The following is a 144,179-nucleotide window of genomic DNA, read 5'->3' on the forward strand; positions in this document are numbered from 1 at the left end:
CTGTTTTCAATGTATTTTGATGAATGTGGATGTAGCCTTAATTTTCTAGTGATCTCAACATAACAAATGTTGTTTTCTCATTTAACAAAATTTGTCTTGTGTTCTCGTGATTTCAACTTAAATTTCTCTTGAGAAAACAACTTTTCGCAGCTGGAGGACCTCATAAAGTCACAGGCACAATTTCTTCATCTCCCTTTTATCACAACAGTATAGGCTTCTAGGTCAAGGAAATTGATTTTATATATTTATCTATAGTTTTATCTAGTGACTAGTGACAAACCTGCGGACATGCATCTCTGAGTGATCATCTGGTATCCATGGGGTAGTGATGGGAAAATGAAGCTTTCTGAAGCAATAGGGCTTTCATCAGAAATTGCTTTTTATTAAAAGGAGAGTGAAATGTGCTTGGGTGCAAACTTGTACTGGGTTTATGCTTTTTTAACCAGTTGTCAAAGCAGTCAAGTGGTTTTCAGGTGAAAAAATCTTGAACATCACATTTAACTTTTTTTACCAAATCGCTCCAATACAGTGTTTCAGTGTGAAAGGTGTTATTTATTGATTTTTTTCAACACAAGGTTTGAATATTTGGTACCGAATGTCACATTACTACCATGGAGTCTGCCAGGACCTTGTAGCTGGTCAGCGATGTAGTTGTAATAATGTAGTAATAAAGTTGATGTCTAACTTACCGTTTTCCCAGATGGCAAACACAATTATGTGTATATTTTCTCCAGCAAGCCACAAAGCTATTTCAATTGCTATCAGGCCTTGATTTAAGGGACATGTGATGCGCTCCGGCTCCTCTGACACTGCCACGTTGAATGATATATCCGCAATGATTCTGCAGATATTTGCAGAAATCAACTTTGGTTATGTTGTGATCTCAAGAAAATGATGTCACGATCACGAGAAAACAACTTTTGTCATGTTGAGATCAAGCAAATCAAGTTGTGATAACAATAATATAAATTATAATTAATATACAACCCTCTTAAATTAGAATCATTTTTGTGAATTCTACCCTCTAGACTAAAAAAATAAATAAATTCTCTACTCAATATTGACATAAAACCTATGCCAGTGGACTAATGGCGGGATGGAAAGTCGCACCAATCCAAAATCAGCCATTCAGCTCTGGTCTTCAGTCCTTGTTTCACCGTTGCCTGATTTGAATGATTCCTTTAGTGAATCAGGTGTTTAAACAAAGCAGACAGAGCAAAAGCACTCTGTTCCAAGCTTTCCTCTTTAATTACCACAAGGGTTAACTTGAGAAAATGGCCCTTATGGGCCTAACAGCCAGAGTTGTAGTCGAGACCAACTCACTCGAGTCCGAGTCGAGACCGAGACCAGAGAGAGTCGAGTCCGAGTCGAGACCGAGACCAGAGAGAGTCGAGTCCGAGTCGAGACCGAGACCAGAGAGGGTCGAGTCCGAGTCGAGACCGAGACCAGAGAGGGTTGATTACCTAATTTACTTTTATTTACTTAGTGATATTGGTTTAAAAAAATATTATCAGTTCTTCTAAGCTGGTGAAATATCAGTCCACTCTCTAAATGTAACTAATAACCTTTGCTTCTGTAATTGAAGTCCCGCAGAATGTACATGTTGCAGAGTGTTTCCTTTTAAAAGTCTTACTGCATATGAATTCTTTGTGTCCTTTAAAGGCAAACTGAATAATGGTCGATTTAGCAGACATTTTCACACATTGCTAGAGGCTCACATCCTCCCTACCTGACCGGAATCTTGCTGCCTTTGCACTAATTAGTCTCAAGTCATGCGCAGTTGCGCACTAGAAAATCACCAATCACTGGGCGTGTAAATCAATTTCAAGAAATATTATATACATACATTAATAATCATGAAAAATATTTTGAATTGGACTCGAGTGGACTCGGGAATAAGTCCGAGTCCTAAAATGTTCGAGTACGAGTCAATACCGAGTCAAAATGCAAACGAGTCCATGACAAGACCAAGACCATTAAAATATGGTCTCGAGACCGAGTCCGAGACGAGTCCGAGTCTCGAGTACTACAACACTGCTAACAGCACTACCACATGTTGACCACCTTCAAGCTTTCACACACTTCCAAACGAGCATGTATTTTAATACGGTAATTTAGTAATTGGCTTTGAGAGAACCTGGTGGATTTGCTCTAATGTGTCTGTATTATTTCCTTCTCTTACAACTAAGCTAAAAGCACCAGAAAGGTGCATAAATGACAGGAAATTGTTGGTTGACAATATATTTGATATGTTATAAATATCTGACAATTCATTTCAGAAGAACTAAGGGGCAGGGCGTTTTTCCAGTAAAACACTAGCAGGCTGAAATAAATGTCTACCTATTTATCAAGAACTGGGGCACTAAACATATAAACTGGCAACAAATATCTGTTCCAAAGATTTTCTATATTACTTTTAATCATTTTATATATAAATTAGATACAAAGATTGGAATATATTTGTCATTGCTTGAGCCAAAATGTATCTGCAACCTCACCAGTTAAATGTCATAATGGATTATCTTGATATTTGTACCTTAATGCTGCCACTAGCCTTCACTTGAATCCTTGAGTACAAACATGTCATTACAACTCTGATTTTAACAGACTCACTCTTGCCTTACATCTTCAAAACGATTGATTATGTTATGATTCTTGACAGTATGGTGCTGTCTGGGTACAACTGCACAAAAAGTGATATCAAGGCTAATGAGCCTGAGAAATCGCTATCATCTATTATGACTGAAGTGTATAAATGTTGTTTAAGAGTAATTATGTGTGTATTGTGCAGGGTGTGATGTATCCAGTCTTTGTTCAAGAGTGAAAGTTGTCAGTTTGAGAATCAAATAGAAAACTTTTACAGACAGAGGATATTATAACTGCCATGAATAAATAGGCAAAAATCCTATAATCTCCTTTACATTGTAAATGTACATTTTTGCACTTGCTTAAATGGTATAGTGAAATTTATGTGGCAGAGTGTTTAAAAAAGTTTTAAAAAGGGGCTTGCTAAAAGATCTTAGTCATTTTGTGACCATAATGCAAGTATATTGTAACAAACGTTACACTTCACAATCACTAATGCACCAGATACAACTGCCAATAATTGGAGAATGTGCCCATCCCATTCCAAACTACTTGTATTGATCATTTGAATCTCAATATAATTTGTCAGCCACTACAACTGTGCTTTCCACATTTGTGATTAATAGCATTAGGACACTGTATTTATGAAACTATTATCACTATTAAGGCACAAAGAGAAGTTACAAAGGATCTTTACCTTTCTACATTCAATACGCGCAGTGTTTTCCCCCAGGTCTCTTCTGCTCAACTAAAAACCTCGAAAGCATTTTACTCCATGTCTCTCTTACATACCGACAACAGCACTACTTTTGTTATAATCAATTTTTCCAACTTTGCTGTTGTTATTCGTGAAGATTTCCTACATTTCCTGATACTGTGATGAAATACTGTCACTGCTGCATTTTGGCTAATTAATCCTATTCTTAGAGATCAGCCATAAGAACACAATTGGATTAGAGCAAAGGTTTGTGGGCGACCAATCAGTATGACCAAACTCCCCACCGGCACTTCACTAATCTGACTCAATAGAAGTGTGACTATTTCACCACTGTGCAATATATTCCATTATGCATTCACAATGAGAATGTTTAAAAGCTACAGAATACTGTATGTGATTAAAATAAATATCTGTTTCAAATTTCTGTTAAAAATGTATTGTAAGCCTGAATACCAGTGAGAGAGAAAAAGCCATCTCTGCTTTGCCTGCAAACTTGGTTGAGATGCTGCATTGAATTCTAAACAAATATTGGCTTAAAACTAATTTACTAGTGGTAAAACTCTAGATGATCTTGCAGTCTTTGAGATGTGGTCTGTGAAATTTAACTTGTTATCGATGGCTAGCCCTAGATTTCTGACCGTTTTGGAAGGCAATACTGTAGTTGTACCCAGCTGCACGGTGCTGTTGTGTTCAACAGCAGGGCTGGCTGGAAAGACAAGGCGTTCGGTCTTGGCTGGGTTGAGTTGCAGGTGGTGTTCCTTCATACAGGCCGAGATGTCTGACTGGCAAGCAGCGATTCGAGCAGTCACTGTGGTGTCGTTGGGCAAGACAAGTAGAGTTGCGTGTCATCAGTGTAACAGTGGTAAGAGAAACCATGTGACTGAATGATGGGTCCCAGTGATGTTGTGTATATATAGAAGAGAAGTGTCCCAAGCACTGATCCCTAAGGTACCCCAGTAAATAACTGATGTGGCTTGGATACCTCACCTCTCCAGGCTACGTTGAAGGACCTACCTGAGAGATAGGAGTTAAACCAGTCAAGCACAGTTCCTGTGATGCCCAGAGTAGAGAGGGTGGATAGTAGGATCTGATGGTTGACTGTGTCAAAGGCTGTAGAAAGGTCCAGCAGAATTGAACTGGTTAGAAAAGGCCCATAAAAAACGAGCAAGAATTAAAGAGCACGACAATAGCAGAACAACTTTTAACTAGAACAAAAACAAACTCAACCTCAAATGACTGTGAACTGCATTACATTTAAACAAACGCACGCACAAACAAATCGTGGACAGATCAAAGGATCAAACAAAGACACGCATATCCAGGACGAGCCCCTAAATATTTTATGGCCAATTCCTTTGCTTGTTTTTCTATAATCACCTAAAGAGAATGGCCTAACACATATGATAAATAACAGAGGCTTGAGGTTTGAGGTTTGAGTTTTGTGACATCCAACATATTTGGTTTTATTTACAATACTTAGTGAGCAGATAGACTTAACCAAAGCAAAACAAAATCATCTAACTACCATTATCCTCAAAAGATTTGACCTCGCTGACGAAGAAAGGGGAAAAGGAAAAAACACAGTTGAGTCTTCCAGGCCACAGCTTCACTAGTCTCCACTGATTAAACAAACATGCAAACAAAATAAATAAATATAAATCCTTATCTGCTCACATAAATTAAAGTAAAATAACATGTAAGCTATTATGTTCCAGTCTTAGGTCCTGCTAACATGAGGGAATGCTGGAGGATGCCAGAAAGAGACAAGAGCCAAATGAGAAGTGGAGGGCATCTGCCATGAACCTCGTGGTTTTATTTCGAATCTCTCATTGACGTCAGAGAGCTTAGAAATAGGGGCAGATCCTCTTTTCACCACAGAAATAACAGACAAAAACAAGACAGGGTTTGGCCATGCACACACCTGAAATCTCAGACCGAAGTGACCGAATCTCAGCAAAAAGTGAAGACAGCTCATGACCCGGGTGTACAGCACAAAGCAAGCGCAACGCTAAGCACACCCATGTTTGTGAGAGACAGACATAAACTATTGATGTGAGTGCATGCCGCCAAGATGACAGAAGTGCGATGCACTCACGCCAATAACAGACAGAACACACATGAGCATGAGTGTCCGGATCCTGTCACAGACCGAAACCGAACCAGACATGAAGTCAGGATCCAGACACAATACTCCAGACATGAAACAAGACAGACCAAAGAGCGCATGGCAGGGAATTCAACCAAAACCCTGCGCTCACACAAATACAGACAATGAAAAACACGACAGACATGGGACGATGATGCCACACGGTCCTGCCAGACAAAAACCCAAAATGACAGAGTGACAGGACCATGACAATTGAGGGCCAAAATGGTGAGAGGTTAATCTGTTGTGGGGACTTCAATACTTACAGTACTTTGTGGAGGGGGAGGGGGAGCTATAATATGATTATATATTTTAGCTAGGAATTTTACCCTAGAATTAGAATTAGGAAACCAGGGAAAGAGCCTAGTAACCCATTGAATTATAGGCCAATTACACTCACATCTCACTTATGAAAAGTCATTGAAAGGATAACAGATGGGTTGATGTATCATTTGGAAAATGAACGTTTTTTTTTCTCCATATCAAAGTGGGTTCAGGTATGGACGAGGAACAGTGGATAAATTAATGTGTCTAGAGGATGATATCAGGAAAGCAACGATTAGTAAAGAGACAGTGATAGCAGTATTTATGATGTTGAAAAGGCATACGATATGTTTTGGAAAGATGGATTGTTGGTAAAACTAGGTAAAATGGGTGGAAGAATATATAATTGGATTAAAGAATTTATTTTCGGTAGAGTGATCAAGGTGAAAGTTGGATAATCTTTATCTTCTCTGGGTTTGGTAGAAAATGGAACTCCCCTAGGTAGTGTAACTAGTCCTCTGTCATTTATCATCATGATTAATTATATATTTTCATTAGTTGAGAGAAATATGGGTAAATCCTTGTTCACAGATTATGGGGCTCTCTGGTTTAGAGGCAGGAATATAGAATAGAGTTGTGGAGGGGGATGTGGCTGTGTGTCTGTCAGTGGGGAGAGAGGAAGAGGTAAGAGCCATCACCTGGTGATTACTGACTCTAAACACCTGTGTCTCATTTCAGTGATGGCAGAAATGGGGTTTTAAAAGGCCGGCGGAGTGCTAGCCCAGGAGAGAGATGATGGTATACTGGCCAAATTTACAAGGTCAAAATAAAATTGGTCCTACTGTGACTGTATTGAATTAATGCTGGCAGCATGGGAAGGGGAAGAGTAATAGTTTGGTTGGGTAGTTGGGGATTTAGTAAGTGAATTGGGTTTGAATGAATATCAGTGTACTCCAAAAGTGGTTTTGTCGCCACTACCTCTTGGATTATGCCTCAACCAAAAGTAGATTATTTTAAATGAAATTTATTAGAAATTAGATAAAAGCAAGGACGAAGTAAGCAAGAAGCAGATGAGGTCAAAATGTATCTATGGTCAAGATATGGTACACTAAATCATATATTCAGATGCGTCAAATGATCCTGAAGCAGGATAATTGCATATGCAATGCCAAAAAAGACATTTTAAAAGTGGAAATGGTATCTGACCACCTATAAATTACAGGGAGCTTGTCACTATTATGATGGCAGTTCAATGGATTAAGGATATTTGGTTAAATCATACAATCATTTGATCTGACTTCAGTTTGGCTCTTAAGTCTAGAAGCTCCACAGTCAGACAGTAGACAAGAAATAATTCTGGAAATTGTGCAGTGTTTGTAGAGATTATATCTCAGGCAAATATATAAGTAAGATTGTTATGTGTCCTGGCTCATGTGGGTATAGAGGGAAATAAGGAAGCAGATTGGTTGGCCAAGCAGTGGAGAAGTGTGAAGATCAGAGATTAAATCTATACTTAAAAAGGGGCTATATAAAGAATGGCAGCATGAATGGGATAGTGATACAAAGGGTAGGCAGCTATATCTAATACAACCAACAGAAGGGAGAGGAAGAGTTTCTTGTAGGAATAGGGTTGAGGAAAAAATAATATCAAGAATGAGATTAGGGCACACAGGATTAAATAAAACATAACATTTAATGGGAAAACATCCAACAGGTAAATGTGAGTGGTGTGGAGAAGGGAAGCAATAGAACATGTATTAATTCATTGCAGGAGGTATATAGGGAAAGAGAAAAATTAATGCAGGTGAGGAGGCAAGGAGGTTGAAATGTTAGCATTAAAGAATATTTTAAAGCCAGAAATGGGAACCAGTTCAGCACTGATACAGTTTCTGAAATGTACATGTTTTAATCAATCGGATATAGAGATACAGTATGTAGGTATGTATATGTAGGTTTGTCAGTATGTAGTTTATGTGCTAATACATGTGTATGCAGATAGAAAGGTAAATGTTAAATTGTTTTACACTAGTATGGCATAATAATGAGTGTGTCAAATATAGGTGATGTGTATATAGTTTAAACATTTTATTTTCTTCTACGTTATGCTGATCCTGGGACTGTGAGGGGCTCTTCATGGGAAGTCATAATTTATTACATTTACATATGTAAATGAATTGGCATAAAGAGTTATGGCAATTTGTAGGTGTAGAACCATGTTTTTTTTATTGAACTATTAATTTAACGAATAGTATTTAACTACTAATCATTTAGCTATCACTAATTTAACTTGTCAAACATTCAGACAGTGGGGATTTCTGTGTATTTATTTTTATTTGTATTTAAACTTCATTATTGAACAAGGTAAAAATCCAATATAGTGTTGGGGATGTTTTTTATTATTATTTATTTTTAAACATGGATCTATATGCATTATAATACCTCACTTGGAGCTGTTTTGGAGATAATATGTAATATCTTCTTTTTTTTTTTTTTTTTACATTCACAATGCTTTTCTATTGCTGTAGACTGACTTTTCTAAATGGAGAGCATGCATGTGAATTGAGGTTGAGATTGTCACAACACATACCAACAACACAAAAGCTCATCAGTCATTCGATTTATAGAACATCCGTATGCACATAAATCCAATTCCTGATGGCTTCAGGTCAGTCATATTATGCTGGAGAAGCTGTACAGGGGAAACTCGAAAAATTAGAATATCGTGCAAAAGTTCATTAATTTCAGTAATTCAACTTAAAAGGTGAAACTAATATATTATATAGACTCATTACAAGCAAAGTAAGATATTTCAAGCCTTTATTTGATATAATTTTGATGATTATGGCTTACAGCTTATGAAAACCCCAAATTCAGAATCTCAGAAAATTAGAATATTGTGAAAAGGTTCAGTATTGTAGGCTCAAAGTGTCACACTCTAATCAGCTAAACACCTGCAAAGGGTTCCTGAGCCTTTAAATGGTCTCTCAGTCTGGTTCAGTTGAATTCACAATCATGGGGAAGACTGCTGACCTGACAGTTGTGCAGAAAACCATCATTGACACCCTCCACAAGGAGGGAAAGCCTCAAAAGGTAATTGCAAAAGAAGTTGGATGTTCTCAAAGTGCTGTATCAAAGCACATTAATAGAAAGTTAAGTGGAAGGGAAAAGTTTGGAAGAAAAAGGTGCACAATCAGCAGGGATGACCGTAGCCTGGAGAGGATTGTCAGGAAAAGGCCATTCAAATGTGTGGGGGAGCTTCACAAGGAGTGGACTGAGGCTGGAGTTACTGCATCAAGAGCCACCACACACAGACGGGTCCTGGACATGGGCTTCAAATGTCAAACGTCTTACCTGGGCTAAAGAAAAAAAGAACTGGTCTGTTGCTCAGTGGTCCAAAGTCCTCTTTTCTGATGAGAGCAAATTTTGCATCTCATTTGGAAACCACGGTCCCAGAGTCTGCACAGCAAAAAGTCGAGTGTTGAATTAACTCACACAGAGTTGATTTCAACACTTTTTGAGAGTTTATATAGCTCCACACTCTCTGGAGTCAAGTTAACACTTTCACAAGAGTTAAAAATTTAACACTATGCCAGAGTTCCTTCTTTGACTCTATAAAGTGTTAAAATAACACTAAAAGGGATACAGAAAAACAACACTGTTCAGAGTTACATGTTTAACGTAGAATTAGTTTTAATCAGTGTCAAAAAAAACTACTAAACATAGTTAAATAAACTCCAGCACACAACATAATTTCAATCAACTTGTTTATTTTTAATTCTCTTTTGCAGTACAATTTCAAGTTGATTTAAAACATTGCAAAAGAAGGTATGATATACAAACTTTCATCTTCAACACTGTATGAGCTTTGAATATCAAATGGCTTACAAAATTTAATCTCTGACATTTTTATAACACGCCTTTCCTCACTTCGTAGTACTCTGAATGCATGAAGATGCTCATCAAAATTCTCTGTAAATAGTTTGTTTACCAATAGATAAATGAGATTGTCAACCAAAAGTACATCACTTATTTGACAAAAGACTGGCATTTCATTTTCCATTGCACTGCAAACGACAAGTCCAGCTCTATATTCGACACCATCAACTTTAACCCAACTGGTTGAGAAGGCATCTTTTGACAAGATCATTTCAAGGATATGATTGCTGACCACATTCTCCTCTCTAAGGGTAAATGATTTAATCGGCCCAAACTCATTATGTTTGAGGGTAAAGGATTCCCAATGATAAGCAATGGCCATCTGATGCCTTTTAGCCAACGATTTTGTTATGTTTTTGAAATTTTAAAAAAAATCTTTGAACATCTTGTGTTTGGCCTCAAACCTCATAAATAACATAAATAAATACCACATAAATAATAAGGGGCCAATTTTCCTAATTGAAGAGGGGTAATGGATCATAAAATGATGCTTGGGTATTAAATATTTCTGTGGGTACAAGTACATAAATAATTTATGGTGGTCAGCAATCAAGTGCTTCAAATAAACTGTCATGCCTTAAGTGAGACAAGGCGAAAACACAATGTTCATTATTTGTAGTAACAATAGCAACAAACTCAATTCTGTGCAATGGTGCCATAAATCTGCTCATCTGAAAATGGAAGACTTAACCCTTGGCTTTCCAGTATCTTTATATAATTTATTAAGGGTTCCAGTATGACATTAAAACCGTACTTACTTATATCTTGTGTGTGAAAAAGTGATAACAAATGAATGTTCATTAAAACAGAATTAAATTTGGGGGGCAAGTTTCTTACAATAAAATAAAGACAGCCAATTTTGTGAATTACACGTTTGGAGCCAAGGGGATTGGCAGTTTCAAAATCATCATAGTATATTTGGATTTGTAATGCATGTCTCTTGGTTGTAAACAAAGGGTGAGTTTTAAAATAACTGCCATCGCTAAAATCTGTAAAAGTGTCAGTCTCTAATCTACAGTCTTTCCTTAGGAGATCACAAATGTCTGGATTTCTGCACATGAATTCCAAGGTTTCTAAAATTGGCACATAAACAAAAGTATCTTTAACTGGTACTTGGTCATAAGTACCAGATTTCTGATTTAGTCTGCTGTCATATCTCATTCCAAGTGTTATCTCAACTGGTTCAGCCACTCCCCATTTTTCTTTAAAGTATTTATTTCGTTTCCATTCGGTATTCAGATTTGTGAATGGGTTTTCTAATTTTTCAAAAGATTCATTTATCACAAATTTGTAGGGGTCACTTGTAGGTAAAGCAGAAAGCATGTTATGCTTTGCTTGTGAGTGAAGTGTATCTGTTAGTTCCTCTAAATCTCCTACAATTGAGGTCACTAAACTGTTTGAAATCCCACTTCCCTGTAATTTTGCCACAATGGATTCACACAATTCTTTAGTTGAATCTTTAGTAAGCTCAGAATCATTGTTCTCAGAAGAAACACTGGAACAAGGGGATTCATGCTGGGGATTCATTTGGTCATCTAAAGTATCTACTCGAGATGAACTTGCAAGTGGCTGACTCGAGGAACATCCAACTGTTGAAGTTAGAGCAATTTTCTGAACATTGCTATGAACATTATTAAGGTGCTTACGAAAACCTGCATACGTTTGAAACTGATGCCTACAACCTTGCTGTGAACAAATTAACTTGAACTTAGAACCAGGATAGTAACTATGTTCACCTCTTAAATGTGAAATCAACTGTTGACTGCTGTGGTGCTGTGTCTGACAAATAAAACAGATCAGCATTCTCTCAACAATGCTCAGATTTTAAGACAAGGTTACTGTCTGATTAAGCAGTCTGGCTCTCAAGTCTTTGACTCTGGGTGACTCCTTCATTTTCCCTACATCAATGTTATACACTGTTGTCTGCAGGAATGTGTAAAAGCTCACAAGTGCAGTATCATAGGACAAATTGAACACAAAATGTGCCTTAAAAAGTTCATCAAATTCCCCAAGGGAGCGGTTTGCCTGGCATGGGATGAGATGCTTATCCAAGGTGATGTAGAAGCTGTCAGTCTTGCTTTTCTGACGTCCAACTGCAAGGAGGTACGGGTGCTGATGCCGGTTGTTTCGGAGGTGCTCCTCCAAACTGGAGCATGACTAGGGTTAGGATGAACACTGAACATTAGACACAAAAATAATGTGCATAATGTCACAGAGAAAACAACATTATAAAAGCGATTTTTCAAACATTGACTCATTGACTAGTGAAATATGGGAATGCCAATGAAGACTTGATTTTAATCTCATTCATGTTTTGAGCAACCAACAACACATTATTAAAATGCCACTACCTTATGAAAGATTACAAGTCTTTCAACAGCATTACATGCACTGATTTTTGGAGACTTCGGTCCTCCTGGTAGTGGTGGAAGAAGATGTATCAGTAACAGAAGGGATGCCATTTCCTGGTCGTAGACTGAAGACAAAGATTCACATGAATTAATTAACTGAAATAGTTAAATGTAATACTTTTTAAGTTTGATTAAGAACAGAGAGCATTCTAAACCTTAATTTGTTTTGTTCATGTTTAGCCTAAAATTTGTTTTCCAGATTAAACAAACTAATCCAGAAAACAACCATCTTATAGGTTTTGGTGTTGCTCATTTTAATATTTTTCTCATCAAAACAATACAAGTAACTATAACTGCAAATTTAGCAAATCCTCCAAAACAATTAAATCAAATACAACTTACTTCTTGCCTCGTCAAGATCACCTTCTGCTGATAGCAACAACTGACTCAACTCTGCTGTTGATGATAGCTGCTTGGCTTCTTTTATGACATTTGGCCTGAAGAACGTGTCCCACTTTTGAAGCAGCCTGGAGGATATCTCAGCATCAAAGAGGAGAGTGAAGTCTTGATCCACCTTTAAGAAAGAAGATATTAAACTATAAACAATACTCTCAATTTGCATGCCATTGAAAACATGTTATTCCAAACTTACCAGCCCCTTTGTATCCAGGAATCTTGGGAAGGTGGAGAGGATATCAACACTAGAGCCTGGATCTTTAACAAGCTTCTGGCGATGCTGAAAGGTCTGTCTCATCTTCTGGAAAATTAGTAACTTTTCTGTGGCATGGTTGAGCAAAGACATGGCCTCTTTGCAAGCATCCCCATCAAGCTGATCTTCAAAATTAGTAGCCCTTTGGCATTTAGGGCCTCCTGGAGAAACATCAAGAGAGCTGTCTTGTACCACAGATCCTCGACGAATCTTCCTGTGGACTGTTTTCATACGCCAGGCGATGTATCCTGTGTTGCTTGCAGCATCATAGAAGTGTTCCTGAAATATACTTTTTTTTTTAATCCTTTGTCATGTTAGGATTAAAATATCAAACAATCAAATTTCAGTGTCATAGAAACAGCTTGTGTCATAACACTGCAAGTATGACATTAAAGTGCCATGCAAACAATAACAATGACTTACGTAGCCTTTCTTAGAATATGGATCTCTGAGGGAAGGGAACAGCACCACGATGCCATGAGCATACTGTTCTCTGATTGCTTTAGTTGGGAGTTGCCTAAGAGAAAGTATCAAATTAGTTATCGTAATTTACACAATGACAATTCAGTTATTGGAGTGTAAAAAAAACATGCTAAAACAAATACCCGTGTGTATCAATCATGTGAGACACCAGAATGTTTATCATGTGTCTTCTTGTGGCATCTGTAAGAGTTTCTGTTTCTTGATACTCCTGTAGTACTGCTTCACCACCAGACTTGAATTTAAGCACATCTTCAACCAACTAATAAAAAATAAAAACATGAGAATGGTGATTCACACATTTGTAGAAACTCAAAGGGGGAGGAATAGTTCACACAAAAATGTTAATTCTGCCACTAATAAAGAAAGAAAAAAAAAGATCTTCATATGTGCTCCGAAGATACACAGAAGTCTTGCTGATTTGGTATGAAACAAGGGTGATTTTTTTAATGACATGATTTTAATTTCTGGGTGAACTAACCATTTAAGAGTAGCACAAAAATCAAGCTTTGTTCTAACCTGTTTAGCAGACAGTGCAGATGTATACTCAGTTCTTGGTCTTTTGTTAGCGACCTCATCTAAGATTACAGTTGATGCACTTGAGCTGCATGAGTCAGATGTCTCAGATATGGAAGAGTAGTCTGAAAATTCTAAAGAATTAAAAAATATTAAATATGTTAATGACCAGCACAAGGATCAGAAACATGTCTTTTACATGCTCATTTATCATATATTTATTCAAAGTGCTTGATAATATTAATACCTTCCTCCTTTCAAATTCATTCATCAAACTCACCATCGTTTGAGAAAACGGTCAGCACCACATTGCTTTGTCCAACGAGGTCGCTGAATATTTCTGCATCGACTTCAGTCCCTGTTGCATCCTTGAATAAAACTTTTGCATCCGGAGGCAAGCAAAATCTCTCGATGACTGAAAAAGATGAGAAGATAAAACTGAATGTACTTTACATGTAAAGATTAAGAAATCATACAACATTGATATAAATAAAATACAACATTTATATATAAAATATGTATCATATTTGAATCAAGTGAAATAAAACATACCTTTTAGATTAAATAGCATAAAGTCAAACCGTCCATCAATACAATCCAGTTTCACATACTTCTGCTGTTCGCTGTACTTGACCTGGACCAGCATTTATTTATTTATTTTTTTAACTGCAAATGCGTATGACAATGTTGATCAGTGTAAATGAAGAACACTGTATGGCTACACGACATATAATTTTAACATCAATATCTCGATATGCAGATGCACACAAGTCACGTACATCATTTTAATTAAATTTTGGCTTGCAATAATTTGATCCATTGTTAGTTAAATCAAAACGAGGGAGCGTATTAGAACATGACCACGATTTATATGTGGTAGCCTACGTTATGCATGATCATATCGTTTATATTCATGCATAAAGAGAGAGATGATACCGTGGCCACGACTTAATAATTCGTTACCTAATTATAAATAAAATAATTCATTTTAGATGTATGGCAGGTAACGTTAACGTTAGGCTAAATTGTGACCACGAAGTAGGCCACAATTCATGTCCTCGTTTTGATTTAAATGATTAACTTGTCCACATGTTCTATGTAAGGCTATGTAGCCTACTGTACGTAATATTCCACATGCTGCTGTTGCATTCATTGCATCAATCATAAATGTTTAAGTAGTTTGGTTTAATTTGACTTACCGTTCAAACCTACACAAGGACATTCGCGGCGCTTTTTCCTACGAACCAAGAAATGAAATGCAACTGCGTGGCGTGTGCGCGGGCGCAACTGGGCGGAGTGTATTAATTATTACATCTTTAAAGGAGTTGGTTTAACACTGATGATAAACTCTGTCAAATAACTCCAACTCCCAACACCATCTTACTCTAAATGTGTTAAAATTACTCTTTGGGTGTTGAAATCAACTCGGAAATGTTTAACACCCAAATTTTAACACTCCAGTTTTTGCTGTGTGGAGGAAGAATGGAGAGGCACACAATCTAAGATGCTTGAAGTCCAGTGTGAAGTTTCCACAGTCTGTGTTGGTTTGGGGAGTCATGTCATCGGCTGGTGTTGGTCCACTGTGCTTTATTAAGTCCAGAGTCAACGCAGCTGTCTACCGGGACATTTTAGAGCACTTCATGCTTCCTTCAGCAGACAAGCTTTATGGAGATGCTGACTTCATTTTCCAGCAGGACTTGGCACCTGCCCACACTGCCAAAAGTACCAAAACCTGGTTCAATGACCATGGTATTACTGTGCTTGATTGGCCAGCAAACTCGCCTGACCTGAACCCCATAGAGAATCTATGGGGCATTGCTAAGAGAAAGATGAGAGACATGAGACCAAACAATGCAGAAGAGCTGAAGGCCGCTATTGAAGCATCTTGGTCTTCCATAACACCTCAGCAGTGCCACAGGCTGATAGCATCCATGCCACGCCGCATTGAGGCAGTAATTAATGCAAAAGGGGCCCAAACCAAGTACTGAGTACATATGCATGATTATACTTTTCAGAGGGCCGACATTTCTGTATTTAAAATCCTTTTTTTTATTGATTTCATGTAATATTCTAATTTTCTGAGATTCTGAATTTGGGGTTTTCATAAGCTGTAAGCCATAATCATCAAAATTATATCAAATAAAGGCTTGAAATATCTTACTTTGCTTGTAATGAGTCTATACAATATATTAGTTTCACCTTTTAAGTTGAATTACTGAAATTAATGAACTTTTGCACGATATTCTAATTTTTCGAGTTTCACCTGTACATGGTTCTGGGAGGAGGGCCTCTGATCCATGCTAACAGAAGATGGCGGTAATGCGCTATTCTGGTTTGTGAGCCGCCATAAAACAAAAAGAAGCAGCAGTAGAAGAAACTGCTCACGTCATTGAGTGACGTAGTACGCAAATGTCCGCAGCTCAAGGCCTGCTAGTGGACGGAAGCGCAGTGTGAGCGCAGAGCAGCTGGTGTCTTCAAGTGGAAAACAAGAAGAATACAACATACCGTTGTGCTTTGTGAGAAGCTATCTCTTCCTTATTAAATCTGCCCTTGAATTGTCTTCATATCTTTTAAGAGGGTGAGTAAACATTCCCAGTTTGAGCGCTGATGTTTTTAAGGTGGGTTGTTGTGGGGGAGGGTAACGCTGATTTGTTGGTCTAATACAGTACTGTAAATAGCGTTGACTAGCTGGTTTACGCTGGTTAAAGTAAACATATTAGGGCATTCTTCCGCTTAGTGGCGAAAATGGTTACATTTGTTAAAGCCATGTGCAAAAGTCCAGCCTAGACGTTACGTTTGGTATTAGTATGGCGCATGTGCTGATACTGTGATGGTACCTTGTATAGTGATGTTAATATTATGGTACACTCACTGATATATACCACTGGACGATTAGCATTCGTATACCATCGTATTAAAATGGCACAAATAATATCATTTTACTACCACGGGTTACATCTAAAAATATGGTTTTGTCTTGGTACTTTTTTGCTAGTGGTTATTTTCTTTGACATGTGTCAGGTTGAGACACTGACATTGGTTGTGCCTCAACCTTGACAGTATTTTACAATGTGCCTGTGATGCCCAAAATGCTCACTGCGTGTTGAGATACAGCCATTTTGTCAATGCATAACTCATTATTCTCTGAACTTATCACGGTTTGGTGTAATAACCAGATTTTATTTGTTGTATTTGAAGCTACAGTGTGAGGAATCCGATCAGAGAAACTGAGGTCAGTGGATATGGATGGTGGTGTGAGATGTTAAATTCAGATCATAACTTTAAGTGCTTTCAGAGAGGCATGACAGTGGCTGCTGGCATTTGTTCGGGTGCGGTTCACTCTCCATATTATTTTAGGATATGATTGACATTTTCCATTCATGTTGAAGTACACAAATGCAGTGTGTCTGAATTAAATAATATGGATTGATCCTTTTAAAGTAACATTCCGGGTTAATTTCAAGTTAGGCAAAATCAACAGCATTTGTGGCATAATATTGATTACCACAAAAATAAATTGACTTGCCAGTCATTTTCCTTAAAAAAAAGAAATAAAAAAAAAGAGCTAAAATCTGGGTTCCAGTGAGGTACTTACAATCGAAGTCAATGGGGCCAATTCGTAAAATGTTCACTGTTTCAAATGTATAATCACAAGACGTAAACAATGTGTGTGTTAACATGATTTAAATATGACAAAATCGCTTTCTAATCTATAAAAGTTATTGCCAGTTTTACAACTTTGTTGTGAAGACTATATAATGTCAACAAAACCTAAAACCCTAAATGTAAAAATGATGATTTAAACAACTTTACAGCTCAAATAATACATGAGATTTAACAGTAGAATTAATGTAAGTGCTTTTATAAAATTATAAGCATCACATTTCTGTGTTTAAATCCTCAACTTCCATTGTAAGTTACTCACAGTAACCTCCATTTTTGCTTTTTTTAAGAAAGCGATGATTTGAAATTATTTTGTTTTATTCAACATTATTGTTATTAATGTACAATTAAAAGGTTTTCTTAAATGGTGTTTTAATGAATTTACAATTTGGTTCAACTCTTGCAACCGTGAACTGAATTTTTAACATTAAACTGCGTACTAAAGGTTTTACCAGCATACAGTACATGCAGCATGCAGATTCTGTGATGATTTTGTGTGCAGTTTACACTGATATCTAAATTACACAGACATTATTCAGGTAATTGACAAAATCATGTTTTTATTTTCATTCATTCAAATAAAATGACTTTTTTTTTTTCCTCTTCACATCAATAAGGGGCATCGTCCCCTGTTTCAGACATGTGTATAACATTTAGTCCACCAAAATTGCTGTGTATAGGACTGTAATGTGCCTAATGTCATTGTCTCTATAATGTTTTAATCAGTGCTTTTATTTAAAAGAGAATCTTAGTTCTTGCCATGTTCATGAGAATGAGTGGTGACTGTTCATGGTCCTTTGACGCTGTAAAGCATTTTGTCAGAGACACAGAAACCTTATTAGACTTCATGTTAGAGCTCCAGGTTTTTGACATGACATTTTCTTGAAGAAAGAAAGGAACATCTAAAAAAATATCATGTAAATGGAGACAGGAAAGAGGCGTTGTAGACTTGAAAGAGGCGTGAGTAATGACTCTCAACTGCATTGGATGAACAGCCTGTCATTTTACACTTCCTTTTTCCTATTAGAGCACCTATTTTAATATGCGTGTATTTCTGCTTTAAATCATAATAATGCTTATGATACATTGAGTTGAGACTGTCAAATTAAAATGTGTCATCCACTTTTCAAAGAGATTTAGTATTTCCATGGACTTTTCTGAGAAAGGTTGGAAATGACAGGGCTGCCATTAGCATTTTGTGACATAACTTAAAGATATCTCTACTTTTTAGCATTTTTACAATATTACAATATTTAATACTTTTACACAGTAAACAAGTAGATTCAAAATATTTAAAGCAAGAGATACAATACAGTAAAAATCTTTAAAAAATAGTCAAGGTATGCTTTCCATATTGTTTTTCACTAAATGAACATAAGTAGGAATTATTCATTTTCAATCATTTTCCTTTACACCAATTTAATAATATACGTTGTAATAAACAGCAATAATTACCAACATATATTTTAAAACTGTAAACATTTATGTCTGTGACGATTTTTTTGATTGACGTGAACAACAACAATTATATTGATACAGTTTTAGAAAGTAGTTTTTTACTGGTGTTAAAATGTATATTTATATTGTGATTTATTCCCAGAAGTCACCGAGAAATGTGATTCAAAATGAGAGAACTTTAATAAACTATGCTCTTCTTTTGAGAAAAATCATGCAATTAACAGTATGCATTAATAATAATAGAAATAAAAAGATCTAAAAATAACAGTAAAGAACATTTGCGCTCACCCGGAACTTACATGGAAACCATTACTGACGGCATTTGGGTAATGCACATAGACTTTATGTATACTCAAGCATTTCACATATTCTTATTCAGAAAAACAAGCGGTGAAAGTTGTCTTTTTATAAAATGCGCTCTGCCTATCTTCAGAGATTTAATGCATATAAATACAGACTGGTCTGATAAGCTTCCAAGTGTCTTGTACCGCTTTGCAGTTTCCTTCCACCATAAAAGAAGATTCTACTATGTTGGTTTGCATGACTCCAGCAAAAACTGACTACTAATAGAGTAGAATTGAATAAGAATCAAAAATATTACAAGTATTGCTACACTTGGCTTCACTTAAAGCACAGGCACCATTATATCTCCTTCTCTCTCATGCAGCACCGTGACAATACACATCCACAGCGCTCCTAGTGGACTGTTTTAACTGCAAGAATTGGTGAGAGATTGAGAGGGAAGGTACAGTATAATTCAGTCAGATATACAAAGGAAAGTCAGTTTGTGATATTTAAGTAGTGCTTTCATTACTCTTATAGCTGGTACAGAACGAGTACTCAAGTAATCGTTTACTCATGCTTGGTTGTTGGTTGATGAGTGTTGCCTGTACAGCTGATGGCCTGACTGCCCTCTACTGCCATATCAAGGTGGTAAAATTCAAGCTTGAATTGCTCTAATGGTAAAAACATTCCTTATTAAGGAATTTACAGATGGAATAGGGCAGTAATTTTTTTTTACATATTATTTTTCATATAAGGTATTTTGAAAATTAAGAATGTAACTTTTTCAGTGTTAAGATACTTTATTTTTATCCCAGCTTAATATGCAGACAACAATAAATTAGCCATTCATAGGTACATTTTCTCAAACTGTAAACTTTGACTCAGTGGCACTATAAAAAATCCTGTGAGAGTGACCCGTTTAGACCCACTAATTGTTATTCCAATCAATGGCAGATGAGGGGTGTATTCAGAGAGCTGTTTTGAATGGTTTTTATTTTTGCAATTCCTTTTGGAGGTGCTAGTGTTGCAGAAATTACATCAGCTTTATTCACAGTAAATAAACACTTTTAAACTGACAGCCCTAGTTAGGACAAATAAATATGCATTTATTAGCAAAGTAATTATAAATATATGAATTAATTGCCATCTTAAGTTTATTTTATCATGTGACTCTTAATAGTAGAGCATGTTAGTGGAGTGTTAGTGTAATGAACTTTTGATTTTGCAATACTTTTAATCCAGAAATTTCCTAGAAGCTTAAGTGTCCTACCTGATTTTGAAAGTCAAGTTGCATTGAAAGTGTGTTTTTATTGACAAACACCATGTTTCTCAACTATTTGCTCTGCCTTTTCAAAACCAAACCCAAAACCACTTTTCTGTTGTCACTTGTCAGAAAAGGATGTTGGTAAGTGTACTCCCTCGCAAGTGTCAACTTTTTGTTTCTTTCAGATTTTTGAAGGTGAAGTTCTTCTTGAATGCCCAAGACAAAGACAGCACCGTTTTCACCATGAACAAGAATAAACGTGAGAAAGAATATTACAGCATAGATGTTGGAGATTCAACTTTCACTGTTTTGAAGAGGTATCAGAATTTAAGACCCATTGGATCTGGAGCACAAGGCATCGTCTGGTAAATTTGGTTTAAATCTCTACAATATCAATTTGTAAAATATAAAAGAAACTATCTAAGAAAATAGAAAAGATGATCAATATAAAGACTTATATATATATATGTAAGAAAATGACAAGCTTGTATTTTGTTTTTTAGCTCCGCGTACGACCACATCCTTGAACGAAATGTTGCAATTAAAAAACTAAGCCGACCTTTTCAGAATCAAACCCATGCCAAACGGGCTTACAGAGAACTGGTTCTTATGAAATGTGTCAACCACAAAAATGTAAGTGTTGTTTAATGTATTCCTTTGGCTGTTAAGTCACTTTCACACATAGTCTTTTCCAGAATATTTCTTGCATTTTTCATGTTAGAGGTGTTGTGCTGTGAACGCAATCTTTTTGAAAATACTGTTAAATTTTAATCTAAGCAATTTCCATATTGATGGTATGTGTGAACCGATATATATCTGTAAAGACAACACAACAATTTCTTGAAATTTTTGTTGTTGCATGTGTGGCGTGTGTGTGTGTGAGCATGTATTTATCACTTTGTGGGGACCAAATGTCCCCATAAGGATAGTAAAACCCGACATTTTTGACCTTGTGGGGACATTTTGTCAGTCCCCATGAGGAAAACAGCTTATAAATCATACTAAATTATGTTTTTTGAAAATGTAAAAATGCAGAAAGTTTTCTGTGAGGGTTAGGTTTAGGGGTAGGGTTAGGTTTAGGGGATAGAATATAAAGTTTGTACAGTATAAAAACAATTATGTCTATGGAAAGTCCCCATAAAACATGGAAACACAACTGTGTGTGTGTGTGTGTGTGTGTGTGTGTGTGTATATGTATGTATATATATATATATATATATATATCCCTCTTTTTTTAAATTAGTGTTATATATCTGGAATTGAAAGAGCTTTGACTTTGGGTAGATTCCTTCATATAATTTTAGACAAATACAGCAGGACGATACTGCATTATGTTTTCTGTTTTAATTTTACAGATAATTGGCTTACTAAATGTATTCACACCACAGAAGACACTTGAAGAATTCCAGGATGTGTAAGTTATTTTAGCTGTGATTTGAATTCAAATAGGATGGAAGTTAAATGTTTTTTTTGGCTCAAAAAATAGATGATGCACATTGCATAATATAAAATTGGTCTTGGTTAAAGGCAAATGTCATTTACTGCATTAAATGAATAGTTCACCATAAAAGGACAATTCTTTGACATTCTTTCTTCTGCAGAACTCAAATGAAGCTTTTTAGAAGAATATTTCAGCTCTGTATGTCCATTTAATGCAAGTGAACATTGAAGCTCCTAAAAGGACATTATTTTATTTTTTGGGGAACTATTATTTAAAGAGGTATAACAAGGAAATTGATGGGTATTTGCACACTGTAGAAGCAAATATTAATAATATTTACAGTCTAGATACTATTGAAGTCTGTCTTAGAATAAATTATGCTTCCGTATGTGTGCATTTTTGCTCACATACACATTTTTTTGATTGTGTGTGTGTGTGTGTGTCCATATACATAAGCCTTTGGTTATTTACACTTAAACCTGAATCTCCTGTCTGCAGTTATCTTGTGATGGAGTTGATGGATGCTAATCTGTGCCAGGTGATTCAAATGGAGCTGGACCACGAGAGACTCTCCTACCTGCTTTATCAGATGCTCTGTGGCATCAAACACCTACATGCTGCTGGCATCATACACAGGGTGCGCTTCTTTAAAAATACAGAAGTGCAAAGCCAAGTAACTACCCATATTTGTCAAAATTGAGTATGAGTTGTCCTGTGACTCACAGGTATAGCTCAACTAGGTCCAGTTTTAGAGAAAACAGTGTGACACATTTGGCTAAATTATCACAACACTTTCATTGCTCGCGTAGTTACTATATTTTGGCTTTCTTGGGTAGCATCGATGGACTAGTAAAGTCAATTTTTTGTGGAAATCCTACACTGTCTGCATTCTATCTTGGATTAAGTTCCACTTGACATCTGATCATAGAAGAATTTGAACTTTCTGCTGACCTCTGACCTCCTCTCTTCACAGGATCTGAAGCCCAGCAACATAGTAGTAAAATCTGACTGTACGCTGAAAATTCTTGACTTCGGTCTGGCCCGGACGGCTGCTACCGGACTCCTCATGACCCCTTACGTAGTGACACGCTACTATCGTGCCCCAGAGGTCATTCTCGGCATGGGTTACCAAGCCAATGGTGAGTGCAAACCTAATTTCATGCCAAAGTTTGCAGCATGCCCACTGAAAGGGTCCCACATGACCTGATGAGCACCCCACACAATTCTGCAGTAATGTTATGTGATGTATCTCTTTTTGGGATCACTCCAGGGTACTTTGGTCACACCAAACGGCTTTTGTGCTTAAAGTTAAAGGGATAGTTCACCCAAACATTCTGTCATCTTTTACTCACTTTCTCATGTTTTTCCAACCCATATGATTATTTGTCTTCCATGGAACACAAAAAAACATTGTTTTGTTTTTTTGCATTCAATCTCACAATGGGGACTGAGGCTTTCAAGCTTCTAAAAAGGACGCAAAAGCACAAAACAAGTGTCATAAAAGTGGTCAATTCACACTTTATTTTAAGTCTATTGCTTGTATGAGGAACAGATCAAAATGTAAGTTGTCATTTACTGATAACACTTCAGAGAGCTGATAAATGGATAGTTGAAAATGAAATTCTCTCGTTATTTACTCACCCAAATGCTATCCCAGATGTGTATGACTTTCTTCTGCAGAACACAAACCGTTTTGAAGAACATCTCTGCTATGAAGGTCCACACAATGCAAATTTTTAGATCCAAAAGCCTATAAAAGCAGCCTAAATGTAATTTAGGTCCAGTTCAGTGGTTAAATCCATATCTTCAGAAGCAATATGAGAAGTGTGGGAGAGAAACGGATAACTATTTAAGTCCCTTTTTACTATAAATTCTCCTTCCAGCACACTAGGTGGCGATATGCATGAAGAATGTGAATCGCCAAAAAGAGTGGAAGAAGTGAAAGTGGAGATTTATATTTAAAAATGTCTTGAGTTTTGTTTTCTTTCTCTTCAAGACTTATCGTATCTCTTCAGGAGATTCAGGATTTTACCAGTGGAGTCATATGGATTATATGCTTTTTGGACCTTCAAAGTAGTGGCCACCATTCACTCTTCTAAAAAATCTTTGTGTTCAGCAGAAGAAAGTAAGTCATACACATCTGGGATGGCATGAGGGTGAATAAATGATGAGAGATTTTTCATTTTTGGGTGAGCTATCCCTGTAACTGCTATGACTGGATCATTGAGTCAGTGAGTTGAACTCGAGAATCTGATCAGAATCAGAGAATCAGATCTAAACAAATCGTAAAGACTCGTTCTGTGAATTGAATCAACCGATTCATTAAAAAAATCTGAATCAAAATCACAATTTCCTCACGAATCAGACATCACTACTTCTATCATTAATGTGTCAATGCAATAACAATATTTTCAGTGAATAATTAGTTACATTGTGTTCCTCAATAAAAGTTATAGTATTGTTTCAGAAGGCTTAAAATGTTGCACCTGAGTGAAATGGACTACTTTTCTGAAACTTTTATTTTTTTGGCGCTTTTTCATCTTTTATGATGCTTGAAAGCCTCAGTCCTTATGCATTATGCATGGAAAAACAACCAGTAAAATTCTTAAAAAGTCATAGATTTGGAACAACATGAGGGTGAGTAAATTATGACAGAATACTCTGTTTGAGATGAGCAATTTTTTATGATATGTTCTGATATGTTTGCCTGTAGCACAGAGCATTTCCCCATTATAGATACAAGACGCATTAGTCATTCAGCACCAGTCTTACTTGCGTAAACCACTCTTGGAAATGAAAGTGATTCTCTGCAGTGCGAAAATTTCAAGCAACTTTTGCTGACGTTTAGTTCTGAACTGTAGCACTGAGGGAAATTGGCAATGGGTCAAACTCGGCAAAACCTCAACCGATCGCATTGCCCCATTTGCTTTGCTTATGTCCTCTCTTCTTCCTCTTTGCTACGCTTGTGTAGTGGATATTTGGGCTGTTGGCTGCATTATGGCAGAGATGGTGCGGCACAAAATCCTTTTTCCAGGGAGGGACTGTATCCTTGTTCAGCCTCTAATTCTTTTGCATTGATTTGTTGAGTAGCTGGACCAGGGTGCCTCTTTATTTTTTTTATTTCAGTGGGTCTCCTTCACTAATAATTGCATACAAGTGTTCTTCTATGCATAAAAAGGTTCTCGTAAGATTCTGTTGATTCACAACAGGTGCATAAGCACATTTGTTCTTGCCCTTGTTCTCATGTGGATTATTCTAAATGAGGGAATGTGTGCCCACATGGTAATTAGCAAAATTATCCCAAACCATGTCCATATAAGGTTTTTCCACACAACCTCACCTGCACAGGTGCAAACTCGCTAAAGATTTTCTCTGAAATGAGAGCACACAAAGTAAGTTATTTGAGTATAGCCAAGTGTGCCATTCTAAAAAGCAGTTAAAACACAATAAAAAAAACGTTTATTTTGGTGACTACACATGATTGTGTTTGATAATTTTATCCAAATAGCCATTATTCCGCTATACAAATAAAAGTGACGACTTGATTTTTGCCAAGCAGACTGAATATTTTAAAGGCATTGAATAAAAATGTATTTCAAAATAATGAAGGCATGTTTTTCACTAAATGAACACAAGGGAGAATGAGATGAAATTATTTTCATTGAGATACACTTTTATATTTTATATACATTGATACATACAGGTTGTACCTTTTTAATAAAAAGTATTATTTACCTACTTATATTTTTCATATCTTCAAATATTTTGTGAATGAACAAGATGTGCAAAACTGCTTCACTTATTTTTTGGAACCCAGTTGAATATTGCATAATACTAAATTATTACTGTGGACCCAGTTTTACAATATAATATTAAATTATTGTTTTTTTGGAGGTTTGTAGTGGTTACTAATGAAATGAATTTAGCAAATGCTTGAACATGCAATGCATTTCATTCACAATGCATGTGAACTGCTCTAAAAGCACAAAAGCATGTCACTCGCTTATACTGAGGCACACACAGACCATGTTTATCTGTATTTAATTGCAGCCTTCGGCAGTCAAATAATCTCATATGACCATATCGCCATTTTGATGGTATTTTGATTAATTGTGCAGCCCTGTTGGATCGTGAAATTAGTCTATTGATGCTCTTTATAAAATTCAATGGCCAAAAATAAAAGCACATTAAAATCATAGCGATATTCATGATGATGCTTAATTTTATATCGTCAAGATAATTAATCGTGATTATACAGTGCATATTCGATATATTGCCCCGCCCTACTCATTTTAGATTGTGCTTTATTCACAAACTCTGCTATTTGCCAGGCACAGTTAACATTGCGCTTTTACCGCCCAAGGTAAGCAAGCAATAAACTGAATTTTATTTAAAAGAGATGTTTGTTTATTGTTTACAACAAATCATGGCAGTAATAAATCAATAACCTACGACAGAGATCAGAAGAGATCTGTGCAAATTTCCTTTAGCAAGTTTTTCGTGGTCAGGTTTGAGCCTAATCTGCATGATTCCTTTAGTAAACCTGGTGCTAAACCAGAACAGACAGCACATGTAAATAAACAACGCTGTCAGCGGGTGCAATTCATTCTTGGTAAATGTCCCCATTTCATGTTTCATGACTCTGTGATTTGTGTGTACATGTGGTTTTAAATTGTATCCTAAGTTTTGAAAAAATAAATTAATGAAAACAAAAATGCGAACATAATGAATCGTGGTTCTGCATGAAAACGCTGAAATCAAACTGATACCAGATTTATGCACAAATACGGTCACACAAAGTTAGTGAATGAGACCCAGTGTCACAGTGTTCCTCAAAGGGAATTTGCCATGTATGTTTTGGTCCAGTAATGCCAGTGACCAGCAGTACTTGCCTGCGAACCTGCCTGACACGCCAATGACTGCACACTGACTTGTTTGCATGTTACCTTTTCGCTGTGTTGCATCCACATTAATGCACTGTTCTTTATTTGTCCTAACACATCTATATATATATATATATATATATATATTTACACTCACTGAGCACTTTATTAGAAACACTAAGGTTCTAATAAAGGTCTAAACATGGTCTTCTGCTGTTGAAGCACATCCACCTCAAGGTTTTATGTGTTGTGCATTCTGAGAGTCTATTCTGCTCACTACAATTTTACAGAGCAGTTATCTGAGTTACTGTAGCCTTTCTGTCAGCTCGAACCAGTCTGGACATTCTCAATTGACCTCTCTCATCAACAAGGCATTGCCGTTCGTATAATTTTTTTTTTGTTTGTTTTTGGCACCATTCTGAGTAAACTCTTTAGCAGGGTTCCCCAAGTAGTTTTCACCAAGGGCCACATTCTGTCAACAATACAAAGTCAAGGGCCACGGCCGTCGATGTAATGACAAATTTCTTTGTGCTGCTATTATTATTATTTATTTTTTATTATTTAAACAGTCATGCATAAATATTTATATTTTTATATTTTTTCTCAGTATTAGTAGCCTGTTTTATTTATTCAAACAATTATGACAATTTTGTGTGTATACACAACTTTGCCTGCTGGGAAAAAAAAAAACTTTTAATGAACAATTTAGCTCTCCATGTCCTTCATGTGAGTCAACTGTTCCTGCTGATCTCCAGACTGGATCTCCTGCACTTTCCCTAATTGCAGATTCAATAATTAGACATATTAGCATTAATAGTGTTATGGTTCTTAAGAATAATATAAAAAATTTTGCAATAATTTAAATAAAGAAAAGACCATGAACTAATGTTTTCTTATAAATGATTAACAGTGTTATTCTTAATGTGCACTATTCCACTTTGCATCTCAGTATCTTGTGTTCTATTATCCAGGCATTAATCCAAACTGTATAAAAAGAGTAGTTTGCTTCAGGAGTCCGTTTGGAATATACTCTTAGAAAAATACATGTACAAATATAAATAGGACGTATATTTATGCATCAGCGCTCTTTACTCATCTCACTCACAAATAAACACAGATGATATGCTCCTTAGAATGCATCAACACCATGGAAAGAACACAATGAAACCGTTATGCCAAATTAGGTAAATGAATGCTTTAACAGCATTCAATATTATAATCTGTAACAGCTGAAGGTGTGGGCATGAGAATGGTATAAATGTTTGTTAAAACAGCAACAGCACCTGCTACTGTACAGAGGTGAAATATTTTTTCATTTAAATTTATGCACTCTGTGTGTGTGTGTGTGTGTGTGTGTGTATAGACTTTTCATCAGAAGTTTGTCTCACATAATCATTACGGATTTGGTGTGAAAAGGCCTTTAGCGAGGGCCAAACATTTGTCTCTCGCGGGCCGCCTAATGAGGAACCCTGCTCTAGAGACTGTTGTGTGGGAAAATCCCAGGAGATCAGCAGTTACAGAAACACTCAAACCAGCCTGTCTGGCACCAACAATCATGCCACTGATCTAAATATCTGAGATCACATTTTTTCCCAATTCTGATGGTTGATGTGAACATTAACTGAAGCTCCTGACCCGTGTCTGCATGATTTTATGCATTGCACTGCTGCCAAATGGTTGGCTGATGAGATTGTTGCATTAATAATTCGATTTACAGGTGTTCCTAATAAAGTGCTCAGTGAGTCTGTCTGTCTGTCTGTCTGTCTGTCTGTCTGTCTGTCTGTCTGTGTGTGTGTGTGTGTGTGTGTTTTTGTTTTTTACTGGCATTAGGCATACCATTTCATTTGTAGCATTTTAATTTGGTTCTCATTTCATTTTTCAGTTGATGTCTGGTCTATTGGCTGCATCATGGCTGAAATGGTCAGAGGTAGTGTGTTGTTTCCTGGCACAGACCGTATCCTTTCCTGGTTGTCTTTATTGTCCCATTGTATATGTCATTGTTTTTTTTTCCCTCGATCTGTAGTTTACTATTGATGCGCAAGATTTTGAAATTGAATGAAGTTATGTTTTCTTTGTTAAAATACTTTCTCCAATACCAGGTTAATATGCAGATAGTTACAACTCTAAGTAAGGCATTAGTAGGTTACTATACCCCACAAAAATGTGAACACGATGTCTATGGCGCTCTTAAAACATTGCTCTGTTTGTTTGTGTGTCCTGACAAGTCTGAAACTGCAACATTGACTAATAATGTATCTAATCATTTATTATATATAAATGACTTGGAAAGAAAAACAAATATAACATCTAAACAAGTTAAGAGACATTTGAGGCACCAGTCAGCAGTTTTCCTTAGCATGTGATCTGAAGATATTGACCAGTGGAATAAAGTAATCGAGCAGCTGGGTACACCATCTCAGGAGTTCATGATGAAACTGAACCAGTCTGTGAGGACTTATGTGGAGAACAGGCCCCGCTATGCTGGCTACAGCTTTGAGAAGCTCTTCCCAGATGTGCTGTTCCCTGCAGACTCTGAAAACAACAAACTAAAAGGTGAGAGATTTGATTTGTTTATCTTGTTCAATATTTAGGTAGTGCTCTGTTGCCCTGCAATTTTTTTTATTTTTATGTATAATGCCATGTTCAAACAAAGTAGGGTTGTAACATATGGTTTGATAAATACCTGGTACTTCAACTTTACTATTAGGAGTGAACTGATATGTTAAAGTAATAGTTCACACAAAATCTATGGTGTCTCCAACTCACATGACTGACTTTCTTCTGCCGAACACAAACAAATATATATATTTTTTTAAGGATATATGATGTGTTTTTGTCCATACAATGCAAGTCTATAGGGTCCAAAAAGGCAGCATAAAGGTAACCCATACAACTTGAGTGGTTTAATCCATGAATTCTGAAGTGATACGAAAATGCTTAAAAGGATAGTGAAGAATGATATGAAGTCAAAAGATTCAGCCAGTTAAAATTCTCAAATATTAAGTAAAAAAAGAAGAGGTTGACTGATATATCAGATTTACTGATTAACTGATCGATTCCTATGGTTATTTTTGGTTTGATTTCTCAATGAAGAAGGTACCAGTTTGGGAGTAATTTATAAAGTATCGCCATTGAAAGTGATACTTACTAAAGTTCAGCACTATTTTACATTGAGCAAAAGTTTTCATTCATCTTAAAAAAAATAATCGGCCGTTTAATGGACTGTTTTCCCACCTTCATTATCGAATTGACAAAACCTAACAGTCAGTATCTATAAAAAAAGTAAAATGAGAAAAGAAACGCTTCAAAAGATGGCTCTGTTAACTCAGTGATGCACAGTAGCCTCTACCGGTGCCATAGTACTTAAAGGAACTCCGGTACCACTTTGTTTTCTTTAAATACAGAGACACTGATAAGACAGCAAGGCATAGTCAATACACAACTGCCAAAGACCTCCACCTAAGGGGCCATTCATTACAAATGCTTACATCGTTTTCTATGCAAGCATGCACTAGACAGACGACTTTGAAGCACCTTTTAAATTGTGTACCCACATTTTGGTTTATTCATTGCACTGTGTCAGTTTAAAAGTGTAGCATCATCAGTGCTTGACAAACATTCCAAATTCGAATTCATATTTTGGCATTCAAATGTGCATTTTTAATCTTAAATTTGATAATTATTTGAATTGTAGTTTGACAGTCTTAAGCAATACATAATTTCATTGGTCTTATACAAAAGCTTGTTTGCAATAAACATTCAGAGCTGGTATGAATAGGACTTTACATATCCTTTGTGTTCCACAAAAAAGAGTCATATGGTTTTTGAACAACATGAGGGTGAATAATGCATGACTGAATTAACATTTTTGAGAGAATTTATTCCTTTAATTAAAGATGTCCTTTTTCAAAAATGCCTTGCAGAAGTTTGGTTCAATTTGTCTTCTAAAGATTCACAGTCTTGTTTATTTTCCTTATTTAAACACCGATCAAATGTCAGTCCTCCAAACCAATCCAAGATTAGCATGATTGTCCATGGTGAATTTCCACTCAACTCACTTTCTGATTTAAATGCAATTACCTTGCAGCGAGCCAGGCGCGAGACTTGTTATCCAAAATGCTGGTAATAGATACATCGAAACGAATCTCGGTGGATGAGGCCCTCCAGCACCCCTACATCAACGTGTGGTACGATCCATCAGAAGTGGAAGCGGTAAGTGGTTTGGTGTTAATTATTTCTGCCCCGGCGGCAGGGTGTCGTTGACTTCAGAGCCCAGGTGGGAGCTCGCTCTGCATGACACTTTGTGAACTCTCTGGAGAGCAGGACTAATGGAGTGCATGACGTCTTGTTTTCTTTCGTTTTATGATGAATCTGATTGACTTTTATGTGCTTGGTTTCAGCCTCCACCAGCTATAACGGATAAACAGCTCGATGAGAGAGAACACACAGTTGAAGAGTGGAAAGGTGCAGTTTTTATACTGTGTTTTTGTTTTTCATATTATTTATTTATAATACTGAATGCCATTACAACTGTCTGTAGTATAAATAACAATATAGGCCTAATTATTGTTGCTGGAAACTCACCAAAACATTCATTATTTAAATAGCGTAAAACCTAAAATATGTGGAAATGCATATTTTTGAAACTTCCTTTCATTTGTACTGGATTTATCTTAATAAATAATTCTGATTGGATGAGCCACATTTGAAGACATTTTCCATTTTTAATGTGTAAATAATGTCAAGCAGTCCTGTCCACTGATAGTCATTCAAATATATCTACCATGCCGTATCAGAATGTACGTTTTACATTGAAGGGCAATATTTGCACCCTGGGCATTTTACATTTATGAGGGCATATTTGTTTTCTTCTGATCAATGAAATCATAAACTGTCTCAGCTGTTTGTAAAATACATTAAAGTTTGAATAGTTTCTTTCCTCTTACCCTAAGAGATAATCCTCCTTCAACTCATTTATGCAATAATATGTATAACTAATACAATAGAACAGATTAGATTGCTAGTGAGTTTGTGCGAAATGATTTTTTAGAATAACCTCATTTCCAATTTCAGCATTATACAGGTATTCTGTTAGTGAAAGAAGTGTACATTTTTTTTTTTTTTTTTTTTTGCCTGACATTTTATTCTTTCTCCTTTTTCTAAGTTTATCCAAATGCAAGTAAATAAGATGTTTGAAGTTCTTGTAATCTGACCATTGCCTCGTAAAGAGCGGGCAATCTTTGGAAGTGTTTAGTATTCTGTGCTCAAGTGTCGTTTCCTGATGTGATATCTTCATGCTGTCTCATATATTCCACTGTACCTGTTCCCTGATCAGAGCTCATATATAAGGAAGTGCAGGACTTGGAGGAGCGGACGAAAAACGGGGTGATCCGAGGACAGCCAGCCTCACTAGGTTAGTTTCCTCTTTGAGTTATGAAACCACCAAACCAGTAGGTTTTTCACACCAGGGTTATTCATTTAGCTTTATCTTTTATTTCCATTTTATTTTCATTTTGCCCTTTTTAATTTGAGTTTTTTCAGCATTTCTAGTTTCAGCTCCCAGATATGACATCCAACCTATGCAAAAGTTGCCATAGTTCATTTAAGAGCTACATAATGATTTCACAAATAAAAAAATAGCTCTTTAACTGAACTTGATTCAATCGTGGAGAGTGGTTCCATGTGTTTGAAATTAGTTTTCTTAACTTAAAATTTCTAGTAGCCCATTTCCACCGAAATGGCGATGGTTCTCGCATAAAGCTGCTGGTTCACGGCCAGGGCAGTCTAGAGCCTATGGTAAAACGGCTGTGCTTTTCCACTGACTTGAGAGCTGCATGAGAACCGAACTATGACATAACGGGTCACGTTTATTTGTATATGAGATAATGGCGATATTCATAACAGAATAGCTGGCCAAAAATTTCTTTTTTTTTTTCAACAATGTTGACAAACACCACTCTTCACCATAATGGTAACCCCCCAAACTCGCAACATAACCGAAACGCTTGTAAATCTCAACATAACAAAATATTAAATACTAACAAGTATCCTCTTATATTCATCTTGTCCTTGCGGTCACATAGTGACTCACCTCAATCTGGGTGGCGGAGGACCAATCTCAGTTGCCTCCGCGTCTGAGACGTCAATCTGAGTATCTTATCAAGTGGCTTATTGAGCGCGTTACCGCCGAGACCTAGCTAGTGTGGAAGCTTCACGCTATTCTCCGCGGCATCCAAGCACTACTCAGCACGCGCCCCACCTAGAGCAAGAACCACATTATAGTGACCGTGAGGAGGTTACCCCCATGTGACTCTACCCTCCCTAGCAACCGGGCCAATTGGTTGCTTAGGAAGCCTAACTGGAGTCACTCAGCACACCCTGGATTCGAACTTGCGACTCCAAGTGTGGTAGTCGGCGTCCATCCATCCATCCATCTTCAACCGCTTATCCGAAGTCGGGTCGCGGGGACAGCTGCTCCAGCAGGGGGCCCCAAACTTCCCTATCCCGAGCCACATTAACCAGCTCTGACTGGGGGACCCCGAGGCGTTCCCAGGCCAGTTTGGAGATGTAATCTCTCCACCTAATCCTGGGTCTTCCCTGAGGCCTCCTCCCAGCTGGACATGCCTGAAACACCTCCCTAGGGAGGCGGCCAGGGGGCATCCTTACCAGATGCCCAAACCACTTCAACTGACTCCTTTCGACGCAAAGGAGCAGCGGCTCTGCTCCGAGCTCCTCACGGATGACTGAGCTCCTCACCCTATCTCTAAGGGAGAAGCCCGCCACCCTTCTGAGGAAGCCCATTTCGGCCGCTTGTACTCGCGACCTAGTTCTTTCGGTCATGACCCAGCCTTCATGACCATAGGTAAGGGTAGGAACAAAAATTGACCGGTAGATCAGAGCGTTGCCTTTCGGCTCAGCTCTCTTTTCGTGACAACAGTGCGATAGAGCGAGTGCAATACCGCCCCTGCTGCCCCGATTCTCCGGCCAACCTCCCGCTCCATTGTCCCCTCACTCGTGAACAAGACCCCGAGGTACTTGAACTCCTTCACTTGGGGCAATACCTCCTTCCCTACCTGGAGTACGCACTCCATTGGTTTCCTGCTGAGAACCATGGCCTCAGATTTAGAGGTGCTAATCCTCATCCCAGCTGCTTCACACTCGACTGCCAAGCGATCCAGTGAGAGCTGAAGATCACGGACCGATGATGACATGAAGACAACATCATCTGCAAAACGCAGCGATGAGATCCCCAGCCCACCGAACCGCACACCTTCCCCACCCCGACTACGCCTCGATATCCTGTCCATGAATATCACAAACAGGATTGGTGACAAAGCGCAGCCTTGGCGGAGACCAACCCCACATGGAATGAACTCGACTTTGTGCCGAGGACCCGACACAGCTCTCGCTTTGGACGTACAGGGATTGGATCGCCCTAAGAAGGGACCCCCCACCTCGTACTCCAGCAGCACCTCCCACAGTCTCTCCTGGGGACCCGGTCATACGCCTTCTCCAGATCCACAAAACACATGTAGACCGGATGGGCATACTCCCAGGCCCCCTCCAGGATCCTTGCGAGTAAAGATCTGGTCCGGCTGCTCCACGGCCAGGACGAAAACCGCATTGTTCCTCTTCAATCCGAGGTTCGACAATCGGCCGAACCCTCCTCTCCAGCACCTTGGAGTAAACTTTACCAGGGAGGCTGAGAAGTGTGATACCCCTGTAGTTGGCACACACTCTCTGATCCCCTTTTGAAGAGGGAACCACCACCCCGTTCTGCCACTCCTTAGGCACTGTCCCAGATTTCCACGCAATGTTGAAGAGGCGTGTCATCCATGACACCCCCTCCACATCCAAGGCTTTCAGCATTTCTGGTCAGATCTCATCAATCCCCGGGGCTTTGCCAATGTGGAGTTGTTTGACTAACTCATTGACCTCCCCCAGGGAAATAGAATCTGATCCCCCATCAGCCTCCAGCACTGCCTGTAGCATAGAGGGCATGTTGGGATTTAGGAGTTCTTCAAAGTGTTCATTCCACCGCCCAATAACCTCCTCGGTTGAGGTCAACAGCATCCCATCTTTGCTGTATACAGCTTGGATGGTTCCCCGTTTCCCCCTCCTAAGGTGGCGGACGGTTCTCCAGAAGCACTTTGGTGCGGACCGAAAGTCCTTCTCCATGGCTACTTCTCCATGGCACTACTCGCTTGGGCTTCCCAGGTCTGTCCAGAGTCTTTCCCCACCCCCTGACCCAACTCACCACCAGATGGTGATCGGTTGACAGCTCTGCCCCTCTCTTCACCCGAGTGTCCAAAACATATGGCCTCAGATCCGACGACACGATTACAAACTCGATCATCGACCTTCGGCCTAGGGTGCTCTGGTACCACGTACACTTATGAGCATCCTTATGTTTAAACATGGTGTTTGTTATAGATAATCCATGACTAGCACAGAAATCTAATAACAAACATCCAATTGAGTTCAGATCGGGGAGGCCGTTCCTCCCAATCACGCCTTTCCAGGTGTCCCTGTCATTTCCCACGTGTGTGTTGAAGTCACCCAGCATCACTATGGATTCCCCTACTGGGGCCCTATTCAGGACTCCATTCAGGGCCTCCAAGAAGGCCGAATACTCTGAACTGCTGTTCGGTGCATATGCACAGACAACAGTCAGAGTTTCCCCCCCACAACCCGTAGGCGTAGGGAGGCGACCCTCTCATCCACCGGGGTAACCTCCAACGTAGTGGCGCTCAGCCAGGGGCTCGTGAGTATCCCCACACCCGCCCATCGCCTCTCACCCTGGAAAACTCCAGAGAAGAATAGAGTCCATCCCCTATCCAGGAGTACGGATCCAGAGCCAAAACTGTGCGTTGATGTAAGCCCCACCAGATCCAACTGGTAACGCTCCACCTCCCTCACCAGTTCCGGCTCCTTCACCCCCAGTGAGGTGACATTCCACGTCCCCAGAGCTAGCCTTTGCTGCCCGGGTCTGGTCCGTCGAGGCCCATGGCCTTCACTGCCACCCATATGGCAGCGCACCCGACTCTTGCGGTTTTTAATGAGTGGTGGGCCCAAGGGATGTCGAGGAGGGTTTCACATCGCTTTTTCGGGCTGTGCCCGGCCGGGCTCCGTGACAAGCCCAGCCACCAGGCGCTCGCCGACGAGCCCTCCATCTGGGCCTGGCTCCAGACGGGGGCCCCGGGCTTCCTCCGGGCAGGGTAACTCCTCCTCCTTCCGTTTTTGCCATAGAGTCTTTGTGAACCATTCTTAGTCTGGCCCCTCACCTGAGACCACTTTGCCTTGGGAGACCCTACCAGGAGCACATGGCTCCAGACAACACAGCCCTCAGGATCATAAGGGCACACAAACCTCTCCACCACGATAAGGTGCTGGTTCCCAGAGAGGGGTAGTCGGCGTATAAAATGTAATTTTTAAATTTACTCTCCCTATCGAGACCCGTGCAAAGCATTTTGGGAAATGGAAATCCCCTGCACGGTTTCATCATGGGTCACATGCTTGTTGCAAGCTGTACTTGTCCAATCAATGTTATTAACTTTGTAAATATGCAAATAAGAATGAGAACCAAGGGTTAACAACAGTACAGTGTGAAATCTTGAAACCTGGATAGCCAGGATTAATTACAAACCCAAGGTAATATGGAACAATATAACCCAGGATTATGTTAACCAAGAGCAAAAACTGCAATTTCAAGTGTGAAAGCCCAAATATGTCCAGATTCACACTGCTTTCAGCAGTACCTGGCTGACTGAAGTCTGATCTGTTTCTCATAGCACAGGTTCAGCAGTGAGCATTGACTCTCAAGAGCCCTCGACGTCGACCTCCTCCATAAATGAGGTCTTGTCCATGTCCACCGACCCCACCCTGACCTCGGATACAGACAGCAGTCAGGAGACCTCCACTGGACCACTGGGCTGCTGCAGATGACTATCCTCGTTCCTCCAGTCCCTGCCCGTCTTCACTGGCGCAGCGTTCATGCCAGTTTGGAAACATGTCCTCCTTTCTTTTTCAAACTGACAAGTTCTTTTGAATTGACAAAAATACGAAGCATTAACCTGATTACTTTAATTTGATTCTTAATTAGACAGATTGAAGCAACATTATTTTGTCATTCGGATTTGGAATGGTTTGAGTTTATTTGTAAAGATAAAGGGTAATTATATTTTTCAAGATTCAGGTTTTATTTTTGGGGTTTGCAGAGAGCCATTTTAATCCTTTATTAGTGGAGGTTCAGTAAATGGAACATCCATTACCTGGCTAAATGTCAGCAATGAGTATTTCCACATTGTTACTACTTTTTCGGAGTCAGTGGTGTATAAAATTAATCAAATCGTAGTTTGTTCAGCTGCAGTTTTAGCGACACTTTGTTTTGGTCTAAGAAGCAAAGATTGTTTTAATATGAACTTTACATAAAAACAATTAGTTCACTTTTTAAAAAAAACAGTAGTTTATTTGGTTGTCTTAAAAGAAAAAAAAACCACGTGCTTTTAGGGTTTACTCTCTTCTCTTTTTATTTCTAATTGAAGTACACAACATAGTATTCTCTGTGTAAAAACAATTTTTTTTCTGTTATGTAATGTAGTCTGTACATATTTCAATCTATAACAAAGAAAACTCAGAGCTTTCTTTTATGCTTTCATTCAGTGTAGCCCAGTACAGGAATAAAACACAATTTATCTTCTTATAAAGCTCTTGTTTTGAACCGTTCATTTTGAAATGAAAATGGGTATTTGGCTTGTAGCAACATGTGAAACAACAGGGTCCATGCGTATACATTTACAGTACTCGTGTTTGATTTACAACCAGTTGCCCTGTATCTGTTAGCTCATGTTATGAGAAACAAAAACCACTCCCAAAGGTGATTTCATTAATGTGATTTAGTATACAGTGATCATGGTAAATGGATGGAGACATAGTCTGGGGGTTCACAATGGATCCCCAAGGGAACCACTTCTTTTTAATAGACTAGTGTTTTATGAACATGACTGCCTGACTTTCATAAAAAAGGTGGCTCCTTCAATTTCCATTCTAATGTTTTGGGGAGAAATCACATATTTCAATTGTTATGCATTTGGCAAATGTGATGTTTGGAATGTAATTATGTTTACAATAATGTAGTGCAAACTCTTGTACTACTATACACTGTATGTAAAGAATACAAAAACCCTTCTGAACTAAAATTGAAGCTAAATTTAGAAATTTTTATTTTGCATGTAAAATGGATAAAGTGCCTGAGTCCTGCATTCATTCCTGAATTCGAAAGATGGAGAAATTTGGGTGAGGTTTTCCAAAGTAATACTGTTCATATCATGTGCAGTGTGTATTTTTCTATTGTATTGGTATGTTGTAGATTGAAAGGGTAAGGCATGTTGGGAAGATGATAGAACTTAATTGTGATCTGTTCATTTGTAAAGGGAAGTTTTTTCAAGCAAGGTCTTTCATCAAAGTAATAGAAAATTGGAAATTGGCTATTTTTGGTATGTGTATATGGTTTGCAGCTTTATTTTGTTGACGAAAATATGCAAGATGTTGCGACAAATGCTGTCTGGGGACTACGTTTCCCATGAGGCAATGCTATAGAATGTAAATGCATATGTGTGGGGATAGTTGGGGGATGTAGGGAAAGTGAAGGTTAGTGATTGGCCTACATATTCTGTATTTTATTCGAATTGCATCACAGACAATAATTATTTTTAACTTGACATCTTTTTATTCTTTTAATTGTAAGTGCTCTTATTTTTCTTTGCTTTTTTTTGGGAAGTTAACGAATTTTAAGTTTAGTTTTTTGTTTTGTTTGTTTTTGCTTTTATCTCATCTCTCAAAAATGTTATAATTAAGATCAAAGTAGGCTTTGATGAACTACCTCACTCTAAATTTCTACCAATTTGTTTTCTTTTGCAACGTAGCTGCCCATACGATAGATGTTAATACAGATTTCATTATTTATTTATTTTGAAAGTGAACTATTGTCAATAGTTAATTTTGTACATTATGTATACTTCACCAAGAAGTAAAAGAACTAAAATGTAAATTGATCTTTTTGTTCATTTAATTTCTTTGTATTCATTTTTTTACAGTTCATGTGCAATACCCACTGCTGTCAAGCTAATTGTAATCAATAGATCTAGACATGTTAGTTTTATCCACCTAGAGTTAGAGATACGTTTGGTACTGTCAGTTAAAATCCATGTTTTTGTCTTTTTAAATCTGGATTTGTTTTTTATTATTATTTTTACTACGATAGTCATGATGTTACAAACCTGTCTTACCAAAAACTAAAAATCAATGTCTGACAAAGGTGTTAGGAAGGTGTTGATGAATGGCCATTGGATTTTGATCATCCTTGTAAGGCCTATTCAAAAGCATCTGTAAAATATATTGAATTGTCAACTTGTTCATATTTGGTGCAGGTATGTAAAATTTGCTAGCAATGCCAGCCCTACGGTTAGTTGTAAATTTTTAGCTCTGTGTGCACTGAACCGCATACAGATAAATGAGAAGTGCACTACTACACTGAATGCATTGGGATCTTATGATACCAACGTGTACATGTACTGCAAATAAACACTTCAGTTTGAATCAGAACCTTTTCCCCAGCTGTCTCATTGCAAGATAACCTATTCAATTTATTTTTCTCCAAGGGAAGTTGTTAGGTAAGATGTAACAAAACATTAAAGTGCCATAGAATCAAATCAGCTTAACAAAGGGTACTTTAAGTTTTGCATTTAATTTCGATTTTTGTGAATAATTACATAGCACCACAGTGACACTTGGTAACATTTCAGCACAGCACATAAGACTAGTTATCATGTATGGCCGCAGTATAATAGTGTAATCATGAAGATGGTGTATAACAACTTCACTCATTCTAAATAGGCAGTAAATTCTTTATTAAAGAAGTTCTAGAAATAAACCTAATATCCAAATGGACTGATAATTGAAACATGTTGAGCAGCGAAAAAGAGGGCACAATGGTGATTTCCAGTTTCTGGGTCTCTTCCTTTTAAGAATGAACCTGAAACCTTTGTATTTGCAGCCTGGAAAGTTAACCGTTTGGCTAACACCATCATGCTATTACATAATATAAATGAGTAGTATGCATTCAGAAAATACTTGTTCAGAGAATGAGCTGAGCCTACAAAATCTACAACAGTATTTGAGCAATTGCTTGAAAAAACATCCACAAGAGTATTTCTAGACTTTCTATACACTTGAATAGTGTCAAATAAATAACATTAGACCAACTGACAAAAGTCACTTTTCATATATATATATATCAAAGTGGCACTGTCACTCTGACAATCTCAGAATAGCACACAAGATGCAAGGAAATGTATTCAATGGCAAGATTTGGAGCTATTTTAGTGGCTTAAGCAACATTACATTTTCCAAAATGAGATCTCAACAAAAGCACAGCCCCACTGTCCTTTTTCAGGGATGCAAACTACTCCCCTTTCAGCTAGTCACATTTTCTGAAGCTAATTTGACCAAATTGTTTGTTAAAATTGTCCTTATTACAATCACTTGAAGTTTAAACACTTAAAACTAGCGACAGATAGGCATAAAATAAGTTTTAAATACAACAAACGAATCACCTGAAAATATACATTTGGAACACCTGCTATGACTTTCTCACCTTTTTCACCCTTAATGAGTTTGCATCCCTGTTTTATTTCACATGTTTTTTCTGATGCAGTGGTCTGCTTAAAGGGATAGTTCAATCAAAAATGTTAATCCTCTCATCATTTACTCACCATCATGCCATCCCAGATGTGTGACTTACTTTCTTCTTCAGAACACAAACAAAGATTTTTAGAAGAATATCTCAGATCTGCAGGTCCATACAATACAAGTGAATGGTGGCCAAAACTTTTCAAAATTTTAAAATATTACATAAATCAGCATAAAAGTAATCCATTAGACTCCAGTGGATAAAACCATTTCTTCAGAAGCGATATAATAGGTGTGGGTGAGAAATAGATCAATATTTTAGTCCTTTATATCCATAAATCCTTTTGTTATTTTTTGGCAATTTGCATTCTTTGTGCATATCGCCACCTACTGGTCGGGCTGGTCAAAGGAGGAGATTTGTATAAAAAAAGAACTTGAATATTGATCTGTCTCACCCACATCTATCATATTGCTTCAGAAGACATTGATTTAACCACTGGAATCTTGTGGATTCATTTATGCTGCCTTTATGTGATTTTTGAATGTTCAAAGTTCTGGCCACCATTCACTTGCATTGTATGGACCTACAGAACTGAGATATTCTTCAATATTTGTTTGTCTTCTAATGAAGAAAGAAAGTCATATACTGGGAAGGCACGAGTGAGTAAATGATGAGAGAATTTTCATTTTTGGGTGACCTATCCCTTTAAAGCTCCAAAGCCAACAGATTGGCTCTATTTGTTCTTCAAGGAGCCAGGCTGTGGTTGTAAATAGGCCTTGATCATGTAAATAGTACATATTTTAACTTGGAACAAATGCATTTTCTGAAATCATACTGAATCCAGAATATACTTTAAAACAACAGATGGACAAGGTTTATAAGAAATGCTACATTGCTGGGATGGTGGGGATAGCTTTGCTTAATATCCTCAAGAAATAAATAGGTAGTTGAAAGTGGCAGGCCTTAAAGGTAGGGTTCACTAAAAAAAATGAAAATGTTGTCATCATTTGCTCACCTTCATGTTCCAAACCTGTATGACTTTCTTTCTTCCATTGCACACAACAGTAGATGTCAGGCAGAATGTTAGCCTCTGTAATCATTCACTTTCATTTAAGTTTTTCAATACAATGCCAGTGAAACGTGACTCTCAGTTCCTAATATTCTCCATAACTTCTACTTTTGTGTCCAATCTAAGAAGGAAAGTCATACTAGTTTGGAACAAATTATGACAGAATTGTTATTTTTGGAGAACTGTTTCTTTAACCTTTTTTGTATGTTATGTCCGGGTTGCTAGGCATGTGGAATAACAGCCAAGTGTAGACCTTTTCCATTAAATTTATAGAGATGTCTGATGGCCACTGAGACCTCCATTATAATTAACAGCTTGCATGGCAATGCACCACCATGTCCTTATGACTCGTTTTGGGTGTGTTTATTTTTTTAGTTAAATGTCACTGGTACGGCTTCCAAGAGCCAGGTCCCCAAGTGTGGAGAAGAAATCTTCCATTTCTTTCTCAAGGAGGCGATTGCGATTTTCTGCATCCTCACGAGCCCGTTCAGAGTTCCTAAGCTTGATCTCAAGCATTCGTTTTCTTTTTCTCTCCTGTTCCATCTCTTGCTCGAGTCTCTCCATCTGTGCACAAAGGGCTGCACTTGACTCTTCCAACCTGCAAAGGGCAGAAAAATTAAGATTACAAATACCTTGAAAATAAAAATTCTCTTCAGAAGAGCAGCACAATTAACATGTTACACAGCACAGTTACTTAAAGCTCAAGTATGTCATTTCTGTGCCACTAGCATCACCAAAAGGAATTACAAAAATACACTTTTATTTTTTTTAAACAGCTTCCTGAATAAGCCCCCAATTTTCCACTGGGACAACAAAGTGATAGTCCCAACCCCAAATCATGCCATTGGTTGAGTAGCGTTGTTAGGGTGGGTCCAAGCGGTCGCTCAAAACAAACCGAGCAATTTTCATAGCACCACAGAAACACAGTGCTTGCAGTTTTTGAGAAAATCTACCAATGAATGACTTACTTATAGTTGTCTCTGCATATTAAGCTGGGATATGAGAAAGTATTTTAATGTAGAAAAGTTACATACTTCAGCTCTAAGGCCAGTTCACACTGCTCCAACAAACGTCAACAGATGAAAACACTTCAAACTTTCTAAAGGTGGCTCTTGTATATGTAATGTTGAGAAAAATATCTGTCGTGTTCACACTGATCTAACAAACACCAACAAACTTGTGTCTGTTGCAATGTTGTTGTTCGCCTTTGAAGAGGATGGCTGACAAGGAAGAGGTTGTGGATGAAGCCAAATATGCATGATTTAGTATGTATTAATATAGATGCTCAATTGAATGAATATGTTTAGCATGCATTCAGTGTGACATAAATTGATTCAGAGATTTCCGTCGGTGAACAACAATCCAGCGGCAAAAATATTTGAAACATGAGAATGTCCATAAAATGTGTGAAAAGTTGATATTTTTAATCAATGCAGATCTGCATTAAGTGTTCGCATTTTCTGTGTAATTTGACGTCATTTGAGAGATAAAGAATCTGCACTTCAGCACAAATCTACCTCCGTCCGTGTCTTGATAAAGCCTATTTGTATGTATATTCTCTAAAGGGTGTCATCAACACAAACTGCTGAAACAAGCTAACCAACACTAATATATCATTTTGTTTTTATTTAGAAAGTAACAGAATGCTTTAACAGGTTCGCTACAACAAATGTGATTAATCGGATTGACCACATTTCTCCAGAGACTACTTAGCAGAGACAGGCCACTTCTATTAAAATGAATTAGTGAAATGGGAATGGTCAATGGATGTGGAAAGGAAGTCCCGCCTGACAAATTAAAGAGCCAATCACTTTTTAGATACATACATCATCTGTCAATCAACGCAAGATTGTGCATGTGCATTAGATATACAAGCTGGTAAAAAAAAAATTTATCTGAGGTAAAGCACAATTTACGTACCAGTGTTGTCGGATTTTACTGCTGATTTGAAAATGTCCTTTGATTGTAATCTTGACCAACTGTTTTGGAGATTTCGATCTTTCCCTATTCAAGTAGGTAGCTGCACTTTCATGACTGAAAAAACGCATAGCTTCCTGGGAGCATTCCAAAGATAGTTGCCAGTGGACTGACTTGCTAGAAAGACTTTGGTTTCTCCTGCTATACCAATGCAGTTGCACCTGTGCACATTAATTTTCTATGACTTAACAGTACCTCATTGTCAGAGTGACGGTTTCACGATGAAGTTAGTTTGTTGGAAAATCATACCAGACTGCTCAAACATTCCAAAACCAGACAAAGGCCAATTAAACAAGTTTAATCTGTGAAACAGACACCAAGGAATGGCAACAAGGTAAGCACACTGATCCAAATAGGTATAGCTGCAGGCCGGAGATCTCCAAATGGGGCGGAATCTCCAAAAGAGGGTGGGGTTATTCCAGAAGGGGGCAGGGTTACTTCAAAAGAGGGTTGCGCCAACTCCAAGAGGCGTCACTTCCGCATACGGTTAGGGTTAGGTTAGTTCTCCCTATCCATCTTATTTTTCAGCGAAACTAGGGTGCCGTCATTATCAACCTTGAATGTGGACCACTTCCAGCTATTTTTGCGATACAAAAATACTACATTATGTAAGGAATAATTGACCATTGAATTATTGAAAAATAATGCATACTCAACGTGCTGGAGTCAATTATTCCGCTTATACCACGGTTACCACACCTTAAGACATCGTTCAGTGTTTTATCTCAAGACATTTTTTGGTTTTCATCCCTAAAATACTAGTGAGTGGAGATACTTTCATCTGCCATGGATTCAGCGTCTTGCTAAATGCAGCTCATGCCTTCGTTGCTAGTTCGAAAACGTCACATTAGAACTAGCAACGGAGTATGCACTGTTTTTTCGGCATTGGAGTAACAAGGTAGTGTGTGTGTGCGCATGTGTGCAAGCGAAAGAGGGGGAGGGGTAGCGCCCTGCTTTCCATTATAGCTATGTGAGGCTGATTAGGCAAAATACATTGAAACAAAACGTTTCACATATTAAAAGTTATTTTGGATAATATAAGCTGTTGTATTGATCAAATCGCGGGGGGTAAGGCTCTGTTTACTGGTCGCGAAACGAGTCTCAGTGTGTGTGTGTGTGTGTGTGTGTGTGAGTGCGGAGAGACGAGGGAGCTTTTCAACCGAAATTGAAATAATTATAGGATATTATAGACATTCTTTGACGTTCTTAACCGATTTACTTCAACCAATGTCTTTGTTTATGGTTATTTTGCTGTGGTAGCATACACGGTGTGTGTGTAGGTGAGACGTGAGTGAAAGAGAGAGAAAGAGATAGCCCAAGGACGCTTTTCAATCAAAATAAATTTAGGATATTATAGACATAGTTTGTATAGCCAATGTCTTTGTTTTAATTGGTTATTTTGTTGTGGTAGCCTGTAGGTCTCTATGAAATAACTGAAATAATTTGGCTAAGTGATATGGAACCGTTATGCGGTCAAGAACTGGAACTACTTCATAGCTGTGCGTTTACTTGAAAAATAATTGCACGCCTTAGAATATCCAGCAACCAATCAGAATCAAGCATTCAACAGCCCTGTGGTATAATTTTCAATAAATCAGGTCCATCATCAATTATTCCTTACATAGACTCATTGGTTTTGAACACATATAGTTTTACAGTATACTGCATTGTGCCATCGCTTCATCACTGTTGCACAGGCAGAATGAATGAGAGATCAGGTGCTGACAAGACAGTCCTCAGCGTTGTCTGACATGCCTCCACAAACTATACACCAGGTTCACTCATCCTCTGTGAGTGCGGCGTGAGCAGCTCGTTATCGTTTCAGCACCCATATTAACAGATGACACCGTTTACACTGCAAGTGTGAGTCGTGAGGTGAAGCGTCCCAGATGCGGCATTGAAAGGAGAGTTTCGATGTGACTCAGTGGCTCTGGTTCAGTACAACACTAAAATAATTAGGAGGTTACAGAAAAGACACAAAAGCAAATCAAAATTATTCAAACCGAACCTATAAAACACTACAATGTCTGCATGCAAAGAAACTCAATAAAATAAATAAAGGATTAATAAACTGCCAGACATTCTGCCATTCTGTGTATATAAGTGTACAGTTTAGACACAACATGTCTAAACTCTATGGTCAACCAGTTGTGACTGACCGCTGTTGTCCTTCAAGCAGCAATAAACTCAGCTTATTATGACCTTATTAAAGAAAAAATTGGCATAGGATCCCATAAATAACTTTTCCTGCACAGAGGCACTGCTGTTTCTCGCGGAAGATGTGAACGTCCAACGCGACAACCCCGCCCACGCACCGCTCATGCCATGCTCACGGAGGATGTGTTAACCCGGCGTAACACAACATGCAAAGAGCAGAAAACCCCTGGGCAAATGCTTTTTTAACTTTCTTTGCATGAAAACTGCATCTTGTTTCATCTTAGAAAATGAATAAATGCATTTTTCTCTCCGTTCTTGTCAGAGAGCATTCTCTATTTCTTAGCGGTGTATAGTAAACTGACATGCAGATCTCGCATTCAGCATCGCCTTTGGTAAACAGCAAATAAAAGGCATCATTGGAGGTTATGCAGGTACATATAAATTTGGAGGTTTACATGGAGACAAAAAACACTTCATCGTCACGATCTCTGTAAAGTAAGAAGCAGATTTTTTACCATCTCTTCAATACAACACACAGCAACTTGTGTATGTGAACATGTGTATCCGACATTAGGCCATTATTCTGCTTTACATCCTGTGGTTTTGTGATAGTTTATAAACTTACATGACTAAATTCTGGTAATATTATCCTTCTGTTTATTTAAATAACAGGGGAACTTTTACACATTCGCCAGAAATACAACCGCTGCTTACTTCCGAATAGCAAAATAAGGTGAATATCTTTGCTGGCGGTTTGACGCTCCCACCCTTTTTTGAAGCTCTGCCAACAGCTACTGTATATCCTTCTCCACTGATCTGACAAAACCCAACAACTGTGGGATGTTGGTGTTTGTTGGCAGTGTGAACTGGTCTTTACATAACTAGCTGAATAGTGATTGAATATTGCTATTTGTTTTTAAACAAAAATAACTTGATTGTGATTTCTGTGGCACAAGCTGCACCAAACACAATTACAATAGTAACTGAGCGTCACATAAAAACATTTGCTGAAAAAATGCCATGAGTTTGGGGTGGGGCTCAATGTTTGTCTCAACAATGGCGAATGGAAGGAGTGTTTGAAACTCTTTGTGATGCCGCTGGTGGTGAAGAAATGACATATTTCACCTTAAAATTTCAAGTTATAATAATGGTAAGAATTTAGGTAAGAATATGGTTTTGTTATTTAGTTTTAAGGATAAATTCACCCAAAAATGTAATTTCTGTCATTATTTAACAAATGTCGCTCCAAACGTGTATGACTTTCTTCAGTAGAACACAAAAAGTGAAGAAAAAAAGGTCTTAAAAGGGTTTATTTGTCTTATAATGAAAGTAAATTGTGACTCCGATCTGTCAAGCAAACAAAAAAGAAGACAAAAAAAAACATAAAACAACCGTAAATATAATTGATATGACTCATGCACTATATTCCAAGTCTTCTGAAGCCATAACATCACTAAAGTCATGATTCTTCACTCTCAAATCAAATCATCAATAAACTTCATGAATTCAATATGAAGTTTGATGCTATTTCGATAACATCAAACCTCACTGGTTTATGCAACATGACGTCATGATGTTTGGTCATGAGACGAGATGTTAACCTTTTAAGCTTGACTTGTCAATGTAGCCATCACGTTCAACTTAACTTGCATGAGTCTCGATTACTTTTACTGTGGTTTTATGGTTTTTTTTGGTCCATTTTCATTTCCATGACCGACCAGAGTAACTATTCACTTTCATTATATTGCAAATAAACCCTGTGACGACTTCTTAAAAATTAACCTTTTGTGTTACACTGAAGAAAGAAAGTAATACAGGGTTAGAATGACATTAGGATGAGTATTTGACAAAACTGTCATTTATGAGTAAACTATTCCTTTAAAGATTTAAACTGTTCTTGTAATTTGAGAAACAGTAGCCTTACTTCATAATTCTAGATTCATATGTTTGTTTCTGGTTCCTCAGTTCTTCTTTCAGCTCCACCACTTCACTGGCCAGGGACGTGGGATTTTCATCATTGTCTTCATCCACAACTGTAATGACTGGTGTCACGTTCCCATAGTCACTGCAGAGCAGATTGCTAGCACAGTTCTCCACAGTAATGCTACTGTCCTCTTGTTCATTGGGCTTCACTTCCCCCTCAGTCAGTGCTGTTTCCTGAGTATTTGCCTCTGGCTGTGACCTGTCCTCAGTCCTGGAGTCTGTCCCTAATGGGTCACTTCCTGAGTCTGGGACAGAGATATCACAAGATGAGGTGGACCATGGTGTGCTGTCTACACTCAGCACACTGCCCAGACTTGACGAAGATGTGACATTGTCATATGTAGACAGTCTCTGAGATGACCCCGATTCCCTAGAGCGTTCTCCAGAGGAGGTGCGTCGGTGTCCCCGCAGTGAGGACAACCCATTCATAAGCCAATTCCCACTGGAGGCAGTGGATATATCTGCTGTGGGGCCACTGACTTTGGCAGACTGTGGGCGAGGAGAGGAGCCTTTGAATGAGTACTTCCACCCAGGCAGCGTCTTGGCCTGCTTACTAGGGCTGACAGTCTCTCCCTTTCCCTGAGGCACTGACTTAGAGGTGTTAGGTACCTGGGAGGCATCCAGAGATGAGGCAGTACTAATGGTAGGGTTGTCATTAGGACAAGCATTCTTCCCTGTGGGTGAGCAAGTATGGAGGTCCTCCTCAGAGATCCAGTCAACCAGGTTGGACTGCTGATGTTGTTGGCCTTGGATCCTTACCTCCATCTCAGTCTGAGATGTTTCTGAGTCTGTTTCAATATACAGGCATTCGTGCTTGCTTATAAGCAACGTCATGAGATGCTGAACAAGGGAAGTCCCTGTAAAATACATACAAATGTTCCATTAGGCTCATCTGGCTCATCTTATTGCTGTCGATTTAATACATTAACTTCCATTACAAGTTAATGTCGATTTACAACATTAACTTGTATGTAGGGGTCAGGAGCATGATTAATTACGTTAATTGGTTTAATGCATTTTTTATATAATTAATGTAATTAATCATGCCCCTGACCCCTACATACAATTCCTAACAAGAAATGGTCCTTCCATCGAAACAATTCAAGCTTGATTTATCACCTTGATGTTTTTTGCCAATCTGTGGCAGTATGGGGCAGTCAGCACGACTCCAGCTATACAGTCAACGTGCCTTGTCAAACCAATGAGAGCAGGCAGCAAAGCCTTCAGAGAACATGCTGTTGTGCTCAAAGACAGGTTTTTAAACGTTTTTAAATGACGTTTAACTTAAAACAGCGTCCTAAAAAAGTTTGCTGAAAACTAGTGAGACATGGCGCAACCAAAGTGATACTCCAAAAGCGTCCATCTGACTCATGAGTACATGTGACCCTGGACACAAGGGCATGGTCGAGCGTTTGTCTGGAAAGAGAGTAAGTGGTAAGGGTTCTCTCCAGAGATGAATTGTTTCTGTGTTTGTAGTAAGAGACGAGGGAAATAAAAGGGGCCAGACCTCAGAGAGAGAGAGAGAGAGAGAGAGACAGAGAGAGAGCCAGACACCCAGAGCTGCTTGTGTGTTTGCCGCTGTTTGGCTGAGTTAAATTGAAGCTTCATCGTTACGCTTGAGGCAAACGTGTTTTATTTTGTGTTTCAGTAAAAAGTGACATTCCTGAGCTGGAATCGCCGTCTCCCGCTTTCCTCATTGCATTGGACCCGTTACAGTGACCAACAAAGATATGTAAATAAAAGAAACAATATTTAGATTTTAAAGCCACTTTTTGTAGTGTCTAAATGCTTTACTTGTCCGCTGCAACAATAGAGCCTTCAGCTGGTTCTAAAGCAGTCCTGTCATCCATTAAAACCAGGCCAAGAGAGTCCTGCTCAAACAGGCCTGATAGAACATGCCACTGAAGCTAGTATTGAAAAAATATGGTCACTTATTTTAAACCCTTTAAAATTGAGCCCTTTTTGATGATTATAAAATATGTAAAATATGTAGGAGAAATATTGGCTCATTCTGTATATAATCACATTCATCTGCTGTACATGTGGAGGCCTTTCTTTACAAATATTGATAAATGCAATTAAATTAATTTATTAATATTCACATAATGTTATTCATTTGATTTAAACAAAATAGATTGATAGCCCTACTTGTTTTACAAAGCAATGGGTTTATAAGTGCTTACCTTCCATAATAGCAACTGGGTCCTCCATTTTAGGACGAAGGATATTTGGTCCAAACACGGTGGCCAAGTTCTGCACGCCCATTTTGTTCTCATTTGAGTGAGACTGCACCTCATCCAGAAATCTACAAAGATGGAGTTCATTTTGAGCACTTAACCATGAAAACAACTGACAAAAAATTGTCCAAAATGATTATGTTGGACTTACTTGCATATATATTTCAGAAGGTTGAAATTAGCAGCTGGAAGGGTCTTCACTAGCTTGCCTAATTCTTGTATTCCCTGAGTAAACATATGAAATCACTCAAGCAACCACAGAGTCTCCAAGTTAAAAATGAAGTGAAAATATTGATGGCTTTCATTTTTTATATTTCAGAATGAGAGTGACTCAAAGTGTCAGCCTTTCAGAACTTGAAACGACTTACTATGTGTGTAATGTAATCTGTAAGACCATGGGACTGAATATTTCTCCTTTTAGGCTTCAGCTTCACACATACTCTGCATTTAGCATGTCTTAAAGGGATAGTTCACCAAAAAATACAAATTCATCATTAACTCACCCTCATGCCATGCCAGATCTTCGAACAAAAATGAATATTTTTAGAAGAATATTTCAGCTCTGTAGGTCCATACAATGCAAGCGAATGTGACCAGACCCTTCAAGCTCAAAAAAGCACATACAGGCAGCATAAAAGTAATCCATAACTTTTCAGTGGTTAAATCTATGTGTTCAGAAGTGATAGGAAAAGATGTGGGAGAGAAACGGATCAATATTCAAGTCCTTTTAAAATATAAATTATAACTTTTTTTAAATACTTTGTGAAAGTGGAGATTTATAGTAAAAAAAAGGATTGAAATATTGATCTGTTTCTCACCCAAACTGCATCACTTTAGAAGCATCTCTTTAGAAAACATATTAAAACACTGAACATGTATGAATCACTTTTATGCTACCTATATGTGATTTTTGGAGCTTCAAAATTCTGGTCACCATTAACTTTCATTGTATGCACCTAAAGAGCTGAAATATGCTTCTAAAAAAAGAAAGAAAGTTATACACATCTGGTAGTAAATGCTGAGATAATTTTTGGGTGAACTGTCCCTTTAATGGCAGCTGTAAAATATGTAGCAGAAATATTGTCTCATTCTGTATATAATCACATTCAGCATTCAGTTTTATAAGCAGGGCTGGTACTAGTATGACACTTTTGATGACATTATAGCATCATGACATCATAGCACCCCCCTGCCCCCCCCCAGACCCGACCATGTTTATGAGCAAACAAATATTTTGAGAACATAACTATATTTATATATTATATATTTTATATAACAATATTTTGTCATAATTTCATAATATCAATGTCAAACAATTCAATAAATGAACAATATTTTTTTTTTATCAGTAACTAGAAAAGGATATATAGAATTATTTATATCAGCTGCATTATTTCGTTTACGTTTAATAATACTAAATGGTTTTCCAAAACTACAAATGTTACCAAAAGTGTCAGCAGCAAGTGCTCCTTTTTATTTTTTTTTGCATTTTAAAGAAAAACTACATTAAAAACAAATATAATAACATAATATTTTTTTATATATTTTTTCTAAAATGTTTCTTCTCCACACTACCTTTTATGTTCAGCTATATTCTTAATAAAAAAACAAATACTAGAGTTCAGTCACTAACCTCTTCCTCATCTTTGGCCAGGAGCTGAGCACAAGTGAGGAAGTCATCATACTTGCAGTAAGGTATGACAGGTTCAGGCAGCTCTCTGAGGTACAGCTTCAGCAGGGAAGCCACAGTGTGGACATCCGTGTTACTATAAATGGTTATTATAGTGTTAGTCTATGAACAGTTTTAGAGACACTTTATTGATTCTATGGCAGTGTTTTGTGTAGTTTGAACCTGTCAAACTGAGGCTTATCTCCGCAGTCAAAGGCTTCCTGAAGGTCCTTCACGAGGTTGGCTTGCCCTGGCATTCGGAACAGGCCTTCTTCATCAAGTCCCTGTTCCCTGATGAAATCCACACACTGCTCAACTAAGAGAGGGGCGAGGCGAGGACCAAACTTCCTTTCAAACTGGACAGTGTTGTCTAAATGCTGCCCAAATATGCCTGTAGAGATGAAGCAATTTATTTGTAATAACTGCAGATTCTCATAAGTTAGCACTAAAATTATGTACCATTGGTATTCATTCGTTCATTAAAAAAATATATATAATTATAATAAAAAAAAGCTCTTTAGCTGAAAGTGATTCAGTCATGGACAGTGGTTCTACTTGTTCGAAATTAGTTTTCTTATCTCAAAATTATCCTAGTTGAACTGGGTAAACCCAACAAAAAATTGTAACTAAATGTAACTAAAATCTCTTTTTTTATAGTGAAATTGATTGTTAGCATGTTAAATGCATGCTGGCTGCAAACAACTCAAATGGATTAAGTAAACTTCAATTTAACAAATTTAAATGGATAGAACTCAATGAAACCAAGTTGTGAAAAACATTCTAGAATTCTGTTGCTTTAGTTCTAAAAAGTAAATTAAACAAGCATCAAAAATCCTCTTTTATAGTGTTTGCATGGAATGCAAATGTATTTCAAACCGCAGTGCCACGTCACATGTCCAAAAAGAAACTTTGAGTGATCTTTATATAGTGGTCAACCAATATGTAGTTTTCAAATTAACAGTTGCATATAGCATTAACACAGGAGCGAGGTGACCGATGGTCAATATGTATAGTCTACAAAATTATAGCAACTGCAATGTTCACAAAATCTAAAATTAAAACAATGTTACACAAAATTTATTTAAATTGCCAGTGTCTGACTGGCAGCTAATATACTCCAAACATCAATGGAAGCGGGTCCATTTGAGTTTACAATAAGGATTCATTGTGCAGGTATCAATCCCATCCTCATCCTCAGTATCCAGTCTCTCTCAGGTAATAATGCTTGTTTACCTCTGATAACAGTGGCATGAACTGTTGCGCTCTATACATTTCACTAACAGCAAAAAAAGACCATAATGAAAGTTTCCATGTCATTAAAGTCCCTAACTTGTCATAAGTTTTTATGTTGATAATGACAACCGAATTTAAAATCCAGCTCCTTGGCATCTGAAACATTTTCGTCGGTCTGGTCAAAGATATCATAGTAAGAAAAATAGGCCTATTTCTTTCACACCGCTTGAAATATATAATACGTCCTTGTTAAGATGTTGTTCAGCTTGTTACTGGTCTTGCTTCTATTACAAGTACAAATGGAGACACATTGCCACCTTCATTGAAAGATGAGACATGCTTGTCAAGACTTGCTTTATATTTCACAAACTTTCTATAATTAATAAGTGTTTGCAATTTAATCTCTGCATAGTGTGCATCCCTAAACCTTTTCTGCTAAGTCATATTTTTGTGAGCTAAGAACATGTTGGAAAAGGCATGGAGTGTCCAAAGTAATCATAAGTATTTTTAGTTTTGCTTTGGTATAGGGAATTTACATTTTTTACAAGTTTAGTTAACCAGTCATACTGTGGCACATTATTGCAGTTTTAATGTGATAACAGTGCTTGATTCCATCTGTTTTTACCTCCTCCGAACGGAGCCCATATGACCCGTCTGATGGCCTTCACCCAGTCGTCTATGTCACTTTGGGAGTTGGCCATGAGCAGAAACGACTCATGACTTATTGCAGCTTTGTCTTTCTCTCCAGCTTAAAGAGAAAAGGAAAGAGAGAACGGTCAAGTGATGGTATTTCTTGTGCTAAGAAACTACATTTCTTTACTACATCATATGGAGTGGCAGAACATTGTTTATTTGACACAGATTCTCAATATCCCTCTCAATTGAGTGATTCATAATTCATACAATTAGCTTTCTCAGTGCATCAAGCAAATGGAAAAAAATGCTGAAAGGTAACTAGAGTATATAAGGTAACCAGTGGCGGCTGGTCAAAGGAGGCATTGGTGGCTGAGCCTCCTCAAAAATGTATTCAAAATGTACACTGTTTTAATCAGTTTACCTACTAACATACACAACTCAGATGCCTTTATTGGAAAGATATGTTTTCTATTTATTTATTTTTTCATGCGTGGTAGACAGGTGAGTTTAAATTACTGTATGAATTGGTATGAATGCCAGAGGAGGTTGCTAATGGCATAAAGTCTCCACTAATTTTATACTGATCAAAATGTCTATTCAAATGGAGCAATGTCATATGCTTCCATTCAAAAAATGCCAAGCGGAAAATGTACCTCCTGCATTCATAACCAATCATTAGCAGAGTTAACCATTCAAACCAATCAGCTTTCAGTACCATGTTTATGCTTCATCAAGCCAGCTTGATGAAAGAGAAAGATGAAGAGAAACTCTCAAAATATCAATGGAATAAAGTTATTGGAAAATCTAAAAAACATGTGAAAGACTGAATGAATTGATCATATAGATATATGATGCAATAATGTACACAAATGACTGCACTGTTGTACACGAATGACTGCACAGCAAAGGACCCCACTGTCAAGCTCCTGAAGTTTGCAGACAACACCACGGTCATCTGCCTCATCTGCGATGGTGACAAGTCATATAGAAAGCCCATGCAGAAAGCCCCCCCACCCCAACATCCTGAACAGCACTGTTACAGCAGTGGACTCACTCAGGTTGCTGGGCTCTATCATCTCTCAGGACCTGAAGTGGGACACCCACATAAACTCCATTGTGAAGAAGGCTCAGCAGAATTTGTACTTCCTTTGCCAGCTGAGGAAGTTCAACCAGCCACAAGAGTTGCTGGCACAGTTCTACTCGGCCGTCACTAAGTCTGTCCTGTGTACATCTATTACTTTCTGGTTTGGTTCAGCCTCCAAATCAGAGAGAAAGAAACTACAACGGACAATCAGGACTGCTGAGAGGATTATTGGTGGGCACCAATAATCCCTGCCCACCCTTCAAGACCTGTACGTCTCCAGAGTGAGGAAAAGTGCAGGTAGAATAACTCTGGACCTCACACACCCTAGCTACTCCCTCTTTGAACTGTTGCCCTCTGGCCGGCGCTACAGAGCACTGAGCGCCAGGACATCCAGTCACAAGAACAGTTTTTACCCTCAGGCCATTTTCCTCATGAACAATTAAACTGCCTCAGGGTTCCACCATAGAGCAATCATGTAAATATAATTCTCATGTACATATGTCAATTCACATATTTCATTTAATAATTGTACATACCCCTACATTTCACATACATTAACACTTGCCACCAGCCCCATTAGCCACCCCCCTCAAAGCTGCATCTTGGTTGTCCTTTAGTCACTCCAATCCATTTTGTATCCACGCACCTCTGACAATGATATTTACAGTAGGTGCTACTAGCCTTCATTGTTTTACTAGCTACTAGCCTTCATTGTTTATAAATCAAATTAAGTCCCCCTTACTCAAGTAGGTATAGCTGAATGCTGGAGATCTCCAAATGGAGGCTGATCTCCAAAATAGGGCAGGTTTACTCCAGAAGGGGGAAGAGTTATTCCAAAAGGGCATTGCGCTAACTCCAAAAGGGGTTGTCACTTCCACTTACAGTAAGGGTTAGGGGCTCCCAATATCTTTGCTGGCGGTTTGGTGCTCCCGCCCCTTTTTGGAGCTCTCCCTGCAGCTATATTCTTCACATGTATATGAACAATGGAGTACACATGCAGAATGTGAATTTCTGTGAGGTGCATTAATTACCATTAGATAGTGCTGCTGTAAGGACACTTTCACACATGAACAGTTTTTTATTCCAGGGTGTTTTGCATCAAACTGTATTTCACTGCTTTTGCCCTCCTTCTGCCCTTCATTGTCTGAGCAGTTGAACACCTCACAAATAATATTTATAGCAAAGCTGTTAAAGAGCCAGATTAATACAGAATCTTCAAATAATCATGCACAACCTTTTCAAAAACAGTTTTTATCATGAAAAAATGACAATTAATTCAATTCTAAGCCTTACAATGATAAAGAAATGACTAAAAGGAATAACTCATGAGATGAGTGTTCACAACAGTCTCTCCTGAACTGACAAAATGAAGTACTGATGCAATTAAGATAAATAAGTCAATTAGACACAGTAAGACATCCAAAGCTAATGCTCTCCCACAGAGTGGAAGTTGAGTCTAAAACAAAATGAGCACCCCTTCACACCATGGCAAAGCATTCTGTTTAAGGCTGTCAAATTTAAGAAAAGAAGGAAAAAACCACATTGAATGCTTGAACTGTGCATTCGAATTTTGGATGTGTACCAAGCACTGACGATGACATCAAACCAATCACATTCTTGCTCTAAAAAAGACCAGATGCAGCGCAACAAATAGTTAAACAGAACACCGGTGTCTTGATTGTAGAAATTAGAATTTAGTTTCTCAGCCCTCTTGACAGCCCTAATTTTGTTAGCATTCACGTCTCTAAGTGTCTGCTGACCTTGTAGAAAGGAAAAAGCTATCTGATGAATAATGAGATTTTTATCTTTTTAAATAACATAGCATGTTTATTTAAGCATGAAATGCAGGCTCAATTGAGCAAAGGCATGTATCTTTATACACAAACACACAGACCCTTGTATACACAATTTGTGTTGGGTATTGATTACGCACCATGTAGCCTAATTATGTACAGGACTGGAAAAGATTATCTTCAGTTGACCTTTGGAGACATATCACGAGCAGAAGTGATTATGCTCCTAAATAACCTCAACTGACAGACTTCACATACTGTAGCAGGCAATCACAACATTAAAAATATAGCCGCAATTACGGGGCCAGGCACACAAACGGCAAATATTTAGATTGAATATAAAATTCTGGTGATCATTTTAAGCAGGGTGGTGAAAAAAGAAATTTGCTTTATTACTTAGTGTTGTACAAATGCTTGTAACTTTTGACTAATAGGTGGCGCTGTCATCAAATTGATATGGTATTGTAAGGGCTTGGTCACAATGCCATGCAAAAACGTTTCATGTCAACACACCAAAGTGTTCCAGAGAAACAGCCTCAGATCCTTATTGGCATCTTGCCATTAAATTATTTGATGTGTACAATGAGAACGGTTTGGATCAGAAAGCTTTTCTTAACTTTTGACCTACGTTCTAGGAGGAGTTAAAAAAAAGTAGGTTACATATTAAATAAAAAATGGTGGACAGAATGTATGCCCAACCATGGCAAATTTGGTACTGGTGTACTTGGCATGAACCATGGAAGCTAACAACATATGGAGCCAGAAATATGCCAAAACAATTTGAATTTGAATTGTGTAAATTTGAATTATAGACTTTTGAATTTGAATTATAAGTGTGATTTTGCCAAATGAAATATTACGTTGTATTTTAAATAGGTTTGAATTCTAATTTTTTAAACTCCAATCCTGGACATTTCATATTTAACCAAATTGAATTGTTTTTTTTAATGGCACAATTTTATAAATATGTATTTTCAAACAGCACATTTTTTTCAAGATAAAGAAGAAATTCAGAACACCAAATTCAATATTCTAAAATTCAAACAGCAGAAATTTAGATCTACAGAAAGTGGGTCAGAGGTCAAGCTTCCGTGTTCCACAGGGAAGAGAAGAGGGTCTTTTTGGCCAATTGCAGGTCGAGGTGCAATAATTCTCTGGCGCGAGAGGGATTCAAAAGGTCTCCATTCTGACCATGAAGTGGTTCTTAAACTCTTATGATTTATATTTTTATGGTTAGCATGTTAGCACATTCTCAGCACATGAGACATTTGTCTAAGCGATCTCTAGTATTTATATATAGTATTCAGAGTCTAATTGTGCTTCATTCTGTGATCGGAATCCGTATCAGATCCAAGTTGGAGGTTATTTCAAATACTTGTTGGTGTTTGTAAGTGTGTTTTGAGCTCAAGACATGAACATCACGAATGATCATTCAGATGTGTGACATTATACGATTAATTTCACACAAATTGTAGCCTTATTGTACACACCGAACTCCAACAAATGTTACAAACACAGTATGACTGTTATTCTCACACGTGCGCATCCCTATTAATGTTTAGACATTTACATTTACATTTATGCATTTGGCAGACGCTTTTATCCAAAGCGACTTACAGTGCACTTATTACAGGGACAATCCCCCCGGAGCAACCTGGAGTTAAGGGCCTTGCTCAAGGGCCCAACAGTGGCATCTTGGTGGTGCTGGGGCTTGAACCCCCGACCTTCTGGTCAGTAACCCTGAGCCTCAACCACTGAGCCACCACTGCCCAGACTGTTAATCAGTATTATTTCCATTGAAAAGAAAGCATTTTATGGAAAATAAAAGATTTGTTTGTATAATAATCTATGTGCATGGATTAATGATTAATGTGCCTTGTGGGGGGTAGTAGGGGTGGTTGTTTGTTGGGGGGTCACCAGATCCTTTCTACCTGGGGCCCCCAGAGTCTCTAGAAACGCCCCTGGTGCCACTACATACTAGGCACGAAATTCAGCGGGGGATTGCGCACAATTTTTCCCACTTTCACTTTCAGTATTCAGTAACAGCATGACTGATCAGTGCTACTGCTTCTCTCGGCTCATTGCACTTGTGTCGAGTTTAGAGTGAGCGCTCAGTGAGCAGCGCGCTGTCGCATTTTTTCAGAACTCCAACCTGTTAATTCAACATGCAAATGTATTTACACCTATATAAAAAGAGCGATCCCAATAAATAAGTGAAACAATTAAGTTTTTGCTCCAGTTTATGAACAACGAATCAGAATATAGTGCTACGCGTGACATCAGAGTGATCTGATTTTGCCTCAACACATCGTGCAGCTCATATTACAGCACATATCACACCATATCACAAGCAAGGACTACTGCTGGGTGAAGAGAAATGCTTAAAACAGACAACTTCACCCTTAAACACGTTACATCTCTCATCTCCATCTCTATAGAGCTCCATCTGACAATACAGGTATTTTTTTCTGCCTATTGAATTATATAAGTAGGCCTATGTACTTTTGGTGCATTATGTCAACTTTAGTCTGAGCAGTGAGCATTGACTTGAACTCTTAAATAGATAGTTGACTCCAAAATGTAAATACTGTCATAACTTACTCACCTAATGTATCTCTGCTTCTGAGAAATATATATATATATATTTATACCACAGTTAAAAAAAAAATCCCTTTTTCCACTCCAGACTAGTAACTTTTTTATTCGGACAAGTGAATGACGAATTTACTTGTCTGAAGGACAAGCACATGACAATGATTAATGTCAAGCCTGCACCTGGCTGCATCCGAGACATCAAGGTATTTTGAAGACACAACATCGTTTGAGGTAAGTAAGGTGAACTAACGTTACAGTATCCACTGCGGTTATCCACTAACACAATTTTATCATTGTCAATGTACGACAGCAAACAGATAAAGTTACTGCAGAAGTTATCATTGATAATTAACGTTAATCTAACGTTAGCTAAGTTAGGTAATGTTAACTTTAGGTAAGGTTAACGTTAGCTAACGACGTTAGCCGTCAGTCTCCTCGCTTATGTTGACTAACATATCCGGCAGCTTGTCGCGAATAACAATGTATAACATATGTAATGTTATATCTAGCTAACTAATGTTAGCTAATTATCTAATGTTAACGTTATTAACTCTGACAACGTAACTATATTCAGCATCTGAGGAGAAAGTTCAACACAGGTAACCACTTTTGCTTAATTTCTTTGATGGCGCAAATGTATGCTCTACTCGATTTTGTGAACTGCGTTAAACTCTGTCTCGTTTATGCTTTGTGGGTGTGACTTTTTGCCGCGTCATCACCATTCATATTTAAACAACCAATGTTTATGATTAAATTACTACTAGTGCACAAAATTGTTTACAATAGCACAAAGTTCTTCATAGATCTAGCCTCTTAATTTTGCTCTCAAAGTGTACCAGATTGATGCGTTTAACTTTTAAAATGGCAGCGCGGTCCTCTTCCGGAGGACCGCGCTGCCAGACTCTAGTTGGTCCGAGGTCCACATACCCACGTCTCACAAAATCCTGTGGAAAACACTGTTTGACCACTAGTTGGCGCTATTATCAAACTTTTTGAGTACCTTCAGGACATGGCCCAAATTACACATAACACATTTCCTAATGATGTCAATGTGTTTGTAATGTACAGTCAGTAAAGCAAAAAAAATGTAAATGTCCAATGCCCAATACGGCCGACATAGGAATATTGGGTATCATAAGGCTCAGTATGCCCCAAGGTATCTAAAGAGACCAGTCTCATAAATTTAGGCCAAACTATTCAGATTCTTTTTTGTCTCAGTGTTTTCAGTGTTGTCTTTTGACATAACTGACAGTGTTTCTGTTAATACCATGCCAAGACAGCCATTTTTAAGTGTTTTCGACCATCACGCAGGTGTGTATCTGCATTACTGTGAGCACTCTTACAGCACACAGAAGGAAGCCGCCTCAGAGGCGTGGAGGGCGAATTTCCGAAATGTAGGATGAGGAAAGCAATACCTGATTCATCAGGAAAGTGCTACCTGATGGGTTGGAGAAACTATAACCAAACCCTAACCCTACTCCTACACTTACACCTACTGTAACGCTTACCAATTAGTTAGAGTCACAGTTTTCATGGTTTTTATAATACTATTAAATGTCGAGAACAAATGCACAACAAGCGAGAGTGCATCCATGTTGCGCTCCCACAGATCTCTCTGCTCCCACATGGATTTCCTCCATTCTCGCACAAAATTGAACGCAAGCTCTGAAATATACGCTGCCCTATGAAATCTCCCTGCTCTAGCTCATAGAGTGCATGTGCACACTCAAAACGTGCCCAGTGCACTCGTGGATCTATTATAAAGCCATATAGCTCTGCCAATGTTCATTCATAACAGCGTGTCCATTGTTACGAGTTCAACATTGAGATGGACACTGGCTCATGTGATGCGAGTTTATCCCAAATATAGGTTAAAAACAGTTAAGTAATTCTATTGTCATAAGGGCAAACATGCAGAATACAGTTTTATATTATTAATATAAATATGTATAGCTGTTAACCAGTGTATGACATATTGCCGATTGAGACTGTCAGACTGAATTTAAGGTTCTCTTACGAGAGGTTCTCTTGTATTGCGTAAGCTAGCTTACGCTACGGGAAAGATTCATATTTTCTGAGATATTGAAGCCAAAAAATTATCCTTAATTTTGTATCCATTATCAACGCAGTGCAGCAGCTGCATACCTTGAGCGGGCTAGCTAGCGAGCTCATTGGTTGCTCTGCGGCAACTGCTGCAGCCTATAGACGAACTTGAGTGAACTCACGTCCAATGACAGGCGCCCACACCGTCACTGTATCAAAGCCCGCCAGAATGGGCATGGCTAGAGTGCATATAAGCGTAAGTTCATGGCTGGAACCCTGATTTTCATCTATTCAGCGAAGCTCTTCGCATCTCTGAACTGCAGAAGCCGCGTCGCCGTTCGAGGGGCATCTAGCAAGCTTGGACAGCGCTCGAAGAAGCCGGCCGGCCGTCTTCGCCACCTTCAGTCATCCTGCGAGCTACGCCATCCGGCGACGTATCCTTTTAGAGCAAGCTAGTTCCTCAGCTGAACTTCACAAAAGAGCAACGAGCATCTTTTTAAAGATGCCTCGCACCACCTGCGCCTCATGCCGCCCCTCTCAGCGCCGGAGACCGCCACCTCATCTGCGCTCTCTGCCTGGGACTGGAACATGCAGAGCTCGCCCGCTGACGGCGGATGCGACCTCTGCGAGGAGCTTCCGATGTCGACCCTGCGGGCTCGACTCGAAGCACTCAAAACTGAAGCCGCCGCGCGCTTTCGTTGCCACGCAGAAAGAAGCGCCGCTCCCAAAGGCTGCCGGAACCGGTGTTAGAAGCGACTACCTCGCCGGAGCCTCTCCCTCGAGCCTCGCTCACCCTCCCCGCCCTCGGGACGCCGCAGTTGCCACCGAGCGGCCGCACTGTTGCCATCTCGGATGACGAGGCGGAGGATAAGGGCTGCTGTTCCATCATGGCTTCGACAGCGAGGAGTGGTCAGGCTCCCAAGCCTCCTCCTCGCCCAGGAATCCTGCAGGACCCGCGCCGAGTCGAGGAAGAACTAACGCCTCCTCACACAGGCCGCCGACCGCCTCAGGCTCGAGTAGTCACCGCCCTCTGAGCAGGCTCCCAACAGACTCGACGGCTGCTTTCTTCAGAGCCATCGCCGCACGGCGCCAGCGGCCCGGGCCGCTCCCTTCCTGCCGGAACTCCACGCCGAGCTCTCTAAATCGTGGAACGCGCCTCTCTCGGCCAGGAACCGTCGGTGGACGGCGCCACCGAGAGGGGCTACTCTTCCATCCCCCCGGTCGAGAATTCGGTAGCAGCACACCTTTGCCCGTCTAAGGCCTGCAGAACTACTTCCGCCTGTGTTGGCCGCGCCTATGCCGCCGCCGGCCAAGCCGCATCTGCTCTGCATTCCATGGCCGTTTTACAGATCCTCCAAGCGGACCTTCTTCGAGAAAGGCAGGCACCCAGAGGCTGTTTCAGATCTAAGGAGCGCGACGGATCTCGCCCTTCGACAGCCGCCGCAGACCGCCGCCCCCCCGCGGGCCTCGGCCTAAGATTGCGCTGAAACCTGAGCAACCGAAGTCCTCCTAGCTTTGTTGAGGAAACGACGGCTCAGTCCCGCCGCGGCCGGACCACCGTCAAAGCTTCGCCCCCTGTCAGTCCCCTTCTCTCAGGCTACTGCAGTGGTGGATTCAGCAGCCAACAAGCCGGAGATACTGCCCGCTTGCCTGCACTCAAATGCCGTTTTCACGGCGACCCAAAGAAATCTTGTAAAAAGCAAACATGCCTTATGTGTAGAAAATGTGCCCACAATCCAGTGTTCACCCCTACACACAAGCATTACACTTCCCGTGTCCCTATCAGAGCCCACTCACATAAAGCGGGCACAGCCAGCTCGAGTGTTAGAGTCAATAAACGCTCACTAATCCGGCGCCTTCTCTGCCCGCTCTGTCACACGGCCAGCAAACACCTCTCTGTATGTAAGTCCCATGCCCGTGACTATGCTCACAGCATCACTTCACAGATGTGACTCTTTCCCCATTCACCTCAATGGGGAAGTCACTCACAGAACAGCCTGTCCCTGCTGTCTGCGAGCAGTCATGCATAAGCACAGTAAGCGCGCCACACATTCTGTTCAGCTCGCTGTGTGCGGCAATCAGGGCTGACTTGGCCATTCACCCTCTAGCGTTACGCTTCAAAGCGTGGAAAGCTATCCCAGGGATATCCAAATGGGTGTTAAGCACGATAAAACAGGGCTATTTGCTACAGTTCGATCGCCGCCCTCCCCGCTTCAGAGCCGGCTCAAAACTACTGTGAACACGGAAGCAGCCTGCATGCTTCGCTCAGAAATAGCAAACCTTCTGTGCAAAAGGGCCATAGAGAGAGTGCCACCTTCTCTGAGCGAAGTCGGGTTTTACAGCCGTTATTTTCTTGTCCCCAAGAAAGACGGCGGCCTCAGACCAATATTAGATCTCAGGGTTTTGAACAAGGTGCTCGCAAAAAGACCGTTCAAAATGCTCACAATCAGGAAACTCCTCGCGCATGTGCGCCAGGGGGACTGGTTTATTTCTCTCAATCTGAAAGATGCCTACTTTCAGATTCAGATAAATCCCCGTCACAGGCCATTCTTGAGATTCGCCTTCGACGGCCAGGTTTATCAATACACCATCTTTCCGTTCGGCCTGTCTTTAGCACCCCGTACTTTCACGAAGTGCATGGATGCGGCGCTCACACCCCTGCGGAGTCAGGGCTTGCGAATTCTGAACTATTTGGACGATTGGCTGATTTTGGCACAGTCATATATGGAGCTTCTGTCTCACAGGACAGTTCTCCTCAGTCATCTGAACAGTTTGGGTCTTGCAGTCAATTGGACCAAGAGCTCACTACAGCCCAGTCAGGCAATTTCCTTCCTTGGAATAGAACTAGACTCCATGGCGATGACGGCTCAGCTTATCTACACAGCTGCGCCGTGTTCAGCGACTAGCCGCGTCCTTTCAGATGAACAGCCTCACGCCTCTGAAAAAAATTCAGAGAATGCTAGGTTACATGGCCTCAGCCGCAGCAGTACTTCAGCTGGGTTTACTGTGCATGCACCCGCTTCAGCATTGGCTAAACACCCACGCGTCTCGCCGGGCTTGGGCCATGGGCCGCCAGCCGATCAGAGTGACTCAGACCTGTATCTCAGCTCTGCAGCCCTGGGCAGTGGCCGAATGGTATCAGCGGGGAGTGACGATGGGAGCTGTATCTTGCTGAAAAGTCATCTTGACAGACGCGTCCAACACGGGTTGGGGCGCGGTCTGCGAGGGCTCTCCGGTTTTTGGCCTATGGTCAGTTCAGGAAAAGCTCCTTCACATAAATTGTCTGGAAATGATAGCGGTTGAATACGCGCTCATGCGCTTCCTCCCGGTCATTCAGGGTCACCACGTCCTGGTCCGTTCGGACAACAGATCTGTGGTATCCTATCTAAACCGTCAGGGTGGTGTCAGATCCAGGAACCTCTTCCATCTGACAAAACGCATACTGAGTTGGTCCCAGTGCCACCTGCGCTCGCTGAGGGCGACGCACGTGCCAGGCCACCTGAACGACGGCCCAGACAGACTGTCCAGAGACAATATTTCCCCAGGGGAATGGTCCCTGCACGCTCAAACAGTCCAGAAGTTATGGAGCGTATTCGGCAGAGCAGAGATAGACCTCTTTGCGTCAGAAGAGAACTCTCACTGCCCAGTATTTTTCTCGAAAAGCGAGGACGCGCTGGCCCAGGACTGGCCCAACCGCCCGCTTTACGCCTTCCCTCCCATCTCGCTATTGCCACAGGTAATGCAGAGGATCAGGGAAACGCGTCACTCGGTGCTCCTCATAGCCCCGCGCTGGGAGAATCAGACATGGTTCCCGGAGCTTATGCAGCTGTCACTGACAGCCCCGTGGCCCATTCCAGTGAGAGCAGATCTCCTCTCTCAAGCTCGCGGCACGATCTGGCATCCCCACCCAGAGCACTGGGCGCTGCACGCGTGGGTGATCAACGTTGCGACGGGTAGTCTGTGATTTCAAAATGGTGCACCGACAGAGACCTGGACCCACGGACATTGAACATGTGGGGTGTCGTCGCTGCTCGCGTTTTTACAAGAGCTGCTGGATAAGGGCAGATCCCCCATCCTCAAAGTGTACGTGGCGGCCGTCACAGCGTTCGCTGAACCCTTGCACGGCCAGTCACTGGGAAAAAACCAGCTGGTCATCCGCTTCCTCAGGGGAGCTAGAAGGATGATCCCCCCGCGCCCCCCATCGGTTCCTATCTGGGATCTTTACGTAGTTCTCGCAGCTATGAAAGCCCCCCCTTTCGAACCGCTTCAATCCATGGATTTGAAATACCTTTCACTCAAAACCGTTTTTCTAACTGCCCTGTCATCAGTTAAACGTGTGGGAGACCTTCACGCGCTGTCTGTCAGCGCTGCGTGTCTTGAGTTTGGACCAAGTGACTCCAAGGTCATTTTAAAGCCTAGACACGGCTATGTCCCCAAGGTGATCGGTACTCCTTTCAGAGCACAAATAATTTCCCTATCGGCGCTGACAGCATCCGATAGCGAACGCGACGCCAATCTCCTTTGCCCAGTCAGAGCACTGAGATTGTATACTGCGCGCTCCGCCTCTCTCAGACGCTCTGAGCAGCTTTTCGTTTCGCTCGAGGGCGCACCAAAGGTTTCGCCGCCTCGAAACAGACACTGTCTAGATGGATAGTGGACGCTATTGCTGCCGCGTCGCGCGTCAAAGACCTACCATGCCCGTTAGGCATTAGGGCTCACTCCACTAGAGGCATGGCCTCTTCGTGGGCATGGTCCAGCGGGATTTCCATTCACGACATATGTGTGCCAGCGGGCTGGGCTTCCCCCTCCACCTTTGTCAGATTTTACAATCTGGAAGTGCCCGCCCTGCAGGCAAAACTACTAGCGGTTTAATACGCTACAGCTCCCCTGGTGAGCTGCACTGACGGGACACATTCCACACAGACCGGCACCGCCGCTCTGTCTTTCCCTTCCCACTATGTGCTTATGTATTACACACACACACTGGCCCGCACTCTTGCCGGCCAAATATTATTCCCCACTCACAAGGGCTCCCCGGGTCCCCCACCCCGGGGCTCATGCAGTGGATGCTTGGCGCGACGGCGTTGACAATGGGTTCCCGTGAGCGTAAGCTAGCTTACGCAATACGAGAGAACCTCTCGTAAGAGAACGAATCGGTTACCTAACGTAACCTCGGTTCTCTCTAGATGAGGGAACGAGTATTGCGTAGCCGGCCGTGCTTCGCGCTCACGGCGATTTTCGCTTCATTCAATGAAAACCAGGGTTCCAGCCTACGAACTTACGCTTATATGCACTCTAGCCACGGCCATTCTGGCGGGCTTTGATACAGTGACGGCGCGGCGCTTGTCATTGGACGTGAGTTCACTCAAGTTCGTCTATAGGCTGCAGCAGTTGCCGCAGAGCAACCAATGAGCTCGCTAGCTAGCCCGCTCAAGGTATGCAGCTGCTGCACTGCGTTGACAATGGATACAAAATTAAGGATAATTTTTTGGCTTCAATATCTCAGAAAAGATGAATCTTTCCCGTAGCGTAAGCTAGCTTACGCAATACTCGTTCCCTCATCTAGAGAGAACCGAGGTTACGTTAGGTAACCGATTCGTTATTGATCATCATTGGTGAATTGCTCCAATGCCTGTAATATAATACATTTTGATAATATATCAGTAGTGGATAATACCTTGATAAAAATTCCAAAAAGTGGCCAGAATGTACTGCTGTTTTTAGAGGAAGAAATATATTTTTGACATTTAGCATAGGCTATCTTATGTATTATTTATTTGGCTATTTTATAGGCCTATATATTACATTATCTTAAGTATATAAATATGCAAAACAAGAGAAAAAAGGGGGGTGGTCTTGTTCATTTTATCAGGGGGGCTTACTGTTTCAGACTTTGAAAACCTGTGAATTAGAGCTTTCCTCATAAATATAAGTCTTCCCCGCCATCCTTCGTTTTTGGAAATCCGAAAGTGGGGGAGCAGAAATTATGAAATAACAAGTCATATTTAAGAGTCTCATTATTTGTGTAGTTTCTCCCTCTACTCCCTTTTCCTTTTGACCTGTTAACAAGATCGAGTGTTTTTTTCTTGTGATTGACCGGTCGATTGCTATCGATGTAATGAGCACCCCTGGTCTAGATCGCTGTGAACTCTTTTTTTTAAAACAACAGTTAAAAGAGTATAGATTTATAATTTTAGATATGATATTTACAGCATTTTGCGGATTTCATATTGGTATCATATTGGATATCGGCCCTAATAAACATTATATTATATTTAGCATCCATATCGGTGCATCCCTAATGCATTGTTGAACAAACTTTGATCAAATTCTGAATGCATATAACCAAACATCATTCATAACCAAACAACAGAGAACTGCTAGTCAATTATATATTCTTTTATTGACACCACATCAGCAATGTCATATTACTTTTACAGAAAATAATTTTCAATCACCTTCAGCACTTCAATTTTCACATTTAAGTGCATAAACAGAGGGTATTACCTTGTGGTGGTGGTCGTTTATGTCTCCCTGACTTACAGCAGCTCTGCCCCATGATGCACTTGAGGGATAAAATTCAGAGTGCTAATGTTGTGCCATGTTCCTTAATCCGACAGGAAGGCCGTGAACCCAAACACAGCACAGGTAGTTCTCACACCACCCACACTTCATAATGCTATAGAGGTCTTGTTCCAAACCAGAAACTTGAAAAACAAGTCTTCCCCTTCTTTGAAACATTCTCATTTACATCTCAGACTTTTCCCTGAGACTAGAGGGAAGAAAAACAACAACGTCAAATCATGCCAGTCCAAACATCCTGGAAAACTATTGCTTAAAAAGTGCTTTCAATGTCTTGAGTTTACCTCAAGCACCAGCACCTCACTTCTGTTTCTCTCATTGCCTCTGACTTCTCACGGTAGACTGACAGAAGGAGACAGCCTGCTCTGTTAGTCCTTTCCAAACACCTCAGTGCACTTAAACAAACAGCACACCAGATGCATCAGTCTCAGAGGACCTGATACTTGGGGATATCATCACAACCGAATTTCTCACCAAGTTTCTGTATGCTGCTTTAATGAAGAACTGTATGGAGGCCATATGAAGAAGGTATGAGTTGGCAGATCTGGAGGCTGCCAACAATGGGATTACAGTCGTGCGCCACTCATTTTAAACCTGTACTGTAACTAACAAGCGCAGATGGGTGAAAATCTGCCAGAGCAATGCTAGCTGGCCAGCAAGCTTTTCCCACTGACTTTAAATCTGCACAACTGTGGCTTGTCATTTCTGTGGTAGCACATTTCTGTGGTAGCACTATTGTTGGATTGTCTATCAAGAAGACCCAAAAGTCACTAGAAGATGTCTGTTGCTTTAGATTAAAGCAAAACCGAAAGCCTTTTTCAACACAGTGGGTTAAATATAGTTTGGACCTGAACTCCAAACCATGCTTCTGAATAATTTTCAACCTGGTCTCTTAGAATAAAATTACTATATCTACATTTTTGCACAATTATTTTAACGAGGCTCTTGTTCATATTGCTACAGTTACCTGGTGAAAGTAACACTAGAGGCTCTTAAACAAAAGTGACTTTTATTCACATTCTCAAAAATCGCGAATTATCAGTGTTCCTCATACAATGCTATCTTATGACATCAATAATTTTACTATAATGTATGGCTGGGCGATATGAGTGTATTATTTATCACAATATACTGTGTATTTCATACCATTAATGGGGACAGATAACTGCATTCCACAGAGGTTTGTTAGACCTCAAGAATGAATTAAACATAACTAGTTTGTTTACAAGTAAACTCCAGAGGGTAAGCTACCTTTAAAGTACACTCAGATTAGGATTTTAAGGTGGGTGCATCAACCTATTTTTGATGAAATTTCATCAATTTTATTATCATCTGCTGACGTTTGACTCCACTGAAGGACTTTTTGTTGCTCCAGACTCCAGCTCAATAGGTAACGATAATGAAAAATAAGATGGATTACCAACCGCAAATAAACATCACAAGAAAAAGATACACTTTCTTGCCTGTGACAGCGCTATGGTTCATAAAAAAAAGGATTAACAAAACTACATAGTATGTACTAAATGTAATAATAGTACATAAATAACAGCAGTGGTGGTTGTGTTTGAGTTGTTGTTGTATTGCATTGTCAGTGCTGTCTTGTTCGGTACACAGTGATGTTACATTTGCTGGATAGCTACCTGCTAGATAGTTTTTTTTCTTGATAAATATCAATATCGTTTTATCACTCAGCCCAGCTATAATGCATGACTGCGATACATTTGGATGTTTGCGTTACATAAACAACTACATTTACGAGTTTGTTCAAGCGTGATCAAATTGTGCGGTTATTAAATGAGCCTTAAACTTGAGATGAAAAGGACTGGGGTCCTGAAGACCCAGTGGAATTTCCTTAAGAGCATGTGAGTCAACAAGTGAGCCAAAAGTGTTATAAAAGCACCACAAAACTATGTTGTTACTTGAGCAATTGCATATTTTTTTTGTTACATTTGCTTTATATGACAATATCAGTTAGGTTTAGGGAAGGGAGGTAGGTTTTGAACTGGACAGAGCATTAACCTTTAAAAACCTCATCTGTTTTGGAGATAATTTAACTCACTTTTAGCGCCACTCAACTTGCAACTGCCGATATACACGTGAGGAACCATGTAACATCATTTAGCAAAAAAGTTGCCATCGTCACGTAATTTTTATGAGATCAGAATAAAGATTTTAGTCTTTCCTTGAGTCAGTTTTGTTGAGCCTGTGCTGTTTGTCTTTCAATTTGTCCATTGTTTGTGGAGAGCCTATTCGTTTTCAGAGTCACAGTCAACAAGAGGCAAGGCATTTCTTGACAACCCCAGTCAAAAGTTTAAAGTTGGGCAGCTTGAGGGTGGTCTAGAGAGTTGTTTTGTGTTGTGTATGAGAAAAGAGACTTGGCCAATGAGATTGTTTGAAAGAATGGAGCTGATGCATGCTGGCCAGGCAGAGACTGGGGTTAAGGGCTCTTCTCTGGGGAGAAGATGCTGTGTTTACTGATCTGTCATAAGAAAGTGGTGTTGGGGGCAGGGTAACTGGTGCTAATGTTTCCTTGCTGTGTGTGAAAGGGTATATATGGTAAAGAGAGGGCCTGTGCTTGTGTGTATGGTGTGTGTGTGGGGGGGGGGGTAATTAATTACAAGGGTGTTATGCTATAAATGTGGTTTATGAGGACATTTCTAGTGTCCCCATAATTCAAATCACTTTACATCCTAAACTATGTTTTTTGGAAAATGTAAAAATGCAGAAAGTTTGTTGTGAGTGTTAGGTTCATTAGGGGATTGAATCTATAGTTCGTACAGTATAAACATTTTTATGTCTATGGAGAGTTCTCATAATGATAGCCGCACCAACGTGTGTGTGTGTGTGTGTGTGTGTGTGTGTGTGTGTGTGTGTGTGTGTGTGCGTGCGTGCGTGCGTGCGTGCGTGCGTGAAATGTTTTATTTTATTTGGTGAATCAAAGAACTTTTGAATTTAGTTGCATAAATATTTATGGCGCATGTTAGGGGTGAAGTAAAATGTTAGTCACTGATGCATCATGATTCTTTCTCAAATGATTATGGGTTGATTCACAAAGATTAGTAGAATTTTAAATGAAAACAACAAAATGTGCTTATAGACCTCAGATAGTAGGTTATAATTTGTAATGCAACAATGTATTGTCCAATTACTGGTATCAACCAATAAAAGCAATTACCTCAATGTTTAAAAAAGCCAATGGTGATCAGTGCTGATTATTTACTGTCAATCAAAAGGGGGTGGTGTGTGTGTGAAAGAAAATATCTGTTGTGTGGCATTATATTGTGACAATGAATGTAGAGTTGCAATTTGTAAGCTTTGCACTGCTAAAATTTCACAAGGTGGAAGTTCCGTTTAAACATTTTAATGCAACTAATGTGATTGCTTGCTTTAAAGCTTGGTTCAGCAAGAAGCATGAATCACAAGATCATTTGCATGTGAAAATAATGAGTGGCAAATTTGCAGCAGGTTTGCAGCTTGTTTGCCAGAAAAAATTAAGAAATCACCAATTTAAGCCTAACAAGATGCTTTTCAAATTTCAGTTAATGTGAGTTAAGAATGTGCTTATTGTTTCAATGTTTCAATTATAACTGAGACCAGTTACCAGTAACAAAGAAGGATTTGATCATTTGTAAGCCACACTCAAAATATATAAATACACAATTCAAAGATTACACAATTCAATTTAATGGAAATTTGTCATGAAATTTAAATGTGTAAATGTTATAAAATAATCTTTCATTTATTAGAAATATCAGTCAAAAGTTTCTTTAAATGAATAGTGCATCCAAAAATGAAAATGATCTCTTTGACTGCTCACCCTCACCTCATTCAAAATCCATGACATTGTTTCTTCCTTTGGAAAACATTGGAGATATTTTGCAGAATGTCAAAGCTGCTTTGTCCCTGATCACCTTTTATTCATTGCCATTCCTTTACAATCAAATGTTAATGCTGGAAAGGGACAAGGTAGCTTAGACATTCAGCTAAATGACTCTTTTTGTCTTCCACACAAGAATGAAGGTCATCTGGTTTGGAATGACATGACGGTCAGTAAATTAAATTATTTTCTTTTTTTAATTGAACATTCTCTTTAAGATTATCAAAACTCTCAAACACAGTCCTTCTGAATGGGTCATTTTGGTTTAGGATGGCACAGTGATAATTTGAAGACCTACTCACCTGGCACAATCTCAAAAAGGTGTCGACCAGGCTCTTCTGGATTGGCTGTCAGCTCATTCACTTGGCTGCCCCTCAGTGGGATGCAGCCCTGCACAGATAAATAGTTGGAAATTGCAGAATTGCATCACTTAACATTTATTGACCTACAAAATCAAATAAACCGGAATACCGTGTACACTTGTATGTCATTCTGTAATCATCATTAATTTCTTAGTCTTGTTGAAATGTATAGTCACAAAACACTTTGAGATCTTAAGCCTATTGTATTATCAAATGCTTGGCGTGTTGGTTTGCCATATTAATTGCAACTTTGTTTTGAGTGCCCTCTCATAAGATAAACTACCAATTGAATGAAATGTAGAGGTTATTTACCAGGACAACAAATTGAATGGAGATTTAGGGTCAGGCTCTTTAAAAACTCTGGCATTATTCAAGACTCTCCAAAATTCTCCAAATTGTCTACCCAACACACTGTTCCATATAGGTAAGTCTCCAATGTTTCCTTTTATCTCAGTGTGTGATTTGCTATGAGATTTGCCTACAAAGCCATTCTGCTTTGAATCCTATTGATTAAAGGCAGGAAAAGTGGGTGGGAGTGACATTTTCTCAAACATCCTGGACAGCGCAGCATGGGCACAGATTATAGGAGCTTGGATGAGTATTGACAATCCTCTGAGGGACTTTGCAGTCTGACTGACAAGCTTACTAAGGCTGGATGGTATTGATTGCCTAATATGAGATGGTCTTAAACATGTTAAAAGCAATGCGTAAGCTTGGATTGTGGTGGCAATGCCAGACTATTGAGCAGAAATGGAAGAGGTTGCACTTACTGTCTAATAGCACTTGGCCAGTTATCCTCTACCATACAGTGCCATCTCTTACATTCAAGAAGCAGGACTATGTAGCAGCAATAGGATAAGAATCTCATCATAGTACAGTGGTTAAATATTTTAACCCCTTATTGCTTATAAGTTTTCGACTGTTTCGGTATGGTGTGAAGAAGGCTACTTTTAGGCTAGTTCTGGAGAGAAATGCATGTACTGCACATCTCCGAATGTACCTGGGGTTTGGTTTCCTCCTCGTCCTTGTAGAAGTATAGATGGTCAGCCCGTAGCACAAACCAGCGCAGTTGCCAATTCTTCATAATGCTCCTCTGCTTCTTCAGCCAGCCAGCCTTTACAGCCCCCTCTTGGAGGCTCGGTGAGGTGGGCCGACATGAGCCACGGGATGCCTCACCCATCACCATGCTCTTTGACCTGGCTGTAGGTAAGTAGAATAGACATATATGCAAGTTATCAAATATATCATGATTATATCAGCCATCGAAGAATGATGACAAACCCTTCTAGATGAAGGGTATTTTTGTGGTTTTTAGCCCACAATGGTTAGCTTTGAGGTAATCTATATACTAGTGTACCCCTAAAAGTTGGCAAAATGTACAGTTTTTCCTCTTACGTAAAAGGAGACTAAACATTTTTATGACTCCTCTTGCTTTTTGGGGGAGTATGAAAATTGTTTTCCAATAAAATGCTCTCTAGAATGAGAATGTCTGACAATAACATGTAGCAAATCATTGTTTATGGCTGTAATGTAAACTAGAGCCTATTCAATGTTTTAAAACTCTTCCATCAGTTCACACTTTCATCTCCAGGACAAAGTGCATTGTAGCATTGAATAGAATACAAAGGATCATCATGCGTGTTCTGTGCTCTAGGGCTGTCAATAGTGAATTCAAAAATGACCATAATGTGAATTATATTAGAATTTTAAAGACATTTCAGGTAGGAGGAAAAATCTACAAGCTATGATTTTAAAAACGACATGTCTCCTACGTCCACAACAGGGCACAAAGAAAGAATATAATGTAAAAGTAAAATGAAAATCGAAATATTTAGCCAGTTCATATTCTGAAACCTTAAGTAAAAAGTAAAAACAGAAAAGAAACGCTTCAATAGATAGTTCTGTGTTAATTTTTGCACAGTAGCCTATACCGGTGCCATAGTACTACTATGGAGTATGGACTCAAGCTTCATAATACAGGTGGTATAACAGTGTTTTTTATTAAATACAGTTGTATCTACATGCTTATGCAGCGAGACACTCATAAGAGAGCATAGTCAGTATACAACATAGTCAGTATACAACCTCCAAAGACCTCCACCTAATAGGCTGTTCGCTCCAAACATGTCCTTATTTTTCTATGTAAGCATGCACTAGACGAACTTACTGTGCCCATTATCTTCAGGTAAATTTATCTGCAATCCTCTTCTTCTGTATCACTTGCTTTTTGTTATGCCCAGAGATAGAGGGGGAGAGAGAGCGTGTTCTCCTAATAGGATCTCCAGAGAGTAATTTAGTCAGAGGGGCACTTGATATAGAAACCTCTAGTTTGGCATTTCATATGTTTTAGTCAAACACCACTGCACAGTTATAGTACTTATTTCCTTTTTTTTTTTTGTTAAATGTAAATGTCTACTGAAGTTTCTATGCTGTAATGGATGCGAATATGAAGCCTTGAGGGAAATATTTAGATTTTGACTGTATTCAGCCGTTTTGGTGTACTTGGGTACACAAGCTGAAATGCCTCTCCAGGCTCAAGACTGGACTATGGTCAAATCTCATAATGGATAATTTATAGGACTCAGTCCAGCACACACACAAAGTCATCTTATGCCTCTGGGCAATCAATGTCTGTGTGGCTTTTAGAGACAGAAAATAAATCAATGTGTTTATTCTTCTTTTTTTTCCTTTATAGTATTTGTCACGCCCAATCCATGGGTGAGCTGTACAACTGACTGGTCAATATTTAATTCTTATGTTCATGCTTGTTACACAGCACTTTGAAATACTTGATTTTGTGATCAGATATGTTTGTATATTCACTGTTAAACTTTATAATTGACAGTTTTCAAAAAAGGTATTTGCTATGCAATGATATATTTCTCACCATAATACCAAAATATAAATTTTCATACCCACTTTTTCCTTTGTGCACTTATGCTTCGCAATTTCAACTTCAATAAAATTACGAGTTAAAGTTACAGCCTCTTAAGGAGACAAATGTGTGATGGCTGCCTGTACTGTCTCAATGGCCTTTACCATAATGTCTCCTCGTCAGAGCTGCAGGCTTGATTACATTAAGCGTGTCTTGGGGTGTGGTGGATTCAGTAGCCCTGCTCTGCTGATGGAGGGCAGAGGAAGAGAGTGGTGGAGCAAGGGGCATCTGAGCTTCCTCAATATGTTTATGATATACATAGAATTTCCTCATTCCTCAATTGAATTGCTAAAAAGTGGGTTTAACTAGAAAATGTAATCCGTTATTATACCTAACGCTCATATAGTAAGCCAATTTATTTCATCATAATGGAGTGCAACAGTCTGGTTCCGGAAGTCAAAATCGCATTAATTTTTTGTCCATAGGGGAATTGATTATTAATGATAACTTATAAACCTTAAAAGACAGACCTAGCGTGAGCTTCTGTTGAAGCCATCAGTCCATGTTAATTAACTTCATTTTATAAGGAATCATGTTTAATAGCAGAAATCCTGCTGAAAAACTACACTACTCATGATCCTAAAGGGGAAAATCCACCAATCAGAGAATAGCTGCAAACAAACCTCAGCAAAAGAGCAATGCAGCGACCACCCACTCCTATGATAAAACCAAGTAGGACTCCCTACACTCTCAAACTACTTACATATTTGTACACACATGAATATTTTGCAATAAACAAGCTATTTTGTTTCTGTATTTATCATCAATTAACTTTAAAATGTTCAAAAGTTGTATATTTCAATTCGAATTCGCAATGCTTCGTTGAATTGTAGTTAATTTCCCAATTAAAGAGTTTCAAATCAATGTTTCTACTTTTGAGTCTACTTGTTTGTGATCATGATCATCAGTTCCCATATGGGATCTGCACCCTCAAAGCGCTGTTAAAGCTATGCAGAATTAGACACATGTCATTCACAAATTCTAGTTATATACTTGTAATAGTAATAGTTTTATTACTGTATGGTCTCAGCTAACATGAGCAGTGTAGTATTATGCTCCGTTTAATCCCCATTTTGCAGAATTACACAGATTTCCCCCTTGAATCAATGCAGAAAATGCTAAACTAGTCTGCACATTCTATCTGGATCTGGTTATAGGAGGCTGATAGCATCTATGTCATGCTAAAGTCATTGCAGTTTTATTCCACCACAGGTGAACACTACATAAATCAGCTTGTTTTGCTTTTGCTTGGATAAGGAATTCATTAGATTTTTGTGAATGTTTCATCATTGTCAAACCAGATGCAGAATTGGAAACTTTCAGCTGTGATATGATTAACAGAAACCCAAACATTCATGTTGTCTTTGTGTTTTAAAATGTTCACCCAAAGCTGTAAATTTCTGAAAGTTTTTTTGAAAGGTTTGAGCAATTATTAAAGCCAGAGTCAAATTCACATTGAACCGAGTGCAGAGACCCAGTTTGCAATTCTTTCTACACGGTGATTCATACTTTCCCACTTTGTCATGGGCGTTTCTAGTGTGTGGTCACCAAAACTGCCAGTTTTGTCACAGAAGGGATCAACTCTGAAAATAGTTGGCTCTAAAGCTGCAATTAAAATATGATGGAAAGAATGTTTTTATGTTTTGCAAAATGATCATAAATGTCAGTGTCCATCCTCAGTTTCTAGCTTCATTTTTGTAGCATTTAAATTTGACACTTTAGACCTCTACCTTAGTTTAAAAGTCAGATTTTTTTTAAAGAAATAGAAGAAACAACAAAATAGAAGATGCTAATTTTAGGTTCATAAGCAAATAAGTAAGAGATATTGTACAGTCAGCTGGTCAAAATAAACCCTGTCAGGGTTGTCAGGACCCCCAACATGAAATGAAGGGGTGTATTTTGCGATAATGACCGGCTAAATTTACATTATCCCACTTATTACATGGCTACTCATCAAATAAATAAACAGACATCACTGTAAATATTGATTTAATTTGAGGGATACAAGAGACATGAAACTAGCACAGCTATGTAGAAAACTGGGTTGCCATTTTACAAAAATATCTGACTGCCGAATGCTGCGGTTGACCAATCAGAATAAAACATTCCAGACAACTGTGTAATTAAGTTATCAGTAAAACCTGAATTGTAACAGCTGAATAGATAATACTGGATTTTGTCGATATTCATGCTTCATGCCTTCTCCCAGCAGATGCCTTGATGTTCAGCAAGTAGCAGAAAGCAGTGGGGGATGGGCAGGAATCTACAACCATGTTTGAGATAACAGTAAATGGATAAATTACTCAGCTACTTTATACGTATTGAGCTTTGGTTATTAATGCAGCATCATCCATCAAGTTGATGTATGATGAATGAAGCCTTGTGCTTCAGATCTTTCCCTGCCTGTACATTTCACATCTCAACCAAGACTGTGGTGTGGGCTTTTGATGAATGATGATCAGCTCATCGTGGGTGTGTGGGTGTGTGTGTGTGTGTGTGTGTGTGTAGAAGCTCTCTGCATGCTGGGCATGATAGTGGAATGTTTGCCTTGATGTTCAGCTGTTGTGAGGTCTAACGTGCATAGTTGGATGGTCGTAGTTTGTAGTACGCTCTGCCACAGATGTAGTGTAATTGAAGACTTATTTATCTCACAGCTTATAGTAGAATTATCATTTGCAAAGTTTTTGGATGTATAGTGTTTCTATAACAGAGAATTCTACTTCTCCGTAAAATTTATTTGATCCAAATGATTTTATTTTAGAAATTAGATGTGAAAATTTGCAAAAAGAAGATGCTGATTGTGTATATCTATATCGATAGATATACAGATTTATCATCTATATTTGTATAATATTGATCAACTCAAATAATTGATTATTGATCATCAAAATTATTCTGTTTTAGAAATCAGAAATGAATGTGCACATAATGTACAGGAATTTATCCGCTGTATTTTCACATGTATATAATATTGATCAACTTAGTGGAATGATCAGAATTATTGTGTTTTAGAAATCTGAAATAATAATTTTTGAACAACCTCATGTACATCATGTTAGAGGTAGTTATCGCCTATTTTTTTAATGTATATAAAACTGATTAACCTAATCAACAAAATGTGTCCATTTCACACACACACAAATGTAATTGTGTACATTATATAGAGATATTTGTCATCTATATTTTCATATGTATATATTATTCAAATCAGTGGAATGATTATCAAAATGACTCTTGCTTCACTAATCAGAAATGAAAAAAAAAAAATCATATACATCATATATACAATAGGTATTTATTGCCAATAATTTCATATATATATATAAAATATTGATCAACTTAGTCGAATGATTATCAAAATGATTACTTATCAGAAATTAAAAATATTGTGTACATCATATATACAGTAGGCTTTTATCCCCAACATTTTCATATGTATATAATAATGATCAATTTAGTGGAATGATCAAATTGATTCTGTTATAGAAATCCAATTTTTGTACAGCAAAATTAGTAACACCACACACACACACACACACACACACACCACACACACACACACGTTAGTGCAGTTATCATTATGAGGACTCTCCATAGACATAATTATTTTTATACTGTAAGTATAGATTCTATCCCCTAAACCTAACCCTCACAACAAACTTTCTGCATTTTTACAGTTTCAATAAAACATAGTTTAGTATGTTTTTTAAGTAATTTGAATTATGGGGACACTAGAAATGTCCTCATAAACCACATTTATAGCTACACACCCAAACCACACACACACACACACACACACACACACACACACACACACACACACACACACACACACACACACACACACTTGATTGTGCACATCATGTAAATATATTTGTTGCCTATATTTTCATAGGTGTATATTGATCAACTCAGTGGAATGAATCATCAGAAACCAAAAGAATGTGTACATCATATGTACAGTAGTTATTTATCGCCTAGATTTTCACATGTATATAATATTGATCACCTTAGTGGAATGATCATCAAAATGAGTTAATTTCACAATAAAAAAAACAACATGTAATGATAGTGGAATGATCATAATGATTCTGTTTTAGAAATCATGACTATCAAACTATCATAACATCATTTTTAGGCATTTATCACCTGTATTTTCATATGTACTTGTATATAATATTGATCAACTTTAAAATGATTCTGTTTTAGAAATCAAAAATGAGAAATTTTGAGAAAACACTGACTGAGTACATCATGTACAGATATTTATCATCTGCTTTCATATCTATATTATATTGATTAAGTGGAACCAAAATTACTCCATTTCAGAAAGATTTAGAAAATTAAACTGTTGATTGTGTACAGTATGTACAGATATTTACCATCTTTAGTTTCATATATACATATATATTGATAATGATGTCTGACTGATATATAATGATCAATTTAGTGGAATGACTAAATTGGATTAAAGGATTAAAGGATCAGAATATCAGTGGCAGAGATGGTCCAATGTGATGAATGAACCAAAATGATGATGCAAGCAGCTGTAGCAGAGATGCTGAGAGATGACAGCACGTACAATATGTGACGTGCCCCCTGAGAGGAACCAGTGACAGATGAAATACAAACGCAGTGTACTGTACCTCTCCTGGTCTGCCTGATCTTAGGACTCAGCATGGCTGCCATTGATGGTCAACTCTTCCTCTGCTCGGCATATTCCTCTTCCTCTTCTCTTCTGTCAGTGCATTCCCTTTCCTGCTCGTCTCCTCGGTGGCTCCCTCTTCCTCTCCTCCTCACTCTCTCTGCTCTTTCCCGCTAGCTCGCTGACCTCATGTTGCAGGCACCGGCTGGTTGGGGGCTGGGGGGGAGGGATCCCTCACACACATTGGTGTGTGCACAAGCTCGCCGGTTCCTACTCAGCTTACACACTGATACACACACGCTGGTCCACACCCACCAGGCATTGCATTATTCATTATCTGCTGCTCTACGTTGACCGGTCAATGTGTGTATGATTACACCAGGCTGCCCAGAAGACCAAAGCTGCCCGCCTCCTAATTGGCCACAGGCATGTGTACTCGCACTCGCTCGATCTTTCCATCTCAAGGGAATTTTTATCCTGCCTGCCTTTCTCTTTCGCACTTACACACATCTTCATTTAAAGGAATAGTTCAACCAAAATGGAAATTCTGTCATCATTACTCACCTTCAAGTCGTTTCAAAACTGTATGATTTCCTTCCTTCTTTGGAACACAAAAGGAGGCAGAATGTTAGCTTCTGTCACCATTCAATTTCACTGAATGGAAAAAAGATGCAACAAAAGTGAATGGTGCCTGTGGCATACTGCCTAACATCATCTTTTCTGTTCCATATAAGAAAGTCAGTCAAATGGGTTTGTTGCTACATGAGGGTGAATAAATGGCAGGTTTTTCACATTTTTGAGTGAAATGTCCCTTTAACATTCTCCTTCTCCACCAACTGCCCTTGTCTTCCCTTTCTTCCCCATTTTTCCTAAGAACATGCCCTGAGAACACCACCCCCAGTATGGCAGTTAATGGCTGCAGCTCCACCAAAGCAATTGAAAAAGCTCAGCCCTGTGTACCACAGCTGGTCCTCTCTGAGAGAGGGTGGGGGCTGGAGGGAGGCCTAAAAGAGACAGCAATAAAAACCTCTTTCACTGCCTCTACTGCTAGCAGGGATGCTGGGAGCTGTTGCTGCTCCAGGCAGAGGGTAGCCTCAGCTGGCACTCCCACAGTCTGCATACTAACCATCTGAGGTTTGTAACTGGTAGCTATTTCTTTTAAATTTTTTGCTACTTTTAAACACCTTTTTACCTTCAGCAGTTCATTTTACATGGTCCCGCAGTGTGAATTTTTACATTACATACATTTTTAATACAATTATAATTAAAATAAATTAGTAATGTACAAATAATCCATGTCTCTCAATTAATCTCAGAAATGACAAGAACATAAAGATTCCTCAGAATAGGGCTGAGTATTGAAACAGAATTCCCAGTTCGATTTGATTCTGATTCACAAGCTCTTAAAGGAATATTCCGGGTTCAATAAAAAAAAAAAATTAGTGGCATAATATTGATTACCACAAAAAATTATGTCGACTCATTCTTCCTTTTCTTTGAAAAAAAAAGCAAAATCAGCTTTCTGTTCTTGGCTGACAAAAGTGGAACCAGACGTGGTCTTCTGATGTTGTAGCCCATATGCCTCAAGTTTCAAAGTGTGCATTCTGAGATGCTATTCTGCTCAATATAATTGTACAGAGTGGTTATCTGAGTTACCATTGCCTTTCTGTCAGCTCAAACCAGTCCGACCTCTCTCATCAAAAAGGTGTTTCCATTTGCAGAACTGCCACTCACAAGATGTTTTTTGTTTTTGGCACCATTCTGAGTAAATTCTAGAGACTGTTGTGTTTGAAAATCCCAGGTGATCATTAGTAACAATAACAATACTCAAACCAGCCTGTATAGCACCAAAAACCTTGCCACGGTTGAAATCACTGAGATCATGTTTTTCCCCTATTCTAATGGTTGATGTGAACATTAACTAAATATCCTGACCCGTATATGCATGATTTTATGCACTGCAGCCACACGATTTGCTGCTTAGATAGTTGTATGAATATGTAGGTGTACAGGTGTACCTAATTAAGTGGTCAGTGAGTATTTGTATACACTGATGAGCCAAAACATTATGACCACTGAAAGGTTGATCATCTCCTAACAAGTCCACATGTCAAGGTCTGGAGAGATTACACTTGAAGCGAACAATCAGTTCTCTTAGTCAATGTGTTGAATGCAGGAGAAATGGGCAGGAGTTAAGACCTGAGTGAATATGGCAAGGACCAAATTGTTATGGCCAGATCATCACTGAAATGGCAAGGCTTGTGAGGTGCTCCCGATCACAGTGCTGAGTACCTACCGACAGTGGTCCAAGGAGGGACAAACCACAAACCGGCAACAGGGTGTTGGATGCCCAAGGCTCATTGTTGCGGCAGGGCAGTGAAGACTATCCTGTCTGGTATGAACCGACAGAAGGTCTACTATGGATGGAACTGCTGTAGTTGTCATCTCTGGAGGAACAGACAGAACCGCTAGAGGAGGTCTCTGGAGGAGCAGGCGGAGTCGTGGAAGACTCTGAGGGTGGAGTTGCAGTAGTCAGGAGTTTTGACAGTGACTGAGAAACAGCCTCCATGGCCTGGAGTGCTGGCAGTGACTGAGAAATGGCCTCCGTAGTCATGGTCACTGGCAGTGATAAGGGGAACGACCTCCGTGGTCGAGAACAATGACAGGGATTGGGGAATGACCTCTGTGGTCCTGAGCATGGGCAGTGATAGAGGAACGGCCTCTGTGTATGTGAAGGAGGAGCCCTTCTTTTCCTCCTCCAATTCTGGACGGCCGTGAGCACAGCTGGGGGAGACTTGGAAAGTGGAACCGTGGGTGGCTCGAGGGGCTGAGCCATGGGATGCTCGAGGAAGGAAGTCTCCAGGACCAGCAAGTCTGGGGAGAAAGTGGTCTCTGCTGAAGGGAGCTCGGAGACCACAGGAGCCATAGTGCCCCCCCAAACCGATTTTTTTTTTTAATCTAGGGCTGAAGCAGGCATGAAAGCTGGCTCTGGTATTAATGAGCCTTGCAACACTGGCTCTGGGATGGACGAGGCTTTAAGAACTAGCTCATTGGCCATGACAGGCGTGGGTGTTGACTCACTGATCTTGGCAGGCATTGGAGGCCTGGAGGGTGAGGCCATGTTAGGCCTGGAGGAAGGGGCCATGGAAGGGGATGTGGAAGGCCTGGAGGAAGGAGCTGAGAGCAGAAGGTCTATCCTTACGATTTCACATTTCCAGAAACAAATCCAGAAGAGACAGACAATCACAGTCCAAAGGGACCAGTCTCCTCACCCAGTCATTGAGTCCCAAACAGAATATAGTTCTGAGGGATGGTCAGAGGGTGTTCTGGGGGTGGCCAGACTTCAGAATTTAAGGCAGTATTCAGCAGCAGAAGTGGACCCTTGGGACAATCTCTCAATTAATTCTGCTGGATCATTAACGAGGTAGGTTCTTCTGTTACGCTGCTAGGAAGGACAAGACAAGAGAGTGGGGATCCAAATGCAGAATATTTATTAAGGAACTCAGAAGATGAAGAGGGAGCAATGATGAACATAAAACATTGGAGCAAAAGGTAAATCATACATAACAACAGTGTGCTGGCAAAGAACACTATGTGCTAACATTTACATTACATTTACATTTACGCATTTGGCACACGCTTTTATCCAAAGCGACTTACAGAGAGCCCTTATTACAGGGACAATCCCCCTGGAGCAACCTGGAGTTAAGTGCCTTGCTCAAGGACACAATGGTGGTGGCTGTGGGGCTCTAACCAGTGTCTTACCAAATTATCAGTTATGTGCTTAGACCACTGTGACACCCTCACAGGAAGGAGGACAAGAAACGGAGGATACAACGTAAGGTAAGGAATTTTTATTCGTCTGTCTGACAACCACTTTATATATACACACACACACACACAAGCGCACTCAGTTGGCTTGCTCTGTTCCCCTCTGTCTCTGCTCTCCGGCTGTTGGCTTTTTAACCGCTCTCCTCACTCTACTGAAATTAGAGACAGGTGTTAGTCATAATTTGGCCCAGGTGTGGCGCCCTTACCGCTTCTCTCTCCCGGACGGAGCTTGACCACGCCCCGCTGCCACATACCCCCACCGCCCGACTCAGGCGGGCGTCATCCGACCTGCCTACCACTCCCCATTTCTGGAGAGGAAGTGGCGGCAGCCATCTGCACCCCGGTCTGTGGATCACCTTGAATTTAAAAGGCTGGAGGCGAGATACCAGCGGGTGATCCAGGCGTTAGTATCCTTCATGCGGTGGAGCCACTGGAGTGGGGCATGATCCGAACAGAGGGTGAAGGCCGCCCCAGCAGGTAGTAGCGGAGGGTGAGGACCGCCCACTTGATGGCCAAACACTCCTTTTCCGCGGTGCTGTACTTAGTTTCCCTTAAGGAGAGCTTCCGGCTAATGTACAGCACCGGGCGTTCCTCTCCCTCCACCAGCTCGCGAGTACGGCCCCCAGCCCTCTGTCTGAAGCGTCCGTCTGCAAAATAAAAGGAGAGAAATCAGGTGCATGTAAGCGGCCCCCACAAAGTGCAGCTTTAATCTGCGTAGCGCCTGTTGGCACTGCTCCGACCATTGGACGGATCTGGAGCCCCCTTTTTAGTGAGGTCAGTCAGCGGGCTGGTGGCGTCGAATAATTAGGCACAAACCTTCTGTAATAGCCAGCCAGCCCCAGGAACTGTCTCACCCCCTTTTTGGTCTTAGGTCTAGGGCAAGTCGCATGTCGCCGCAGTCTTCTCAATTTGGGGGCGCACCTGGCCATGACCCAAGTGGAACCCCAGATACCGTACCTCCACCGCCCAACCGCACACTTCTTAGGGTTTGCTGTGAGCCCGCCCGCCATAGCGATCTCAGGGCGGCCCTCAGATGTTGCATGTGCCGCTGCCAATCATTGCTATAGATGATTATGTCATCCAAATAGGCAGCGGTATGCGGTATCGCGGTCTGAGGATCCGATCCATGAGTGGCTGGAGCGTGGCTGGGGCCCGAACAAACCGAAAGGAGCGTCACAAATTGGTGTAATCCAAGCGGCGTGGTGAAGGCTGTTTTCTCGCGGGACATTGGTGTCAAGGGGATCTGCCAATAGCCCTTTGTTAAATCCAGGGTCGAGTAAAATCGAGCAGTACCTAACCGATCGAGCAGTTCATCAACACGGGGCATTGAGTGCAGCGTCAAATTTAGACACAGCGTTGACTTTCCTGTAATCCACACAGAACCGAACCGACCCATCACTCTTGGGAACAAGAACAACCGGGCTGGACCAATCACTGTGGGATTCCTCTATTACGCCCATATCGAGCATTGCATCTAATTCTTCCGAGCGACTTTCTTTTTATGTTGAGTTAGCGATAGAGGCGACAGCGCTACCACAGCGCCCGGCTCGGTCTCGATATGGTGCTGTATGAGGTTAGATGCGGCCGGGAGAGGAAAACACGTCCACAAACTCTTTTGTAACTCAGAAACCTCTGTGAGCTGCAGCGGTGAGAGCTGGTCCCCACAAGTGACCGGAGTGTTAAGGTTGTAGTTTTTGTTTACCTCCGGTCCGAGCTCCGCCCTCTCGGAACTACCGTGGCCAGCGTCACAGAGGCGCCTCCTCCCTCCACAATTTCAGGAGGTTGAGGTGATATATTTGGCTAGCGCCCCTCTATCGATGCGTTTGACTTCATAATCGAGATCCCCTACTGGTCGTGTGACCTCAAGCGGTCCTTGCCACTTGGCGAGTAATTTTGAGCTTGATGTTGGGAGTAATACAAGCACTTTATCTCCGGTGCAAATTCCGTAGCTGAGCACCCCTGTCATACAGCCGGCGTTGGCGTTCTTGAGCCTGGAGCAAATGCTCTTGTGTTAGTACGCCCCAGTGTGTGGAGCTTTGCTCGAAGATCAAGAACGTATTGAATTTCATTTTTGGCATTAGAAGGTCCCTCCTCCAAATTCTCACGGATGACATCGAGGACCCAGCGTGGAGCGTCGTCCGTACAACAACTCAAGCGGGGAGAACCGGTGGAGGCTTCTTGGGACCTCTCGTACTGCAAATAACAGGGGTCTAGCCACTTATCCCAATTTCTCAGCGTCATGGTGTAATGCAATTCTACGAATCATGTTCTTGGCGTTTTATTAAACCGTTCCACTAGGCCATCTGTCTGAGGATGAGTAAGCGCTAGTCTTGAGTCGATTTAATGCCCAAGAGCTCGTAAAGTTAGCGAAGTGCTTTCGTGACATAAGCGTTGTGCCCTGGTCGGTGAGGATCTCTTTCGGGATCCCCACCGGGAGATTATCTTGAAGAGTGCCCTGCAACACTGCGTCGCGGAGATGTTGCTCAGAGGCACTGCTTCGGATATCGGCGTCGCGTAATCCACTAGGACTAACGCGGCGATGTCCGGCGTGCTGACCGTTCTAATGGCCCGGCGAGGTCCATCCCAATTCTTTCGAAGGGGACCTCGATTAATGGTAGAGAGCGCAATGAAGCTTTTAGGGTGGCGGTGGGTTTACCAGCTGACATTCACGACGCGCCGCACACCACCTGCGGGCGTCACCGCCAATGCCCGGCCAATAGAAGCGGGCTATTAGGCGGAGAAGTGTTTTTCGTTCCCCTAGGTGACCGGCCATAGGATTATAGTGAGCAGCCTGGAAAACCATTTCCGGCGGCTCCGTGGAATCAACAATTGAGTTACTTTTTCCTTTGTCTGGAGCGTCCTCGTCACCCTGTATAGCGATCATTGATCAGCGAAAAGTATGGATATGAGGCGGCGACACCCGGCGGAGTTGTTGACCATCGATTACTCTCACTTGGTCAAAGCGTGCTTAAGGGTTTCATCCGCGACTGCTCAAGGAAGTCCCCTCCGGGAACTCCGGAGGAGAGTCCACCTCGCCCCTTCCCGTCACTTTCGGAGCAGCAGAGGGCGGCCCTGGCTCCGCCTCCCCGCCAAAGCCTCGCAGATCACACACCCCTTCACTTTCACGCCAGGACCCATCAGCGCAAACTCCCTCAATAATTTCCTAAAGTTTGGCCAATCTGTACCCAGAATTAGCGGATGGGTGAGCGAGGGACTAACCGCTGCCTCTACACTATGCTTTTCTCCCTGAATTTGATCGCCAAAGTCACCACGGGATATTTGTGAATATCCCGTGCACACACCTACCCTCACCAGTTTAGCTGAGCCCAAAGCCCGGGTTGAACCAAGCGTTGGTGGATGGTGGTCTGGTTACAGCCGGTATCCAGCAAAGCTTGGTATATACCCTAGATTCTTACGGAATCCGATGCGCTCCAACTTCGATCGGGGCAGTCTGTGGAACATCGGAGACCCGTACCACGCCCCTATTTCCATCAGCGGACACTGATCCGGAAGTGGTCGGGTCCCGCACCTCCAGCAGACCGGCCCAGGCGCTGCGGCGCACCGCGTGCTGGCGAGCCCCGCCTGAGGAGGAGGCGGCTGAAGGATGGAGAAAGGGCTTGGTGGGTGTTCCCAAGACCGGGGAGCTGGGCGTCGCGAGCAGCTCCACGCCTGCGAGGGGCAGGAGCGGACCCTGGGGAGAGAGCAGGCGAGAGGGAAGAGGGAGGGAAAAAAAACAGGGGAAGACACAGGGGAAGGGGAGACAGACAGAGAGGGCTCATCCGCCCTAGGAACCGCCGCCATGTGGTCCTCCAGCGAGCCGGACGGCTTCCTCCAGCGGCGCCGGGCGGTGGCACTGGACCCACTCGGCCGTCTTCGGGGCAAGCGCTGGACAAACTGTTCCAGTACCACCTGGTCGACGAGCTCCTCGGCGCCTGCGGTCCAGCGCAAGCAGCCACCTCCGACACGCATCCGCGGAGCCGTTGAGCGAGCATAAGCGGGCGGTCGGATTTTTCCAGCTTTAAGGTCCGGAAGAGTTGGCGGCTTTCTTCTGGGGACCGACCAACCCGTTGCAGGATGGCTTTACGCCAAGTCGTGGTAAGCCAGGAGGCTTGTTGCCGGCAGCTGTTGGGCCGCGAGTTGTGCTTCCCGGACAGGAGAGGGACTAAGCGGGCTGCCCACTGCTCTTGGGGCCACCCCAAATCTCCGCCGTCCTCTCGAAGAGGTCGATGAAGGCCTCTGGGTAGATCCGCCGGCCCCATCTTCTGTAACGAGGCGGGGGCAATGTGGCGTGGGTGTCGGGGTCGCGGCTGCGGCTGGAGCGGCCTCCTGGCTGAGGAGGCTCGGATGGCGTGCGGTCCTCTGCTTGAGCCCGCATGATCTCAAAAAGCGGCGATCCTGGTCTTGCGAGAGCTCAAGCAGGGATTGTTGGTGGCTCTGGTGGAGTGTCGTGAGGGACTGGAGGACTTCAGCCAGCTGGGAGGACTCTATGGGGCGACTCTGTTCCATTTTGCTAGGTCCGGGTTTCGGCACCAGTGTGACACCCTCACAGGAAGGAGGACAAGAAGCGGAGGATACAGCGTAAGGTAAGGAATTTTTATTAGATCTGTCTGACAACCACTTTATATATACACACACACACACAAGCGCACTCAGTTGGCTTGCTCTGTTCCCCTCTGTCTCTGCTCTCCGGCTGTTGGCTTTTTAACCGCTCTCCTCACTCTACTGAAATTAGAGACAGGTGTTAGTCATAATTTGGCCCAGGTGTGAGCGCCCTTACCGCTTCTCTCTCCCGGACGGGCGCTTGACCACGCCCCCGCTGCCACAACCACTACACCACCACCACTCCATAACATACACATACAACAAACAGACAATAACTGACAATGAAACAAGAGGATATTTATACAAAAATGAATAATGAGGGCTGTGGAATATGGAGGGCAGGTGAGTGAAATCATACAGGTGCATACTGGGAAATGAAGTCCATGAACAAGGGGAAAACTAAACAGTCCCTGAAACAGAACTGAAGGTGAGGGAAAAACACAAGGCAGTTTGTGACATTTCCTTAACACCTGTTTGCCACTATGCATTGCACAATTTTCCTGATCCAGGATCTAATGTTGAATCTATATCTATATCTATCTATCTATCTATCTATCTATATATATATATATATATATATATATATATATATATATATAACAGGAAATTGTGTGCCCTTTTCAAAAGTATTTATTAAGTAAGCATAATCTTAATTTGTTACTCAAAAAGGCAGTTTGCTGTCTCAAAATAATTTTTATATATCTATTGCCACTATATATGCACGATATCACTTTAAACCCCTGTAGGCCTATATATATATATATATATATATATATATATATATATATATATATATATATATATATATATATATATATATATATTTTTCAATCTTGATAAATTTTGTGATCAGAAAAAAGCACATTTTCTTTAGCCCCATTGGACCTATTATATTGTGACATGTTTATTGTTTACATGCATCATTTGTACTATTTCTAAGTTTTTACACTGATTTGTAGAACATGTGCTAAAATGATACAGTCATTGTCTATAGTGGCAATTCAATAAGTGTCTCCCAGAAGTGTTTTGGTTGAGCACACATTATCAAGAGTATACCACATCTGTGCTCTGTGTGAGTTGAATGAACTGTTTATATTTAGTTGTTTTTGATCAACAACTGACTGTAAAGAACATAAAGGGTATACAAAAATAACATTTTTAATGATAGATGGACTGCCTGGATTTCATCTATAGACACTCATTACATGGAACGAATCAAACCAAACTTTTACTCTCACATGCAGTGAAAGGATCTCAATGATTGACTTCTTCGCCACTATACAACTCAATCACTGGTGGAACCTCTGGTGAAATCTGAAAATTTACCAGCCTGTGCTAATCAGACATTTTTAGTCCCATAGTGCAAAATGTAATTGCATATGCAAATGATTTACTTGCATTTTAAATGGTTTTTGCATAGCAAAATATAGATTTTGAGATATAAGAATCGACATCAAGATGAAATGAAGATTGTGATGCATCTGAAAATCAATTTCTTTACCCAGCACTACCTCAGAAAATGTATTTATTGTTACTTTCTAATATATTAGGGCCCATATAATACTTTTCTATGTTTTCCTTCAAAATCTTGCTATTTTTACAGTTTCAAGTTTCTACAACAAGCTTGTAGAAATAATATAACTTTGGAAAGATAGGAACATGTGCCTCGAGTTCAGCTGCCTTCTCAAAAAATTATGCCATGTTACATTTAGATTAAGACTGCAAGTTGATGCAAGATTTTAAATATAAAATCACATGGCCTCAGTATTTGCAGGGACCCACGTTTCAACATTTTTCACAATAATAAAAAAAAAAACTCAACCATTGCTCCTCCCCCCAAACTTTTAAATGGCTGTATCCTCCTGAATACAAAAACCTTTTAGGGGTTAAAATGAGTCAATAGCTTTAATAAGCTTTAGGCGTAATGTTAAAGAATTAGTAATATACTGTTTTAGATGTTGTACAGCATGTCATACTGCAGTACAACTGACAAAAAATATTTTATGTCAGCTACCCTTAAGCATTTTCATAAAATGATTTATTATTTCCCATAAACATCTTTTGGCACATTAGATGCTTTTATGTATTTTAGAAATTACATATCCCAGTCCACTTAGATGGGATGCTCTTGACCGTCTGGTCATTCTATACCCAGACAAGCAATTCTGTTGATAGCTGTGTCTTCAAAATGCTTTTGGTCTGTTTTGAAATAGCATTATGGGCAATCTGTATGTTTAGTCTCCCAGGGACATATTTTTCTAAACCGATCAAAGTGGATTCTTTGATGTTGAGATGTTTCTTTTAAAGGAATAGATTTCCTAAAAATGACAGTTCTCTCATCATTTACTCACCCTCATGCCGTACCAGATGTGTAGGACTTTCTTTCTTCTGCTGAACACAAACAAAGATTTTTAAAATAATATTTTAGCTCTTTAGGTTCATACAATGCAAGTGAATGGTGGCCAGAAATTAAAGTTCCAAAAATCACATAAAGGCAGCATAAAAGTACCCATATGACTCCTGTGGTTAAATCAATTTCTTCAGAAGTAAGTATATAATAGGTGTGGTTGAGAAACAGATCAGCATTTGAGTAATTTACTGTAAATCTCCACTTTCACTTTCACATTTTTCTTGTTTTGTTTTTGACCATTTGCATTCTTCATGCACATCATCACCTACTGGGCAGGGAGGAAAATTTATAGTGAAAAGGACTATAAAAGGAAATATTGATCTGTTTCTCACCCACACCTATTATATCACTGCTGAAGATATGGATTTAACCACTGGAGTCATATGGATTACTTTTATGCTGCCCTTATATGCTTTTTGATGTTGTTCTTGCAAGAAGATAAAATCCTTGAAGTTGTATTATTAAAAATGACAGTTGTCAATCATATTTAGAAAGATGTTTTTAATGTTATTTAATGAAAAATCCTCATTCTGTTTATGACTTTTGGGGGTCAAGTCTCTAATGAAGATTTGAGTGTTGAGGTGAATTCTGATAAATTATGGTGTTGCTCTGTTGACTTGCATAGCTCACTGATATGCAATGTCACGTGACTTATTGATTTTGCGAAGTATTAATTATTTAGAGGTACACGTCTAGAAACGGCACAGCGATGGAACATCAAGAGATGTTTGTGCTAGATTTTTCTTTTTAAATGATAATGCAGATAAGTCAGACCACCAAAGTCGAAGACCATTTCCAGGGAAAGCTGCTATCCTTCCATATCAGTTTCAGCTTTTTCTTTGATCCAGTTTAGCCCAAAAGCAGTGGAGTTTTGTTTACTTTGGCTTCTCATGGGAGTAATCAGATTACAGACCTCTATCCTCATTAAAAATGAGCAATTGCAAGGTTATGTTATAGAAGACCAATCCTCCAAACTTCATGCACTCCTGTTATTTGTGCAGTCTGGAACAACCACCATTTTTTGGTTTGCTAGTTCAGTTTATTTTTTTCAAATTACAATGCAAGGTATCTCATACTAGATGAAAACAAATGTCACTTGATCTGCACACAGTTCTCATTTCTCTTACAGATTAATGTTGCTGTATATGCTGTTGTCATTTTTATATACTGTGTTGAATTGTTTTATCTTTTCACTTGTGATGGCTTAGAGTGATGGACTGAGTGCAGATCAGCAAAACAGTGCAAAGGTTGGGGAATCAATATAATTGAGCCAGTTAATTAAGAAAGTCTTCCTCAAGAGGAAAAAAAAAAGATTAAAAAAGAAAAATCAATAAAGACATAATTGCAGTTACTAACACCTGTTCTTCATTAGAACAGATAATGCTGAAAGTAATCTATTTCTCGACGTACAAATACTTGGAAGCTCATTATATACAATATTTTAACAGATGATACACACACAAGCCACACACACACACACACACACAGGTGGCAACCAGTGGTGGACGAAGTACACATACCATGTACTTGAGTTAAAGTAAAGATACTCAAGGTAAAATATTACTCAAGTAAAAGTAAAAGTGCTGCCTTTAAACATTCACTTGAGTAAAAGTACAAAAGTATTTGCCTTCAAATGTACTTAAGTATCCAGGTACTATGATTTTTTATGGCCATAATGTCCTATTATAATTTGTCACAAGACTCTTGCTTAACTCAGTCTACATGAAGACTAATGTCACTCTTGGCACACCAATCTATTAATAAAATGACATTAATTAGTCAGATATATATATATATATATATATATATATATTTGAATTATGAATTACATTTTTTTGTGTGTTTAATTTTGGAGGGAAGGGACTGTTCCCATAAGGTATAATACATTTACAGTATTTACTGTATATATTTTTCTCGAGTGTCTATGGTCATAATTATTAACATCCTAATGTTATGATACATTCACATAAACCTGCACAACGCCATTAAATATATATATATATATATATATATATATATATATATATATATATATATACACACACATGCATAGAATATATATAAATATATATATATATATATATATATATATATATATATATATATATATATATATATATATATATATATATTCTATGTTATGGGAGCAGCCAATTTCCCTCAAAATTAAACACAAAAACGTATTAATGCAGTGTTTCTGCTACTCCCCAGAAAAAAAATGCTATTATATGAGTCATTTTAGTGTCAACATAATAAGCAATGTACATTATGCGTCAATATTTACCGATAATTGCTGCAATAATAGCTGCTGCTCTCTGCCCCGCTTAAAATCATTGGCAACGCAATTTGTTTGGAACTATTGAGAGCTACACGAATCACGTGACTGCGCGGCGGCGAGATCACTGTCGCAACCGTCTATGTTCGCAACTCTCATATCTAACGGCTCTGGGCTGCGTTTCCCGTACATCGACGTAACTTGCTGCTCCACTACCGTAGTACAATGCACTGTTGAAGAAATCAACTTGCTAGTCACGACTGTTTCCCGAAACCGTATTGTCTCAAATTGGTTGTTCAACCACGTTGGTTAATGATGTCACAAATGTGGTGGAGTAAAAACTACTTTTAATGAATCTGTTTGCGATCAAATTAATGCTAGATGTTTTGCTATAAATTACGGACATGTCATCTGAGGACTATCTCATATTTTTCTCAGTTATTTGCTTTATTTCCAGATTCAATCATAGGCTCGTTCTTACACACGAGAGCACGTTCACACATGCGCACTCTTCAAAAACGGTGCTTTAAATCTATTGACAAACTAAAAGACATAAAGGACATTTGTATCAGTGGCGGCTGCTGGTCTTTCAAAGAGGGGAAGCTCATTTTCGGCCTACATTATAAACTTATTTACCCTATTTTTTGCACTAAATCAATCTTAGGTGTTAATCTGCCCTGCTGTTTAATTCAAATTTTTTCCTCGTAAGGAACACTTTCAAATGGCTTCGCCAAAATCAGGTCGACAATATTAGCACCGTCTGCCATCGTGTGCAGTTTCACCCGTACGACACTAGCCTAGCCTACTGTATGAATGAATGAATGAACGAACGAACGCTCTAAAACAAAATATATTAAACTTGGTAAAACTGAAACAAGGAATGTGGTGTATAATTGTGTGAAATGTATTATGCAAATTGACTAGCAATTTCGCCAAACAAATATAAAGAAATAGGTTGCAGCAGTTTGTCTTTCGACTACACTTGAGAAATCCGCGATGGGACTGAGCTTGAAATAGCTTCAGTGACTTCTTATAGTACAGATTCACTGTCAATCAAAAGGAGATGCAGTCTTTCGACAGATCCTCCAATCATCACGCTGAAGCCCGAGTCGGGCCAGCCCACTCCTCATTCACCCCCAGAGACGCTGAGCGTCCGTGGGCGGGACATAATCGCAGCATTTATCCAATGACCGTCTATTTTCGGAGCACTGAAAAAAACTGTTCAGAGCAGCCCCGTTGAAGTCAATGGACGCTCGGCTTCAACAGGGAAATGCACTGATGCTACGGGAATGTATGAGAAGTAAATCGAGTCAGCCGACCTGCTATATGTAATGTAGCTGATTCTGAACGAACTCATCTTCGAGATGAACGTGTTCTAACGCATTTTTAGTCAATAAATTGTTTACACAATAGTACATATTTGACCATTATTTTCTTGACATTATAGGGGAAGCTGAGCTTCCCTTGCAGTCTTAAAGAAATCCCCACTGATTTGTATGTCTTCTAAATAAAAGATACTGATTGTACTGAATGTCATCTTGCTTATTTGGCTCAAGATAATAATTTATTAAGCCCACATGTTATAATAACAAGAAACTCTGCTTCTAACCACAGGTGGAGAGCTGTCGTTCCAACCACACAACTCTGCGATGCTGTTTGCGAATGTTCGTTGGAACGATGGTTTCGGGAAACACCGACTCGTTGAACTATGATGATAACGACGGAACTTGCGACCATAGTTGGCTAACGATGCTTTTGGGAAACACACCCCTGGTTCGCGCTTAGTAGATGCCGCCAAGGCAAGTTCAAAACAAAACGCGCATGCGCTGTACTGTGATTGGTGGCTCGTTTGACCAGTTACGTTTTTATCCACTCATAAATAAAAAGGAACGACTGATTTTGAAAATGTAGTAGAGTAAAAAGTAAGATATTTGACTTTGAACTGTAGTGGAGTTAAAGTAAAAGTCTCCCCAAATTTAAATACTTCAGTAAAGTACAGATACGCAAAAAAGCTACTTAAGTACAGTAACGAATTACATTTACTTCGTTACTGTCCACCACAAGTGGCAACACATAATATTAAATATCAAGATTAATCAAAATATAATGCTGAAACAGGATTGCAGAAGTTTATAACTATATATACAAATTTCTGTTATTTACAGAATAATACAAAACCTTAATGCAAGTTGACAATGGAGTGTTTACACTCAGAAATGTGCCCCAGATGTTTTTCTAAATGCATTAGATCTACCGTAGAGGGCAGCATTGACAGACTGAGGCTTTTTAGATCTTAGTTACTCCCAACTGGTAAAAACATACCTCAGACAACTCCACAGATACATGGCCAAAAGCATGTGGACCTCCAAACACTACACCGATATTGCTTGTTGGAACATTTAATTTCAAAACCATAGTTATTAATGGGGAGTTGTTCCTACTTATGCTGATATAACAGCTTTCACTCTTCTGAGAAATATTTCCACTTGATGTTGAAGCATGAAGATTTGCTCCATTTGTGCAGGCCAGTGAGATTCTACCTCACCAGACACAAGTGTTAATGGGTGTGGAGTGGAGGGGGGCGGGTCCGGGTCGGAATATCGCGCGCCCGCGCAAGTATGCTTTCACTACTTATAGAGAATACACCAACTAAAGTGCGGCTTTCCTGATGATACGGTCTAATGTAGTATGGTTAACTGCAACGTGACAGGTCAGTAGAAAAAGGGACACAAGACATTGAAATAGAGTATTATGAAAGCTCATGGCATTTATGATATTGCTTCCTTAGAGTCAGAAACTTGTCAGTGTTTGCAGACTGTTTGCGTTCTCTCAACTGAGAGTCATTTATCGTACAGGTATCATCTCATATATTGTTAATAGTCTATGAGTCTCCATAGACTAGAACAAACGTTCCTTTGTGCTTGGAGAGTCTGCGGGAGACTAATGGTTATGATATAGAACATGAACACATTCATTGTGCAACACTTTATGAACACATAATTGTACTCAAATGAACGAAACCTGTTTTAGATTCAGGTATTTGGTCGGTTTATTGTGATTGCATGAAATTAAAATTATCTGCTGATATTAATACATACTGTTCAATGTAAATATTATTTTGTTAAATAAAGCGTTATGAATTACATTTCTACATTCCTACACAGATATACCTTTCAGACAGGATATATTTGTAATCTTCACATGTTCATACAGCACTTCAAAGTTGTGCATTTCACCTCCATAGTGCCTGATTCTCTTGCACTACAGAGTTTGGCGTAATGAGCCCAGCAAACATTAACTTCTTTTTTGTAGAAGCTGCACTTATTCGACTGTCTAATCTCTCCCTTTCTTTCTTACACCTTTTCAAACAGTCAACACACAGACAGTCCTCCCTCACAAGGTACAGAAAATCCACTCTCTGGATGCGGTCTCGACTGTCATCTGTAGGAATGGGGTTAGACTTGATGTTCACCTTTTGCAGTTTTGAGAGGTTCTGGAGGCACTTGGGAAAACGTGTCAAGAGGTTGTTGAAGAGCCCCAATTCTTGAAGCTCTTTGAGAGCTGCTATGGATGAAGGGAGGGCATCGATGTGGTTCATTCCCAGGTTAAGGATCCGTAGGTTCCTCAGGAGACCCAGCTCATGCGGCAGGCCCGAGGTGGTCAGATGGTTGTTGCACAGGTTGAGGTTGTAGAGGTTATTCAGACGTCCTAAAGCCGCAGGTACCTGCTCCAAATGGTTGCTATGCAGGTCAAGCCACCGGAGGTTGACAAACCTGTCAATTGTGTCTGGAATCTTCTTGAGCAGGTTGCGGCTGAGGTCCAGTTCGTCTACATCGCAGAGCTTCAAGATGCACTTTGGGAAGGTGGCGATGTCCATGTTGCTGAGATCCAGGCGACGTTTTCCATCTATAGTTACCCTCAGAGCATTCTTTGCCATCTTGAGCGTGATTTTTCGACCTGTAGGATCATTTGATTTCTTCTTCCCCTTCACCATAGTGTCTATGAAAAAGAACATTGTGTAAATGAACAATACAAATGCAAACTGAAACTGAAACATCTCAAATATTTTCTTAAGAACACCTTCATTTTTTTCTTCTTAAGAATAAAATTACATGCTTTGACTTCGTCTTATGATACTAGCCTGCTCATGAGGTGGCGTTGAGTAATACAACAAATTCAATACTTCAAACTGGTAAATACATTTATATATTAATCAATTTTTCTAAGTAGAAAACATCACAATAATGTTTTTTTTAAGTGGAAGTCTGTGAGATGTGGTAGTTTAATGGCATTAATATTCACTCATAGGTGAATTTATATGATGGTAACCATTTGACAACTTTTAATTTGGCATGGAGCAAAAATAAACTTCAGCAGACAAGAGCTGGAGGTTCTTGTTGAGGATATTACTGCAAGGAAAAAGTTATTCTAGGGAAGCTTGATAATTACAGTGGCAATAAAAATTATTCAACCCCCCTGACCAGCAATACATTCTGGTGATGTGAATTATAACACATCAACTAAAACCTCATTAAACAGTCTAAGTAAGATTTTAATACACATTTGAGTGATTTTGAGGACAAAGAGTTCAGTTTACCCAAATATTTAAATAAAAAATAACTAATTCTCTCCACAAATGTCATGTCAAAATATTCAACCCCCAAAGTCAATCATTTGTGGAGCATCCTTTATCCTTAATAACATCAAATACATGTTTCAGGTAAGTGTTCTCAGGCTTCGGACACTTCTCTATTGAAATCTTTACACATTTCTCATGAGCAAAAGCTTCCAGCTCATTGACATTCTTGGTTTCTGTGCTGCCACTGCTTCCTTGAAATCCAAACAAAGGTTTGCAATGAGATTTTAATGATGAACTTTAAGGGTCATTCAATGACATTACACGACCCATCCCTGAACCAGATTTTGGACAACTTGGATGTATCCTTGGTGTTATTGTCTTGCTGGAAAGTCCAGTTATCACAAGCTTCAATTTACACACTGCAGGCATCACATTTTTCATGCCAAAATGGCCTGATACCTGAAAGAATCCATGTTTCAGTCACATAGTTAGGATATCTGTTTCCTGCAGCTGCAAAACACCACCATAACAGGACTGACCCACCTCCATGCTTGACTGTGGGGATGGTTTCGTTCTTGTCATCACCTTGTTATCTTACTCCAGATAACAAGATCCTTACTTTTAGACCCATGGGTCACAAACTCATTTTCAGTTTTGTGTCATACATCAATAAAACCTTCTTCCAGGACTCTACAGGTCTTTCCTAATTACTTCTTGAATATTCAGTCAACTTTAGTCAACATTTCCCTTGGTGAAGTTTTGCTTTCTTCCACACCCAAGAAGGTTGCTTTTGTACCATATTTTAAAAAATGAATGAATGGTGCTGCCAACTTTGTCTATTGGAAATTGAAGTGCCTTGGAAATGTACTTTAAGCAATAGCATTGGTCTTGTGTAATGAAATAATCTCCTCTATTAGCTTTTGTGACAGCTTATTTTTAATTGCATGTTTTGCATAAAAATAAATTTTTGCTTATGACACTAAACTTAAATGCCTTTGTAGAGTGATGGCTTAATATTGTTTTAAAACAATTACTCATGTAGCCTTACAAATGTAAGAAATGGCTACATGCAATAGGGGTTGAATAATTATGACATGGCTGTATGTTTTAAAAAATCCTGCTATTTAGAAATATTAGGTTATATATTCACAATATGACTTTAAATATGTCAGTAAACTGATATGTATTCATTCAAAATTCTTGGTCATCAGTAAAGGGGGGTGGGGGGTGCTGAATAATTTTGATTGCAATTGTATATCAGGTCATCAGAAAATAACCTGAGGACAATCTTAGCTTTCTAATGAATATTATTTTATTTTTTTTTAATTTGGAGAGATTGCGCTAAGCGGCACATCCGTTTCAATCGATTAGCATGAATAGTCTCCACATGAAAAAGCTTCAAACAACATTTATTGTTTAAACACATTTTATTGATAATATTTACAAAATGTGTTTTCATCTAAAATCACAGAAACAGCCCTTTGCATCTTCCAATATAATAGAACGTGCCACATATAATAACAACCCAGAAAATTAATTAACCATCATACCTTTTGGTAATGAATACAACTGTGTGGTTATATTATAGGAATGTTCCAGGTTCATCACAAGTTAAGCTCAATCGAAAGCATTTGTGGCATAATGTTGATTACCACAAAAATTTATTTCCACTCGTTCCTCCTTTTCCTTAAAAAAAGCAAAAATCGAGGTTCCAGTGAGGCACTTACCATGGAAGTGAATGTAGCCAATTTATTAACTTTAAAATACTCACTTTTTCAAAAGTATAACCACAAGAAATAAACAACATTTGTGTTAACATGATTTTAGTTTGATAAAATCACTTACAAACCTTTTTCTGTGTAAAGTTATCCAATTTCACAACATCGTTACCATGACGATGTCACAAACCCTAAAACAACTGTAAAAATTACACTTTAAACAACTTAACAGCTCAAATAATACACAAGTTTTAACAGAAGAATCAATGCAAGTGCATTTATAATTTCATAAGCTTCACATTTCTGTGTTTAAACCCTCCAAAAATTGGCCCCATTCATTTCCACTGTAAGTGCCTCACTGTAACCACCCTTTTTGCTTTTTTTAAAGAAAAGGAGGAACGAGTCAAAATAAATATGCTGCAAATTCTGTCGTTTTAGCTTAACTTTTATTGGACCCAGAACATTCCGTTAATTTTAAGATAAAAATATTCTTAACTTTTTTCATAAGTTAGAAATGAAGAAGAATTGGTAGTTAAGAAAAAAGTTTCATGAATCCGGCCCCAGGTTTCTAAAATAATTTTCAAGTGAAAACGTACAAGTGTGTGCGTCGCCAAACTCAAATTGCAAGTATCTTTCAATCCTACAATGCATTAGCTGCATTTCCACTATCGGGCCAAATGATGCGTGCTAGGGCCAGATGCATTCCCACTGTCACTTCATCATGCCTCCTCTGGGCTTTTTCAAGGCCAGTGGCTTTTGGCCCGCTAAATATCCTTGGGCCAAACAAGGCCAACTAGGGATTGAGGCGGGTCAATGTCAAAGGTGGAGTTTCACTGATTCAGGTCAGAGGTTTCAGCACCAAGATTGGTGAACTTGTAGGATGTGTATCCAGCGCACAAAGCAAATAAAAAAAAAAATTGCAGTGGACAGTAAAAATCTTTTCAATCGCACTATGGCCAAGTGGTGCCCAAAGATCATGATTCAAGATCATGGACGGAGTGCTGGGACATCGTCCCGCAGTTAGTGGTGAGACCACTCGGGACTCCATGGCAATTAAAGTCGGTGAGTTCTCAATGCTAACTTATCTTGCTAGATAACTAATATTTACATTCAATAAAAATCTTGATATTCTAGATAATAGATAACATGATACCTCAGCTTGAGCTTCCCTCTTGCTTGTGAAATGGCGAGGTGTGTGACGATGGCACCAGGGCGATTAAGGGCTTGCTTTAGGGCAACATTGCGGGGCTATTGTCCCGAAGGTGGGAATGCAGATTGGTTTTGGTATCGTGGCTTAAGGTCAGAGGCTATTGGCCCTGGCTGGCCAGTTGATAGCCCTGGCTCGCACTGGCCCAATGATGGAAAGTTAGTTAAAAACAAAATAATTAAAAATCAGCAAAGATTACAGACAAGGTGAGAGAAATGTCAATGACAAATACATTACATTTATTAAACTTATTGATAAACTGAATGAAAATATGTATTTTGCCTAATATTTGTGTGTGCTTTATATTTTTATTTTTAGATTATCGAGTCAGCTTTGTTATCTTAGCAACATGTCAAACTACTGAAATCAATTTTGTACGAGTCTCCTCAGCGCTTTGCATGAGAAGCTATATTTCTTTGATTCACAAAGTTGCTTCATATGTAGACGATTTCATAATGGTCACTAATGAGTTTCCATTTTTTTTAGGATGTTGCCTAATGAATAATATGCACTCAAATTCGAAACCATTGTTTATATGAATGTACGCATACTGGCACTGCCGTTCCACGACAATCGACCATACCCAGCTACAATTTTGGGGGCTTCTGACAATTGTTTTGCGACACTGAGTGCATTGACAGTTTTAAATTAAATTAAATTTGACCCAAATTGTTATCACGGGACATATGCTATTGACATTAAACTTTGATAGAAGATACATTGTGTATAGGGAATTTATCAGTAACAACTTTTTTTGTGCTTTGGCAGCTTGAATAATGCCTAGGCAATTTATTGAGAAACTGCACAATATCGTCACCCTTTTAATCTTTCAATTTGCGCAGTTGCGCTTTTTTTATATACCAACCTGCAAACTTATCCCATAACCTTGTTAATTCTTGAAGAAGTGCAAAAACTTTTGTATGAAATGTGTTATATGTGCAATACCTGTGTTTTGTCCTACCTTTTTCTCCAGTGTGTGGTATGCTAGGCTTTGGAACAGAGCCATTATATTCATGCCTTCACTGTATGTTGAAGGTCTACGAAAACTGTCCTTCTTACACCAAGGAGAATGATGATAAGGATTGTAATCCCTTGAGACACATTACAGACTGTATTGGGGGAAAAGTGTTTGAGAGTGTGGCTGATAGAGGTGACTGTCATGCTTCAGTGCTGTTGTCGAAGGACACACAGCACAGGTGACACTGATGAGCGCTTTGGTTTAATGAAATGAAAGATGGCTGAAATTACTGAAAATTAATATTTTAAGGCACACCATGTAGGCTATTAGATATTTATATTATAAGATGTCTTTAAAACTTATGATTCCAGAAATGTCTATAACTGTAGAAGCTGTTGAAGGGAGTTGTTACTTCTTTTCTTCATATTTTAAATACATTTAAGAGATCTCGAGGCATTCCTGGAAGTGTGCTGAGGCCCCCTAGTGGGTCCTGGCTCCGTGGTTGAGGACAACTGGTATAGCTGACTGCAAATGCCCATTCCGTAAAATTAAGGGACATTTTTGGCTATTTAATTTTTTAAAGAAAATAATAATTTTAATTTCCCTTGTGTTATAGTTATTGATTACAGAGACATAATCTCTATAATCTGAAATAAATGTTTTATGTTTTTATTTATAATTAAATTCAATTTTTATCCATGATGGCAAAGCCCCATTTTCAGCTATTCAGTTATTACTCCAGTCTACTAAAAAAATAAATAAAAAATAAATAAAAAAAGATATATATTTTCTTAGTTTAGTTACAGCAAGCAGACTCTGAAAACAAATGAGTTAAAGCCAAAATATGTGCTGTACAATATGAATATTCCACCACAGCTCAATATATCAGAGCATTCACACCAGTATCAGAAATAAAGGATAGCTCGGGGAAAAAATGCCACAAAAAATAAATAAATAAATAATAATAATAATAATAATAATATATATATATATATATATATATATATATATATATATATATATATATATATATATATATATATATATATATATATATATATATAATGTTCTAGTCTTAGTCTAGTTACTCTATACACATTATCACATACACATTTGTATTACATTTTATGGGCAGAAGGTAATATATTGTGAATCTAAATATTCAGATTAATTAACTGATTAAATTAAAGTATTTAAATAAAAAGATGACACTGTACATTTTTACGTATTTAATATGTGTTGAAAAAGAGCCCCCATAAATGTAAAAAAATGCCCCTAAAAATTTAATCCAGGGGACAAAGTTAACTTCTGACACTGATTCACACTGAGCACAAGGCCACCAGTCCAATATAGGCTAGTTGGATCTCTTAAACAGTAATAAGCAGCTTACTATTACTGTAACAGTGGAAATATTTGTATAAAATTAGATGAATCCTAACTTTAAAACATTAATACAACAATGTTTGCCTTATTTAGAGAGGAAATTTAGCTTCCTTACCTGCTGTGATTGGATCTCTATCTCTCAGAGTAGCTCAGAGTCTCAGAAACTACTGTGTGCTCATTATTACAGATCACCTTTGTTAAGGATCCTTGCATGTGAATAATGTACAAGCATCTCTCGGGAACCCTGTAAATAAAAACCAGCAGGGTAAACCTTATTTACTTAATTTCCTCTGAGTGTAGAGTACGGCTTGCTGCTGCCCTTATGGGATTGTTGTAACAGTTGTGACCACGGTGAGGACAGCTTTGTTTTGCTTTCTGTCTCCAGGCAACAGAAATATGCAGTTCTGCCACTGATCAGTGAGTTCTGCCTGGTAGTTTAATGGCCTTGTTGCAGGCTTGCTGAGATTAAAATGGCTCGTTTTTATTAGATGACAAAGATATTTAGAGTTTTATTTTTAATGAACATTTATTTTAACCAACATCAAGATTTTAGGTATTAATGTATTAAATAAAATAACCTTTTGTTATTCACACTAGTTTATTTGAATTGGACCTGCAGTGTGACGAATCAAAAAATGCAAATATTCCATGTAGTGTTTTAATTAATAATTAAAACTGCATAATAAAATGATCAAAACACTGTTTAAAATACTTTTAGATGGTGTTTTGGATGTGAAATGAATTTAATGTTTTAACTACCCATACAAATGGCAGTATGTGTAAGTCTAGTTCGAAATGGTTAGTCTGGCAGAGGTCAACTATTCAGGTCAGACTAAACTTTTTGTATGCAATTTAAATGAGTTTACACTAAGTTTCTTATTTTATTTGTATTTATTTATTTTTGGCATTGAATTCCTTATTCATTGATTGTTATTTTGCAAGTCTGTAAGTTTAACCATTTAACCATGTCTATGCATGCATGTCTAAATGTAATCTAAAACTTGCCTGTCATGGCCCAGATCTTACAGTAAGTGAAGACAATCGTTTCACTGTTAGATAAGTATGACATGGTATCATCATACATGGGTTGATTTGTCTTCCAGTAGTTAATCACTACTAGCTTTATGTTTAACCTGTTAAGTATTACATTTCACTTACTTTCAAACAATCTCTACATTGCATTTTACCACCAAGAGAGGGCAGTATAGTGCTGTGATGAGTTTGAAGTATGAAGGGTGTGTTTACTTTACTGAAAGATGATGGAAAGGAGTTTGGAACCTTGCAAATATTTGTATTATTTTATAATTGATAGTTAGCTTTTAATTTAGAATAATGGAATAAATACACAAAAATGAATGCATTAACTTGTAAATCACAATTTCTGTAATGAAATGCAAAGGAAATATGAATGTAAAACAAGAGGACATACAGTACTTTATCTTTCATCCTGCAGCTTTGCTCAACTTTCAGTATCTCATCATTTTTATAATCATAAAGGCTGGCTTACTCAGACTAGGTGAGTCGTAACTAACTCAAGTGTTTGCATTAGACAAAACAATCCATTCACTGATCATAATACAGGCAGTTATTTAAATGGCAAGGCATTGCACCTCAAGTCACCTGCGAGTCTAAATCTACTGTAGGTCAATTGAAAAGCATGACGTGGATCTGAGTTATGCATTATGCAGAATTTTACCAAGTAGGGCATGTTCCTGGATTAACATCCTTGTTGGTCCTGGAACACCATTTCCAATGAAGTAATTAGACTTTAGGGTTAGGTTTGTGTTTAAGGTTAAGGTAAAGACTATGCTTGTTTGATGGGAATGTTGTTCTAAGACCAACAAAAGAACCAGAGACGCATTCTATACTTGGCAAAATCATGGTCACCCACCTTGAACGCTGTTATTATCTAATAGGTGGTCTTTTTGCCATGGAAAAGCCTATAAATATCCTTTGTTCCATGTTATTTTGACTTGCATCATTCTAGGTTTTTGTTCTAGGTTAGTGTTTTTAATGTTCATGTTTTTCATTAATAATAATAATAATAATAATAATAATAATAATAATAATAAAAATAGGGTTAGTGTTAAAGTAGAAGGATTTTTTTTAAATAGCCCATTTGTTTCAGTGTTTATGACTACTGTATATTTAAATAAACTTTTTGGAATCTTTTAGACTCTTGTTGTAGTCTATAATGTCTAATTTCCTGCATTTGAAGCTACAGGTGTGTATCTGTGTCACTATTAAACATTGATATCCTACCCACAGGCTAATGTCAAATTGCTTGTGCGGGAAAGGGGATCTAAAGGCTTCTTAGAGAGCACATTTCAGAGCTTACTCACTGCAACTCACAAACTGCTGCTTGACTGACATGCAAGGATCTGGTTTCTGGTTCTGAGAAGCCCAACATAAGAGTCTCTTGTTTTCTCCTACTCATCCTGTCACATCTCGAGTTAGAAACAGATTGGATGGAAAAAGTGAAGAAGGGAGAGGTCAGGAGGTCAGGTTTGTGAAGCATGCTCGAAGTCAAAGAACTGAAAAGAGAAACTAGATTTTCAGTTGAGCTTGTCAGTGCAAAACACTTTTTTGTTTTTGTTTTTTTGGTGTGTGTAGTTTTTAGCCCATTGCTACTGTATAAAGTTGATAAGATGTTGTTTACTGGCCAAGTCAAAAGACCTCACACCAAGACATGCTGATCCCTATATGTCTCAGTCCCTTCTGCAGTGTAGGTCTTTGAGATTTTTCCACCTGTTTTATCACCTGCCAAGCAGAACAAACCAAATAGGTAAAGCTGCAGGCCGGAGACCTCCAAATCTCCAAAATAGCACTGCATGCAGCTACATCGAACAAATAAAAAATACAATTGAAGTGAGGTTTACTTTAAAAACCTAGGAAAAAATGTCCATGCAGAAATTACTAGTATATTCAACAGATCATATATTCAAATAAAAGCTGCACACAATTCTTGGTGGCTTTAATTAGAACATCTCAAGTTAATGTTTCAAGTAAATTTCACACACTTTTTGTTTGTACATTTTACTCAAGCAATGTTGCTCTGAATTAGGCCAAGCTTTAAAAGTGTACAAGCATTTTGATGCTTTTTTTTAAATGCACCTAATACATTTTTCCACATGACACGTGGGAGCCTTTTCAAGGAATGGTTTGTAGTTTATTATACAATATCCCCTTGCTTTAATGGTTATAGAAGCAGGATCCAGAGCACACACAGACCTGAACACTTGATGCATGAAAGATGATGACGGTAACAATCAACAGAGACTTTTTTTAATCATGATCAGGTCATTTTAAGTAGAAATTCTTCAGACTTTACAAAACAAGACATTACCAAATGTAACAACAAAATCAATAATAAAATTGGTGTAAATCAACTTGCAATCAGTGAAACTATGCAAGCTCATTAATTATTCAAGCTTGGTGCATGCTGGGAACACCAACTTCTAAGTAAAATTTACTTTATTTACTTGAGAAATGTACTCAAATTAGCAAATAAATATGACAAGGGTTTCTCCGGATTCATACACAATGATATATTGTTAACATAACAAACAATTACAGTTAATTAGGACTGTCAATCGATCATTTTTTTACATTTAATTATTTACATGGTGTGCTTATTAATTAATTGAATTAATCACAATTAATTGCATCTATAAATATTTGCTGAGAAAGCCCCTCAAATAACAATAATTAAATAATTAATGATGAAATGATTACAAATAGTTATATTGAAATTATATATATATATATATATATATATATATATATGTTTGTGTGTGTGTGTAATAAAAAGTAATATTTAAAAACTTGAATGCATTAGATTAGTGTTGACGTCATATCTGTACACAGAGAAAATAAGATCTGGCTACTATAGCGCATGTGTGGGAGTAGCTGATGCTGAAAGTTTGATGTCACATGAACGAGAAATATTGACCATGGATCATTCAAAACGGTTGTAAAAACAAAGAAACTCCGAACAGAACAAAGCCTACAAGCAAAAAGGGAAAGCGACAGAGTCCGTAATAAAACCCGAATCAACGTCAGCTTGGCTTTTCAGAGGTGGCGACAACTTTGAGATCTGAAAGGACTTAAAAGCGACACAGAGATGGCTTTTTATTTACTCAACAGGTAAGATATTTTATTGATATTGATTATGTATAGTTGTATGGGTGTGTTTAGTGAAATACAATAATTATACTGTAATTGGTGCAGAACTTTTCACTTGCTAGCACACGTGTGAATTTTTCTTTAGAATGGCAATAATTTATATAAACAGATCCTTTATTCCTTGGCTTGTGAATCTTGAAATGATGTTGACCACTGGTTGGTAACAATGGCAATCTATAAATTACTTACTACCATTTTATATTTGGCCAGAATATCCTTCAGTTATAAAAACTATACAACATTTGACCTTATCAGACTAGCAATCGTTATGTCTAATGTTAAGGAACGTTGCCTAACATTTGTATTGGCATCTATTTCAAAATATCAATGTTGCCAATAAGTCAAAACAACAGCATAAGATATGGCACTTATCTGCTCAGGTGACATGTTTTCAGATATCCATTTTGTCCTTTTTTTCATTATTTATTGTCCATTCGCTCTGATAAGATGTCCTGTATTCAAGTGTACACCGGTGCCTCGAACCAAATTCATCCGCACAGAGGAGCAAAACCGAAGCACAACTTACATTATCATCAAAACAATGTTCTTCTGCAAGACACGTGCAGTTTTTATTTTTTAACCACTAATATGTAAAAAGTGACATATTTACTGTTGTGCTGTCAGAGTTGACTTTCTTGTGCTTGCAGAAAATTCTCCTGTGTTACCTGCTCCCAAGTGTGGAGTTTTGCTCTAAGGTCAAGAACGTTTTGAATTTGGTTTTTGCTATTCGAAGGTCCTTCCTCCCAAGCCTCCCATATGACGTCAAGCATACCATGCGGTCGACTCCCATACAATAGCTCAAAGTGGTAAAACCCTGTGGAGGCTTGCAGGACCTCTCATACTGCAAACAGCAGGTGTTAGAGCTGCTTATCCCAATTTTTAGCGTCTTCATGTACAAACTTACGAATCATGTTTTTCAAGGTCTTATTAAATCGTTCGACCAACCCATCAGTTGGCTGGTGATCAACGCTTGTGCAAACTGATTTGATGCCTAATAATTTTTACAGTTTGAGTAGTGTACGTGACATGAATTTTGTGCCTTGATCAGTGAGGATTTCCTTTGGAATCGCCACTCCGGAGATCATTTTGAAGAGTGCCTCCGCAACACTATGTGCTGAGATGTTGCACAGAGGCACTGCTTACGGATGTTGCATTGCATATTCCACCAGAACTAATGCAAAGTGATGCCTGTGTGCAGTCTGCTCTAATGGCCCGATGAGGCCGATTCTCTCGAAGGGGACCTTGATCAACAGCAGAGGGCACAATGGCACTTTTGGGGTGGCCTGTGGGTTCACCAACTGGCTTTGACGGCACGCCGCACACCATTTTCATACATAACAGTGAATACCCAGCCAAAAAAAAGAACCATTATATGGTTCAAAGTCTTTTAGTGTCCTAAGTGACCAGCCATTAGGTTATAGTGAGCTGCCTGGAAGAGTGTTTCCCGACGGCTCTTTGGTACAAATAGCTGAGTTGTATTCTCTTTGGTCTGAGTGTCCTGCATCACACGAACCAACCACTCCTTAATAAAAGAAAAGTATGGGTATGTGAGTGCAACATTAGTCTGGAGCAGTTGAACATCAGTTACTTTCACCTGGTTGAAGGCGTGCTTGAGGGTCTCATCACGTGACTGCTCCAGAGGGAAATACCCCTCAGGTAAGCCCCTGAGTACAAGAATTCCCTAGTCTGCATCATCATGATGCGGGAGCCACCGTTGATGGCCCTGGCACCGCTTCTCCAGCCATAGTGTTGCACATCACATACCGCAACACTACTTTGCAGGACCCATCCACACACATTACACCCAATACATTTTTAAAACCAGGCCAATTGGTTCCCAGAATTAGTGGATGGGTGAGGCGGGAGTTAATCGCGGTCTCAACTCTATGCAAGGGGATGGAGAGAGAGCAGAGAGAGGAGAGAGAGAAGAAGAAAAACATTGTATAGCTGCCTCCTGGAAACACTGCCATGTAGTCCTTTGCCAGCTTGATGGCCTCTTCCAGCGACCCCGGGCGGTGGCACTCTGACATTCCTTGAGGAATTTGGGAGAATAAATGTTCCTGTACCACCAGATTGACAACCTCCATGGCACCATGGTTTGCCTCTGCTAGCTGTTGGGTAAAAGCAAACGGGTGGGCGTGCCTCCCGATGCTCAGGGATCTAAAGAGCTGCTGACTCTGCTCGGGGCTATGACCCACCCATTGCTGGATGGCCTTCTTTTAGTGTTGGTAGTCGAGGAGGCTGGTGGTGGGAAGTTGTTGTGCCACAAGCTGCGCCTATCTTCATCAGGGCCATGGGTGGGGTGGGCTTCAGGGAGGTCGCAGCACCAGCCCCCTCTCTGCCAACTAGGCTTTGGAGCACCTGACGGTCCTCTGCTTGTGCCTGGAGCAGGATTGGAAACTCTGTTCCTGCTCCAGGCGTATGTCCGTGAGGGCTTGGTGTTGATTTTGCTGGATGCTCACGACTTGAAGACTACAGACTCCATAACACCATTCTCCACCAAAGCCAGGTTTTCGGCACCACTGTGAAGGATTTATGTTCGTTGGCAATGGAGGAATCAGGAGGCAGTAAACTATCTACGTGAGTATTATTATTTACTCATTCAGGGTCACACAAAACTTTAACATAAAAGGGCTTTTAGTGGCCAAACATAAACAGAATAGTCTTGGTGTTTCTCACTACAATATAGCATTAATAGACAACACTCTCCGCTGTCACTCTCTCTCCCACTCTGACGCGCTGGCGTGCCTTATAAGGTCTCCCTCTGCCAACACTATAACGACAGATGTTAGAGTGATTACAGCCCAGGTGACGAGCCTTACTGCTTTCCCTCTCCTGCAGATAGACACATGACCCCCCTCATCCCCACCCCCACCCCCATGCCACAGATCTATTGTCTTTTCTACATTCTTTTGCCCAGAGTTAGACAGATATATGTGTGTTATCATAGATGTCAAAAATCCATGTATTTTTTCCATAGAGGAATTGATTATAAACGATCACTTAACGAAAATAATGATAAACCTTTAAGACAAACCTACTGCAAGTTCTGATGTGTGATTGAGCATTGAGCTCTCAATTTTATATGATTGTAAAGCCACCAGTCCACAATTTTTCTTCATTTTTTATAAATCGTGTTTAATAGCAGAATATCTGGTGAAAGAAATACACTTCCCAGCAATTCAATCTTGAATTTACCAGCAGCAACCAACCACTCCCTCTCAAAATAATATATTTGTATAGTATACTTTGCAATAGAATTTAAATATATTGATCCTACACTTAAAATCAACAACTTTAAATCAATCGTTTTATATATTTTCATAATTATATTTGATTTGCAATGTGTCATGGAATTGTACAGCAGTTCATTCCCTCATTAAATACATACACACACTTTCGTGTACCTTCGTCTTTTTGATTTTCAAGTCAAATCAAAGTTTGTGATCTTGTGATTCACCTCGAAGCTGGTTGGTTTGGTTCATGACTTAGAACTCTTTTGTGAAGGATTTTATGAAATCCCATATGGGACTAATAAAAACAAACAAAAAAAATAAAAGCCTTTCAGAACAAAGACTGTTGAAAAAGTGGCTGGACACTGATGCACTCTTTTATTTGTTTTGATTGGCTGAATCACTGTGGAGAGGGTCTGCAGATTGTGCTGAATACATTCTGAACACATGCTCAGTGTTATTATGTTACATCTGTCTGTCTCCTGTTACTACACATAAGATCTTCCTCCAAGAGCCTTTGCTATCTGATGCTGTTTTACAGTGTCAGTTACAGGATTGTCCTCACCTTTAACTGTTGTCAAACAAGCTTAATAATGTACATGACTTCAAAAATGATTAATTCTTCATTCTCAAATTAGTAAATTGTTTGTATCTCTTGTTTTGTGATTAATTTGTTTCTGTTTGTATCATCCCTTTAAATCTTAAAAAAATGAAAATTTGTGAAATGGAATTATATGTTTTGCGACATTCTCTGGAAAACTGGCAAATGGAAGTCAGCTTGTATAAAGAGTCAAGGATGTGGTTTTGCTCAGTTTTTTTAGCATGTCGTAGGTGGGGCACATGCAAGCCTCAGTTGACCTACTTCATAAATGTTTACCTGGATGCCGTTCAAAGAATCTCGTCTGAGACTCATCCGATGGTTAAAAAAATGGAAACCTTTCATTTATGAGGTAATCCAAACACAAATGTCATTTTAGTGTACTCTTTCACTCTTTTGGCATGTCCTTCAGGCTTAAACATATTTAAGGCTGACTTAGGGCATTTTGAAACAATAGAAGCAATGTTTTTCTTCTTCATTTGATGAAATATAATAAAGTAGCCAAAAATAGATTTTGTATGGTCACCACCTTTTTATTTGCTGGACACACAAGTTTTTCAGATTGCAACATGTGTAAATCACCAGTTGCAAACAAATAATAAGTCATGCAGTTCAAACAGGTTTACCAAAATGTGTCAGAAGAAAAACACTGTTTGCATACAGCATACTAAGATTATAATTGTAGCTTGGCTTGTATAGAACCATGACTGAATCTTTTTTTGCAAGTTACAATATGTTAAGCCTTCAAAAGCTGTTAGAAACAATTACTGAGCCATAGGATCCAGGGGCATAGCAGCAGTCATTTTAAAAGTGTGGGTGTCAGTAGGTGGCTCGCATTAATATTGCAGTATATATTAATATATAAGTATTATACATTTGTATTTGCAGAATTTTAATATTCAAATATTTCATATTAATTGCAAAATTTTGCTAAATTAGCTGCAAAAATAAAGTAAAAAATAAAATAACTCTCCTTTGTGTGTTCTTCATCTCTAGATTATTCATTTAGATCAACATCAAAGCCGATAAAAAACATGGATAAATGAGCATTGTTGAAAGAAACTGTAGAAATGAACAGAGCTGTGTTGATTAGACTGTCTGACCGACGGCCTATTAAGTAAGTGTTGCTTCGGCTCATGAAACTCACCTGTGATTGGCTGGATGGTCACTCAATCAGTGCAAATAACAAAATGCAATGAATCTTGTATATAAATCCAACCATTTGGACTAGGTATGGGTTTAGATTGTCCCCAGGGCTGCTACGCCTTGATAGGATAAATCCGTTGTTATAAAACATGGATGTACTATTAGCTGCACAACCATGTACACAACCAGTCAAATGTTTGGACACACTTGACTGAATTTATCTGTCAAGATCTTTTGTTAAAACCTTATGCTTAAATTCTTGAATTTGTTGAAGACAAATATAAAGGATGAATTTGGACAATTTGGTTTTTGAGATAGATGTTGAACTGGATCGTGAAAAGTAGCCAATAAGTGTCCAGCACACATGGTAACTCCATCATCACAGTTTAACAAGTGTTTCAGGTGGTACCTCATGCAGTTGGATGTGAAAATGCACAGAGTGTGCTATCTAAAACTTTCTAAAACATTTGATAGACTGACTCTACTCATTTGATTGAGTATACTCGTTCCCTCAATTGAACTGAGTAATGACGTCTTCGAAACTAATGTAATCAAGTTCAATTAACTTGGTGTCCATATAAAACTATTTAGGATGCAAGTATTTATGCAAGTAGACTTAACTCAGATTTACTATTAATTCAAATTGAACTGATTCAATTTTAGATCAAACAATGGTACAGATCAAATAAAATCATATCTGATTCTGTCAGTCATTAAATAGACGTAATTCTCGAAAGAAATTCATATATACCTGCACTTTAACTGCACATGCACAAAAAGAATTAAGACCTGTTCACTCAAATCCATTTTTTTTTTGGTACAAAAGTTAGTTCTGAATGAGCTTTTGTATGGTAACAGTGGATTACGATGCAGCTATTCATACCGATACAAATCTTACTCCGACAGTCCAAAGGTTTTATTACCGGAGAGTGTTCCGATTTTTTTTCTTCCTCCGACTGCGTTGAAAACTGACTGATCTATAAGATAAGATTTTGTCAGTCGTTGCAGCTGCTTAGTCCAGTGTGTTTGTGGCACTTGCCAACTGGCAAACATATGTAGTGTCCGAAATCATTCACTATATTTATTGAATGGCAGTTAGTGCACTATATCTCAGCAGTGAGCGAACGAAATGAGTGAGTGAATTCGGACGCTGACGTATACACCGAGCATCAGAGCTCTGGGGCTCTTTCAGAGACAACATCATATATGAACTTTTACAATACTTGGACCTTACTTGTTAGTCTCCTGAGTTAAAATAATATCACCTCAGTAAATTATTTAGAAAACAAAGAATTCTTCAGCTCAATGGCAAAATTCCTTATAAATATAAATAAAGAGTACAGTTTAAAATGTATCTGTATGTTTTACATCACTATATTTTATTATGTTATTTTAATAACGTAATGATTTATCAAAAAGTAACAATACATTCAGCATGAAATAAATAATTGCAGAATTGAATGAAGCGTTAAACTCCCAGCTCGTACATCTTCCCCACATGGATTATAGGCAATTAACCATCGCATCGAACGTACACTCGAAATTAAAGTGCATTGTGGGTAAGAACGAGTGAACAAAAGTAGGGAACGAGTGGCTCACTCAGAATTCGAAAACTCCTACAAAATGATGGACACCCGAAATAGTGCAATATATAGTGGATAGGTGGCGGTTTCAGACAGCGACAAGCATTGGACATGCAGCTGATACACACCCGAAAATTATATATAATAAATAGCTGCAGTTAATGAACCCTTGGCACTGCAAACATAGTGGGTGAGTCCACAATTTTGACCAGAAGTGTACATGACATACTGTTATAACCACAATTAAATTGCATTTAGTGGCTAGGTTGTGTTTGCTAGAATGATGAAATATCATTACTTGAGCATAAAGGACAACTTCTCATCATTCTTATTCACCAACTACAATTTTAATGTGACTAGACTGCAAATAAATTGATCTTTTTCTCTCTCAAGGGTTTTATGGACAAGGAAGACATCCCACCTCTGGCCACAGTACCACTTTCATTTTTCAAGCATTGACTTCAGAGCAAGACCTCCCATTTTTGTATAATCCTACAGATCACAATTTGAATGTCCACAATCACAATCACACACACACACACACACACACACACACACACACACACACACACACACACACACACACACACACACACACACACACACACACACACACAGACGTTGGTCTACCTATCATTATGAGGACTTTCCGTAGACATAATGATTTTTACACTGTACACACTATAGATTCTATCCCCTAAACCTAACACAACCCCTAAACCTAACCCTCACAGAAAACTTTCTGCATTTTTACGTTTTCAATAAAACATTGTTTAAGATGTTTTTTAAGCTATTTAATTTATGGGGACACTAGAAATGTCCTCATAAATCACATTTATAGCATAATACCCTTGTAATTACCAGTTTGTAACCTAAAAAATTGTCCTCGTAAACCACATAAACACGCCGACACACACATGCACGCGCACACACGCGCACACACATGCACACACACGCACACACCAAACAACCAAAGAAATTGGACAAGTTAAAGAATGTGAATTTTGCATTGCACATGAACAGAAAGAGCAGCCAGAGTTTCAGTAATGCACTTTCATACATATATACATATTTTTTTAATGTACAGTACATATACAAAACAGAGTGATACAGAAGAGAAATACTTGGAAGTAGATAGTGATGTTTTGCATGTGTTGAGTATAGGGTTTCTGTACTGAATTCACAGATGGTTCTTGTTAGTGGTGAAGGCAGCAGGCTCTCATTGTGCTCAATGCGGTTAGAAGAACCCTTTTAATTTCACAGTTAAAGAACTTTTTTGCACATTGAAAGTTTGTGAGAATGGCACAGCCACTCTCAGTGTGATGGAGTGATGCCCCTCTGTTAGAATGTGTAAATCCAAGAAGCCAAAATAAAGAGAAGAAAACAAACAGGCCTAAGTGAATTCTACAAATTTAAAGTTATGTGTAAAAGTTACATATGTATAAAGTTATATTTTTACTAAATTAGATTTCGGTTTATTTAACTCCAAACCTTATCGTATGCTTTCATAACAATCTTGAGTCTCATGGAATCATTTATTAGACTTCTGAATTATATTTTTTGTCCTTTTGAAGCTTGAAGAGGTGGTCACTTTAAGCTGCCATTGTATGATATCACTGAGATCAACATTATTTCACAATTTCTCCCTTTGAGTTAGGAGAAAGATAGAAAGCAATTGTAACAGTGTTTAAAATGGGCAAGGAAGAGGCGGGAACTGGATGAACAGTCTCTCTCTCGAACTGCCGCATCCGGCTCAGCCTTATCCCCCTCCTCGGCTGATTAGCCTGATTGGGGGCTGGCCATGCGCACTCACGGCCCGGCCCCACCCCGCCCTTATCGTCACACTCCTCCCTCCTTTGCCTTAGGCCGCGGAACCCCCGGCACGACGCACCCCCACCCTCCCCTTTCCGGGGGGGTGGTGTCGCCCCACCGGCCGTACCTTTTCCAGACCTGGGAGGGAGACAAGGGGAGGGAAAAGAGGAGAGGGAAAGGGCAAGGTGGAGTGACAGTGAGAGAGAGAGATAGGAAAAACAAAAAAATTGCTCGCCGGTTCCCAGACACAACGTTGTCTGGTTCTCGACCACTCCTCCAACTTCTGGCAGATGACAGCCACTCATCCTGGGCGGACAGCAGCGAGTCCTCCGACCACTGGTGGATGACAGCCACTCGTCCCGGGTGGACAGCAGCGAGTCCTCTGACCATTGGTGGATGGAACGCCCCTCAGCGTTCAAGCAGCCGGCAGTGAGCACCTCTTCCCCTTTTGGATGATGCCCTCCACCCCTGGCAGAGCCTCCCCTCGCGGATTGTGGCCGACAGTGAGCCACCCCTCGCAGACGGCTGCCGTTCCTCCGTGTCGAGGTGCCGTCAGCGACTCCTCCGTCCCCAGATGGACGGCCGCGGCTGCTCCTTTCGGCGGATGGCAGTGGCATGGACTCCACAACAGTGCATCCCTCCTCCTTCCCGGGCTCCAGAACCAATGTAACAGGATTTCAAATGGGCAAGGAGGAGGCAGGAACCGGTTTAACAGTCCAAATAATGTTTAATGAAAACTTAAAAAGACACAAACATAAACACGCACGGCAGCCGCGTGTGGCTCTCTCTCTCTCCCAAACAGCCGCATACGACTCGACCTTATCCCCTTCCTCGGCTAATTAGCCTGATTGGGGGCCGGCCCCGCCTTCCTCTTCACAGTCATATGGGGTTATAACAACACAGGGGTGAGGAAACAATGACTGAATGTAAATTTTTGGGTGAACTAATCCTTTAACCAATCTGGACACATTTGGAATAGGGAATTAATTCAGGGAGTTAATACACAGTTTAAAAGGTGTGTTTGATAACAGGAGTGTTTTTTTTTCTCTCTTTTTCTGAGACTGGTTGAGCTCTCGGTTATTAACCATTTTCATAGACTTATCAGACTAAAATGATCTGTCTATTGTAGATTTGCTTAGTGTCCTGTTTTACATATATATTACATGTAAATATGAAACAATTTGGAGAGTCACTGATACAAAGTTAGTACAGATAAAAAGAATATAGATATACAATATGTATAATGTAAGTTGCATGTAAAAAACATGTGCTATTAGAAAAACACAGTGACGACTTATTATAAATAATATTTTTTACCAAGAAAATGGTACAATGCTAGACTGGCTTATCTTCAAATAGTATTTGAGCATATACAGTTCCTGTCATTGCAGTTTTGGCATCGGGCAGTGGCTTTATCAGTTCAAGTTCAGCATATGTTAGGCTCTCCTCAGCAATTTTGGGCTGTTGGTTCAGGAACAGGAACAGTAGGAAATAGATAAGTGAAGAGTTCAATTACAGTAAATATTAAAGTAAAAATGTTATCAAAATTCACCCTATTTACCACATTTCTTGTCTTATTGAGCATACGTCATGCATTCCAAATAAAAAAAATATTTGCCTTAATTATCAAAACTCGTTTTGCCTCTGAATTACTTCCCATTTTAGCTGATGTCACCATTCCCCCACTATTTTTGAAGCCCTCCCCTCCAACCACCTATCATAAAAACACTTTTAATTATTTAGTTCTTCTTAAGCATTGCCCTAAATTTTGTTTCTTGTCTAATAACCTGTTACACTCTGAAATATGTCACATTACTGAAGAAAACTTGTTGTGAATACTGTTTAATTTGGACTAAAATGATCAAATACATGAACTGGCAATACAAATACAAATAGTGAACATACAAGTAACTTACCAAAATGAATTTCCTGGGTTGAGGTTTTAAAAGCTTTGGCTTTCGGATTTTGTCTGCAATAGGGACTAAAATGGAATATTTCAGTTATTACATGTTGATTTAGCTAGCTATTTGTCTTACTGTAATGTTTGTATGGTGTAATCATCAAACTTTAAACCTTTCAAACTAGTTTAAACTTTCAGACAAGGCTTTGTCAAGCCAACATCAAAGTTTGTCCTGACACCTTTACATATCTAGTTTATATTTGCCATATAAATAAGACAATGAATACACTGTAAATAGTGTCAACCTGCAATGGTAAGCTTAATGAGCTTTTGCTACATAATCTAATTAATTATGTGATGTCAAAAGATATTTCTGACTTAAATCAAACCAGTTAATTTAGGTGTTGCCACATGAAGTACATATTTTGAGTCAAAAATTTTTTTTTCAGTGGATGTTGTTTATGATCTCTAAAAATGTATAGTGTTACATACATTCATAACACTGATAACAGCAAACCATTTTGCACACTGCCTCAGAGTGTGTGAGCTATTTCTAGGGATTGCTTTGGGAATGTTACCTTTAGCTGGTATCTCTGGTGGTATGTCTGGCTGCTCCATGATTTTCTTTTTCTTGTACTTTCTCTCTTTTTTGGGAATAGCTGGGGATAGGCTCACAACACTAGTGACTGTCTCCCCTGAGCTGAACACAAATAGACACAATTCCACTTTGTGAGGACAGTTCAACTTCTGCCTTGCAATTACAATTGTATCCCCCATTCTTTCCATGCTTCTCACCTGTTCTGTGAGCTCTTGACCAAATGATAGTTTTCTAACAAAAAAAGAGCAAATACAAAGATTTAAGATGTCACATTAGATGGTCATTAGAAGTTGTAACAGGGGCATTGAAAACAGTCCAACCCCCATATCTTTTGTATGTATGTATATCAAATGTATACATATACCAGCATGCATGTTAATTGCACTCTATAACTTATTCAGAAATGATTTATCAGGCTACATTAAGTCAGTAACAGCAATATGTAGGTTCATACCTTTTAAACGTCTCTTCCTCTGCAGACACTGACAGCTCACAGCTACAGTGAACATGCACATGCACAAGAGCCCAACACAACAAACCAGTACTGCACACAAATACACATCTGAAACACACAAGGAAAAAGACACCTCATGCAGATCTACTCCAATGGACACAAGCGAATGTTCAACAGGTAAATGTGACACCACACTCACTGCACAGAAAATATACAAAACATTACAGCAAAGTCTATATAAACTCATCGTTTTGTATCGATTCATCATATCATGGAAATGAAGAGAAACGATTCATAAAAATAAATGCAGTTAATGAAATAGTTGCACATTATTGTTGACTAAAATGACTAAAGTTCAGCTATGTAACTCTGTGTGGTGCAAGCTGATAGATTCTTTTCATTTGTTACCTGTAAGCCAATCGGCTTGCTCACATGCGGCATGGTAAGCCAATCGGCTTGCATGGTGTAAGCTGATTGGTTCTTTGACATGTATTCGGGTAGCCAACTTGCATAATCTCACTTTGCAAAGTAACTGGATTTTCTGCAAATATTAGGCAGAGCGCTGTGAGAGTTTTTCTCTGAAAATTTTATTTGCTCAGGTGGTTACTGGGGATTTTCTTCTAACATCTTTCACAGTAAGGTATGCTTTTGCCATGACACAGAGAAGTATGCCTTTAACAAGGTAAGCCTTAGCCAAATCTGGCTGGTACACAAAGCTATCTTAGGTCATTCATTTAAATAAATCTACACATGGACAGGCTAAGTCACTAGTTAAATAAGCTCTGAGCTTTCAAGGTTCAGGTACACATTATGAATCAGGTCACTAGCCATTTGAGCCATTGCAGGCAAATACACACACATATATATATATATATATATTGTTAATTAGTTTTAAGCCATTCGACAAGTGGACAAGGTACACCTAACTAGCATAGACTCGGTGCTCATGGCTCTTCAGAGCAGCAGCAGTACACAAGTCTTGGCGATAGATATGCTGGGTTGGGGGTTATGTTTTGTGTTTGTGTTATGCATTTGTGCAGCATCCCTGCTTTGTTGGGGCATTGTATGTATGTTTATATGTGCAGCAGCATGTCATACATGCTCGATGCAGCATGTCTTGTGTTTTGTTTAATTGTGCACCAGCATGTCCACATGCTAACTCAGCATGTCTGTGTATGGTCTAGCAGAAGCAAGACTCCGTGTGTCATATTGACTACTTTTATGATATTTGTATGGTGGTTTTTGTCATTACGGAGTTTGACAGCCCTAGTCCCCATTCATTTTATATACTGATTATATGGACCAACTATAATATTTTTTAAAGATTTGCCTTTTGTGTTCCACAGAAGAAAGCAAGTCATAGGAGGTTGGAATGATACAAGGTTGGTAAATAATGACAGAATTGTATTTGTGGGTAAACTGTTCCTTTAGGAAAAGCTGTGTGTCATTCCATTTCTACAGACTAATCACTAAATTGGAATAACATGTTCAGCATGTTTCTTTTTAATTCAAGACAATATGGGTGAACACAGTTCTGTGGCTTACCTTCAAACAGACTCCAGAGTTCTTCCTTTGGTCTTGCAGCTGGGCGAACATGGACTGTGAGAGGAAGAAGAGAGAATTGCACACTCATCACTGTGGCTCCAAACCCATGTAATAACACAACACATACAGTTAAATCAAGTTAATTTGAGAGAAACTGAGTATGGGATGACGGCAGTGAGGCTATCCCTCTCTGGATATGTGCCTGTTCTGTCCATAGTTTGTGGTGACTAACACCCACTGTGATGCCCTGAAATACCCATAACCACGGTAGCAGCTGATGACTGAACGGCTAGCTGCTACTACAAACATAGCTGTCTCGGCTGCCGAGGAAGTTTTACCACCTATTTGGGTATGCAACAACCACTAAAGAGCAAAATTTAATTCACCATCCTGTGTTGATTTCTTTGGCAGCAGTGTAGGTACAAGAGGCCATGCTATATTGTTAATGTAGTTATAGCTAAAAGGCACGTCATGAGTATGTTAACACTATAGCTCGACCTTGAGTGCATCACTGCTTTTATACAATGATTACTACATAATGAAAAGATTAAGAACACAATGTTCATTAAAATATTATATTATTAAGCAAATTAATTATATGGAATTATTCTGATGGAATATAATCACTGACATAGGCCTAACAGAACACTGCTATGCAACAAAAAATACAAGCCACTATGTGTGCTGTGCAATGAAATGGTAAACTGGGGTTTTGTGTTAAAGCTAGTATTATATTGTGTATTTTAGCACAACAGGAACACTATATTGAGCAGTCAGCATCCAGGATTAGAACTATCCTTTTGATAACATTCTCTATACTGTAGTTATAGTGTGTGGGTGATAAAAATTTTATTACTATTATTATTCTAATTTATTATTGTAATTTATTATTGGCCTTTTTACCATTTAATTTACAGTATAACAGTAAAGAGAGGACAGGAAACAGTGGAGGAATCGGATGGGAATATGTCGCAAGTTTTGTGTCAATCGTGTGCTAATCATGTATGACTAGCTTATTTGAGTTGTATTTAAAGTCCTGATGAACGGGCTTGATCAGTGCTTTCTTTCCTGTGTTAACTTATTTCCTTTTGAAAAATTAAGTTGGGAGTGACATATTAAAGGTCTCAACCCTTTTTTCAAACAGCCAATTGCCTTTAATTCATGTCACAGCTATTAACATGATTTGCTGCTCGCTATTGCTAGGCAGGTGGTATTAGCAGGAGGTAACTTTCTCATTCTAGAGAGCATTTGATTGGACAAAATGAACGAGTGCAGTGTGAGTCATCAGTATGTTTTGGTCTGTTTTCCCATAAAAGAGAGTCTGTGTGTTTTAAATGTGTATAAAGGGGATTTTGTCAAAATTTGGGAGTACACTAGCATATACTGTAGATGGCTGCAAAGCTAACGGACATGAATTAATAGCCACAAAACTTGGATATTTTGTTCCATGGGATCTTTAACTATAGTTTTTTTTTGTCCTATAGAGTATCTAGTACAGTGCCTTCAAGACAGATTTAGAATTTAGAACATGTATGGCATTTCCAGTTGGATATGCACAACTTAATGGCTTATTAACCATACTTGAAATGTCTTCTGCATATAGCTTTTTCTGCTTGCACATTGACTACTATTTATTTCTCCATTCATGTCTCCTGCAGTAATGTGCTTATTTTTGGAGCTCTTGTTCATGCATGACAGATCTTGGGAGGGACAGAAGCTCTTTTGAGTCATAGGGCTAAAATCTGAACAAAAAGTGCCAGATACAAAATCCTGGTTTACATAGAGCTTGTGTTGCTGTGCATGATGCCCTCTGCCAAAATACTTTTATTTTTTGTTAATGCCTAAAAGGAACCTCAGAATATGCATGAATAGATGCATGTTTCAATAGAACAGCTGCATAAATTGACATATAGTATTAATTATGGCACTGCACGGCAACAGCACATTCTACAGCACAATAATGATTGAAGTGAATGTATAAAAGTTTATTACAAAAGTTGTGAAAGTAAATGTGAACAACAATTTCCTCTATATTTTCAGTTTGAATGATCACACTCTATAACATTCACAAAGATATAATGGTTGAGTGCCTTTTAATTTATCAGGACCAGTTACTGTGCCTCTAGTGTAGCCAAACAGATAATGATAATGTAATGTACATTATTGTACGGATAATGATCAAACTAGTTTCCTGGACACTCCCTGCATCTTCCATTGGCCGGCAAACAGATATTGGCCATTGGTTAAGCCAATGTTGCCGTAGTTGAGCTGTTCAAATAAAGAAAGCAATGTTCTACATAGTCACAGGTAGGGTTGGGAACTGAGAACTGAAAAAACTGAAACAAAACCATTTTCATGACTTTCCTCGAATATGTGTTTTACGCTGCACCGTAGTAAAATAATTTGACAGTGTTTATTGAAATACCTTTCTGTGGCACTGTAACACCGCTTCTAAATCAGCAGTGCAAAAAAATCCAGCGTAACCAGTGTAGTCCGATTCCTGAATTAATTACTCTTATGAGTGGATTCTTTTGAATCTACAGCCCGAAACATACAGTGTCACCAGGGTAGTGTGATTCCCGAACAAATTACTCTCACGAGGGGGTTCTTTTGAATCTACTGTGCAAAGAATACAGATTGACCAGGGCCCCATTTCCCAATAATGATTGATCTTAGGAGTTGAGCGTGTTTTCTAAGAGCGATTTTATGAATGTTTTTATTTCTTTTTGTAACTTTTCCCAAAGCTACATTAAAAATGAATGTGCAAGGATGCACTTTAAATGCTATTTAAGAGAGTGGCTGTACACCAGAGGCCTGAACTCCCAGCACAATAGAGTACAGCACAGAACATGTTTTGATTGCTGGGTGTGGATACGGGTGTGGGTGTCCAGCAAAATGTAAATATCTAAAAACAAAATAAAAGTTACTTAATTTTTTTTTTTATATGTTTTTAAGATATAGAATGTTATTTGTCTATAACGCAAACAAAAAAAAAAAAAAATGACACACTATGACATATTTTTGCGGGATTACTCCAGAGCACTTGTAGATCTTCAATGATTTTCAAGTACTACCTAGGCTTATTATGCTTTTGTGACACGAGGCCAGAGTTTCATCTGAGTCAGAGTCTCATATGAGCCAGTTCTTTTGAATCTAAAGCCCAAAACAGACAGTGTAACCAGTGTTGTCTGATTCCTGAACAAATGACTCTTATGAGCCAGTACTTTTGAATCTATAAAACAAAACATACAGCTGATCAGGGTCATCTGATTCACGAATTAATTACTCTTATGAGCCGGTTCTTATAAATCTACAGCCCGAAACATACACCTTGACCAGGGTATTCCAATTCCAGTACAAATGACTCTTATGAGCCAGTTCTTTTAAATGTGCACTGCAAAACATACAGCTATACTAATCCTTTACTACTTCTTTACAGTGAATGAAAAACTTACTAAACTGCAAGTCATTTATTTTGTCATAGGACTCAAAATGAACCAAGAACTATAACTGTGTTATGTACTTAAAGTTTGTGAGACTTCAATCAGTGTAATTGCTAAATGGTTGTTTAAATGACAATGCAGTTTAAAGAAAGACATTAGGAGTTTTGTTATAATTAGTGTTATTTTATCAAAATTGATGAATTAAGAAAATAATTTAACTTAAAATTCTGTGTAAACAATATTGGCAAGAATTTATTCCTGAATACATTTTAAAGGACCTGTTAAGGAACCACAATCGAGGAATGGAATTGTAACCAGAACCTTACAATTCCCATCCTTAGCCACAGTGGAAAAATCAACCTACAAATGGCTTGCTCATTGTTGTCTCTGCATAGTAATCTGGGATAGGAGAAAGTATTCTAAAAATATAAAACAAATAAATAAAATAAATACTTTTCAGCTTTAACTCAAATCTATGCTTTTTTCCACAATGACAGATGGAGAATTCACCAGTTCACTCAATGAAGGCTTTATTTCTGTCTTTCACAGCACAATCTGAAAAGAGAGGTTCAAAACATCTCCCTACAGCATCTTAGAACCCATAAACAGGGTCAGTGTTCCCTCCTCTCTCTCTCTTTGCTACTGTGCATTTAAATATTCACCATATCCTCCCTTACATGACAGATGCTCTTCGGTTTAGTGGTTCTTCTTGAAAATACTCTCAGTGGAAAATCCTTTTCTAGGGAACAGAGAGTTTGGGCTTAGTGGTATGGCCTGGTTTTAGCACTACTTCACTTACTGTATTTGGTTTGATGAGCTAAAATGAAAAGTTTATGTTGTTTAGAACAGTGCTTCCTAATCTTTTTGTCTTATGTAAATGATAGCCCCATCAGAAGGGATCAAGTAATGCTTAATTCAAGTACCAAACCATATATTATACTGGATGGGGTCATACATTTTATTAAAGTGGCATTAGATGACATCACACCAGATGCTGACTGATTGCCATCTACTGTAATTCAGTGTTTCAGCCTTTTTGAAGTGACCATGAAATCAAAATGTATCCTACTTTCCTTCTAACATGTGAAATTGCAGGGAAGAAGATTTTAGTTCCTTTTTGAAAATAAACATTTTGAAAAAATGTTTTACACATCTAAAATTAAAGACATCAAATGTCTTGAATTCACTCGATAAGTGCAGTTCCCTTCCAATTCAGTTCACTCGCCATTGCATCATGCTGATGCATATGGGAAATCCATTTTCCGATGACCTAGTTGAAACCCTTCTACAACAATGGCAATCCTAAGATTGGCTATGGTGTTTAAGCCCTGCACTTTTAGGCGCGAAGCTGTCCGGTATATATGTTTGTGTGCAAACACCATTCCTTAGAATTTTTTTCCTTCAAGACTGCAAGCACCTCTCGTCTAGAAGCCTACAACAACTTCACCATCAACATACAGGAGTCAGTGGGCGGGATCTTCACAGCAAGGAGAAGACTCTCTGCTCCCCTGCAGTGTTCCGGCGAACATTTACTCAGCCTCGTCACTTGACAATTCGCTGGTGAAAGGAACGCTTCAGCATCCTGATTCTCCTCAGCGCTTCGGCAGGAGTATTGTATCCTTATATGCTTATTGTTGATATTGTGTGTATATACAGTTTATACCAGAAAAGAGCCACTTGCATCTACGTATCTACGTCGTTCCGCAAGTATTCCAAGTGGCACATCCATTTGTCAGACTGTCATGAGAGCTGTGTTCGTTGCTTGGGTTGCGGCCACTCCGAAGTAGCTCTTATGGAGGAATTTTGCCCTCAATGTGAGAGCATTAGTCTCAAGACGCTTTGCTCTTTGATTGACCTCGTTCTGAGGGACAATTCCTCCTCTTGTACTCTCCCCCTTTTATGACTCCAGAGGGATCACATGAGCTGAGCTAGATGAATCAGAGTTGGATCTCATGCTGGCGCAAGCCCTGCGAGCCTCTCGATCTTCTCTTGAAGCAGCTTCGCCTATATGTTATATGGGTGACAAGCTCCTGTCCTCTGTTGGAGCACGGGACCTCATTACGTTTGGCGGTCTAATGATGATGATGATGATGGCATGACCCTCGCAGCATCAGAGACTGTAAATGGTCCTAAATGAATAAGTACTGTGCACAACGCTTCCCGGTGGTGAGTGGCGCTCGGTCTCATCTAGTGAGCAAGCTGACGCGCCCTCATCCAATTTTGAATTGCCCAATTGGTGTTAAAGCACACTTAACTAGAGGCATGGCCTCTTCATCGGCATAGACGAATGGTGTGTCCTTACAAGACATATGATTTGAAGTCTTCTCAAAACACATTTGTAAGGTTTTACAACCTAGACATAATGTCTGTCTCTTCGCAAGTCCTCTCGGTATAGAACGCTTGCTATTTCATTGGCCGAACATTACTTCTGCCCTTTTTAAGTTCTGGCTCCCCGTAAATTTATACAACTGCATTCAGACTATTGAAATTTTCCTTAATACAATTTCCGTCCTGACTGGGTTCGTGTAGGGGTTCATTCTTACTATATGACTATAGTTCATATATCCATTCTAAGTGTTCCCCTCCTGGCTCACCATGATGGTTTTTAACTTGCAGCATACTCATACCCCACAGGACTGTGGCATCATGCTCTTTCGAGTATTATGCTTCGGTATCCCTCTCTGGGAGGGTTATGTCATGAAGTGTGGCGTGATGGGACTCATTTTCTCATATGCATCAGCATGACACATTGTCGAGTGAACTGAATCGTAAGGGAACTTCTCGGTTACGTATGTAACCTTGGTTCCCTGAGATGAAGGGAACAAGACACAATGTAAGCTGGCTGCACTACAGACTCAGAGTTTTTTGAGGTGCGAGCGATGTGCTCTTTGTCCCTCAGTAAGACAATTCTGAGGAATGATGTTTGCACGCCCACTTACATTCCAGAAAGCTTTGTGCCTAAAATGGCGGGGCTTAAATACGATGGCCAATTTTAGGATTGGTGTTATTGTTGGAGGGTTTCAACTAGGTTTTCGGAAAAGAATTTCCCATATGCGTCATCATGACGCAATGTCTTGTTCCCTTCATCTTAGGGTTCCGAGGTTACAAACGTAACCAAAATGTTTCTTTCCTGTGTTGACATATTTCCTAACGAAGGAGGAACTTGGGTTGTACATTCTGTATTGAAGGTCTCATCATTTTTAAATAGCCATCTGCTACTTGCTACTGTTAATTTGTGACTGGTGATATTAGTGGGAGGAGACATTGTCTTTCATTGTCATTTTTGGTGATTTACTGGAGGACACTATCATATAACTGGCCTCAGAGCTAATAGAAATGGACTTAAAACACAAAAAGTCAAAATTTGATTTCATAGGGTAGGCAAGGGGATGCCCATCCACAGCGATCTCTGGTGCCCCTTTTAGGGGTCGGACCTCTTATTTTTAAAACACTGATCAAGTTGATCTGTAGTCAAGTCGCTTTTTTCCTTTGCCTTCTCAGACACTGTCTTCATCACTTTCTTGCTGTTTAGCCATGATCCCCTTCACACACACACACACACATTCAAACACATTGTCTGGGCTTATTTTATCTAGGATCCAGGGAGTCATAGTCTGTCAGGCCTCTATGTCTGTGCGCATGTCTTTCTGTACAGTAAGTTAGTGGAGGAAAACGTAATTCTGCCGCCAGGGTCAATACTGACACTACGCCAGTCTTCACTTTGTTGTCTCCCTGCGACATAGTCTAACTCATTTGTGACTGCCAAAAGACAGATCCATAACACATAAATATTAGATCACATTTCCCACATGTGTTTAATGGAAAATCTAGCACATACGATACTGAAGGAGTTTCTGTGGAGTTTTTTGGCAGATGCCTCAACACTTGGGACACTTTAAGAGTCTAGACGAAATAAACGCTCAAAAAAAGCACCCATAGCAGTATATGCTGCTGAAAAGACAATTCAAGGCCTGGATATATTTATATGCAGATCAAGGCTGGTTGATGCTGTTTTGATTCTGGTCTAGCTGGTGGACCAGCATTATTGTAAAAATATAAAGATTCTAGAAGAATTATTTGGGGTTAAGGTTGACAAAACTGTTTTTTAATTTTTATTTATGAACGGTTCTTATATCCAGAGAGCAGGTTGACCAAAATAATAATAATACATGAACTTGTATTTATAATTATACAGTATTTATTCAAAGTTTCACACAAAACCTTGGTAGATAGTTCTAGATAGCATTTTCTCCTGGCTTTTATTTAGTCTTCCCATTTGTAGTGACCAACTATATTATTAAGAGTGATGGTCCAAATCCCAAAATCCTTTGTTGTGAAAAACAACATTCAGGCTCATCATCCTCCCCCTACCAATTCCACTGAATAATGATGTCATAAAATAATTCGGTTACTCCAGCATGATCTTAATAAGATTTCATTACAATCACGTTTGTAATACTTAACACGTATGGTGTGATGGTGCAGAAGCCCCTTCTCTCTTAGTTCCTACAAGAACTCTAAACACTGTCAACGGTTCCTTCAGTACCTCCAACATAAGGAAAATGTTTTGAGTTCTTAAATATAACTTGAAGTTCTATAAGCTCATAAATAGGATATTTTAGACTGCTTTAAAGGGTGCCAAGAGGTTCTCCAAAGGATTTCCTACATGGTCTTTCTGGTAAAGTTGGTGAACCAAAGAAGTCTGGCTTGTTAAGCTAGATAAGATGCCTGGTTGGGGTGACCAGCACAGCAGCATCCCATGCCAGCAGGGCTGGACTTGTAATCTGGCATACCGGGCATTTTCCCGGTGGGCCGACACAGTTTGCGGCCAATCAGGGGCAGACTGGCCATCGGGAGAATTGGGCCACGATAAGCTAAAATAAGCCGGCACGTTATGCTTAACGCACCACAAAACGGCACCGCAACATGCAGTAAATGCCTCCCCCCCCCCCCACCCCCCACCCCCCCCAAACACACACACTCAAGTTTTGGGCCAGTTGCTATGCAAAATCCCAGGCCGATTTCTCTTCCCAGTCCAGCCCTGCATGCCAGTGACCAACATATATTGTGACCAGCAATGCTTGTCTTTTCAACAAGATATAGAATAGTAAGTTAGATAAATCTCTCACCTCTTAGCTGTGTGGATGCTGAGCTGTTGGTTGACGCTTTCCAACGTTCCTGATGCTTTTTAAACTCATGGACCCTGCAGCTGTAAAGACCCCTGTCCTGTTCTGTGATGTTCAAGATGAGGAGGTTAAATATCTTGCCCTGTTTCACCACTGTCAGCTTCATTTTGGGCTTGCTGAAGCTCTTGGTATAGTTTCCATAGAACTTTGCCCTACGCATGTTAACCCTGGCCACTAGTAGCTCCTCTTCTCCCCACTCAGGCAGGAACATCCAGCGCACAACGGGCAGACTTGCCGACCTACGCCGCTGGGTCACCTTACAGGACAAGGTGACATTATTCCCCTCTGCCACCAATATGAATGGAGAAGGAGTGACTGTGACATTGATAGCGGAGCACATATCTGGAATCAAAAATGACAAATCGGCAAAATCATATATTCAGAAAGCAATGCAAAATTCAAAGGTGAAGTGTGTAGTGACTCTAGATAGAATTGCAATCTGTTTGTTTGAGTGGCTGGACTGGGCTGGACATAACAACACTTGCTCCACCAGTGGCATGAGTTTGGGACAGAACAAAAAAACAACATTTTCTTTTTTTGCATTTCTATTTGGTGATTTTACTGGCACAGAGATGACACACTTTACCTTCAGAATCAAGTCTTACAGGTGATAAGAACACTTTTCTGAGCTAAATGTTAACTGAATACAGCATATTTAGAAATGAACCAATTTCTTGTTCAATGGTTGTGTCAGAAAATTAAGGCAGCTGCCTTGCTGTCTCGCTGCCCAGTCAGTCAATGATTCTTGTTGCCTACCTACCTACCTTCACTTTTAGATACAGCAATTGTCTCGGTCATGGCTTGTGTATGTCAGACATTCGCCTTCAAACGTTGCATCACAAAATGTGAAGCAATGCCTTTCTGTGAAATTAAAAGTGAGAGTATTTCCAGATTTTGCTGCGTCTGCTTAATGAGTTCTCTTTGGCAGCCCATCTGGGGAACATTATTTGGGTGGATACAGGCACAAGTCCCCAGAAATAATGGAAAGGAGAAAAACAATGTGTTTCTGTTAATGTAAAATACAAGTCTCTGTTTTTAAAACATTTCTTGTTTTTTGTTAATTTGTCGGCCTGATTTCATGAAAATAATGTGACATATTTGCAAGTAAAATAAAATTTTTCCCAAAGAGATGAGGTTATTAAAGGGATTGTTCACCCCAAAATGGATCATGCATCCCAGATTTGTAGGAATTTCTTTCCTCTGAAGAACACAAATGAAGATTTTTAGAAGAATATTTCAGCTCTGCAGGTCCATACAATGCACGTGAATGGTGACCAGACTTTGAATCTTCAAACATCACATAAAGGCAGAATAAAAGTAATCCATTAGACTCCAGCGGTTAATACATGTCTTCTGGAGCGATATGATATGCGTGGGTGAGAAACAGATCAATAATTAAGTCCTCTTTTTCTACAAATCTCCACCTTTAACCACCCCTGACCAATAGGTGGCAATATGCACATAGAATGCAAATTGCCAAAAAACAAAAGAAGAAAGTGAATGTTAAAAGTGAATGTTAACAAAAGATTTATGTTAAAAGGGACTTACATATGAATGTGTTTCTCACCCACACCTATCAGAAGATATTAATTTAACCACTGGAGTCTCATGCTGCATATAGGAGATTTTTGGAGCTTTAAAGGTCTGGTCATCATTCTTTTGCATTGTATGGACCTGCAGGTCTGAAATATTCTTCTAAAAATCTTCACTGAGGTGAGTAAATGAGAGAAATTTCATTTTTGGATGAACTATCCTTTAATGGTTAATGCTCTATCCATTTGTAAATGAACAAAACCGACCTCCCTATACTAAAGCTTAAACCTAAACCTAACCGATAGTGTCATAAAAGGCAAATGTGACATGGTCAACACAGTTGCTTAAGCAACTTTGTGGAGCAAGTGTTTATGAATCTGTTGTTTTATGATTTGTACTTTTATGACTTGTACTTGTTGTTTTACGAACGAACCATGTGAAAATAATTTTGCAAAAATGTACATATAGTAATGGGATTCTATGTGACAAGGTTACAATTTTTCACAATTGCAACTTTTCACAGCCAGTAATAATATTTTTAAAAGAAGGAAACCACCATCTGGTGTGTCACTTCTTTCAGTGATGATGCAATGCTAGTTATAGGCTCAAAGTGACCACATTTATATAAATACACGTACACACACACACACACAGCCAATTTTCTCCAAATTGCAGAAATTGAGGACATTCCCTTTATACTTGTGTAAGAAGAGTCAGAAACCACAACATATTCTTAAATATAAAATGTAATTTTATGCTAAACATACAGTATTTTGTACATACAGTAAGGTCCAAATGTATTTGACCACTGGTAAAAATGACACAGAAGTAGTAGTTCAGAATTGTAAATATTTTGTGTTTATTTTATTTTCTGTTTATTTCAAAGTTTAAATGTAAAAGAATCCCAGATTTTCAATGTGGTCTTAGACATTTGGACCCCATTGTATGCCATATGCCTTGACTGATTTGGACATTGCACAGGTTATCTAGTCTATCTCCTATATGACTGTCTGCATTTATTCAAACTCTCAACTATTAAATTGTCCATCACCTTTTCTTAAAATAATAATAAAAAATCTAAAAAGAAACATGCATTAAATAAATCACTTTGCAGCCATTGACGTACAATACATAGGCTGAGATTTTTTAGCTATATAAGTTTTAGTTCCAGAGTCAATTGCACTTACTTTTGAAGAGGACGCAAGTCATGAGAGCTGTTACCACTGGAGAGATCTTCATTTTCCAGTCTGATGGGCTCCACGCAACTCCAGTTAAATGTCTTTACAAAAAAGCACCCGTGAATTCCTCAACTCCAACCACCCCCCCCTCCCCTATATGTAACCCGATACAGGCCACACACTGTTTTTACTTAGTGAACACCCCTCTCTCCTCGCTTTATGTATAGATCAACACACTACACTCAATAAAAGATTTGCAATTTCCTGCGAAGAAGGGCGAAATCTAGTTTTCTCTGAGTCAAAAATGAGTAAACCTGTTATAAAGTTTACCAATTAAATAATTTATAGCATCACTTCTGTTTATGTGCAGTGGTATACTTAATTAAAAACTATAAAAATGTGATGATTTGGACAACACACAAACTACTTCTAGTCTCTTAATAAGACGATTGTCTCTGTGCTGAACTAGATTTATTTATTCAAAAATGTACATTTTCCTTATTACACTCAGTCATTTGCCCATCAAGATGTATTTGTGTTCAAGGTCCCTGTTGTTCTTGAGACAGATGGGTGACTGTTTTCCAGCTGATGGTGGAATCATGTGCAACAGCGGGAAAGAACTGACTGCCCTCCTCTGGATAAAGTGTGACATTGCATGCTTCTTAAAAGGGCAGTTCACCCCCACCCAAAATTAAACATATCTTCATATAAGGGCTGAAACAATTACTAGACAATAAACAATTGTTGGCACTTACACTTATAGACTTACAGCATATTTAAGATACATTCTCTTAGGGGAAGAGTAGCTCAGGGAGTATTGACGCTGACTTTGAATTCAGGGTGTGCTGAGTGGCTTTTCAAGTATGTTGCTTTAAGTATTTTTAGACAATTGTAAATGCAAAACAAGATAAAAACACTTCAAATGTTTTACTGAATTAAAGTTAATACAAATATTTGTTCACATTTAATTCCATGACTGTCACTGAGGTATTTTTATAATACACAAGCTGAATTATCAGTTAAGAGCTAATGATTAATCGTTGCAATAATCGCCAAATAGTCGAATAATCATTAGTTGCAGCCCTACTTCATAAACTCACAAAAAGTACCATAAAAGAGGTCCATATGACCATATGAGTACTCATAACCCATATGATAGTACAAGTGTTTGGAATACACTGTTTACATTAACAGTGAATCTACCTGAGTGAAGGATTTCATTGTCCCCTGACCTTGATATTTTAAAGGGATAGTTCACCCCAAACTGAAAATTCTCTCATCATTTACTCACCCTCATGCCATCCCAGATGTGAATGACTTACATTCTTCTGCTGAACACAAATAGAGATTTTTAGTAGAGAATCATATCTCTGTAGGTCTATACATTGGAAGTTAATGGTTACCAGAGCTTTGAAGGTCCAAAAAACATATGAAGGCAGCATACAATTAATCTATATGACTCCAGTGGTTAAAAACTATATCTGTATCTGAAACAGATCAATAATTATGTCCTTTTTTACTATTCATTTTCCTCCATGCTCAGTAGTTGGAGATATGCACAAATAATGCAAATCGCCAAAAACAAAAAAGAATGTGAAAGTGAAAGATTATAATACAAATGGACTTAAATATCGATCTGTTTCATCATATCACTTCTGAAGATGTCATTTTTATACAATGGAGTCATATTAAGTACTTTTATGCTGCATTTACAATACTGTGCAAAAGTCTTAGGCACATTAGTTGTTTCACAAAAGCATTTGTCTTAATATGTTTTTTTATATCTTCAGCTTTAGTGTGTCAATAGGAAATATAAATGCTAGACTCTCAAACATTACTTTTGCAAATAGAGAAGATTAGAATAGAAGAACAGGGAGCCCTGCAACAGATGTAGTGGCCCCCACAAAGCCCAGACTGAACATTGTGTCAATCTGAGAGTGCATAAAGAGACCGAAGCAATGGAGACAGCCTAAATAGATTGAAGAACTGTGGCAAATTCTCCAAGAAGCTTGGAAAATACTATCAACCAACAATCAAGAAAAACTGTGTCCAGGTGTACCTAGGAGATTTGGTGCTGTTTTAAATTCAAAGGTGGTCACACCGAATATTGATGTAGCTTTTTTATGTTTACTGAACTTTGTATGACATTAAGTGATAAAAAAAACTATTTGTCATTATTTTTTAAGACATCCTCACTCTGTGTAAAGGATCTCCTTTTTGGGTTGCTATTCCCTCCAGACCAGCAGGGGGTGCTTTCCCTGAACCGTCCATGCCATGTTCTCTCCACTCCTGCAGATGGCACCAACGCCCCAACCCTGTTCAACTCTCTGCTCGTTAACCCTCATTCCCTTCACCTGTGTCTAGGCCTTTATAAGTCTGTTTGTTCCCTGCCTTTGCATTCAGTCTTGAGCTTATGTACCCCGTGACTACCCTGAGTGTTTTAGAAAACTTAGTCTATGGTTCTGAAAAAGAAGGAAATTCCAGTGTCAGGGGTCCCTATCAGCCTTAAGTATCTGTGTATTCAATCAAAAAGAATAAGCCCTAAAACTCCAATGGTGACTTTAATTCACACAATCATGTACTAGGTCTGGAAATATGTTCATTGTTTATTGGCTTAACAATTACACACATGCTATACTGAGTTTAGTTATACATTGGAATGTAGATTTGATTGTTTCAAATTTAGATGGTGCTCATTAATCCACAGGTTTCAAATTTAATGAAATGAAAAGCTGGTGTGAATCTTTTAGGTGCTCTTGACAAACATGATTCAGATATTTACATGTATGCATTGGCAGACACTTTTATCCAAAGTGACTTATAGTGCATTTAAGGTATCCATTTTATCAGGGTCCATTTATCAGTAATATAAATGGTCCCTGATGCAGGATTACTTAATCTGAATATATTTTACTTACGTTAAGTATTTTACTCTCAACATGTGAAAGAAATTATCTTTTTTTTAAGGCCAAATTTCATTTGTTAATAAATAAATTACAAAAAAATATGTTGCCTTGGTGTTAGCTTTATAATATGTTTGATATCATGACATTTGTTTGTCTTCAGAAGTTGTTAGTCTCTCCTGCTCTCCACATCAGAGGCCCTATAATTTAGACAACATAATTTTATGACGTGCAGAGTAACACATTTGGGGAAAGTAACAGCATCGTTTTATAACCTGCATATTAAATGTTCTTACCGTGCAGATGGCCTTCTTAGTGATCCCTCTAAAAAAATCAAAATTAAATATATGTATATTCATATTACATAATAAGATACTGACACTGATTAAAGCTATATTATTTTTAATTCGATTTACAGAGCAGTTCTTAACTGATGGCTCATTCTCAAACACATGTTTTTTGATCATGCAGATCTTTATTGCAAGAAAAATGATGGCAAAGACAAGGCCAATAATGGTTCCTATGGCAGCATATTTGATATCTAAGTCACAATGGAAAAAAATAAAGAAAAAGACTAATTAGGAGAGCTAAATAGTTTTGAATTGTTTCATCTCATAGTAGACCCTGTGTTTATAGTCTCCTACCTGGTTCATTACTGGAGTTTTGTCCCTGTACTCGAGTCACCAACAAACAATCTGTAAGATATCAATCAATTATCTTTATTCAACATGGTTAACTAACTTCATCTTCAGATTGTTGACTTAAATTAATATTAAGCACATTACTTTTATCCACAGGTGAGAGTCATGCTTTATTTACTGTAGCCACAAAACTAATAATGAAATGTGTAGATTCTGTAATCAGCCATATTGGCCTACTGTTGTGTCTCTAGTTTTTAGGTTGCTTCATAATGACCTATATAGGTAATGCTCTTTTTGTTTGAGGTCAGCGTGCAGGAAATTGTTTCAATTTAGACCTGCATGGAGGAAGTTTGATTATATCTCCAAGAGAGTAGATACGTCAGATCACTACACACTGTAACTATACATATAGACAAACACAATGTGTTTAAGCTAACACACAATCAATTATCATTTGTCATGTCTTTATTGAACACATCCCATTAAACATTCACAGGGCTGTGGAAAATATAAGTGAACCCTTGGATTTCTTAACTGATCGATCCTCATTCAATAGCAATAACCTCAACCAAGCATTTCCGATAGTTGCGGATTATACCAGCTCAATGTTCAGAAGGAATTTTGGACCATTCTTCCTTACATTCTTCCTTCCTTACAGAACTGCTTCAGCTCACCTATATTCTTATTACGTCTGGTGTTAACAGCTCTCTTGAGGTCATTCCACAGCATCTCTAGTTGGTTAAGGTCTGGACCCTGTCTGGGCCACTTCAAAAGGTGGATTTTCTTTTTTTAAGCCATTCAGTAGTGGATTTACTTACATGTTTATGTGTTAACCAATTCCAATGATTCCTCCCAAAATTTTTTTTGCACTGTTACAGGGAGTACTCCCCTATTTTTTCTTTATTGTTTCCCTCCCCCTGTCCCCTCCCAGATTCAGGAAGGCAGGGATGACCTGCCGGCAGACAGTGTATAAGGCAGGCCCTCCCCCAAGGAAAGGGGGTACGTCATGCTAGGGGGCTCCCTGGCCTGAGAGAACGAGGGAGGAATGTGACAGGGCGGAGGGTGGGGCCGGGTCATGATTCTACACACCCGGTCCCTTATCAGGCTAATCAAGCCTCCGAGAGGGATAAAGGCCGACTGCGGCTGGTGGTGCGACAGAGAGAGGACGTTTGCGGGCAGCTGTCAGTCATATGTGTTTGTTTGTGTCTTTTACATTTATTTTTTCATTAAACATTGTCAAGCCAGTTCTCACCTCCTCCTTGCCCATCAGCTCTTTCACACTTTAAAAGATTTGATGTCATTAACCTGGTAAAATTCTGTGATTTATTTTGTCCTCAAAAGCACTCATTCTATCAATGCAGAACCCTGTGAACACAATTTGGCTTCCAGACGGACTGATAAAACGTCCTGTCTGCTCACGGAATTTCCATCAAAACAACCAACTGATTTGCGCTGAGTTGATCGAGAAAGCATTTTCCAGATTTGTTTCCAGAACAGACTGTGGGTGGTCTATGGGCATACTGTCTGAGGCTGAGACTAGTTTCAAACTGACATGTGAAGTGAACCATCACAGTTTGTATTGTGCTTTTATTTATTTTAATAATAGCAAGGCAGTAAACACTTGCTTATGGATATCTACACTCCTGGGCAAAAAAAAAAAATACGAAAATACAAATAGATACAGTATGGGATAGTTTTCCCCTTTTGATTTCTTTAAATGTTTAAGGCTTGTGGGTAGACTTGTGGACAGCTTTTTACAGAAAGAAGAGTCAATGTCGATGGCTTCAAACAGTTGATAAGTTGTTGAAAAAAGTTTCCCATTCAAGTCTGGACTATGACCAGGCCAAAACATGAGCCTGATGGACTTGTTCTCAAGCCATTTATTGGTGGTATTTGCATTGTGGGCAGGGGCATTATCTCATTGAGAAATACCATCATATTGTTCCTCTTTAGGAAACAAGTTTTCATTGTGGGATGCAAGCCTTTGCAATATTATTCCGGACACCAAATCATTCATAGACTTTTCACATTGAAGCAGCTCACCAGTATCAGCAGCTGTAAATGCTACCCACACCGTCAGGGAGGCGTCTGTCATTAGCAACCTGCGACGGCAAGACGCACCTAGAGTGGGACCCAAAGTGAGGAACTGGGGTCTGAACCACATAGAAAGGGTACGTAGCACGTGGCAGGTAACCCTTATCAGCCTAGGGGATTGGCCTTAGGATGAAATCCCCTGGCTTTGAGCCACAACTGAAACGGTCTCATGTGCAAAAAGGCCCAAAGGGATCACCGAGGACGCAGTTGCCATGAGACCTAATTGTCATTGATACTGACGAACAGTGCAACCTTGGCCTAGCCTGACTTTGCTCAGGGTGTTCTGAAAGGACTCGATTCGAGCTAAAACGATATCCCTGTGCTGTAATGCCAGTTCTTGTGACTGTGCTAGTATCAGCCAGTCGTCTATGTAATTCAGAATGCGGATGCCCCGGAGTCACAAAGGAGCCAGTGCTGCATCCATGCATTCCGTGAATGTGCGGGGTGATAAGGCTAGAACGAATGGAAGAACCCGATATTGGAAAGCTTCGCCTCCGAAAGCGAACCCCAGGAACTTCCTGTGTTGTTGTATGTTGCATGTTCTATGGCCCCTTTAACCAAGAGATTTTGCAGTTCTTTCCACGTGATACTGGACCACATGCGTGCTCCAGTATCACGGTAGTGAAAATGCCATTGAAATGCGGAGGATGGCAAACAAATTAAATTCTGTAGCCTTTTTCTACAGTTTCCCACATGCCAAGCTGCCAGGTTCTCAGAGATGGGTATCGATTCTGACACTTCCTGTTGAGGGGATGTTGAGTGTCCTGGACTATGGCAGGAAGCAACGGAACACCCAACATTTAGCTGGAAATCGCTAAATCCTGAAACACCAGAGGCGGCGGGAATGGATCAGTTTCATGGGGGTATCGGGAGATTACAGGTGGATGTTTCACGTGACCCATCCCAAGGGGGGGCTACCCCCACAAGGCTGGGCACAAAACCTTCAGGGTTTTTTCCTTTTTAGAAATAACTGCCCTGATGTCTTGCTTTGGGGGCTGCTGAGGGCGACAAACCGGCCCCCAGTCTCGAGGGGGAGCACGATTTTCCACCCCTTGTTTTTGAGCATCCCGTCTAGGAGCGGGGCATGGCTGGGTGGCCAACGGCCCCTCCCCCTGAGTGCGGCGAGGAAGGAATTGCCTGAAGGCTTCCTTGTGGCTTTTTGCCTCCTGGAACCTGGTGATAACTACATTCATAGCGTCACCAAATAAGCCAGAAGGCGAAACCGGGGCATAGAGAAGGAAAACTTTGTCCTTATCTCTGATGCCCGACAGGTTGAGCCATAAGCGTCTCTCCGTGCTGACTAAAGCAGACATAGACCGGCCAATGGCGCGAGCCGTCTGCTTGGTCGTGCAAAGAGACACATCCGTGGCTTGACAAAGCTCTGAGAAAGCCTCTTCATCGACCATGTTGCCTGCACTCAGGTCCTTCAACAGATCAGCCTGGTACGCCTGTAACACTGCTATAATGTGCAGGGCAGCACAAGCCTGACCTGCTGCCTGATAAGCCTTCCCCACAAGCGTGGAGATGGTCCTACGTGGCTTTGTGGGGAGAGTGGGTCTTTTTAGCGATGATGCTGAGCCAGGCGAGAGATAACCCGCAAGTGTCTCTTCTACCGGCGGCATTACCGAATACCCCCGTGTCTCAGCACCTACGATAGTCGAATATGTCGACGTCGAGGGCAAAAAGACACAGGAAGTATAAAGATTCCTCCATGAACGAGAAAGCTTGTCATGGAGGTCATCAAAGAAAGGAAGGGACTGATATAGCGTTCCCCCCTTTTTTTTTTTGGCCACCTGACTGAAATCTGTCTTCTAGTTTGGAGCATTTGGGGGTCTCTTATTCACGTGGCCAGTCAAACTGTAGCATGGTCACAGCCTGAGTAACCACCTCGAGTAATTTCTCAGCCGCTTTATTATTGTGCCTTGAATGTTCAGAGGTGGGTGCTCAAAGTCTGCAGACTCAAGAGATTCAGCGCCACCCTCGTTAACCGAAGAGGCGCCGAATCGCGTTTCAGGCTCATGAGAAGAATCAGCTGGATCTGGGGAGAGAGCGAGCGATAATGATGGACCCGTCTCTTGCTCCTTAGCTAGATCAATGCGAGAGTCCCACAATGAAAGAGTGGGTGCTGGCTCTTGGAAGTAAGCGAGACGAGGGCAAAGCATTTTGACAGTAAACAGATCGCAATGCTCGCACCCGCCCCAACACAAGAGCAGCATGCTCTTCCCCCGAACACACAAAACAAAACAGGTGCGTGTCTGTTTCAGCCATAGAGTGGGAACACACACTGCTTGCTTTGCTTCACACTAATTCCTGGAAAGGAAAAAGGTTTTCTGCACACTGCCTAACAAATTCAAACTCCTAACAGAGGAAAGAAAGTTATGACAGCTTGATAAGCACAACACGCACAGAGTGATCTGAAGGCATAAGATCTGACGATGCACCTGTGACGCATCTATTTATAGCCCTGCTACAGGTGCATCCAATTGATGTCACCAGCAGAGGCTATAAATTCTAGTCAATTTCATTGATGTGTTGCACACATATTCATAGCTGGTCACACCTAAAGCTGTTCCCAAAGCTCTAAAATCAGCGCAGCATCAAAGTGTAGCTTTTTGACAGGGAACTGTACATTTCAGCAGGTGTTCATCCCTGCATGAAGAGGCTTTGGGCCTTCCAGATCCTTTCTTTCTGGCAAAATCACCCGTTGTTTCAAAGCGTTGACCTATTCTCTGATAGAGAAATAGGGATTTTCTCTGCCATTAGGGTCTTGTAAACATCAGAATAGATACGGTTGCCCTGAAGCAGACCTATGCAGTTTCAAACAGCAGACCCTGCATGATATTTTGCTTTTTTTTTGGAGCAGATTTTCTCATTCCTTTATCTTGGGACTCACTGGGAACACTGTACCATTTTGTACACCCAGACATATGTTAGATTGAATTTTATATCAAACATTTGAATAATTATCATGATTTTACCTTTGCATACAGGAAGATTATATAAGTGAGTTTCTGTTTCAAGCTTTTTTCCCAAACAATTCACTGCAGCAAAAGTTAATGAGAAAATGGTGGCACAGAAGTGCAACAGGAGTGCATTTGTTTATAACTTGCTAATTTCCTGACCAATGATTTGTGATTAAGACCATTAAAAGATTTATGTTTTGGCTTCTTTGGCATCTTTGTGTGTAGTTCACTTGCTACTAACTGAATATCTTTAGAATACCTTAAGTCACTAAGTTGACAACTTTGGCAGTAATTATTTAATCCTCAAAAGCACTCGTTTCATAAACCCAGAACACGACAAACACAACTTTTGTTTCCAGGTGTACTGATATGCACTGCCTATGTGCCCTTACTCGCAAAGTTGTGTCAAACCAGCCAATCAGATTAGAGGTCATATAAAGTGTTTTCCAGTGTTGTGTGCAGTATCAAGCAGTTTAATTGAACCGTGCCTGTGTCCAAAAATTTTTTTTTTTAAATGTATTCCCAACCCTTCAGTCTAGAATGATATTCTGGTCCCTTGATATTGCTTGGCCCCTACTTTAAGTCTATGAGCATTTTTTATTGTCTGCCAGGTGAACATGGTAAGTTCTATTGCTTAGAAAAATATCAACACACTCCTCTTCAAAAAGCAGCATGATTTAAGGTGTCATTCATGTCCCTACCACAAATGATACAGGACAAGTTACTTGCTGAAGTTTAATTCTTCAGGAAACCCTAAACTATGAGCAGTAGTAATAAAGATGCTTGCTTTAACAGAAAGTATGAATGTGTATTCCATTCTCTGGTCTAGATATGAACATTCTATCCTTTTGAAATCTAATTCATCTAAATTATTTTGTCCCTGAAGTAAATGTTCATGTCCAGCTTCTAGAAAATATAATTACTTACCAACGGTAAAGATAAAGGAGATGGCTGAGTAGTATCTTGCATGGTCGAACATTTTTAAGTCTTTTCATGTCTATCTGTAACATTTGTTCTTTTGAGCTAATCATTTCCTGTGCGTTAACCCGTATGGTTTCCAGATAAGATGAGCAGATAATGAAATTAGTGCAGCTCTTTATTCTTTACATTGGGTAAAAATCAAAGCTGAAAGGCAGTTATTTCGTTATGTTCACTTGAGTACATGCTAATTCTGAAGATCCTCACACTGATTCAAGCAACACTCTTCGATGCACGGTGTACAAAGAATTCATTGTACTATGAAAACATTCTGTACATTTCAGAATTTAGAACTTCCTCTCCATTTAAAAAATACATTTTCTATTCTAATTGACTCCAAAAGGGGGCGTTCCAAAGATGAAATGTTTTATTAATCCTACTGCATCACCTAACCCAAAACCCAACCCTAAACCAAACGATCAGTGGAGTAAAAATTTAATTTTAGAGCTAAAATGCCACCTACAAATTTGGCATATCACTGATTATGTGAACACGATTACTTCCTTGTTTACATGGGACCAGATTAGTTGCTTGGAAGTTGAATTCATCGCGAGTAAGTGAAGCAATGTACTGAATCCTAGTTATAGTCATTAAAATAACAAATAAAATATAAATGTTTGATATGACGTTAAATGATCGGATATTATTTTAATGTTCACTTAAATTTTACATGATGCCAGTCTGTTATTTTCATTTTGAGCTAAATGTTTCATTAGTTGTTAAATGCTCCACCCAAACACCAGTCACTTTTTTGAGAGGTAGCAGTCACACTGCATGCATGTGAGATATATTGCACCAATTTGTTTTGAAACTAGAGCTTACTAACTGTGATACCTGATCTAACCCAGATTTGCACCCAGATTCTACCACAACACAGCTGTTTAAAATGTCAACATATAGATCAAAGGGTTGTTGTTATTTAAAATTATTGTAATAATTTTTTTTATAAACTTAAGGAAACAGAGCAGTTTTTAAATAGTTCTCATCCTGTTCTGTCCCCTTATTATCAACTTAGAAACTAAGAAATCACTGATTTCCATCAACAGCTTTTTGTTACACAGTGTGTTTTGCAGTAAAGAATGCAGATACACTCTTCAGGGGGCCCTTCTAGGTTGCCAGCAGTGCAAGCTTGCCCCAGACAAGTGCTAACAGGTTGCATTACAAACATGAAAGCTTAATAAAGCATTCATAAACCCCAAAGTATTCCATCTCAGCTCAGTGCTAACAGTTAAGAGGTTTTGTTAAATTTAAAAAAAAAAAAAAAACTGCAAGCATTTATCGACCTTTACAGTAGTTACTTGGGCTTAGGGTAACAGTTGTGGTCCTCCATTCTGCCAGCTGTTGGCCTATTTGGATAGAGAGGTCAAGTTTTCTTAACTTTGTGTGGTCTTCATTTGGGCAGGTTCATATTTACACCGGAAAATGTAACTGCACTGGAGGCAACCAGGAGATCTCATTAGTATTTGTAGATATATGTATTAGGGCTGTCAATCGATTAAAATGTTTAATCGGATTAATTACATGGTGTCCCGATTAATTAATCACGATTAATTGCATATACAAATATTTGCTGAGAAAGCCCCTCATATAACAATATTTCAATATATAATGATGAAATAATGATACTGTCATGAACCCCGCTCCTCTGCCCCATCTCCGCGTCCACGAGCATGCACACATGCACTCCGCGAGCGTGCTCGCTTCCCGCTTCCTCGCTCCGCCCCCTTGAGCTCGTACGCTCTGTTTCCTCCCTCAGGCTTCCACGCCCGGTTTTGCTATTACGAGCTCACGCTCGTAAACTATCTCCCCCCTCTGGCGCACTCGCTTCCTCCAGAACATTATGACCACCTACACTCACGCGCATCCTATCCCCACACATTAGATTCACCTGCACTCGTCTCGTCACCTTCATTGTTCACACCTGCACCTTCCCCTATAAATACCCAGCACTTCCGTTTCACAGGTGTTGGTTATTGTATGTATTTAGTTCCCCGTATCGTTGCCCTGCTAGTCTCGTCTAGTTTTGACCTCCCTACTGTTTTACCTCTTAGCTTGCCAACTTGTTCCCCTGTCTCCGTTCCCACTTGTCCCTAGTTGTTAACTGTTTTCCGTCCTCGACCCTCTTGTTATTGTTATCTTGATTCCCGGCTTTTGACCTCACGCTTCCCTCGACTACTCTTCACTGGATTTGCCCTTTTTGTACATTGCACGCTTTTGTGTTTAATAAAGCAGTTTTTCCTCCGACATTGTGACTGTCTCGTCTTGTGTGTGTGTGTGCGGGTTACAGAATAACCAACCCGAGTGAAGACAGTCACAATGCGTCAGCTGAGGATTCGGCGGCTCACTAGAGCGGAGGAACACGTCACATTCAGCGCGAGGAGCTACGGTGTGGAAGCATGATCGCGCGCTCACAGCCCAGGGCCAGCAGATACGTGCGATTTTTGATTTTTGTCACCCTGCGTCACCTGTGTCTGCCCCTGAGCCCGTTTATGCTTCCCATGCGTTTTTGAGCACCGTAAGCTCTCCACCCCCGGAGAGGTTTTACGGCTCTTCAGACGCTGACCAAGGGGTTTTTATGTGAGGCAGCGGTTGTGTAACCCATAACCCTCGCCCTACTGTATTCTGGTTCCTCGTTCACTGTGGGGGAGGCAGACACTGAACCAGCGCTCCACACCAAGACCCCCGTCTCGAAGCCTACCACGACCCCCGTCACGAAGCCTACCACGGCCCCAGTCCCGAGGCCTGTCACGGCCCCAGTCCCGAGGCCTGACACGGCCCCAGTCCCGAGGCCTGTCACGGCCCCAGCCTCGAAGCCTGGCACGGCCAACGAGCCGGCCCATGCCGCCCGACTAGCCGGCGCCCATGCCGGCCACGGCCAACGAGCCGGCGCCCATGCCCGCCACAGCCAACGCCCATGCTCGCCACGGCCAACGAGCCAGCGCCCATGCCCGCCACGGCCAACGAGCCAGCGCCCATGCCCGCCACGGCCAATGAGCCAGCGCCCCTGCCTGCCACGGCCGGTGAGCCAGCGCCCATGTCTGCCACGGTCAGCGAGCCAGCGCCTGTAGCCTCGACCCCCCCTGAGCCAGCGCCTGTAGCCTCGACCGTCATGGCTCCACCCCTCAAGCCTCTCACGGCTTCGCCTCCAGAGTCTGTCAAGGCTCCATCCCTCGAGTCTTTCATGGCTCCACCCCTCAAGCCTCTCACGGCTTCGCCTCTCGAGTCTCTCAAGGCTCCATCCCTCGAGTCTTTCATGGCTCCACCCCTCAAGCCTCTCACGGCTTCGCCTCTCGAGTCTCTCAGGGCTCCATCTCTCGAGTCTTTCATGGCTCCACCCCTCAAGCCTCTCACGGCTTCGCCTCTCGAGTCTCTCAGGGCTCCATCCCTCAAGCCTCTCAAGGCTTCGCCTCTCGAGTCTCTCAGGGCTCCATCCCTCGAGTCTTTCATGGCTCCACCCCTCAAGCCTCTCACGGCTTCGCCTCTCGAGTCTTTCAGGGCTCCATCCCTCGAGTCTTTCATGGCTCCACCCCTCAAGCCTCTCACGGCTCGCCTCTCGAGTCTCTCAGGGCTCCTCCGCCTCTCAGGGCGTCCCCTCTCGAGTCTTTCATGGCTCCACCCCTCAAGCCTCTCATGGCTTCGCCTCTCCGAGTCTCTCAGGGCTCCTCCTCAGCTCCCTCAGGGCTCCTCCCCTCTCAAGCCTCTCAGGGCTCCCCCTCTCGAGTCTTTCAGGGCTCCTCCTCCTCTCAAGCCTCTCAGGGCTTCGTCTCTCGAGTCTTTCAAGGCTCCCCCCCTCAAGCCTCTCGAGCCTCCCAGGGCTCGGCCACTAGAGGCTCCTATGGCTCTGCCTCCCGAGCCTCCTACGGCTCCCCCTCCAGAGCCTCCTACGGCTCCACCTCCCGAGCCTCCCAGGGCTCGGCCACTAGAGGCTCCTATGGCTCTGCCTCCCGAGCCTCCTACGGCTCCCCCTCCAGAGCCT

General features: G+C 39.6%; 5 protein-coding genes and 1 pseudogene across 7 annotated transcripts; 1 reads left to right on the forward strand and 5 right to left on the reverse strand.

The window, feature by feature from the left end:
* Positions 1 to 2,068, reverse strand: part of LOC127627247 (tyrosine-protein phosphatase non-receptor type 13-like) — a 67,176-nt pseudogene extending 65,108 nt beyond the window's left edge.
* A 9,406-nt stretch (positions 2,069 to 11,474) lies between these two features.
* LOC127627248 (uncharacterized) lies at positions 11,475 to 14,329 on the reverse strand. The gene is made up of 6 exons (XM_052103589.1): positions 13,987 to 14,329; positions 13,316 to 13,452; positions 13,134 to 13,227; positions 12,404 to 12,575; positions 12,002 to 12,066; positions 11,475 to 11,807 (listed from the first exon to the last, which is right to left on the reverse strand). Exons 1-6 carry the CDS (start codon positions 13,987 to 13,989, stop codon positions 11,475 to 11,477), a joined length of 804 nt encoding a protein of 267 aa, XP_051959549.1. The 5' UTR covers positions 13,990 to 14,329.
* A 1,770-nt stretch (positions 14,330 to 16,099) lies between these two features.
* On the forward strand, positions 16,100 to 39,297 carry LOC127626772 (mitogen-activated protein kinase 8). Of its 3 annotated transcripts, none has more exons than XM_052102797.1 (12): positions 16,100 to 16,284; positions 20,562 to 20,741; positions 20,880 to 21,009; positions 21,732 to 21,790; positions 22,316 to 22,454; positions 22,791 to 22,956; positions 24,789 to 24,860; positions 29,071 to 29,253; positions 30,788 to 30,912; positions 31,101 to 31,164; positions 32,036 to 32,113; positions 36,497 to 39,297. In XM_052102797.1, exons 2-12 carry the CDS (start codon positions 20,620 to 20,622, stop codon positions 36,643 to 36,645), a joined length of 1,287 nt encoding a protein of 428 aa, XP_051958757.1. In that variant the 5' UTR covers positions 16,100 to 16,284; positions 20,562 to 20,619; the 3' UTR covers positions 36,646 to 39,297. The 3 variants fall into 3 exon arrangements, with proteins under 3 accessions (XP_051958757.1, XP_051958756.1, XP_051958758.1); XM_052102796.1 differs by lacking the exon at positions 24,789 to 24,860 and adding an exon at positions 28,583 to 28,654; XM_052102798.1 differs by lacking the exon at positions 24,789 to 24,860 and adding an exon at positions 28,583 to 28,654 and having other exon boundaries at positions 36,492 to 36,640.
* A 197-nt stretch (positions 39,298 to 39,494) lies between these two features.
* LOC127627005 (rho GTPase-activating protein 22-like) lies at positions 39,495 to 79,391 on the reverse strand. The gene is made up of 10 exons (XM_052103192.1): positions 79,269 to 79,391; positions 72,688 to 72,887; positions 71,628 to 71,715; positions 53,341 to 53,463; positions 51,666 to 51,873; positions 51,447 to 51,579; positions 49,965 to 50,038; positions 49,760 to 49,881; positions 47,518 to 48,433; positions 39,495 to 42,057 (listed from the first exon to the last, which is right to left on the reverse strand). Exons 1-10 carry the CDS (start codon positions 79,309 to 79,311, stop codon positions 41,835 to 41,837), a joined length of 2,130 nt encoding a protein of 709 aa, XP_051959152.1. The 5' UTR covers positions 79,312 to 79,391; the 3' UTR covers positions 39,495 to 41,834.
* A 16,044-nt stretch (positions 79,392 to 95,435) lies between these two features.
* On the reverse strand, positions 95,436 to 102,558 carry LOC127627140 (leucine-rich repeat-containing protein 18-like). The gene is made up of 2 exons (XM_052103391.1): positions 102,346 to 102,558; positions 95,436 to 96,384 (listed from the first exon to the last, which is right to left on the reverse strand). The coding sequence occupies exon 2, from the start codon at positions 96,377 to 96,379 to the stop codon at positions 95,618 to 95,620; it is 762 nt and encodes a 253-aa protein (XP_051959351.1). The 5' UTR covers positions 96,380 to 96,384; positions 102,346 to 102,558; the 3' UTR covers positions 95,436 to 95,617.
* Positions 102,559 to 113,653: 11,095 nt separating this feature from the next.
* LOC127626987 (V-set and transmembrane domain-containing protein 4-like) lies at positions 113,654 to 130,763 on the reverse strand. The gene is made up of 8 exons (XM_052103166.1): positions 130,634 to 130,763; positions 127,857 to 128,255; positions 119,285 to 119,338; positions 117,740 to 117,847; positions 117,483 to 117,516; positions 117,266 to 117,387; positions 116,704 to 116,768; positions 113,654 to 116,248 (listed from the first exon to the last, which is right to left on the reverse strand). The coding sequence occupies exons 1-8, from the start codon at positions 130,683 to 130,685 to the stop codon at positions 116,123 to 116,125; spliced, it is 960 nt and encodes a 319-aa protein (XP_051959126.1). The 5' UTR covers positions 130,686 to 130,763; the 3' UTR covers positions 113,654 to 116,122.
* Between the last annotated feature and the right edge of the window lie 13,416 nt (positions 130,764 to 144,179).

Source organism: Xyrauchen texanus, chromosome 33 (genome assembly GCF_025860055.1).
Source record: "Xyrauchen texanus isolate HMW12.3.18 chromosome 33, RBS_HiC_50CHRs, whole genome shotgun sequence".
Taxonomy (NCBI): Eukaryota; Metazoa; Chordata; class Actinopteri; order Cypriniformes; family Catostomidae; genus Xyrauchen; species Xyrauchen texanus.

Excerpts from the sequence above, each read along its gene's own strand:
- LOC127627005 (XM_052103192.1), bottom strand. The coding sequence starts at position 79,311 with ATGGCAGCCATGCTGAGTCCTAAGATCAGGCAGACCAGGAGAG. Across the intron at positions 72,888-79,268 it reads GATCAGGCAGACCAGGAGAG|CCAGGTCAAAGAGCATGGTG; the intron begins GTACAGTACACT and ends ACTTACCTACAG. Across the intron at positions 48,434-49,759 it reads CCCAGTTGCTATTATGGAAG|GGACTTCCCTTGTTCAGCAT; the intron begins GTAAGCACTTAT and ends TGTATTTTACAG.
- LOC127627140 (XM_052103391.1), bottom strand. The coding sequence starts at position 96,379 with ATGGTGAAGGGGAAGAAGAAATCAAATGATCCTACAGGTCGAAAAATC.
- LOC127626772 (XM_052102797.1), top strand. The coding sequence starts at position 20,620 with ATGAACAAGAATAAACGTGAGAAAGAATATTACAGCATAGATGTTGGA. Across the intron at positions 22,957-24,788 it reads CATGGGTTACCAAGCCAATG|TGGATATTTGGGCTGTTGGC; the intron begins GTGAGTGCAAAC and ends ACGCTTGTGTAG. Across the intron at positions 29,254-30,787 it reads TGAAAACAACAAACTAAAAG|CGAGCCAGGCGCGAGACTTG; the intron begins GTGAGAGATTTG and ends ATTACCTTGCAG.
- LOC127626987 (XM_052103166.1), bottom strand. The coding sequence starts at position 130,685 with ATGAAGATCTCTCCAGTGGTAACAGCTCTCATGACTTGCGTCCTCTTC. Across the intron at positions 128,256-130,633 it reads GACTTGCGTCCTCTTCAAAA|ATATGTGCTCCGCTATCAAT; the intron begins GTAAGTGCAATT and ends TTTTGATTCCAG. Across the intron at positions 116,769-117,265 it reads ACCAGAGATACCAGCTAAAG|TCCCTATTGCAGACAAAATC; the intron begins GTAACATTCCCA and ends ATTCCATTTTAG.
- LOC127627248 (XM_052103589.1), bottom strand. Across the intron at positions 13,228-13,315 it reads CACATGATTGATACACACGG|GCAACTCCCAACTAAAGCAA; the intron begins GTATTTGTTTTA and ends ACTTTCTCTTAG. Across the intron at positions 12,067-12,403 it reads TGATCTTGACGAGGCAAGAA|GAGGACCGAAGTCTCCAAAA; the intron begins GTAAGTTGTATT and ends CACCACTACCAG.